Source organism: Siniperca chuatsi, linkage group LG10, assembly GCF_020085105.1.
Source record: "Siniperca chuatsi isolate FFG_IHB_CAS linkage group LG10, ASM2008510v1, whole genome shotgun sequence".
In the NCBI taxonomy this organism is placed as follows: Eukaryota; Metazoa; Chordata; class Actinopteri; order Centrarchiformes; family Sinipercidae; genus Siniperca; species Siniperca chuatsi.
In genome coordinates, this window is record NC_058051.1 from 3,216,716 (window position 1) to 3,322,292 (window position 105,577).

The 105,577-nt window shown below is 41.0% G+C and overlaps 7 protein-coding genes across 13 annotated transcripts; 1 reads left to right on the forward strand and 6 right to left on the reverse strand.

Annotated features, from left to right (window-relative positions):
- Positions 1 to 11,904: 11,904 nt before the first annotated feature.
- Positions 11,905 to 21,839, reverse strand: adnpb (activity-dependent neuroprotector homeobox b). 2 transcript variants are annotated; one of them, XM_044210966.1, is made up of 4 exons: positions 21,737 to 21,839; positions 17,083 to 17,199; positions 16,175 to 16,267; positions 11,905 to 15,980 (listed from the first exon to the last, which is right to left on the reverse strand). In XM_044210966.1, exons 2-4 carry the CDS (start codon positions 17,188 to 17,190, stop codon positions 12,978 to 12,980), a joined length of 3,204 nt encoding a protein of 1,067 aa, XP_044066901.1. In that variant the 5' UTR covers positions 17,191 to 17,199; positions 21,737 to 21,839; the 3' UTR covers positions 11,905 to 12,977. The 2 variants fall into 2 exon arrangements, with proteins under 2 accessions (XP_044066901.1, XP_044066900.1); XM_044210965.1 differs by lacking the exon at positions 21,737 to 21,839 and adding an exon at positions 21,129 to 21,660.
- Positions 21,840 to 23,011: 1,172 nt separating this feature from the next.
- Positions 23,012 to 26,761, reverse strand: dpm1 (dolichyl-phosphate mannosyltransferase subunit 1, catalytic). Its single transcript, XM_044210967.1, has 9 exons — positions 26,580 to 26,761; positions 26,246 to 26,345; positions 25,949 to 25,982; positions 25,782 to 25,858; positions 25,147 to 25,172; positions 24,877 to 24,972; positions 24,676 to 24,744; positions 24,455 to 24,569; positions 23,012 to 23,524 (listed from the first exon to the last, which is right to left on the reverse strand). The coding sequence occupies exons 1-9, from the start codon at positions 26,708 to 26,710 to the stop codon at positions 23,420 to 23,422; spliced, it is 753 nt and encodes a 250-aa protein (XP_044066902.1). The 5' UTR covers positions 26,711 to 26,761; the 3' UTR covers positions 23,012 to 23,419.
- A 1,422-nt stretch (positions 26,762 to 28,183) lies between these two features.
- On the reverse strand, positions 28,184 to 68,601 carry LOC122882806 (collagen alpha-1(XX) chain). 4 transcript variants are annotated; one of them, XM_044210598.1, is made up of 43 exons: positions 68,450 to 68,601; positions 65,262 to 65,373; positions 63,065 to 63,169; positions 57,342 to 57,485; positions 54,599 to 54,775; positions 52,555 to 52,752; positions 51,746 to 51,913; positions 50,789 to 50,908; positions 50,457 to 50,621; positions 49,981 to 50,139; positions 49,635 to 49,807; positions 48,746 to 48,875; positions 48,246 to 48,391; positions 46,929 to 47,058; positions 46,474 to 46,613; positions 45,849 to 45,975; positions 45,502 to 45,641; positions 45,265 to 45,397; positions 42,661 to 42,806; positions 42,348 to 42,477; positions 41,911 to 42,027; positions 41,633 to 41,779; positions 41,317 to 41,373; positions 40,546 to 40,584; positions 40,270 to 40,408; positions 39,295 to 39,437; positions 38,001 to 38,110; positions 36,873 to 37,031; positions 36,652 to 36,729; positions 36,306 to 36,392; positions 36,148 to 36,201; positions 33,957 to 34,052; positions 33,754 to 33,807; positions 33,548 to 33,601; positions 33,369 to 33,422; positions 32,341 to 32,412; positions 30,562 to 30,597; positions 30,336 to 30,402; positions 30,000 to 30,188; positions 29,730 to 29,807; positions 29,434 to 29,595; positions 28,961 to 29,017; positions 28,184 to 28,307 (listed from the first exon to the last, which is right to left on the reverse strand). In XM_044210598.1, the coding sequence occupies exons 2-42, from the start codon at positions 65,362 to 65,364 to the stop codon at positions 28,998 to 29,000; spliced, it is 4,746 nt and encodes a 1,581-aa protein (XP_044066533.1). In that variant the 5' UTR covers positions 65,365 to 65,373; positions 68,450 to 68,601; the 3' UTR covers positions 28,184 to 28,307; positions 28,961 to 28,997. The 4 variants fall into 4 exon arrangements, with proteins under 4 accessions (XP_044066533.1, XP_044066532.1, XP_044066531.1 ...); XM_044210597.1 differs by having other exon boundaries at positions 28,184 to 28,310; XM_044210596.1 differs by lacking the exon at positions 28,961 to 29,017.
- Positions 68,602 to 69,376: 775 nt separating this feature from the next.
- On the reverse strand, positions 69,377 to 79,002 carry slc35c2 (solute carrier family 35 member C2). Of its 2 annotated transcripts, XM_044210599.1 has the most exons (9): positions 78,469 to 78,607; positions 77,737 to 77,887; positions 77,117 to 77,180; positions 76,909 to 76,981; positions 74,807 to 74,975; positions 74,128 to 74,211; positions 72,656 to 72,831; positions 72,116 to 72,245; positions 69,377 to 71,359 (listed from the first exon to the last, which is right to left on the reverse strand). In XM_044210599.1, exons 1-9 carry the CDS (start codon positions 78,577 to 78,579, stop codon positions 71,214 to 71,216), a joined length of 1,104 nt encoding a protein of 367 aa, XP_044066534.1. In that variant the 5' UTR covers positions 78,580 to 78,607; the 3' UTR covers positions 69,377 to 71,213. The 2 variants fall into 2 exon arrangements, with proteins under 2 accessions (XP_044066534.1, XP_044066535.1); XM_044210600.1 differs by lacking the exon at positions 77,737 to 77,887 and having other exon boundaries at positions 78,469 to 79,002.
- Positions 79,003 to 79,869: 867 nt separating this feature from the next.
- taf13 (TATA-box binding protein associated factor 13) lies at positions 79,870 to 80,763 on the forward strand. 2 transcript variants are annotated; one of them, XM_044210603.1, is made up of 2 exons: positions 79,870 to 80,003; positions 80,143 to 80,763. In XM_044210603.1, the coding sequence occupies exon 2, from the start codon at positions 80,147 to 80,149 to the stop codon at positions 80,519 to 80,521; it is 375 nt and encodes a 124-aa protein (XP_044066538.1). In that variant the 5' UTR covers positions 79,870 to 80,003; positions 80,143 to 80,146; the 3' UTR covers positions 80,522 to 80,763. The 2 variants fall into 2 exon arrangements, with proteins under 2 accessions (XP_044066538.1, XP_044066539.1); XM_044210604.1 differs by having other exon boundaries at positions 80,146 to 80,763.
- Positions 80,764 to 81,512: 749 nt separating this feature from the next.
- On the reverse strand, positions 81,513 to 85,164 carry tnnc2.2 (troponin C2, fast skeletal type, tandem duplicate 2). The gene is made up of 6 exons (XM_044210602.1): positions 85,011 to 85,164; positions 84,002 to 84,053; positions 83,392 to 83,535; positions 82,870 to 82,984; positions 82,615 to 82,751; positions 81,513 to 82,104 (listed from the first exon to the last, which is right to left on the reverse strand). The coding sequence occupies exons 1-6, from the start codon at positions 85,011 to 85,013 to the stop codon at positions 82,073 to 82,075; spliced, it is 483 nt and encodes a 160-aa protein (XP_044066537.1). The 5' UTR covers positions 85,014 to 85,164; the 3' UTR covers positions 81,513 to 82,072.
- Positions 85,165 to 86,632: 1,468 nt separating this feature from the next.
- LOC122882809 (troponin C, skeletal muscle) lies at positions 86,633 to 94,209 on the reverse strand. Its single transcript, XM_044210601.1, has 6 exons — positions 94,056 to 94,209; positions 91,800 to 91,854; positions 91,259 to 91,402; positions 89,781 to 89,895; positions 87,752 to 87,888; positions 86,633 to 86,986 (listed from the first exon to the last, which is right to left on the reverse strand). The coding sequence occupies exons 1-6, from the start codon at positions 94,056 to 94,058 to the stop codon at positions 86,955 to 86,957; spliced, it is 486 nt and encodes a 161-aa protein (XP_044066536.1). The 5' UTR covers positions 94,059 to 94,209; the 3' UTR covers positions 86,633 to 86,954.
- Between the last annotated feature and the right edge of the window lie 11,368 nt (positions 94,210 to 105,577).

Here is a 105,577-nt window from a genome sequence, read left to right on the forward strand (position 1 = left end):
AATAAGGATATCAATATTCATAACAGTCTTATTAAGAGGGCTAATATCATTCGTTTTTATTACTGGTGTGCAAAAATCTAAAACCGAAACAAAAAATAAATTTGGCATATTATTCCATGTGTGATCAAATTTGCATATTCTTTACACATGATGTAGGGGAAGTGGCGTTATGATATCAAATACGGATATAAAATGTATGTGTACGTGTTATAGGTGACTGCACCTTGTTTCTTATTGTATAGTGACATCTTCTGGCCAAAAGCCAGATATGCCCACTGCAGCTGGCTACCAACTCAGTGTATGCACCACTTATATGTAGCTATACACTGTTTAAGTTATTAGTACAGCATGTCCCACTATTATATGCAGTGATAAAGTGGTACAGGAAAAGATTTTTGAGTCCTACAGTTAGTGGTCATCATAAAGCATCAATATCACTGAAAATCACTTCAGTGGATTAATGGAATCATTTTCTTCAACAAAATACCATTGTAAGTTAGATCAGTGTTTTATCTGACAAATTAATTTTATTTATGCCGGCCAGTCAAAAGTAAGTGAATAAATAGATTGTTAAACTGGGAAGGTTATCTCTATTTACCTTATTTGATAACATTTAGTTGTGTGGCATAATCAGGTACAGAAAGGTCATTCTTGTTTCATTAGGCAACATTCCTAGGGATTGAAATATTAGTGAAGTCAAGCCACACAGGTGTTTTCACTTATGTGCCTGATTGGACCTCAAACTGTGCTTGATTGACATCCCCCACACAGACACACACACACACACACACACACACACACACACACACACAGTTTTGTTGCACAACTTACCTTTATCTTTGAAACTTATATTGAAAACATACATTTAACAAAATATAGAATACAGTATACAAAAGACAGCAAGAGCTTGACATTACACAAATCCAGGAATTACAATAAAATAACATACAGTCGATGAGAGAGCGAGAGAAAATTAACAAAAAAGGACTAAGAGAAAAAACATTAGAAATTGATATATAGAAACTATTTATTCTTTAAACGTACAATGACCTAATTTAAAGAAAAATACAAGACTCATTAATGAAACTAAAAATATGGGTATACCACATACAGAAAAAAGAAGATGAAGAACTCTTTTTGCTGAATACAGCAAGTGCAAAAGTCAGTGTTCACATGATCAATAGTCCACACAGGCATTTTTACAATTTATGTAATCAGTGAGAGAAGGCCAATAAAATGCCCTTTTGGAACAACTCTGGTTTGATTGTGAAAAAACACATATATAAATGTATTTCTATATTTCCTATTGGTTAAGTCAACACTTCCTAAAATTGGTTTAGCATACATAACATCTCTTTAAATCAAAGATGGGATTCGACAAGGTAAAAATAATATCTAAAAGGAATGGGTAATTCAAATTTGTGTATAAATTATTCATATATATATAAAGAACCTGAACCATAACACAACAAAAATATGATATATATGAAGAAAAAATTACTTATTTTGAACTGTCATATTAGCAGTGTTCAACAGTGGAGAAAAGACAATGTGAACATGGCAGATCCTCCAAGCTAAAAGAGCTTGTTGATAAAAGAGTGACAACTTAATAACAGGTCATTTACTTGGCGAAAAGCTTAAACCACCAATTTTGTTGAAAATACGTGATGGAATTAAGTTCCAGATAGAATTAGGACTGATCCGAAGCCTCTTGAGCCAGTTAATCTTAAACATGTAGTTACTTATGCCTTTATCACTGTTATTAGTACATGACTCCTCCCAGCTTTAACCTGAGCAAAACTCCAATCATCCAGAAATAAGTGGAAATACCTGTGAGGGTGTGCAGGGTCTTTAAAATACTGCATTATCTGCTTCAACTGAATCACCAGGAATCATAGACTTTTTTCATGGTAGAAATTTTGATATGTCCCAGTAGGAAAAATGAAATTAATGATGGCTGAATTCCATTTAGCTGCTTTGGTTTCACTGTCTTGGTGTTGTGCATGCTGGCTCACTGTCACACTGTCATGGTTTACTGGGACATTTGAAGAACAGGTGCATCATTAACGTTATTAGTAACACCTGTACTTTTCTATGACAAGACAAAATGTCTGCCGTGAAAAAGGCTTATTTCTTGTTGGCCTACTGAACTCTTCCACCAGACATGTTTTCATTTTATTTTTTCTTTTATTAAAGGTAAAGGTCTCAATGAGATTAAAATTTCATTTTCTTGTCAGAAATAGTTCAAGCCATTCATTCAATCATTCAGTTTATACAACTTTTTCAGCATTACTCTTTCATATAGTGAAAAGCAAAATAAAACATACTAACAAACTAACAAACAATACAAAAAAACGGTAAGGAGATGTTGGGAACATACTGGGATAAAGATATCTTGTTTACAGCACAAAAAAACATCACATTCATTGATTTCCTTTTGATGACAATGGTAGGGAAATAATTTAATCCATTATTTACACCCTAAACAAATTCTAAAACAAAATAGCCAGGTTCAATGGGACTAAAGTATTGTATCCATTTTACCCAATATGACTGAAATCTGCTTGCAGCTTTAAAAAAAGGTCTCCATTTTATAAATATCCTTCATACTTTCAATAAACGTAGCAGGGATTGAACATAAAATTGCCCTTTTTGCTGATGATGTCCTGGTTTATTTGAGTGACCCCTCTTTCTCTCTTCCCAATTTAATGAATTCACTTCTATTATTTGGACCTTTGTCATTGTATAAAATAAATGTACAGAAGACCCAGGTGCTAGTCTACAACGATGACCCCCTAGATAACATAAAGTCTGATTATAACCATCAATTATGATCTCATGAACTCATAGCTGGATGGAACCTGCTTCCATTCATGGGCTTAGCCTCTAGAGTGGAATTGGTGAAAATTAACTTTTCTATCTGTTTCAAACCTTGCCTATTGATGTTCCTGGTAAGCAATTTGTGGAGTGGGATAGAGTCATCTCAAAGTGCCTGTGGCAGGGCAAAAACCTAAGGAGGAGCTACAGTATAGCACACTCCAATTGCCAAGAAATAACGGGGGTCTAGCACTGACTACCATGCATGAGGGACTATCACAGGGCTGGGTTACATGCACAGGTACCTAACAGATGAGGACAACCCACTGATCAGTTTGCCAGTTTAATATGGAATGATGTGGTAAAAATGTTCAATTTAAAAACTGTAGAAAAGCATCTGAGATGGTGTGCGTATGACACTGATTTTACCCCTAATACTTTAGACTGCAGATTTAAAAAATTAGGCCACAAGGGGGATCTCTGCCTACTGTACCATTATGACTAATGGGGAACTTTAAGATATTCAAACCCTAAAAGATAACTTCCAACTGGAACTAAATTATTTTTATAGATACTTACAAATGAGACATAAATTCTATCAAGTAATCAAAGGTGGATATATAGAGAAGAAATACAAAAGAAAGGCATAATGAATGTATTTTACTCAACATATGAATCACAAAGAAAAATTATTTCTAGACTCTAAAACTGATTTTTGAACCAGAAAACAATCTCTACAGCACATGTGAAAGAAAAATTGGAACAAGAATGTACTTTAATATTGTTAGAGGAAGCATGAGAGACTGTATGCACAAACCAGTGGAAAACAATCACCTCTCTCAAGTGGAGAGAATTCTGCTGGAAGAATGTGATGTATGCTTTTTTATTACACCAGCTCAGAAAAAAACATTTTTCAGAGGATTCAACATGCTGGAGACATTGTGGTTTTGTGAATGCCAATCATTGTCATATTTTTTGGGACTGCAATGTAATTCATTCCTTTTGGCAGGACATCAGAAGGTTACAGAGAGTGTACTTGACATTAAGATTCTGTTTAGGTTTGACGTACTATACCTAAGCCAATTACCTGCAAACATGACTTTAGTAAGACATAATGACGTATATGTTTGAAATAATACTGGCTGCAAGTAAGAAAACTATAACAAAAAAATGGGTTACAGCCTGAACCGCCTATATTACATAAAAACACTGCTACAACAATAACTACAAACAACATAAACAAACTAAGAGAAAGAAGGGCAGCATATTTAAAAGCTTTTTTGCCCAACTCCGTCCTCACTCTGGGTACCGACATCTGTAGAACACTGTGAGAATGCAGGGCATATTGGTTTTGATTTGGTATGCACACAGGTAAGGAGGAACCAGTCCACGGAGAGAGTTACATATGAAGGTCAATAAGTGGGTACATCTGAACACATACAGTGATGGCCTCTCTGCAGTAGCATACAAAGTGCAGTGGTGTCTTCCCATTTGTGTCCTACCATCTCCTCTCATCCAACTAAAACCACAATAACCATATAACGCATTTAGGGTATTTTACACAGCAAAACTACTTTCGAAAGGTTGGTTACCATAGAAGATAAAACACAAAAGTAATATTAATAACTCATTATTAAATGCCACATTGTAAGTCCTAGGAAAGCTGCACAGTTATTATAGTGACTTTTTTTTTTGACAATGAAAGGCCAAGTATGTAATATTATTATGAAACCAAATGACAGCTATTTCACAATATCCATTCAGGAAGAGTATTAGAGTGGATTAAGGTGTTTCCCGTAGAAAGAGCAGAAAGAGGAAGCATGGTTTTCAGGGTCATATGATTCTCCAAAATCCTACCCAGACTTCAGTCACATATGCTAATAAAACAAGCAAACAGATGCTTATTTGCACGTCCGGCACGGAGCAACGTTAGCATTAATTTGTTTCTGGAATGTAACTTCAATATTCACTCTCCTTTTAGCTCTGTTTTGGTTTCCAGCAAAAAGCGATCTGGCTCTTTAGCTGCTAAATGCTTCACTATGTTCACCAGCTGGTCGTTAACTTTGTCTGTGTGCTGTTTGGTGCTGAGCGGGCAGTGTATAGTAGCTTTCTCGTTAAAACAGCTGCCTGCTGCTGCCGAAAACGACAACATGAGAACGGTGAGAGCGAACCAAAACAGTGAAGGCCGGAAAACCAAAACAATGAGCTGAAAGTCGCCTAAAGACTCTATGGAGCTGAGGGGAACTGCAGAGTTAAGTGATAATTCTCAGTGGGTTCACCACTACAAGTGACCCTTTTCACATGCAAGTAGTTGTGATCCATTGTTAATATAAAATATTGATTATAGCCATTTTAATGTCAGTTACACAGTATCTATCTAAAGTTATATCCTAACTGGTCATACCAGACCAAGTAACGCCTAAGCCGTAATGAAATTAGCAAGTCTGGCTTTAAAGCAAAAATAATTTTACATGAGAGCAAATTAATAATCTTTTGTACTTCCTACTGTGACTTCAAATCCATCACCACCATGTTCTAGCCATGTACACACTGCATTAGATCACTGCCAACCACTTAAAAAAGCACACCATATAGTTCTTTTCACATTTTTGAATACTGAATTTAGATTTTCAGATTTTTCTCCCCCTCCCTGACAGCCATTGCTTTCCATGAATATTACATACAAAATGTGAATCAAATTGCAAGGACCGGAGCCTAGAGTAAACATCATGTCTGCTTTTATTGTTTGTCAAAGTTACATTATTCTGTAGTAATGCAGTGTGTACTTTGCAGACTTTTTAATTCAGAATCACTGAATGTATAAGTAAGTAAGTACAGGCTTTTCAGGAGTTTGAGGCTGTGATGAAAACTCCCAGTTATCCTAATGAAAAAGAACAACAAGGGCAAAGAACAAATTCTTTCCTTTTGCACTAAAAATATATATCTTCATAGGACTAAGGATACTGTCCTTCAGCTGGACATAACAGGTTCAGGTGCGATGTTGGCAAACATCTGTCTATCTGAAATGTTCTTGAACCAGACTCGGTGCTAGAGCCGCTGTTTTGTATCACAAAATGACCTCTGATCTGTGGTACTTTTTTAATTTTAAATGTATTTAAACACCAATAGATCATATACATTCTTTATCGAGCCAAGAAATGAATGTATCTTCACAATTACCAGAAAAAAAATTATATTCACCAAGAAATTACAGACACACGACCCCCCTGACACTCACCAGTAGTTGTTGCCCCATTCCTCCCTCTCCCCCACCTGCTGTGTACACAGCTCTGTAGATAAAGTGTGTGACCTCCCAGCAGACTTCCTCCCTCCGCTGCGTCTCACCCCTCCCACCAACCCCTCTGCAATATGTCCAATGTGATGCAGCAGACATCCTCTTTCTGCGTACGGGGGTGGGGTGCCAGTGGCTGCCTCATTGTCGCCATGCAAAGCTTCTCTCTGCTCCTCGTCCTTTCCATGGAAATATTACTGTAGGTCCCCCACTGACACACACACACACACACACACACACACATACTCCCCCTCATCATCTTCTACCTTCAGTGCACACACTATTGCAGAAGAGGCCCTCAGTCTGTTGGGTCTCTCTCTCCAGTGAAATGATGATGATGTCACCAGCTGAGTTTCTGCAGCCCCATTTATGCAACATCCTGGAAAGTTTGATTCACATTTTGAAAGGCAAATTGGAGGCTATTTGCAACATGTGTTGGCGGTCACTAAAGGTTATGATGAAAAAAATGTGCCACCCTAATCAGCCACTTCCTCTGTCCCCAATATGAAAAAAACAAACAAAAAACAGGTGATGGCATAGATGAGTGGTTCCCAACCTAGGGATCAGGGCACCCAAGAGGTCCCAAGATAAATCTGAGGGGTCACCACATGATGAAAGGGATAAAGAAAAAATATTTTATGGAAAGGTTTTTTTCTTATTTTTCTCAAAGATTTGCTTTTTTTTAGTAAACTACTGGATTCTTTGGACTCCACATGCCTATAAAAATCCTTAAAATGAGTGAAATACCTCATCCTTTGACCTCCTCCGGTCTCTAAAAATCCTTAAAATAAGTGAAAAACTGGATTCTTTCACATATTCAGGCCTCTTAAAATTCTTAAAGGAATCGTTCAACATTTTGGGAAACACGCTCATTCGCTTTCTTTCTGAGAGCTGGATAAGAAGACTGACACCAGTCTCATGTCTATATGCTAAACTGAAGCTACTGCCAGCAGACAGTTAGCTTAGCTTAGCACAAGACAGATAATCTGGCTCTGTCTGAAGGTAACAAAAGGAAGTCACTGCTCCCAGCCAAGTCCAGTCCAGTACATTGCCCCCGGTAAAACCACAACCTGTAGTTTTTTTAGTATGGATTAAACAAACAAGATATAACGTGTTAATGAGACAACTTTAGGTGTCTTCAGACAGTGAGCGGGTTCCCATCACTGCCTCCATTGTTTTCAATGTAAACACGGCGGTGAGGAACGGGAGGGCAACTGCTGCTCTCATAAATGCGTATGGCGCTTTAGGCATCAGCTTCAAAGTTTGATTTTCCGATCGGGCCAATAAACAACGTTAGTTAACAAAACTTGCGATATTAATTATGTCATGTTGCTAACCATTTCATCAAGGCTATTTTAAGATACAGCCTGCTCTCTTTAGTTATGTGAAGAGATTATAGTAGGTGGATAGCGGCAGCCAGTGATGTATAGTTTTGGTTAGTAGGATAAGTGGTAGGTGTTTAGAATCAAATTAGCCGATTCAAAATACAGAACACTGCTGGGTAGCAGCCACGGCGGCAACCGCTTACTGGCACAAAGCACCTTTTGAGGACTTTGTTACTTTTGAACAGAGCCAGATTAGCTGTTTCCCCCTGCTTCCAGTCTTTGTTCTAAACTGAGCTAATCAGTTGCTGGCGGTAGCTTCATATTTCATATTTCGTAATAGGCTACACTTAACTTGACAGTACATGCACTACTACTTATTACTTATGTTATTACATTGTATTATTATACCGTATTATCATTATCAACCGGTAAACCCACTTTGTACTTCACACTTATTTTATTTTATACTTATACCCACCTGGTACTTAATTTATTTTCTGACCTGTATTATAGTGTATTATATTTTTTGCTAGTACTTTCCTGTGTGCACTGACGTAACGGTGAGCTGCTGTAACAAAGAGTTTCCCTTCGGGGATCAATAAAGTATTTCTGATTCTGATTCTGATAACACTTATGAGATGAGAATGGTATAAAATTTCTTATTAAACTCTCAGCAAGAAAGCGAATAAGCAAATTTCCCAAAATGTCGAACTATTCCTTTAAATTAAATTAAATACTGAATACTTTGACGTCTTCGGGCCTCTAAATGTCGAGGTGTCACAAGTAGCTATTGCCTCATTTTTCAGGGTCACAGGCCAAAAGGTTTGGGAAGTTTGAATACAGCTTAAATATCTTGATTTTTCATGACGTTAATCGGAGTTCCTCTCTTACGAGGGTCCATGTAGGCGCTCCAAGCTGACTGGTCCCCTCTGTACTGACCCTGACCCTGTCCAGCTCTGTCACAACTGGATGTTGCCACTGTGCACTCATGTACTGTAAAGTGCATTCTCCCCCTTGTGATGTCTCAACCTATTCTTTTGCCATCTCCCATTTCCTCTCACATCCCCTCTTCTTTTCAGACTCACCAAACTCCTTGACTCCCCCCCCCATCATGAATGACATCTCTCTGTTATAAGTGGCCTCAGGTCTCGCTCTCTTTTCCCCTTTTGTTATCTCGCTTTTCTCTGCCTACTCAATGATTCAATTTCATCATATTCTTTCCATGAATCATTTGCACTGCGTGTGTGTGTAGCAAGGCCATTCTAACTGCAGGAGGCGCTAGTAGCGGGATAAGTCCCCCTCCAGTCCCCTCTGTCTGCCCCCTCCGCCACCCAGCACTGCAGAAGAGGCCTCTTGTCTCCCCACAGTCTGCAAGGCCTTTCTTTAGCCTCCCTCCATCTCCTCTTCTCCTCTGTCTCTCTTTCTGTCTCTGTGTTGATGTTATTGTCCTGGTTTGTGTGGCACCCTGATCCAGATGACCTCTAGCGACATTCAATATTCAGAGGATGTGAAGTACATGATGATATTTTGTGCCCACAACATCAGAAGTGTCAGTTCCACTGGCACACACACTCTCAATGTGTTATTATTTATATTTACCTCCCTTTGCCAAAGGAAATCGCACGCCGGCTCCTGCCAGTCTCCTACAGGGGGCGCTATCAGTGTCTCCACTACAGCCATCATTAAACTACAACCTACACCCTCTACATGTCCCTTCTCCTCTCTTCCTCACCTCACCTCCTTTAATCTGTCTCCCTTTCTCTCCTCCTGTTCTTCCCTCTCCTCCCCTCTCACGTCCTAATCGTCATGCGATCACCGCTCAGGTGGATGCAGGCTGCAGGTCAGGTGGAGGCAAATGCTAAACTGACCTGTGGCCAGTTCAACCAATTAGCCTCCCTCCTGTTAAGTACAAGGGATGTTTTGTCTCAACCTCTTTGTTTCTGACAGCACACACACACACACCAAGGCCTCTCTGTCTCTCTCCTCCAGCTACAGGGGGCGCCAGTCTCTACACCACTGCCGCCCCCCCCCACACACACTCCTCCTCTCTCTACCCCTTCCTCTCCCCTCTTTCTCTCTCCTCCTCCTCCTCCTCCTCCTCCTCCTTTTCCCTTCCCCCTACAACCCTCCTCCGGCTGCCCCTACCACTTCCTCCCCTCTTTCTACCTTGCCACTCTCTTCTCCTCCCTCTCCTCTCTGCTTCTCCTCCCTCGCGCTCCAGTCCCTCTCTGACTCCCTTTTTCCTCACATCCCCTCCCCCCAACTCCTTTCCCCACCTCTTCCCTTCCCTCCCCTTCGCCTCCCTCCCCTTCCCCTTTGAAAGGCTGTTAAGCGCTCCTTCTGCACACAGCACTGCAGATGAGGCCTCCGCCTCCCCCACAGTCTGCCAGGCCTCTCTCTCCCTCTCTCTCTCCTTCAGCCTCCCCCACCACTCCTTCCCTCCCTCCCTTCTCTCGCTCCTCAACAGCATAGCAACACTGACTAGCCAGCCAAGGAGAGTCTTGCCTGTCTCTCTCTCTCCCTCTTGCACTGGGGTAATTTCCCTCCATTTTAGATACCTCATCCCAGGGCAGCAAAGGATGGGATTTTAATGAAATACTTTACTTGGAGGTAAAAATATATAGTGAATGTACGTATCTGATCTCACTCAAAACCTGGGTTGGTAGAACAGTGTGACTGTAACTCAGTCAGATCTGATTGATCCCCACTCTGAGAGAGTACCTTTCATCCAATGGTGCACCTCAGCAAAGGGTTAATAGTGTAGTGTTCTATTTCTAACCAAGGCTTTTCCACATCTACTCTTTGGCAACATGCAGACAGGGTCCATTTGGTATAGCTGTATAACAAGAACATGAGAGGACATATTTTAGCTCTCTGACAAACACATCATGTATTCTGTTTCATGTTTTCTCAAAACACCTCATTGTGCACCTGAAAGGGGGGGCGTTCAAACAAGGTTTACTTAAAATGTGTAGCTTGCCACAGATTTCAGGGAAGCAATTGGTTATGGAAACTGGACAGCAGTGGTATATTCAGTGGATGAGGTTTTACACAGGTACTGTACTTTGAGGATGGTCATGTTACAATTCATAACCCCAACATTCAAAACACAGGAGTAGAATCTCTTTCAATATTTCACAAGTTATCATGATGATGTCATTGACTTCTTCACCTCTAATTTATATGGTCTAAAACATACTGATGAGGCTTTATCTGGCAGTGAAATCATCATTCTGCCAGTAAACCTTCATCCTCCATTACACCAGAGATATAATACTGCTCTGATCTTGTGAAGCTAACTTGGTGGGCAATTTAATTTTGGTTACCAAGCAATGCTGGATATTCCTGGAACTATTTTTGGCCTTTACTCAAAGACACAACTCCTGCGTGACAAGTCCTAACTTTACTGTGATGGATCATGGCGCACATCCTTTATGTTGGTATGGAAGGAGAATATATATATTTATTTTAGAAATATAAAGAACTGGGAATAAAATCCCATCCTGAGTTGATATTCCCCACTGTATTCTCATATTACAAAGCAATGTAAACTCTTATTAAGATGTGCTGATCGAAATATCAAGACACTTCAGACCTGATTGAAATGAGAATACCATCACACTTTGATGTCACTAGACTCCGTCAACAAATGACTGTAACCTATAAAGACATTACATTAAAACCAATGACTGGTATTGTTGCAGTTCATTTGGATAGTCCGCCTATAGAGTATTTGTAACATTTCAATGGCTTATTAGGTGAGATTCAACAATTCAGCTGTTTAACAAATAAAACCATTTTCTAGGTTTGGTTAGGTTTAGGCACATCTTGTTCATGAATTGTCACATATACTCTATTGATAATCTGTTAAACATCTACAGACAAAGCAAAACAGATGAAATGTTACAAATACTATAAACTATCTGTGGGCGGACTATCCAAATAAAGTGTTACCCAGGTATCCTTTGGAAAGACAAAAATAATTTCTGTAGGAAATCTGCAACGATATAGCTCTCTTCAACAATAATAGTGAAACAGGCTTATTCAACATGGAAGCTCAATGTATCCCATATGCTTTGCCAATAAAACTTCTAAAAAGCCATTTTGTGTTTTTATGCCAAAATCTTTGCTTTATTTTATGGGAAAGCTGAAAATGTTGGTGAAGTCATTGTGTACCAGTAGGCATTTTTGATCAGTCTTGTCCCTCTGCCCTCCTACAGTATTGAACATAACTGTCAGTGTATCTCTGATGTCCCACTGGTTTATACTTTTGAATGATCCCTCCCTCCCTATGCCACTGCCTATTCAAAGTAAAACCAAAATACACACACACACACACACACACACACACACACACACACTCAAAGCTTTTCTAACTATTGCTGTGCATAAACATGCACCAAGAATTATTTTTTGTGCACAACCCCCTCTGTTCCTTACTCTGAACAAAGAAACTGGCATGCCCATTACTTCCGTGAGAAGCACAATTACAGCACTTTATTGTTCATAAATGCTTAAGTGAAAAATGAAAACATAAAACAAATACGCACAATTCAAGGAACACATATTTAACACTTTTGAACAAAAGAGAAAAGGAAAAAAAAAGCCTTCACTTTTGCGGATGTCAGTATGGTGGTTACTGTCCAGTCTTGTGGGGAAAAGAAACATCAAGTTAAAATAGTGAAAATAGAAAGCAAGTACAGTACAGTGAAGGCTAATGAGCATAAGGCTGCAAAAAGATGATGAAATGCCCCTTTATACTGTAAGAGAATAAGAATAACTCGGCGCCACTATTCTTTCAGAACAGAAGTCATAAAAAAAAAAGGGATCAAATTAAAAAAATAAAATCTAATCAGGGTAAAAGCAAAAAACAAAATCAATTCTGTTATTTCATTTATATATAGATATATTATTTTGCAAAAAAACTAGGTTTTTGTTAAAAAATAAACTTAAACATACGAGAAAATACCAGCCACCAAAGCGACACCTATCGTTAAGCATACCAATGTAGAACATATGAGGCTACCTTACACACAGGTAATAGCAAATATTTAAGGGTACATGTACGGCAACATCTGTCCAAACATGTCTAAAAGACTGTACAAATTTACACTACCCATCTCAACTACATGAAAAATGATGGATTATCTGGTCAGCTTAAAAGCTTTACCTCACAACAACTCAATATTTTAAGCCACACTTACAAGTTCAGTGGCTAAATCAACGTTAATAACTCCTTATCTCAATGTAATAAAGTATATAGAAGGCAAAAAACTTTTTCTATTCGTTTGGTGTAACTTCACTGTTGTCTTTGTTTACAAATCTTTACATCAATCCTAGCTGCTCGTTGAGTACTGCCTTTAAATGTCACTGGATGGCTTGTTTTGAGTTTTCACACAAGTAGAGTTCTCTACTTATCACACTCCTTCACAGATACCCAATGAAACTGGGCAGTGTCCTTCAGTTCAGGCGAGGCAGATTTGTTGGCGTGGATCAAATCTAAAGTGTCTCTCTGACTGCGTGAGTCTTTTTGATTTTATCAGTCAGACCTGCTGTTTGCCCAGCTGGGCCCCGTCTCTCCCGCTTCTTGCAGATGATGGTACAAACTTGGGAATAATGATGGGTAGAGTGTCTCTTCCTTTAGCAGCCTGTCTTCCTGAGCCCTCTGTGGGCCCGAAGCCATTCTCTACATGCTCCCCTTCGTCCTCATCGTCCTCGTCATCTTCGTCGTCCTCGTCATCATCGTCGTCGTCATCTGACATATCATCTAGATCTGGAACAATCTTGGCCCCTGTCCTTGGCTCCATTCTCTCCTTAGCTCCAGTAAGCTGTTTGTCACCATAGAGACGTACCTCGCCCTCTCGTTCCTGGTTATCCCTCTGCTGCTCTTCCTCATCACTGTCAGAGTCAATGGCAATGGGCTCGGAAAGGTCTAGAGGCATTTTCTGTGGTATGGTGCTGTTGATTGTCTTGGTTTGGTCTCTGCTGGCATTGTTGGGTTTCGGGGCAGACGGTGTTGCTTTAGTACCTTCCACAGTCTCAGTTGGCTTTCCCTTTCGTGGCAGGGCTACACCGCCATTAGCAGCTACAAGCTCCTTGTGTCTCCGGAGAGCCTGCTCTGACACCCCCATATGCATCCTAGATGTCCGCCTTTTGCTATGCCTGCCCTCGTACACGCCATCCTGGACGAACGCCAGCTCGTGACTCACTTTGCTGAGCTCATGCATACTGAACCCGAGCAACACGCTGGCATTCTGGGTTTCGCATTCCTGTACGCATTTCCTCCTTCTGTTGACAAAGTGGCTGGAGATGTCCGACTTCCACAACCACAGACTGGCTGCCAGTTTCTCCACCTCCCGTCGTGTGGGATATGGCACTCGACTGAAATACTGCGTTAGAAATGACTTCCTGGATTCATACGACTCGTTTTCGTGTCCTTTGGGGTCAAGAGCCAGAACTACAGGTTCATCGGGATTTTCTACAAATGTAGATGGACCGTTGCTATCCTGTGGGTGGGCCCTTTCCCCAGGGGGTCCCGGCCTCCTCCGTTTCGGTGCACTAGTGTCAGAGCTATCAAAGCTGGCCCGTTTGAGAACGCTGCTCTGGGCCTGGCTGACCCGAGAAGAATGAGCTGCCCGGCTGTCTTGTCCATTCTGGGATTTCCCTACACCTCGACAGTGCACCAAGTGTAGAGTGATGGTGGAGGCAGTCATGTTACTAGTATAAACCCCCAAGCAGTGAATACACTTGTAGGTCAGTTTCTTTTCTACAGGGTGGACTGTCTGAATCACCTGGTGCCTCTCTCTCAGGTGGTGAGCCAATGAGTCTGAGATTGGGCCCTTGAGGATAGAGAAGCAAAGAGGACACAGTGTCTTGCCCACATCCCTCTTGTAGGGCACAGATGCCTGTGGGGCACTCTTGGTTGGTGCACTGTCAGCGGCCCCGGAAGGTGTTTTGGGTGGGTGCTGAGGCATTAACCTCTTGCCTGATATTAAGGAGGCAGACAAGGCTGATGACACAGCGGTGTTGTTGTTTTGAGCGTGAAACGCCACCGACTCCTCTGGGGCGTCTCTCATGTTGTAGGTAGTAACAATCAGTTGAACATTCTTGGGATTGCCCTGCTGCAGAGTGAGGTCAAAGGTCAAGGGAGAATCTGTGCGAGGGCCAACGCTCTCATCTGGATGCGACAGCCGCATGTGGGCCACCATCTTCTCAACGTCATTGAAGGTTGCACGGCAGTGTGGGCAAGACAGACCATGGATCAACATGTGGTTTAACAGTGTGTCACTGGGGAGATAGCGGTTGCAGTAGAGACACTTGCTGGTGAAGTTGTGGATCTTCATGATGTAGTTGGCTACAGCAGGCACCTTTTCCGCTTTGTGCTCTTTCTCAAAATGAGAACTGTACACATTCTCTGGGAAGAGCTCATTGCAGATAGTGCAGATTTTCCACTTCTGTGTGTAGGATGTGCCGAGGACTGAGGAACCACTTTTCTTGGCCGTGACAGAGGCTACAGTAGTAGCTGCCGCCTGGACACGTGAACCCAGAGGGTTGGATTTGAGTGAGGAAGAGGCACTGACCACAACTGGACTCCGCAGGCTGCCACCAGAAATAAGCTGCTTTGCTGCATGAGACTGCTGGGGCACAGAAACCTGGGCATTCCCTGGTAAAGTAACCCTCACCTGCTGGCTGCCGATGGAGAACGACTGGGTGGTACCGGCCTTTAATCTTACTGCATCATGTTTCATCCCAGATAGAAGATTTGAGTTGAAGCCTGTCTTTGATGCGATGACAACTCGACCCAGCTGGTGTGAGCCAGGAGACCTGGTAGTGGCCATTACTGCACCTTTAGGGCCCATCCCAATGATGGTCTTGTCTCCTTGGGTTTTGGGGGGGATCATGATGATGGGTTTGGGACGGGGGACTATCACACTGGTGTGCCCAATCATGGCAGTCACCTGGTAGCCAATCCTCTCATGGTCCTCAATGACGTGTTGAACAAGTGCCTCGTAGGTCCTTGGAACAAACAGACACTTCTTGCAGTGAATCTGGTTACTGTTAACATTGTTTGTGTTAGTACTTTCTGTATTCGCTGTGGCTCCTGCTGTGCCACCATTCTGAGAATTTGTCTTCTCTCCTGGTTTCACAATATATGGCTGGGCCACTTGCTGGAAGTGTTCCCGGTAGATGTGCTTTCGCACTACATTGTACAAAGGGTCTCTGTAGGTGCACTTCTTGCAGTAGTAAACCGCCTGTTCCACACTGTCCCCGGTCCTCTTCAGCACCCCGTCCTTCATCATGATCCCACCAACTCCCACCGCCATTCCACCAGGGCCCTGCCGCACAGTGTTGTTAGGCATGTGGAAAAGTTTGATGTGCGTTTCCAGAGTCTTTTTGTTACCATTGTAAGTGCAGTAGGGGCAGTTGAGCAGAATGTTGTTCTCAAAGTCCTCGCTGTGGACATTGCGGAAGTGGCTCTTGTATGCAGAGAAGTACTTGGATGAAAAGAGGCAGCCGGAGCAGCAGAAAGGCTTTGATCTGTAGTCCTGGAGACACAAAGGTGGGAAAAAGCTTAGACTTTGCAAGGTCTTTGTCTGAGAGAATTAAAACCATTTTATTGCACCTTAATACATTTCTTCTGTGTTTGCGGTGTGAACAAAACAAATAACTCAAAACAAAAGATTCAAATAGTGTTGCAAAAAACAGGATATTTATGTGAGTATCTGTGTGTGTCACACACCTGGACTTTGGTATGTGACGGTTCCCACATGCACACATCTTCCCAGGTAGTGTGCTTTATATACACCTCTGGAGGAGTAAAGTCTTTATAGTCCTAAACAACAAGGAAATTAAGATTAATACTTGATGATGAAACAAAAGGCACAATCAATCAGGAGAGTATTATTTGAAACATCACAAAGGCTGCCTCTATGGACGCATGAGATGTATAAAAATAAAATTCTGGCTCATAGTTCTTATGTCTAAATAAAATTTTTTACCAAAACCTTATAAACATTATGACATATTTCAGATAGTCCCCTTCAAGTCTAAACCCCCATCTAACCCCACCAAATCTGTATAAGTCTTCGTGTTTGTGCCTATGCCTCTATGAAATCCAGAGAACTAGATGCTGAATTATGTAAATACTTTGGTTTCTGCTTTTAAGCCAGAAGAGCATCTTTCTCCTACATTAAGTGAGATATAACAGAATGCTGACATGGTGTCAATGAGGGTAATCGCATTATACTGTATGTGTTATACGAGTCCAGTTCATAGATTCCTATCATCATACATTCTCTACATTTATGCAGCAGTGCCAGGCACCCGACTGCTGAACCCTTACTTCCCACAGTGAGCCAAATGGACGAGTAATCTCAACTCCTAAACTGACCTTATTATTAAACCAAATCAAGTTTCTCATATTTATACCAATGCTACATGTATCCAAACAAGAGCCATTCTTAAAGCTCAGCAAGAGATGAAAATGATGCTGGGAATATGAATTAGAAGATAATCAAAGTCATTTTTGGCAATCTCGAGGAAACGCCGAGAATGCATACACTGTATTCTTCATAAGACAAAGCTATCAACACAAAGGTACAGTAGACTGTGCGGTCATCATAATAAAAATAGTCTGGGCACGCTCACCTCTAGGTGATCTCTACAGAACTCCAAGCCGATGTCTCCCAGGACCTTCTTGACATTTTTCCTCGCTTTCCGCAGACTGCCCAGGTTATTGACAGGGAGCTGGAACATTCTGCCCACCTGAATAGAAAAGACACATACAGCATGTTATCAACAGGTGCAGGGTAGGTGTCTGATAACGAAACGCCAAGTGATGAAATGATCAGTTCACCGAAAAGGACCTTTAACTTGATTTAACTTTCCTAGTATAACAGCTAAAAAGTAAAGCCTTGATCAAAACCCCTTTCAGACATGAAATACGCAACATTGATGACTTCAACTATCTGTTAAAGTAATGGCTTTTTGGCATTTAGACATAGTTGTCTGTTACGTAAATGTTTGTTATGGCTTAATTCAGGCATGACTACAGATGTGACAACTAGTTATGGTCACATCTGTAGCAAGAGTCATATGACTAAAAGTGATATAGTTGTTCCCCAATAGATTATCAAGCCAAAGTGCACCCTCCTAGCAGGGATTCAGACCAAAAAACAGCCCTGCGTTAAAACAGCACAATGGGCTGCGTTGGTGGGGGAGCGTTGTTTTAGGTACCGCTGAGACAATGAAAAAGTCCACTTTGACTAACAGTTTAATGCGTTTAAAGGCTTATTTCTAAACCTTTGTGCCAAAACACTGCACAAAGGTTTGTAATACTCAGACAAATTATTCTTTTGTTGTGACGAAAACAGTAGAAATACAGTGGTTACATTATAAAGTAATCTACCAGAAATGTGCGCTTGCATGTATGTGACAACACAGTGCGTTGCTGGATAACGTTGCGGCAAAGGTTGTGCCTGGTTCAGCTTCTTTTCCATATGACCCTGCGTTGTTTTGCCCAAGCCCTCTGCATTAGTACCCCCACTGCGCTGACAGACTGGCTGACACTGACAGCGTGACAGTGAGCGAGCATGCACAATACCAAGATCCTGAACCTGAAGCAGCTCAACTGAATTATATATCATTTACACCTGCACTTTTCCTCCTGTGACATGTCAAAACGTATCCAATGAAAAAGGTCTATTAGCAAAGCTTCGAGTCCCTTACAGAGATTTTAATAGCCTGATGAGACTTAAGTGTACGGTGACGACATACACATTCCTGCCAGTGGTTTCACACTATTCCACTGATTGACTGGTGGTGGTAATACAACAAGATACACAGCAATGCATCAGCAAAGGCAGGATAGAAGGAGACTGCTAGCTTGTAAACATGGATGTAAAAAATGCAGGTTTCAAATATATATATTTGGCTTTGCTAATTTTTAAACGCACTTAATGTGTTTGTTGGACCTCAAGGATACACACACTGCTGTGGTGAGAAACACTGAATGTAAACATAACTTTTAACTCCAGGCCACCTTTAACTACAAAGTTGCAAGCCAGTGCTCAATGTTTTTTTTATATTTATGATAAAAACACAGCCTAGTTTTTACATTGTACGCCCGCTGTGTACTAAACCTAATGACCTTTTTTTGTTGTTCCAGCCCATCAAAGCTTTGATTTGACCTGGGGAAACCTCACGTACCTCTGGAGTAGAAAGAAAGGTTGCTAACACAAAAACAGACCCACTGATTCCATACAACATACAGCTAAACCCCCATCCAGCCATTCATTATGTTGTAAACACTAACAACAAGTTTAGCATTAGGAAAGGCACCTTTTGCCAGAGGAAGTAAGGGCTGTCTAATTCACTGTTTGAAAGTAGCTGGTTGAATGTCTCTATTCAAATCCGAGCTCCATATAGTGAGGTCAAAGGTCACTCATGCACGATGACATAAAGGCGGCTCAGTGACAACAACAGCACAGTCCCAAACAATTCCTGTGAACGCTTATTTCCCTTCTAGAAAACACAAAACAGAGAGAGGAAACTGTGTGTGTGTTTCCACCAACTGTTGGCCTAGTGAAGAGCCTAGATAACCAGAGACATTTCTGTCAATCCGCATGTCTGTCTCACTGTCTTGCCTGCCTGCTGTCTGTCTGTGTGTCTGTCTCCCATTCAGAAATGGGCAAGAGTGAGTGAAAGAGACACACACCCTTGCCCCATCTCTGTCTCTTTCCTGCTTTCTCCCATTACTTGTAGATGGCGCTAGAGGAACTCCATTATGTAAGCCTCCCTATACTCTGCCTGCCCCCTTTTTCTCCCTTCCTCGCAATACCATCACAGAATGGCGCCTCCTATTGAGCCAGCAGCAGCCTCTACAATATGTCTGCAGTGGAGGGGAGGGGAGGGTAGGGGAGGGAGGAGAGGAGGGAGGGTTGTTGGAAGGGAGGAAGGGGAGGGACAGAAGGAGCTAGAGAGATCAGCGAAGGGGGAGGGTGAGTGTGAGAGAGGATGATGTGGTGGTGATGGGGGGTGAGGGAGCTGGGAGGAGGAGGGGAGCGAGTGAGCAAGGGTAGAAGGAGTGTGAGGGGAGAGATGAGAGGAAAGGAGAGAGGACAGAGAGTGAGCTCCGGAAGTGGAGGGGAGGGGGTGGGGAGGTAGGGAGGTCTGACAGACAGGCTCAGAGGAGAAGGAAGGGAGGGAGGGTGAGTGAAGGAGGGGAAGAGGCTGGGGGGGGGGGGGGGGGTGGAAGAGGGTGAGAGAAAGAGGGGGCGATGGATAGGCACAGAGGGGAGGGGGGTGGGAGGAAGAAAAGGAGAGAGAAAAAAGCCAAAGAGAGGCAGAGTAGGAGGGAAGGGAGGGAGAGAAGGAGGAGAGGAGAGGTGATAGGAGGCTGCTCTGCTGAGGGCTGCTGGCAGAAAACAGGTTTCCCCCTTCTACTGTGTGATGAAAAAGAAAAAACAAGAGGCCTACAAACCTTCAACCACAGATTTCCTCACATTCACTCAGTCCTTCACTGGGACATGATAACCTACGTTCTGGTTGACCGCTGCCGTTTACACTTCTTCAATGTGTAGATGTTTACTGAGGGGAGAAGCTTCTGGTGACATCCATATTCACACCAGTACCATAAAAGTTTGGGATGTGTAAAATGCACTGGGTTTAGTTGTGTCAATAGTCTCAACACCTGTCTGTAGACCTTAGCAATAAAAGGTGGAGGGCTGGCTGTATATGAGGCTCTGTGTGTAGTTGATGGTAGTGACCATGATGATACAAGATAGATTTATTGATCATGTACACAGGGTTGTATAATGAGATTTTGTTTTGTAGTTACCTTTATGCTACTCACACACACATACACACAGGAGATCAGTGAATAAATAAAATCAAAGAAATATCATCATAATCACAATCTGACACTTGTCCTGACCATGTGACAGCCCTCATCCACCTGGATCAAACACGAGGTAGGAGTGCATCCCAACCCCGGTGTCACCTGGCTGAAATCTGATCATATTCCTTTCACCTTTGAGGGTGTGCTTCAAAAGGAAAACATAATTTAACAAACGGTTATATGAATTCTATGCCACAATCTATCTGTGGTTGTGATTATGTATCGTGTGTCCCCACGACAAAACTCTGTACAGTATTGTTGCTGCACTTTCAATATTCAATAGCATTTCTCGCATTGGAAACGTTATAACTCGCAAGATCTGTCGTGGTGGCGTTAGCTGTGGACATAACCACATCGTGCGGGGTTGTAACGTTAGTGTCAGTGAATCTAATCTCCGATCAATATCTGGCAGTATCCAGATCGATAGCTTTGGCAGGGAGCTGCTGCTGCCACTGACAAAGAATGGGGACACACCGCCGCTAAGTTAGCATGCTAAGCTAGCCAACTCGCACCAACAACATGAGCTGTTCAAAAACTAATGCTGCCATTTCTGTCCTTAATTTTAAACAAAGGACATTCGCCAGCATTTTACCGGGGCTGTTATAAACAAGCCTACTGGAGAAGTCATTCAACTTGAGGTTGCATTGAACCCCCTGACTTACAGAAACATAACGTTACAGCCAAGTTACCTTAGCTGTAGTTCACCACCACCCATCACATCACCGCAGGTAACATTAGCCACGGCTAACTATCTCGCTTTGACGGTTCTGCCCAACATTATGACAGACAAGTTTACCTGCTTTCACATCCAGTGCTCCCGTCTGAGTGAATGTGTCACCTCAGGATGACTGAGGAGATGTATAGACACTTTAACTTTTCCCCCCCAGATAGCTCGGTAATATCCTTTCAGGTGACAACTAGCTTCGTGGGGGAGAACCAGCCACCAGTCCGTCCGTCGGTCGGTCTACCTTCCAAAACCGACTCTCCCTCGCCGACAAGGGCTATCTTCTTCCCTCTGGTCGGCAAACGGGAACAGAAAGCCTCCGAGCGTCATTAGACAATTAAAACCTCCATCCCGCGGAGTGGTGAGGGCGGACACATGTCCTGTTGTTGGGAACAACTACCGGCGTACCCGCTCTTTCAAATAAATTGCCTTAAGTCTGTTTATGCTTGCCTGGCAGCCGATAACGCTTTGCCCATTCTGTTCTCTGACAGACAATACACATCCAGCCTAGAAACTGCCCTATCCAAAATGGCGCAAATAAAAGGGGCGGAAGTGACATCTACTTGATTAGCATAAATAATCTCATTGTGGGATCCTCACGAGTCTGCACAATAAAACTCTTGATTGGTTTGTCAATCAGTTTGGCCAATTAAGCAAACATCTCTTCAAAAAATACCCACCTCCTCCCTCAAAAACTGCGGCGGGCCTTTGGTTTCTATGTTCAAGTCTTTGGGGTAAACAACCCGCCGCAGTAGTTGCGGGATCTGGCCGACAGCGGGCGTCCTTTTGGAGTGGGTCTCTCCGATCTAAGCGCATGCGCGGTTTCGCTACATCTGGCGCCCCCCCCGCCCCCCTTGCGGAAGGTCGGATGTACACAGTGCCTGAGCACTCAGCTGGAGTGGTATCAACGGTTGGGCCAACGGTAGGTGGCGCTGTACTATGCAGCGTCAGTAACTGCCCAATTCTACCAAACTGACCGGGACTACTTTCCTGTACGGTAGCCTGGTGAAGGGCAGCCCAAGAACAGCGCTGTATGTCGGCACATAATCCAGTGTGACACTGCATTTAAATGGTTAAAGTGATGGTAAAAGTTCTCCATCAGCTGGGGTTAATTCTTGTATCATCATCATCATCAAAGTGTTTTTTTTACTGCTAGTACCTGACCGACTCTGGGTTTGCTGCGTGGTAATTAAATTAAACATGTTAATTTAAGAATATGCAACATATTACAACTCTCTTCAAGACGGGGGCCTCAAGATCATGTAACAAAGCAGGACACAAGTGTCAGTTGATGCTTTCAAGGTGCATATTCCCTAACAAACGTTCAAATGTATAGACACAAACCAGTACAAAACACAATAAGCCTGGAGCTTTCAGGGCCCCTGGAGGTCTGGGGCCCCGGGGCAGTTGCCTGCTCGGTAATCCAGCCTTGCACATGACACTTTCATTGGTGTAAGGAGAAAAGTGTGATGTTAAATGTCTATTACTATCTGCCTTTTTAAAATTCATTCATGTATTTATCCTGCTGTGACCCCTGGATGACATTTCCATTAGTGTACGTAAGAGAGATGTACAAGCTGGTACGTGCTGACTACTACTGCCTCAGCACAGAGTCTACCACACCATGTGCTGGGAAAGACCATGAGGTGTGGTTGAAAGCTCCAAAAGAAGGTAGCGACTGGCCTTTGAGTTACATTTTATTTGTGTCAAACTACTGTTTCCAGGGTCAGGAATGAACTTTTACACTCAACTAAACATCCTCCTTTGGAGGGCAAGCCTCTGGTGAGCCGGGACCTTTGGCTTTCATTTTAATAGTTTACATGAGTGGCAGACATTATCATAAGTGGTGAGAAGCTGGTCGCTCTGCATAACCCATTTTAGGTTTTGACTCATAGTAAAAAAAAAAAAATTAAAAAAAAATTACAGTCAGGTAAACAAAAACAAAAAAACAGAGCCAACAATACAAACTGTTTAATTGTATACAAACAATCACAGCAGGTAAATGTGTACATAGAAACATCTGACAATGTTAATGCAGAGTTCAGTCAGCTGTCTGGATTGGGAATGATGAGACACTATGTGCTTTGTTCAAAATGTATTAAAGAGGATGATGGAAATGTAAAGCACTATGTTCCTTCAGTATTCCGGACGGCTACTGACAGGGAACTATTTTATATTTACTGCTAACAGGGCAGAGAGATGTCTCCCTTGTCATTTGCCATCATGTCACTGTCTGACCATAGGCAAGTGGAGCTTTTTCCCCCGTTAAAATTCAGATACAGCTACTGTATTAAAGACAGCGACTTAAAGAGCGAAAGGAATACTATATGACCGTGCGATGTCCAAACTGAGGACATCACTGATCATGTTGTGGCGAAGAGCGTGACCAGTCCTTTCACGAATGACACAATCTCGTTCCCTCCAAGTTTGGACTCTCCATACACTCGATCCACAAAGGAGATGGGTACCTGTTGTTCGGAAGAAGAAGAGGGAATTGTTTTTCAGTTCACGTCCAAAAGCATGGATGCAGGGTCACAATTCTGAAGCCGATTCAGGGGAAAGTTAGGGTAAACTTAAACGATGATATTTCCAGATTCTCGGTTTGTGCACCACTTACACTTCTGAAAAAGGTGATTTCACTGATTTTTCTTCATCCCTTCGACATTATACCAGGCCTATCTGAGCTAGACCTGGCCTCACAAATCCGAAACCCGGCAGTCTACTTGTTGATCTAGTCCAAGTTTGATTAAGTCTAACTATAGTGGTTTTTGAGCTAGGCCTGGTCTAATATGGCCTGGATGCAGAAAAGGCAGTGAAATTGCCCTTTTTCTGTTTTCCCAAATAGAATAAAGGTTTCACAAATGTGAAACAGTCTCTAGAATCAATTTGTTAATCTAGTCCAGACTTGACAAATGTAAGAATAGTGGTGTTTGAGCTAGGCCTGGTCTAATGTGGTCTGGGTGCAGAAAAATAAGTGACATTTTTTCCACCCTGGATTTTAAACAGTCTCTCAAGTATACTTCTTAATCTAGTCTTAAGTGTTAATCTAGTCCAGACTTGACAAATGTAAGAATAGTGGTTTTTGAGCTAGGCCTGGTCTGGATGCAGAAAAAGCAGTGAAATCGGCCTTTTTTTGTTTCACAAATCTGAAAGTGAGTTTAAACAGTTAAGGCTTTTACTGTGATTTCTAATACTTTTTCACATCCATAAGTAGCGTAAAAAAGGAGAATCTAGAGAAAAATCATCATTTAAGTTTCCTCCAAATCGGAAGCTGCAAATCAGAAGCCAACTTTAAAGTCACTGCAGGCTCCGCATTATGGAAAAAAAAAAATATCTGAAAACTCTAATCTTCCCCCCAAAAACCCATAAATACACGGATGAATGAATTAGGGCCTCACTTCTCCGATTGTGTAGTTGAGCTGTCTGGCGCGGATGATCATCTCCATCTGAAAGACGTACCCTTTGGACACGCACCGCTCAACCAGACTCTCCAACACCTTCTTCTTGTACAGCCTGACATCAGTGAGAAAAAAACAGTGGGAGTGTGAGAAAACACAGCCCCGTGCACGAACAATTCAAAAGTCAGCGGCACTTATTTCACAACACTCGCACCACTTACCTGAAGCTCCCCGTGAGGTCTGAAGCACCGGGTCTCAGCAACACTTGAGTCAAAAAGTTGGCTCCCCGGCTGTGAACGAGAGAAGGAGACAGAAGAAAGAAAGATCAAACTTCAGCTTCTTCTTGCCTGTTGTAATCAGGGTCAGTGCAAGACGGGTGAGGGGAAATTGAAGACAGCGGACGGCTGTTGACTTGTAGTTACCTGATGAGTTTCCTGCGCAGGTCCCAGCCGTATACGCCTCCGTTCCCTTGGTATCGAGTACCGGACACCAGGTCGTAATTGCCTTCCTTCTGCTTTCTGACAAACAAAAGGACATATGCACAATTTCTCTTCCAACTGTCATTTGTGGCACAGTAACTAAATATTATTGTTTAAATATTCTGAAATTAATTTTGTGTATACAAATTGAAATATAGTCCCAAACCCCCAACAAAATCACGTAATGGGAAATGGAAATCTAGAGACACTTACTCAATAAATTCAGGAATAAATTTGGGCTGAAATAAAAAATGACAAAGAACAATCAAATATCATGCTGTCCAAAATGAAATATCACTCACAGAACATGTTATGTTTCACATAATTTAGCAATTACATAAAAGAGTAATTTTAAATTTTAGGGATGATAGAGAAAAGAGAGTTGACAAGGCAAACTCACACCTCAGATCCAATAATGAAATTCAGGAATCAGTTATACTAATAGCTAGAGCTAAAATGTTTGCAACTATTTTGATAATCGATAAATCACTTTAGTCAATTTTTAAGAGAAAATGCAATCTCTGGTTCCAGCTTCTCGAACGTGAGGATTTGCTTCTTTGTCTTACGCGACAGGAACCTGAATATCTTTGGCTTTCAGACTGTTGTTCAGACAAAACAAGCAATTTGAAGACGTCATGTTGGGCTTTAGGAAATTGTGATTGTGAGGAATTTTGTAGATTTTTCACAATTTCCTGACATTTTAAAGACCAAATGATTAATTGATAAATCGAAACAGTAACTGGCAGACTAATAAATAATGAAAATAATTGTTAATTACAGCCCTAGAATCAGCTTCATGTGTTCATGTGAACCTACTGTATACACCCAGTGAAACAAGCTCCACTTACATGATGGGAAAGATCTGCATCCATTATGATGATGAAGTTCCCAGTAGCATGTTTCACGCCGTGGATGTAGGCGGTGCCTTTGAAAGGAAACAGGAGCTCATCAGTTGTTGGCAAAGGTTAACCTTACTAGAACAGAGACACCAATTTTTACCCTGTTTCAAACTTACCTAGGCCTAATTTGGTGGCTCTTGGTCGTAGAAGCTGAAAAGAGAGATTTAGAGTCTGCATAAAGATCCCATTCATTTACTAGAACCACCTGTTACATAGGCATGGCAGATAGCTTAAGATTGTAAATCATACCCAATCAGTTGCTGTCTCAGTGAAGACGTTACAGCATGTTAATTAATTCTAATACATACATTTTAAAGGAATGCATTATTTAGTTATCCTCAAAGGAGAGGCCTGCTAAGTGAACCTAACGCCATCACTGTGAGGGCGGGGGTTAGCAACGATTCTTAACTTACTATTTTATCCTCTCCGTAAATTTTCTGCAACTGCTCTGCCACCTCCAGTGTCCCATCTGGGCTTCCGTCGTCAATGACAATGATCTCGTAGTTATATCCACTGTAAATACAACAAATTAAACTGAAGGTTGTAGGTAGCTAATTTGGTACTTTAACGTAAGCCGTTTCTACCGTAGCCTTGACACAATAAATCTTAGAAGCCAACGTTAAGAGCATCGAGCCGAGCTGGCACTGTCTGACTGGTTTAGTGACAGCTCATCACTGACTGTCGTTACTACAGTAGTAACGTTAGCTAGCACTAGCTGAGCAGCTTTGCTGGCTCCCCGAAGCTCACCTTTCGCCGAAATATTTCACCAAAAGCCACACTATCAAAGGTAGGTTTTCCCTTTCGTTGTAGGTAGGTAATAGTACTGAGTATTTGTCCCCATTGTCCCGGGTTGGGTGCGAAGTTTTTCGGCTTGCCATGGCGACGTGAAACTACTGTAACCCCCACTGTGTAAAGTTGAAAAACGTGCCATACAACATCCTGTTTATTATTTTCCAAATAAATTCAGTATTGGTGTAACTATATTGGCAAATGCACTATGTGTCATACTTAATTACATTTTAAAATAGCCATATTTAGTCTTTTTACATCAGCTGTACTGAAACATATAGCAAACTTAGCCCCATGGTCATTACAACGAACGATAGGCTTATTATTGTTATGTACTCAAGTAACTGCTGATTCTAGCATAGGCGACAATCCACGATCTCCAAAGCAGTAAATGGTTCGCCTTTATTTTGAAAAATAAACTAACATATCTAACAAAACCGGAAAAGGAGTGTACCAATGAGGCTAACTTAATAAAGCAGCTGGCTTACAGATAGGAACGTCCATTGTGCTCTTCAAAATAGACACCACTGGAAACAATTCTCTCTTCACCACGGTTCCGACTAAGGACTATTACATTATTATCATTATTTATTCCTGCTGGCTAATTTATTCTATTATTATCATTTATTATTAGCCAGCAGAATCTATGCAAACCCCAGAGCTTGCATAGATTCAATGTCTTGCCTCAAGGACACTTAAGCAGAAGACAAGCTTGCTGTCACAGTCCTCCAGCAGGAATAGAACTTCACTACACTAAACTAACCCTGTCACTCAGGAAAGTCATTTGGGGGGAAAAAAACCCCATCACACTTCATTAGACACATATTAATGGAATTTTATTAACAAGATAAAAACATACATACATACAAAAAAACCCAAACATCTCTCTCTCTCTCTCTCTCTCTCTCTCACTCACTCACTCACTCACTCACTCTCACACACACACACCATGTAAAGTTTATCACCCAAACCCCAGGACATCAGAAAATGTAAACAGGAATCAATACGAATAGGTACAGTATAAAATATCATACATGAATAACTGTATACAGTAAATATAATAAACAATATACAAATTATCATACACATGACAACAGACATTCTCACAGTATCATTTATACCATGGAACAAAAAGAAGCTTTTACACCATGGATTATGCATTTTCATTATCCTTGAGGCAGTTAAGGTTAGAATGGCAAATGAAATAGGTAGAAATGTAACACAGATGGCTAAACTACTTAGCATTGATACAGTGCATGAATACATAAACATAATAACAATAGGTTTCAGTGCGAATATGGTGTATAAGACAGCAAGTGACTGATCGCAATGGGAAAATATTTTCCTTTATGATGTTATCTGTTCATCAAAACACTATTCTATATTAGAAAGCTTCCTACTTATTTTTAGTTCATTTCTCAGCCATTTTCTATGTCAAAGAACACTGTAACAAGAGGACAGAGAGAGATTCTTCCTGTATTGTTTCCTTTTCTCACACATGATGAAGCTTGTGAAGCTTTCGCTTCAGTCAGTGGCCAAACATCTTCAGTGGTGCTTTTTTGGCTCCATTCCCAGCCTGTCATTCAGCTCCAAAGGAACCATAGTCATTTCAAACAGGCACCAGTCACCTTGCCATTGCTGCCTGCTTGTGAATATCCACTCAAGGCTGGTAGCCATAATAAGGGTCTTCTGGAAGAAAAGAGCACACGCAAAAAAGGGTCAACATGTAAGACAACTTTCACACTGTATTTGGCAGTGATGGCATATTGTCATTGCACAAAATATATAGCCACAAGTGGCAATTAAGCATAATTATTTAAATAAAGAAAAATAATGTTTTCCCTGCCTTCCAACATACACAGGGTTATAGTTTTCAACTGCTACGATTAACTCCATTAACTTTATCACAACTTTAAAGCTGCTGTAATCAATCATTTCATATTAACAACCGATCAAATGACTATGAGTGATGTGAAAGTGGTGGCTTGTAGTGACAAACCCACAGAGAATTATCACCGAGCGTGCAGTTCCCCTCAACTCACCAGAGCTTTTCAGCATATTTTAGATCATTGTTTTGGTTTTCTGGCCTGCAACTTTACTGTTTTTATCCACCCTCACTGCTCTCATAGTGTCGTTTTCAGCTGCAGCAGGCAGCTATTTTCAGCTAAAAAGTAAACCGCACACTATCTGCTCAGCACGAAACAGTAGACCGGCACAGTTAGCAACTAGCTGGTGAACGTAGTGGAGCATTTAACAGCTAAAGACCCAGATATTTCCCTCAGGAGTTGGTAGAGGCCAAAAAACACAAGAGCTAAACACAGAGTGAATATTGGACTTACATTCATCAGGTGGACACAAACACCACTCCAGTGAATGCTAATGTTGGTCTGTGTCTCCTGGAATTGTAATTAGGCAACTGTTAGCTAACATGTTCACCATTATAACACTTTATAAAGGTGATAATATGTCATTGTTGCATTTACAGCTTGTTGCGCTGCCTCAAAGTGGCCAAAAAAATCAATTGGCTGCCTGTAAGGTAAAAGTAATCTAAAAGTAATGGTTTGTTATGGAAAATGGAAATATTAATAAGAATGCTACTGTATAAGCACTCCGGTTTGCTCACAGAAAACTTAATTCATCTTGAACCTACAGTATATCACTATTTTTTACCCATTCACTGCTAATACCTTCCATACTGGACACACCAGTGCCCAACTCAGTGTGGGTTGCCTCTGATAGACCTGGATCATCATATCTTAATATTCCCAGGCTGTGTGTCATTTGGGTTAGAGGACCTTTCCTAGTAGCTGACCTGTTTGCTGGGGAACTCTGCGGCAGCCTCCACTGCTGTCACACACACCCGGTGGTCCAACCTCGCCTGGCTGTCCAGGAGGTCCGGGGATCCCTGGGGGTCCTGGCTTACCATCATCTCCTTTGGAACCTGGGATTCCCAGCTTGGACTCACCTGGAGGACCTGCAGACACACATAATATGCAACACGCATGCATCATAACCAGACATCAGTACAAGTTTGTGTACTGATCATTCATTGGACAGTTTCTGTATTATATTACAATGAGATGAAACAAATGACTCATAGAGAGGTACCTGCGAATCCTTTAACCCCTGTGGGCCCCTCGACATTGGTTCCTGCATCGCCTTTCGCCCCTGTCATACCTCTCCTCCCTGTAGAGAAGGAGGAGACAAATCAGCTTAATCAAAAGCTTATAATATTATCACTCTGGACCCCAAAAATCTGAAAAAAGGTGACAAATTCAGAATTTATAATTGCTCAGACTGCAACAGTTGCTTGACAAACATGCGAATGTGGTTGGATTGTTTTAATTTCAACAAACCATCTACTAGATGGAGTCTTACCCTGTTCTCCTGGATATCCAGGCCTGCCAGGTCTCCCCCTTGGGCCGACATGCCCCTGGGTGCCCCTGTCTCCTGGTGGTCCCTTGGGCCCCGGTATACCAGGTTCTCCTGGGGGCCCCACCGGCTCCTCAATAGGAGCTGGCTTACGACTTATCTCATTAATGAACATGTCAAGCTTCAACACCTCCTCTGAAAAACACACACAACTCTGGATAAAGTATACGCAAGAGAATGTGTTTGCATCTAGAACTTTTTTAAGTTATAATGAGTAAGTTAAATATGCAGATAACATTTTATAAGTCCAGGTTTTTACATGCTTGCTAACAGAGTACTTACTATGCACTAGTTGCTCACAGGCCTCTGTGACCAGTTGGTAGATCATGGCCATAGACTGAGGTTCCCCCTGAAAAACATCAGTAGCTTCACCAACCGTGGTTTAAATGGGAGCCATAGTATTATTTTGTAATTACAAATGACAAAATCTGGCCAACTGCAATGAGAAGACTTATTTTAAATGATGTCAGTATTACAAGAAGAAGAAGATGGTAACCCTGTAACCCACCTTCTCTCCTCGTTCCCCTTTATTCCCTGGCAGACCCTGTGAAGCAAAAGATACATGAGCATGAAGATAAAGAACCAGGTCCTTCGGCCTGCTTCTCCCTGCTCCTCCTAAACCAGATCTCTTACCTCTCCCACTCTCCTCATACATTGAGAGTGACCCACAGGACGATGAGGACAACATCTGATTACATACACAAACCTCTTTTTAGATGATCCCTTTTCCAAGAGTCCAGCTTCAAAAGCCCTCCTTGGTTCCAGGCCTGTGCCATAACACCAAGTAACAGAGACTCCAAGGGCTCCATGTGGTGTTGGTGCACCAGCAAACTGGCATTTTCCTGAGGATCACTGAGGTAATGTCCTCGACTGGGCTGGATTGGTATCATGGTGACTTGCCGTGCCGGGAGGAGAGGCGCGGTAGAGGATGCTGCTGTTTTCCATCCCAGATAGTCGTTCGAGGCGTAAAGGTGGCTGTGCTTTTTCTGTAGCCGGGCCCAAATTGTGGAACTGCCTCCCTCTACATGTTCAAGCAGCCCCCACCATCGAATGTTTTAAATCCAGGCTAAAAACCCACTTGTCTTCTCTGGCTTTCTATGTTCCATGTAGAGACTATTTTCTTTCTACCGACAGTTCCCACACGAAACTGCTCACAACAAGGTCTGTGGATTATCTTGAGTAACCGGGTCATGATTTCTGGAAAGAGACGTTGCTGCTGAGTTTTTCAAATTTATTTTTTTGGGCACTTTGAGCGCCACAAGCTGAGTGCCATATAGTCCCATTATATTCAAAAAAGGCAGAAATCTCTACGGCCGATATCTCCAAAATGCGGCAACTCACACCAAAACAATCTAGATGGATAAACAGCAGTACAGGTAAGAGGAAAAATATATATTTTTGATTTTGGGGTGAACTGTCCCTTTAAAACTTCTCTCTCCAAGAGAGTCTGGACACCTGGAGCTTCACAGTTTTAATTACAGTATAGGTAGACATGTAGATGTGATGAGCAACATGATGTGATTGGTCAGGTTACATCTTACTGATTTGTGTTTACTGATAATTTAATAGCATAAATAATAATTGTTTTGGGAAAACTACTCTTAAATTTATATCTGGTGCGATATACATGATATGTCCAAATTTGAGTATAGGACCATCTGTTACATCTGTGTACCACTAGGATTTGGACAGCCTTTGTCCGCTCTTCTTCTCTTTTGTACCGCTCTAGCCCTTTTCGCCACGTCAGCCTGCATGGCTGCATGTCTTTTCTGCTGTAACTTCTCAAGCCTGTGTTGATCCAGGCCGCCCGATACTGAACCATCTACAGCAGAGACCCAGAGTCTCTCACTCTCTCTCTCGTGTGAGCCCGACCCCTTCATGTGCTGCGGTAACCGACCTAAACAATCACCGCCTGACGGGTGTGGGATCGCCAACGCTACCTCACGGACACGTAGTGTTCGCCACACAAGCTGCATCTACCAGCAACATCTGGCTGAAGACTGCGTGCTGTTTGCGGCCTACTGAGAGCTCCCATGGACCATCAAGCTTCATGCCGTCAGCTGACCTGCATGAAGGACCCCTGCCTGAGGTGCGGGAGACCACCATGGACCGCACATAGATCCTGCCATCATCCTTCACCACGTGCTACCATAGGTACGGTCCATTCATTGGATTATGTTCCAAAGTCTTAGCAGAAATAGTGTAATGCATCTCTCTCTCATTACTACATGTTCACTACATAACCAAATGAGAATGCAAATGACACTATTTGTCCCCCTGGTCTTACCGTAGGTCCCACAGATCCTGAGGGGCCCCTTTCCCCTAGCGGCCCTGGGTGTCCTGGCATTCCTTGGAAACCCTGTACAATACAAATAGATGGATGGGTACAACAGCAGACAAATGACAAAACCGATGGATAGACATACAGTTCAAGTTCAAATGCAGTTTTCAACTAACAGCAGCACTTTGCCAAAGTGTTCATTCTGTTTACTAAAGTACATTTTATAACGTTGCCATTTTTATAGCCTATTGTCATTTTGTTTGGCTGACATAACGTTATGGTGGTTGAGAGGTTGGGTGATGAGGTGTTCAGCTGTGTCGGGCAGCCCCCAGGAGAAAATACATTTGGCGATGATGCATACAGTACAGAAACGCTGCAGGTCAGAAAGGGGAATCTTTACCAAATGTTAAATTTTTTGCTATTGACACTATTACAACTGGAGTTCACAATACAGACTTCACACCGAGGCAATAATTTGAAATTCTATGACTGTTTATGACTTTCCATAATTAGGTCAGAACACATTTACTACCTAAAAAAGCCCCACTAGCAGGTGATTACACCAGACAATACAAAAGTGATGGACAAAATGAACAGTATATTGTCTATTCTTACCAGCAGCAGTGCTAAATGCAAAGTTTATTGTCGTGGCTCTACAGTAACATTGCTTAAAAAGTGTTTATTTCATGACAATCTGCATCTTACTCTAGAAATCTTGTTAACAAATTTGACATTTTGGCTGGAGGGTGGTGCTAGAGGAAATCTCAAAATGTGCTCAAAATGGAATGGGTTCATTCTCAGTAAGAGTAAGTGTATCAGCCCATTAGATATTAATATTTTGTGTGTGTAAGTGTAAATTGTGCCCTGATGGTGGCACAAGACAAAAGGTCAGAGGTCACCAAAAATATCAACAAACAAACATCCACAGCAGAGTACATGGCCATTAAGATAGTAGTTTTCCAAATTCCATGTCATGGATGCTCAAAATGCTCAAATTCTACACATAGTGGCTTTAAAATGAAATTCAATCGTACCCTGGGTCCAGTGATGCCAGGTGCACCGATGTTACCTTCTATCCCCCTAATGCCCTGTGAAACACATTGCAGAGAAATGAGGACAAATAAAGAGTAAGGGAGGATCACTGCTTCAGTTCAACTGTATGAAGAACAGCTGACATTTACTGTTCGGTATTGGCTGGGATCAAGCAGCTCACCTTGGGGCCTGGAATCCCCTCTTCCCCTTTTGGACCTGGAGGTCCTGGTAAACCCTGCAGGGAAAGACAACAGGGAGGTTGGAGAGAGCGCAGTGAGAGGCAGATGGATGGGTTTACAGACAACACTACGGGGAAGAAGTAAAAAGTAACTGTTTTCCATTCTATTTCTGTATTTTGGTGACTCCACTATTTCAGTTTAAACTCACCTGGACTCCTGGTCGCCCAAGATCTCCCTTTTCCCCTCTTGCACCGGGGGGACCCTAAAAGGAAAAATATGAAAACAGAAAACAAGTACATTTTATACAACATTCTAGATTCGTAAGTCCTTAGAAAGCTGTTTAGCAAGATATGTACCATGGTTACTACCACTATACACAAGTATGAATTTAAAGCTAAGACAGTTACCCACCATTTTGCCCTGCACGGCCATGCCTCGGGGCCCTGTGTTGCCCAGGGGTCCAAGACCTCCCTCAAATCCAGACTTTCCTGGAGGACCCACCTCCCCCTGAAACACAGAGAAACAAATTTGAAGACATCAATTTCGTGCTCCAAGGCATGCCTCTAAATAAAAACATGCACTGAAATGTGTAAATGCGCTGCAGATTTTACATGTTGCCATCGTGTCGGAATGCAAACAGCAATTTTGAGTAAATGTCTCCCTGACAGTCTATCAGGACCTAGAAACATCTCTGTAGAGTTTTTCTACGAGACTCAAGTGTGAATAAAAGCAGTCTCATTGCCAGTAAAGGCACGCACAAGATTGTACTGTTCTTATGGAGGATGTTTTGTTTTTGTATATGCTTTCAACTTTGCGCTTTGACCACAGAGAACATTTTCAAGTGCCAGCTTTGACTCTGAAAATATATTTTTCTAGCTACACAAGCTACACTACATTTGTGAGATCACAGCGAGATCAGAGGACTGCCATCGCTGCATGATGAGGACAACAATTTCACACCTTGAACATTATACACAACTTCTTATATTGTCTAGTGGTGTGTGCCAGATATCAAATATCACACAAGCATTGAAGTTCTATCTGTAAAAGCTTTGAAAAGAAGCTATGTGGACTTTTCCTATCACAAAGACAGGTATGGAAAACACAAATGGCCGTGACCAGAATATTTTAGCGAAAAAATAAAACTCAAACAGTCCTTATATTTAAACAAAAAAAAAAAATACAAATTAGGGTTTGGAGATTTGCTACTTAGTGTGTAGACAAGCGTTGGAAGTGTGTTGGAAGATTTAATAATTATTGAAAGTATCCACGCTGTGCCAGCTGTGCATAAAGTATGCAGGATTTTGGAGAGGATTGCCAACGAGTTGGTTCTGAGCAGAAGGAAACACAAGTGAACATGATCCAGTAAAAACAATCTGCACATATCGTTTTTATTTATTTTTATCATTTATTTATAATGTCTTGCCACTGTGCACACAGACGGTGTCCTGCGCCCCAAGCTTTTGTCATCACTCCACAGCAGCAGCTCTGAGCCTATAAACATGGGTCTAGTCGGCTCTTATGTTAACAGGCCGAGTCGAGTCCAGAATTCATTAAGAGATCATTACAGGGAACAGATCGGTGTGTGTTGAGCTTTGCCGGTGTGGGCTGGGTACAGGTTTGCAAACTGGACCCATGCTGGGAAAAAAAAGGACCTCACATTTGTTACCTTGTTTTAAAATATTTTCACTGACATTTTTTATTTATTTGCAGCTCAGGATGGACAATTTTGTGGCATCACTGCTTATATGGATAAAACGCTTCCAGATGCATAAGCCACAACTGCAAATACCTATAAACATGACTGCAAGTCAAAAGTCCTAAAATGGAAAACTCGCTAATAATCCTCTCGACATGACAGAAAAAACTAATATTGTGACTCTCCAGAGGAAGTGGCGTCTGGACTTCTGCTCATGATAAAAATGTCCTGACAGATTTGACGGAGCTCAGGACTCACCCTGAGGACACCAGACGATTTTACTGTTAAACTTGGAATCTGTAATAGCTTTCCAATCTGATGTTTGTCAGATACTGACCGATCATGTCGGCGTGTCGAGAGAAATAAATAATTAATGAAGCTGCTGCTGCTGTGCCATCCCGGTGTAAAGTGACGCACAGCCCCTCTCTCTAATCAGAGACTGTAGCTGAAACAGCAGGTATCGGCCCTGCTGCTGTTTGATGACTACAGGCATTTAATCACCTGCACAGAAAAGATCCGACATTCTACAAGTTGCTGTGGACACCTCACTCATCAAACAGAACATCAGTATTGAAGTTTCTGTGGAACTTCGGGTCACCAGATTATAATAATGTGGATGTTACTATTGTTAAGAATCTTCCTCAATCACAATGAGAAATATAGATGCACAGATCAATCTGCAGTAGCTAAAAAGAAAGAGGCAACACTTAACATACATGAAAGGTGTTTTGTGATTTTGGAGAGGTCTGTGTGCGTGTTCCTCTGCCAACTAAACTCATGGAAATTGCCCTGCGTCTGCATTTGAAACAAGGGATGGCCTGAGCAGGTTTGAACGCAAACGCCGTCTCTGAAAAGGCCTTAAACTTGAATCTAACTGAGCGTGAAGAAATATTTTCATCTCACCTTTTGGCCTTGCTCTCCCTTCTCGCCTTTCTCACCACGAGGGCCTGGTTTTCCCTGGGAAAAAGAAAAAGAATTGAAAGTCAACATGTCATCACACAACTGGATCACACAAAAAATAAATCCGCTAGTACTCTAACTGAGGTGTCATGGTGACATACAGTTGGTCCAGGGGAACCGGGAGCTCCGGGGATGTCAGAGGAACAGGTACAGGTGTACGCCGGGGCAGGACAGCTCTCCTCATCTCTCTGACACACACAGACAGACATTACCAGTAAAGACATTAAGTCAGCCTTGGAGCCACCAGTAACTTTAAAATATAGACTGCCGAATTTCAGTCTTTCTACTCCACAGTGGACTGTCAAGAGCTAAGTAATGAAGAAACCTTCAAAGAAAGCACTCAGCTCATTGTACTTCATATCCTGGTTCAAACACAGTATCAACTCACAACATGTGAGTAGCACAACAGAGCTGAAAAAAGGTAAATGTAAATAGTAAGAGACTGACCACTCCAGGCAGGTCACAGCAGGTATCGTCTGAAGCCCACGTGGTGTTACAGACGATCTCAAAGGACTGCAGCTGGAACTGGAAACCACGACGAACAGGTTGAGCTCAGGACAAAGGCAGAGACTACCATTTTTTTTTTTAGATATGTTCATGGTGTGTAATGTATTGAAAGGATTTTGAATTAAAATCAAATAACGAGAATAGAATAGAATACAAAGTACCGGTGCAGATCCACTATTGGGTCCTCTGGTCTTCACCAGTTTTCCCAGCATCTCAAAGCCATCGGTCGGTAGGTTGCCTAAAGGGCGGGCAGGCCTCTCACCCACATGCTGGCAGTCCACAGACAGGGACACACTCACCTGGCTGACAGACAGGTGAACCTGCCAATCACAGAAGAAAAAGGACTGATTAAATGGAACAACAGGTGATAAAAAACATTTCTTTGTTATGGGTGATAGTCGTGGTCTAAGTACAGTTCCCATAATTTGGGGGTTTTAGGGAATGTAAACAAGAAGTATAATGTTGCCATGGAGTCAGCTCACTGTAGGCTACAGCTTGAGCCCGTTTCTTTTTGCCTATATATTTGTTTACATTTTGGCAAATTGGCCCCATTAAAAGTATGACGAATCAGCTATTAGCAGTTCCTCTTTGCAGTGTACCCATGGATGTACAGACAACTATCATTGGATTACTTTGATGCTTAAGAAAACTGAAAAATGTGATGATTCTCAAGGAAGTTCTTGAGTTATAATGAGCATCTTTTTTTCAATGATTTCTAAGCGGATTTATGGACGTTTATTCGCAGTGTACATCAGCGATATGTGAGTTATGACTCTGAGAAAGAGTACGAATTGATTGATGCAAACTGTGGCAATCGGGTGCTGTAAGGTACCTTAATTGCCATTAGGTCCATGAGCTGCCACTCCTGCAGCTCCAACTGCTGACTGTGTTTATAAGCAGGCCAAACTACAATAACTAACTTCCTGTCGTGCACCTGTCCCTTTCACCTTTGCCTCGTGTCTCTCCCTACTGCTCTTTCTTATTGCATGTCTTGACATTTCTGTTTTACAGTACACAAAGGTGAATGGGTGACAACAATGATATTCAACCTGATTTGAAAACAGTTCAGTCCAGTCATTTTATTATAACAAATGGGAAACTTGACTTGCAGTCAGGGGCACACGATAAAAAACAACAAGTACAACAAAACATCCTCCATAAGAACAGTACAAAAACAAAAAGTACAAAAATGTTTCCTGTACATACAATATACAGAACACAATAAAACGCAAAACAATCTCTGAAATGCAAAATTGTCTGTTGTTCTTGCTCAGTGCATATTATCTCACCTTGTGAAAACTTCCATAGAACAGTCTGTGGACCTGCGGCTGGTCAAAGGTCAGTTCCTGCACTTCTCCCCTGTAGTCCAGACTGAAGTACATCAGATGCTTGGTAGTAGCTGTGGGAAGCACAAAAACAGAGGAAGATATTCAGTGATTAACTTATAACTCACATTGTGTCCTGCAAAAACCATGGGGCTCTAAAGATGGCAATGCAAGGTGTTTAATCTGGCTGGGTGTAAGGAGAAGGCATAGCCTCTAGAGGGGTTCTCACACTATTGGCTCTTTCTAGTTAGTCAGTCGGCATTTCAATAATCTCCAAGGACAGTGAGAGATCCCATCTCATAAATTCTTGAGAATTTGAGGCGTGAGACAACAGAGGGCACTGATAGCATCTTGTGTTTCCCAAAACAATTCAGCTAAATCTTTACTTTTTAAAAGGATACTTCTGGCGACACAATATTTCTCTTGTTGTTAACAAATGTCATGAAAAGACCAAAACCAACAATAAATGTATCTACCAACAAGTATTGTCTGTAAATCCAAAGCCTGATATATCTTCTTCCTCTGTGCCATAGAGCTCTATTGTTGTCCAAAAACTATAAAAAACACATCAGTGAGTCACACTGTTGCACTGAGTGACAGGTTCCTTCTGTACCATGAACACACACACTGTAGTTCACTTTGACTCATTCCCACATACACCGTCCTGCTGCCCCAAATACTCACTACCGCTAAAACTAGCCGTCACTAACGATTATTTTCATTTCCGATTATTGTGCTGATAATTTTCTCAACTAATTGGCCCATAAAATTTAGAAAATAGTGAAAAATGCCCATCCGAATTTCCTAAAGGTCAACGTGATCTCTTTAAATGTCTTGTTTTGTCTGACCAGCAGTCCAAAACCCAAATATATTTATCTTATTATTTACACAAGACAAAGAAAAGCAGCAAATCCTCAGAACTGAGAAGCTGGAACTCGGGAACATTTGGTAATGATGTGTGAAAAAAAAGACTTAATAAATTGATTAGCAATCAACAGAAAAATCAGTGACTAATCGTTTCAGCTCTAAATAAAACCATACTCAAAAAATACAAAACAGTGAAAACATATTAAAGCAGAATAAAAAGGCAGGTCTCTAAGAAGATGTTAACGTGTGACTTGTTTTAACTCCTGACAGTTGGTCCAGTATCTAGAGGCCCTGATGACAAAATAGGATCTTATGACTAAATATGAGACTAAAAGGGATTGTGAAGTTGCTTGCAGTTTGGGAAATGGAGAGATGCAGAGATGTTACTCACGGTTGAGCACCACTCCCATCTTGGGCTGGAAGTCACTGTCAGTGAGCTGCCAGAGGGCGAAGGGCTCCCTGGGTGTATCCTGCAACATGCGGAAGGCAATGCTGATGGTGTGCTCTGGAGAGAAACCTGCAGGGTGGATAAACCTGGAAGGAGAGAGGGAAAGATGGATCCATTTAAATAAAGGGGACCTGCTCCACTCTTTTTCTTTTGATGAAACCATTACCATACCAAACCATTTAGATTAAAAGATACAGTAAACATGTTTGCAGTTGCTGCACAATGACAGCGTTGGTCCTGTAAGTAAATCGCACTGAAGTGCTGTTTAATATTTGGTCAGCTAATCTGATGGGACAGTAAAAGCAGCAGCCTGGCGCTTTGCTTACTTTTTCTTCATTAGCTAAAGGCCTTCTTTTTCATTTTCTTGTTATATTTTGCATTCCACGTGCATCTTGGCTCATTCAGAAAAAACAAGGACCAAAAATGTGTCCAATACAGCAGCACAGTCGCCGATTTTCAGTCCAGCCTGAGAAGTATCAGACAACTGTAGTACCTGTAGCTTTTCACAAAAGTTAAAAATTTTATTATTTTTCATATTATAGTAATTATGGGTGTTTTGATTGCTCCTTTACGTCCATTCAGTTATTTCAGAAAAAGCTAATTTGAATTGTCTGTTGGTTATTTCGCCAACAATAACGTCCACAATAAATCTATAATCAGTATTCAGAGCAGCAGTTATCAGGCGTTAGCCGGTGTTATTCTTATAAACTAATTATTTCTACACATTGAGATGCTGTATGTCATGAGTAACTGCCATTTCCTCCAGATCACGCTGGAGTGTTATTTATTCAAATATAGAAATTATTCTACATGTTAATGTGGGGCTGCATTTCTGGATATTAGTGGACAGATACAAGCAAAAATAAAATAAAAGAAGTCGGTTGGGTGAACTGAAAGCAGTGAAAGAGATGATCTCACTTGGTGCTCTGTGTCAGTTGGACGTCTCTGTACAGAGTGTAGGTGGGGAGGGTGTTGAAGACAAAAGGCTCGGCTGCCACGCCCTCCACAGACGAGTGAGCTCTCTGAGTCAGACCAAACGCTTCCATCATGTCAAATCCTGAGACAACAAACACATGACGGAAATAAAATGAGTGTCTTTTAAGACAACATGGGGACAGATGTCTGATCTTTCAATTATACAAAATGAGCTTTTTATGAGAGTTTGCAGTTACGTGTGAGGACAGCTTGTCTCACCTTTAACAATGCTGTTTCTGATGGTGACTTCAGGGCAGACTGCAACACAATAGGGCAGTGTTGAATCAGCAAGGCAGCGAAACCATCAGCTGAGGGGATTTTTTTGCAGCATTTTCAGTCCAGACTAAAATACCAAAGTCTCACTACGGGCTCCAGGTACATTAAAACAAATTTGCAATTTGACGAAGGGCCATTTGATAAGATTACGTCTCTACGAAGTTGTTACTAGATATGACACACGACAGAACTGTATCACAATATGTAGCTGGGGAGAAAGCAATAAGGAGTGGGGAACTGATTATTCAAAACAACACTGTTACACAAGAGCGGAAAATATCATTGCTTATTCATCACCTTTCTGTGGGATCATATCATAATAATAAGAAGATATTTTAATGGTCTGATTTACATTTGTGTGGTTTTGTAAATCAATGGTAACAAGCAAATTTCATTTAAACTGACAAATGAAGCATGACGCCAGTGCTCATAATTACTATGAAATGACTTTCACTCCCATCACAAAAACAAATTGTTACACACTCTTTCATTTCGTTAATGTCTAGAAGATGAAAGAAATATAAAAACGGACGGACTCCTCTGCTTTCTGGGGACCTGCTGGAGTCATCTAAGGACCCCGTGGGACGTTCTGGACTCAAGAATCAGCTCAGTTTGAACTGAAATGACGTCTCCAAGAGATTACAAAAATAATGCATGTGCTAATCTCAGTCTTAATTCTACTGAAGAATATAATTGCGATAGATTACGAGTCACCTTCGTTGTGGATAGGGTACATCCGGGGATGGATGGGAATTCTGGCTGGAGCTGTGGCTGTAAAAGAAACAAGTAAAAACAATCGTGACACATTTAATAAACTACAAAAATGTTCATCAGGATCATATATCAATCTATACATACAGTTACTTTCACAACTACTGAGTGATTTGATTACATTTCGTGGAGGCAAGCAGCCTAGAAATTATATATATTTCCCACATTTTGTGTGGAATTTATTCATTTAACAAGGGATTTTACAAAAATCAGCAATCAGCATCAACATACTGTCGGTGTTACTGTGATCAGGTCAGACCTGTTGGATGGAGAATGGAGACGGCAGCGCCCTCTGCTGAGTCGAGAAGCGAGTGCACGCCGATGCGATACAGAGTCTCTGGTTCCAGATCAGTGAAACAGTGACTGCTGCTGGACTCATCGACAGTTTGTTCCTTTGTTTGCTTGTCTATACATAATGCACACACAGACAGGACACATGCACACACCAGTTGGTAAATTAACAATAGTTAGTGTGGTTTCTGAGACAGCTTTAAGTACCCAGAGTTGTCAATAACTATAGATTTTACAGCAGATTACCTTTGACAGACTGGATGACAATCCGATATCCATCGACAGCAGACACAGGTCTCCAAGACACACAGATACTGGAGTGGTCTGACCTGACCACACTCACACTGCTTACCCGCAGACTGGCTGGAGAGAGACAGACAGACAGACAGACAGACAGACAGGTAAAACAGAAGGTCGATCAACAAAAAGGCAAGAAATCAGATTTACATAGAAACATAGAACAACAGAATAGCAAGGCAAGCACATGAACAGGACAAGGACCTTCAATAAGAGTAATCACAGAGCACCGGCTGTTTAAGATTACAACCTCATTGCCAGTGTGGGTGACCAAGTTATCATTTAGCGTTAGATATGCCACAAGTTCAAATTGAGTCATTTTCAAGTTTTCCAGCAGGTCAGTTTTTCAAAAAGCTGTGTGTATTCTTTCAGCGTGTTTGACTCACTGGTTTTTCCCTGAGCTGAACCGCTGCCTCCCTCTCTGTTGCGGTACTCTGCGGTGACCAGGATGCTGTAGCGTGTATCTGGATGTAATGACTCTAACACCACCCGCTTTTCACCACCTGGGACCAACACCTGTAGACAACAAACCCACCTTTCAAGTCAAGCTTTCAAGTAAAATGTCCATCTGTCGACACAGTGACGGAGCTAATTTGCAGTTTCTGGAATTCTCTGTGACCTCCGAGAAGCACTATGATTTACTGTCCTGCAGGATGAAGGACAAAGCAGCTGAAGAGGTGATGATTACAGCCCACTCACAGTGCTGTCCTGGGTTTCAGCTCCAGTCAATGCAGTGTAAGACACGCGATACCGGAGGACATGGGCATTGGGAGGTATCCAGCTGACCGCCAAGCTGACTGCAGTCTCCTCGGATACCGATACGCTGGATGGGCCTCCACCGGACACTGCAGGGACAAAATACAAGGAATATTCAGTTCAGTTTAAATCTTTATCGTCCCACAAGAAGAATTCTTTTTGCAGCAAAGCAGCATAAAAGACAGAAACGCAATAAAAACACAATAAGACAATCGAAGACATTAAAAGGCAATACAGAATACAATAAAAGGTTCAATGTTCAAGCAAAGAACTGCAACAATAAGAATAGGGATAAAGTAAAGTGCTTTGTGCCGTATTAGTATTGCAACATTAAAAACATTTAACCTCTGCAGAACCGCCAGTCTTTGTTGCCCTGTCTTGCATATTACCTCAGTGTTCACATCGAAGCTCAATTTCTTGTCAATAAAAGTATTGTTGTACTTTAACAATATTCCGATAAGGTGCAAATGTTCATAATAATAACATATCTTTGGTTTTAGCAGTAGACTGCAACTAAGTACATTTACTCAAGTACAAAACTTAAGTACAATTTTGAGGTACTTGTACTTTATTTCCATTGTATGCTACTTTATACTTATACTTCACTACATTTCAGAGGAAAATATTGTACTTTTTACTTCACTACATCTATTTCGCAGCTTTAAGATTAGGATTTCACATGTAAAACATTATCTGTTTCTAAAATAAAATGCATCATCGATTAAACAACCCAACAGAACGTAGAATTGTTGAAATTAGCTCCACTGGACATCATTAAAATGCTTAATTTATGTGGTAAAAATTTGGGGGTGACTAAGGGGTTTATGGGTGCATTTATGACACTGACTAAAGTATGGTTTCACAAAGGAGGCCTCAGGCCCTGTGATTATGTTGTTTTGGGTTTTGGGGCACTAGATGTTCCTATCATAAGATGGAAGTGTCCCAGAAGTCTCTGTTGTTTTTATACTGATAACTTGGGACGGAGACAGTCTCTTCCTTTGTCTCACCTTTAGATGATGTAACCTGTAAACCACCACCCACTGTTCTGCTGTAAGAAGTGCACCTTTTGGATGCAACTTTATGCGCCCTGTGTACACGCTGCCACACTGTTTCTCCGTCGACAGATTTGTTTGTAATAAACATAAGCATTTTTTTTTTCTTTTTAGAAAAGTCTCAGAAAGTGATCACTGTAAAAGATCACTGACCACAGGACCATGTGATGATTCATTTCCATGAAGCAGACGAATTTAAGAAGGTTTCTATCCTCGTACTGACTCCTACAGTCGTTGTTGTAGAGAATAAACAGCAGTGGGGACAGGACACAACCCTGTGGGGAATCTGGGGAGGACAAATGCTGCAGACAGACCACTATTCACCCTGACCCTCTACAAGTGAGGAAGTCCACAATCCAGTATTAAAAGAAAGATCAATAAATACAAGTCTTGCTTGAGTTTTTGTGCCACCGAGGTGCTTACAGAACAGACACCAGACTATTTGCCAAGCTATAGTCAGGATTTAAAGTGGACTGAGCGGTTACCGTGTGACATGAATAATAAGCTGCAATATTCAACACAGGACTGGACAGTGTATTCAGGACTATGATGTCCTTTTTCTTGGATTTTCTCTTAATTTTTTCTGTAGGTGGTGCTCTTTACTTTGTCTGTTCAGCCATGGAGAATATCACCGCTCATACAGTACATGCTACCCAGTCTTTCCCTGCGCACCGGAGGATTTTCCTTTACCAGACATAGCAAGTTCATATTTAGTGACAGAAATTACTCTGCAGTGCTGCTGATAATACTTAAGTACAACTTTGAGGTACTTGTACTTTACTTGAGTATTTCCATTTTATGCTACTTTATACTTCTACACCGCTACACTTTGGAAGTCAATATTGTACTTTTTACTCCACTACATGTACTTGACAACATTAGTTACTAGTTACTTTGCAGATTTAGCTTATTAATACAAAATATAAAGCTCCTAATAACTTATGATGTATTATTATGGCTTAAGCTACCAAGCAGTATATAAAGTAATTAAATCATCATTAATTACAATTCAGTAATATAAAATACATTATTCTGAAATGGGCCATTCTGCATAATGAGTACTTTTACTTTTAATACTTTTGTACTTTTACTAAAGCATTTTGAATGCAGGACTTTTACTTGTAACAGAGTATTACTACACTGTGTGTATTACTACTTTTACTTAAGTTAAAGATCTGAGTAATAATAATAATAATACATTTTATTTGAATAGCACTTTAAAAAGGTGCTCAAAGGCACTTTACAAGACAATAACATAAACAGTAAAAGTAATATCAGTATAAAAACAACAAGATGCAATAACAGTATAAAAAAAACTACAAGGAAAAAAAAAACATTACGAAGAAAACCTAAAAAATTGGACGGGGAAGCGGCAGCCAAAGCGCGGCAGCATCCTCCCAGCGTACCTGGTAACCACTCCATGAAGGATGTTCAGTACTTCTTCCAGCACTGTACATTTTTTGTGTAAATGAGTTTGTGGGTGTGTGTGACTCACAGGTGCTATAGCGTATGGCCACAGCTTCACTCTGAGCTCCATCTCCATAAAGTGCAGACAGAGAGATCTGGTATTCCTTATCATCCTCCACCCCCTCCAGGATCGCCCCTTCACTCTCACCACTCACCCTCAGCTAAAATAAACAGACAGGTGGAAAAAGAGCAACATTTTATTCACATCAAATTTTCATTATTGTAACACATTATACACTCCACCCGTCCATTAATCCATCCCCACCTGTCTGAGGTTTCCTCCACTGAGGGAGATCCACTTGATGAGGTAGGAGACAACATCATCAGCTGCAGCCTCCCAGCGCACGGTGATATCACTGCCTGAGAAATTAGTCACCCTGAGGTCTGATGGGGAAGGCACCTTCACTGGGAGAGAAGGAAAATGTGTAAGGAAAGAAAAAAGAGACTTCACTTGCTTCGATATTTTTTCATCAGCATTTTAATTTAATGTTTCTTCTCTCTGCTGTGCTGTTACACAGACAACTCCTTTGTGGAGGAAATAAAAGATGATGCCTTCAAGCTCAAAAGACGTGTGTGTGTGTGTGTGTGTGTGTGTGTGTGTGTGTCTCTTACGTGTGGTGACGTTACTGGTGAGTGCTGCAGACAGGCCTTGTGGGTAGTGAGACTGGACTGAAACCAGATAGCTAGACAGAGAGGACAGGTTCTGCACCAGCACTGAGTTCAGTCCTGTAACCTCCACCTGGAAAGAGATTTAATATGAACGACTGACACTGACTGTGGCTACAGTTACATGGACCACAAGCAATACTTCCATAAATTGAGTTGTTGTTGTTGAGCTCTTATTCAGATTATTAGTGAAATAAAAGGCTCCATGCAAACACAGTTTGTGAGTACACTGAGACAAAAGGACACACATTTCTTTTCTTTGTTTGAATTATCTTGATGATCTTTTAATCCAAAGACGTTTGTGAGAGTGCTTTGAAAAGTTATCCATGATAAAAACATAGAGCTAATTACTATGGATGTTACAGCCTGCAAGGGTGTGTGTTTCTCTGCACTACGACATAAGCATAGCTGTAATAATTTCTCTTATTCAAAGCCACATAAGAGTCGCTAAAAAGAATTTAATATATATGTCAATATATACATCTCTCTTTGAAAATGAAAGATGCAATCGCAGTTCTGGGGCTGGTTTTGGAGACAGAAAGTTTGTAATTTGGTGTGTTTGGGAAGTTACCCGCTTGACGTCACTGCCGTGGTTGGTGCTGTAGGTGATTCTGTGGCCGGGGACGTCCACGGCTCCGGGCACCCAGCTCACCCTCAGCATACTGTGGGTGACCTTTGGGAACTGAATACTCACCGGCAGTGGGAGAGGGACTGTGGGGAGGGACAGTAAAAGAAAAAGGGAGGGAAGAAGAAGATGAAGATGATGAAAGACAAATGATGAGTCAGTGTACTGAAGAGATTTATTTCATCAGTGCCATTGAAAAGTTACTGTGCTGGAGATGTTAGAAGGAAGAGGGAAGAGTGCGTAAGGAAGATCTGTAAGAAATTAATAGAAGGAATAATGGTAGAAAAGGGAAATGAGGAGGAAAGAAAAAGGTAAGATGAAAGAAGAAATGGATAGAAAAATGAGAGCTAGAAAAGGGGAAGGGAAAAGTGAAAAATAAGGGATGAGAATGTTTGTCTTACATGTGGTGGCAACAGCAGTGACAGGGTCGCTGGGATCCTCATCATAGAGGGCATAAAGAGTGACGGAGTAGTCTGTTGCCGACAGTAACCCTGCCAGCTCCACCACTGTCTGGTCTGCACTGAATTTCTCCTGCAGCAAAACAGAAACGTTTAGAGGTTTGTTAACATATCTGCATTTGGATTGTCTCTGCCCACATCAGTGCATTAGTGGAACCGTACTCAAGTGGCAATTAGCCTGCTAACCATCCTTACTGTGAAATTACATCACAATGAGTTATTGGGGATGAGCGCTTACATAAAACAGATTTAAAGATGTAAGAAGGCAATGTTTAACAGCACATTTTAATCTACATTTACGAGGCGTTTCGCTTAGTTTCCAATAATGAACATATTGTTAAGATATAATCAGATGATCTTGGCTGCTTCCTTGCATCTTCAGTGGGAGGGACTAAGACAGGAGAACGCAAGGACGTGAAATACTAATACACCATCACTATAAATCGTAGATAACATTTTATTTTTGATAAAACAGTTATGCACTTGGGATTTGGTGATTTATTTGTTAGATAAATAATATAGAAAACAACAAGCATCGCAAAGACTTTACTTATTTTCTGATTAGTGAAGTGTGTGATTTTAAAGGGAAGAATGATGTGTGTAGCCTTAACAGATAAAGACTGGACAAACGTCTTGCCCTCGGGTGCGTACAGTATTTAACTAATTACCTAATTTGGAGACGATGATGTGACGTTTCATCACAGATGTATAAATAAAAAGGTGTGTTCATGTTTTCACCTCTACCTGATGAACGCCATTTGTGATTGAAATTGTGTCCAGATCAAAAAAACAAGAATATAAGAAATGATGAGACAACAGCAATATGCAGGTATTCTTTTTTTACTTATGTTAGTGGTCAACAACATATCCAGGCTACTGCCAGAACAAACATGCTTCAGTTATTTACACTTTGCAGTGGCTATGTGTGACATGTGGAACAATTTGGAGTGAAATCTGTATCTGTATCACATCTGTAATTCAGAGAACGGTGACATTAGGCTATCTCTAATGTGGTGCAGAGTGGTAATTAACATTTAGACATTGTCCTGAAAACGTATCACATGTGAATGTTGCATTCTTACTCTTCCCTGCCTTGTACATTTTGTTTTCACCTGCCTGCTTACCTGTTGCTGCTGTGTTTTCCTGTCTGCTGATGACTCTGGTTATTGCTGGCTTGTATTTATTTGCTTAGAATTATAAATCACATTTGTGTAATACCCCCCCCCCACTCAGAACAAAGAGAGATCCACCAGTTCTCACCTCCTTGGCGTCATCAGGCTCTCCATGGTTGAGTGCTGAGTACAGGATCATGTACTGCGTTGCACCTGGTGCTGCACCCCAACTCACTCGCAGCGTGCTGTAGGAGGAAGGAGTCACCTCCAGGTTGGCAGGCATGGCCAGGGGCACTGAGACGAGACAGAGAAAGGAAGTGAAAGGATGAGGAGAGGAGAGAAACGTCAGAAGTGGTTTGTAGCATACAAACATGGTTTTACAAACGAGCCTGTGAACTGGTGATGGGCATGTTGAGCACAGTCTGTGATTTACTGATGAATAGAGAAAGACTCTTTAGACACCTTGTTTTATTCAGTTTGCTGCTAGTTTAGTAACCAACAGAACAGTAACAAGTGAGCAGTAGTTGCAGTCCATTTCTGGGCCAATTTAAACAAATAGCAAATATTCCACCTGTGATGGATATGTGACTGATGAACAAACAAACGAATCCCTTAAAATACACTATTTAGCAGTGATGTCCATCTTACATGTAGTGACAGTTCCTCTGAGTGCCAGGCCAACATTGTCTTCATAAACGGGGAAGATGGACACGTGGTACAGTGTCTGAGAGGAGAGGTCTTCCAGAAGCACGGTGGACTCCGAGCCAGCCAAAACCACCTAGACACAAAGCATCACTTACAGTCGCAAAACTCCAGCACTTGTATTTTGACATTATAATATTCTGTAAAAATATGTATTACTTTTGATATGAAACTGCTATTTTCCCATCCCACATAGGACCACACAAGTTTTCGATAATAACACAAGCATTTCTACATCAAAGTTACTAAGTTTTCGCATAAAGATGGAAACTGCTGCTACAACATATTTAAACTCAATATATTAAAATTATGGTCTGTAATTGGTTGAGAACCTCAGCTTTTAGATAGTTATCAAGCTGTCAGGTGATATGAACAAGGCATTGTTTTACATGTTATTTTCACAAATGCTCCAAATAGATTATATAGAAACATTAATATATTTGTAACATATTTAACCTTTTTTTCATTAAAAGTGATCTGTCTCAGAAATCTCCCAAGGCACAGTCTGAATCAATGTGGGTCCTGACCCCAGGGTAGAAAAACCTTGCATTAGCAGTGGCTTGGCTGTTTCTCAAAACAAATCGAGTAAAGCCTCCCCTTTGTCTCAGGATGCTTTACTGAAGAGGATACACAAGATGGTAAACGTGTTCTATACGGTTTGTTCTCTCACAGCTTTAGCATTGTCTCTGCTGTTTTTCTTGCTGCAATCAAGCACATTTCTTCCAGAATTGGAGTACAATGTAAAACACAATGTGGAAGCTGCTGGAATCTGCCATTCTTATGTCTCAAACTTAATGTGGTAATAATTCATGTGAGGTAAGGCTGTGTTTCTGACCTCCTGTGGACTCTGACCCTCTGCGCTGTGGTAGACCACTCTGTACTGTTGAACTGGCTTTGCAGGATTGGTCCAGTGAAGCTTCACTTCTTTGGAGCCCAGTTCAGAGAACCGGAGATCAGTAGGACTGGGGTAGGAGAGGGCCGGGTCTGCTGTCGGCCCAGGCTCCATTCCTGTAGACACAGTAACAAGGAATCAGCACCTTAGACCCCAACAAGCTATTCATGATTTGAAAAACCGGATGCCTGCCATGAAAAAAATGTGAAGTTTGTGTTCAAGTACATGTTTCTGTTGAGTTGGCAAGAAAAGACAGGTAGGCAGATAGCTAGACAGACAGATGCGTTACGTTTTGTGATGCCACGGTCCTCTATCCTCCCACACAGGATGTGGACCAGGCGTGCCACCAGTTTGCTGAGCAGAGGGAAGTCATTGACATTGTAGACGTTCAGATCCACCGGCTCTGATGCCACTTGTCTCAACTCGGCTTCATCAGCATTCTTCACACCTGAATAATACAAAAGTTATAAAATGCTTCAACCCACTTAGTATAAAAAGCATTCAGAGATTAGATCAAAATGCCTCTGATCACCTAACAATGAGAACACAACAGAAACCGTTTTGCATTACAATAATATAACCACATCACACTATATTTGGTTACACTCCTCTCGAGTCCCAGAGGCTGAATAAACAAAACAAGTCCAGATTGCTTACAGTCCCATGGTGCACAGATTAAAGAAAACACGAGCCCTAAGAAACTGCTAAAAGGTAAAGGTATTTAGTCTCTACACCACCTCATCCTCTCTTCTTTTTCAGTCTCACCTACAGCGATGATCTCCACGCCAGCATTCTTCAGCCGGCTTGCCGCAGCAATGGCGTCATCCTGAGATTTCCCGTCGGTCAACAAGACCAGGAAAAATGGCATGTCCGACCTCGCGCCTGCCTCGGCCCTCATGTTCTCCTCCATGATGTGGAGCAGCGCCTGGCCTGGGAGATGGATGCATGGTTACACACGGACAGACATACGGTACATGTACTCTACTGTGTACGTATTGTATTGTATGTAGTATGTGCATATATTCTAACGACAGATGTTAGGGCTTAAACACAGAAACACATGAACACTAAAGGTGCAAACTGTGATGTGTGTTTACCTGTAAATGTGTTTCCTCCCTTATATCTGAAATTCCTTACTGCCTCCAACAGCTGGTCTTTAGTGGTGAAGTTGTTGAGCTGCCACTCTGTGCGGGGGTCTCCACTGTACTGCGTCAGACCTGGGACAAAAGCACATCATTACACAAGATTGTACTTATTATTTGTGGGGCAGGCCGTTAGGAAAGGTAAATCCATTATACTTTAAGTGGTTAAGTTTAATATCCTTGTATCTTTTTTTTATTTTGTTTTTTGTCTTCATCTTTTGTTGTTACAGCAGTGCTATTTAAAACCAAAAGCTTAGACAGTAACTGTAGAAGCTTTGGCAGACTATACATTGATTGCATATCACCTTCTGAGAGTAGCAAAATGAACATTTATTTACAAGCAAACTATTATTTCTTTAAAGACGAACAATGCTCTGTACAATGAGAACCAAAAATGAGAAACAATGTAGTGAGAATCACTTAACTTCACTTTTATGACTTTAGAAAATGCAGTGTGATCTCTGGCTGCTGAAATGCATTGCTGTAAAAGCTGTGAATGAAGGAGTATGAAAAGTAGGCTGTATTGCACAGAAAGGAGTTGAAGTATGAGTTGTGTATTAGCTGAAAGGAGCAGAAGGGTCAGTTGATTTCTGGAAGTTATTAGGTTAGTAACAGGTGGTTGCTAGGGATTTCCCTGTGGTTGCTAAGCCCTTTCTACATGGTTGCTAGGTGTTAATAAATTAAGCAGCAGCAAATGAATATAAATATCATAATGGGAAAAAAATAAAACAAAAACTTACACATCATACATGTCATCACTTCCTGTATACCTCTTAAACAGTCTGCACCTCTGTAACATGCAGTATGAATGATGACGTGCCATAAGAAACCCACTGTGTGGCACTGTGTCTACATGAATACAACACACAGAAGGGAAGAGAGGTGGCTTCACCACCACACTCTGATCCTCACCAATCTGAATGTGGTTTGGCCCGATGCGGAAGGGCGTCATCAGGCCCTCCAAGAAGTCTCTGACCCGTCTGAAGTTGGTGCGTCCGATGCTCCAGGAGCCGTCCACCAACAACATGATGTCCGCTGCTGCATCGCTGTCACACTCAAATGGTTTCCTTGGAGACATACCTTAATAAAAGGAAGCATGAAGCAAAAGAGCACTGAAGCTGTTCATTGTGGACCAACACCTTACTAAGTCAATTCATATTGGTTTTTCCTTTCATTTGTCACCCATCTGTATATTAGTGAGTACATGGGTAAATGCATGGTTTTAAATCAGGAAGCAGATCGCTCTATGCATTTAGGCAGGCAAAAGGTGGGTGTAGGTGTTAAACTGTAGGTGTGTAAATACTATGTGAACATGTGTCGACATGGTGCATACATGAACATGAGTGAGTTTCCATGCATGTGAATGTGCGTTCCCTTGGATTATGAGGGAGAGAGAGGACACATGCGCCCTGCAGTCGAACAGGATGGCCTGTCATTATCCTTTCCTTTACCTGACCCTCCCTTGTGTAACCACTGTCATCACATTTCAAACCAACAGTTACTGCTCTCAAGTCTCTTGGTCCCTTAACTCATAAGAAGAGCCAAAGATGATGGTGGCCAGAAGTTCTTTAAGACAACTGGCTTAACTTCCTGCTTCAAGGGAGTTGTCCTAATCAGTGCTATCATGTTTTGGTTCATTAAAATAACAAATGTCACCAAAAGGAGCATTTTAGATCTGAGTTTTATGTCATGTTTTTCTAACACTGGGGAGCAGAGGTTACCTGTAACCGGCTGGGTAGGGAAGGGTGTTTTCCGGGGTTTCTCCTCGGCTGCTTTTCCCTGTGCCGTCCCCTGCTCCTCCTTATTCTCCACCTTAGAACGATCCCGCTCTTTTTCTTTCTTCCTCTTCCTCTTCTCTTTGGCGGTTTTCTCTGGGGTCTCTTCAGGAAGCTGAGAGGGGGTTTCTATAGCTGGGGGCTCTGGAGGAGAGAGGTAATTGCAAGCACATGCGTGGGGTTACAGTAAGATAAGCAAAGATTGTTTAGGGGACCAGTTGAGGCTGTTCGTCACAGGAAATCTACTGTGGACACTGGGTCCATCTGACTTCAAAAGTATCAAAGGGAAAAGTGAGAGGAAACATTATTTCCCTGTATATACATGTGCATATAAATGATTGTTTTATGATTCACAGTTTACATCTTTTGCCTCAACCATTGCTAACAAACCCCCAACCCCACCTCCCTCCGTCTTGTTCCAGCTTTTGTCTCCTGTGTTCCACCTACTGTTGCCGGGCTGTCATTACTGTGTGTGTATCAGTCTCAAAGCGCTTTGGCGCAGGCGTGTTTAAATACAGTATACTGTACTTACTGTACACATGTGTACGGGCTTGCTTGTATGTGTGTGGTCGCAACATTTCCGTGCCTTGCCCCCTCTCTGTCAAACAGGGCTATAATGACAGAGGCCATCAGAGCAGATAGATCAACTCTTAGGTAAGTTCCTATCTGTCAAACAGAATTCACTTCTTCACCTGTAGAGATGACATGTAGTATAACTCGAGGATCAGTTCGTCAAACCCTCTGGGTTCAACAATCTGGCACACTACATAGCGGTTTAGCCGATGTCAGAGACTGGATGTAACACAACTTTTTTGCAGTTGAACTTTTACGAAACAGAGATCTTAATCATCGGCACTGAGCACCTTTCTATACAGTGCTTTGAACAACACACAAAAAATATTTCAGAGATCAGAGTAATGTTGTCTTTCAGCAATACAGAAAAAAACTAATATTCCTGCTTTTAAATCTTCATGTCCGGACTATTGTAAAGCCTTTTCATTAATGCTTGAGCTGTAGCTCAGCTCCAGACTGTGCAGAACTCTGCAGCCAGGTTTCTGACTAAGACAAAAATAATCTCACATCACCCGGCATTTTAGGTTCTTTCCACAGCTTACCAGCTACTTTTAGAATCCATTTTAAAATCTTACTCAGCTCATACAAGGCTTTACATGGCCAGGCACCAGAGTAGACTCGTGAACTTTGAACTCCTTACTGTCCCAAAAGACCTCTTAGATCTGCTGAGTTAGGCCTTTTAGCTGTTTCAGAGTCCAGGTTCAAGTCAAGGCGTGATCGAGCTTTTGCTGTACTGGCAACGCAGCTTTGAAACAGTCTTCCAGATAATATTGAGTGTACCACTATCCCACGTTGCTTGATTATCATACTTTCTTTCATATTCAAGCCCTTAGGACAGGGCTATTCAATTACAAATTCAATTGGCCCAGATTTTAAAACCAGGAAATGTAGATGGGCCAGACATTTTCAGCAGCCTATTTAAAACCTTATTTTTAGTTTTTGGCAATGACAAATTTTAAACAAATGCAAATGAATGTAATAAAAAACAGCAGGCATTTGGAGATGGCGGTAAAGTAAACAAATACTTGCCAGTCCAGGCAGGGTTTCATTGTCAAATTTACATTTCAGGGTTGACAGAGATATATTTTCAGAAGAGCATTTCCCTTCTTGTGACTGTCAATAGCCAGATGGTTTGAAAAGCTACTAAGCGTGGTCGGAACTCACATGAGAAAACGTTGCTTTGTGAATGATATGGCGGTGTCGCTACATCCATAAACATCCTGCCCGATCGGTACTACTGGGCCGGATGTGGCTCGTGGCCCGCCAACTGAATAGGCCTGCATTAGGACATTATCATGTCTGGGGCTGGGTGTGAATTGCCTCTTATTTTGCCAGGACCCAAGCCACCATACTGTAATAATACCAAGATGTGTGAGTGTGTGTGGATGTAGTGCTATTATCTGCTAGCATGCACTACCTGTAGTAGTAGCAGCAGCAGCGGTGGTGGTGGGGCCCGGATACAGAATCGTTGGCAGGCCCACCAGAGCCTCTGTTGCATCGTCCAGATCTCCTGACCCTGACCCGCCTGGCAACATCTTCTTCCTCTGCTCTCGGCTACCACTACGGACCATTTCCTCCTCCCGCAGACCCTCCACTGGAAGAGAGAAAGTGCAGCCAAGGGAATCACATATGAGTGATCTACAGTATATTAATTTATATAACATTACTGCCAGTGGTGCAGGAAATCTGATACTTTCCGGAGAGTCAAATCTGTGTATGCATGTTTATAAATCAACTGTAGATATACCAATTTACAGTAAATCCCAATGCAAATGGAATAACTTTACTATCTAATAATCAATGCCTACCTATGTGCAGAGCAAACCAACCCCTCTACATCCGTTATAACTTCTAGGTTTACAACAATATAAGTATAGCTAAAATATAATTATGATGTATTATTATTATTATTATTATTATTTATTCATTTCCAGGGGGAAATTCACACGCTATCCACCAGTATTTAAAGTATTTTATATATTTTATACCACCTTTAACAGCTTTAACATTAAAGTGATCCTTACACATTAATGCATTAATAATTATAATCTAATAATGTAATATACATTATTTTGAAATGGCCCATTCTGCATAATGAGTACTTTTACTTTTGGTACTTTAAGTTATATTTTGATACTAATACTTTATTTACTTTTACTTACTTAGAACTTTGAATGCAGGAGCTTTACTTGATGATGACCAAGTACAGGTTGCACAGTAACTGTCAGTCCCCTGCTTTTTGTGTAAAACTACTGCAGGGCTAACGAACAGCATGACTGGACTGTTCATTATCTGGACAACATATCTATTTGCAGATTGGATTTCAGTACTAGGTAGGTTTGAGATCAGAGAGATAAAAGTGAACATGCTAGAGGTAAAGATAGAGCATGTTTGATGTTATTACTTCTCTGGCTTAACTGCTTCACCCGGTCCTGTTGGGAAATCCTCGCCTGGAGTTAAGAGACAAGGTCAACAACAGCAAATTGAGGGTGAAATTTCCAAGGAAGTAAGCATTGCCTCGACACAGTAACCTACTATCACTAGCACGGCTCAAAATAAGTGCTGGGCCCAGAGGGGGTTAAAGCAGATGGGAAAGGCGAAGACGCATCAGGAAGGAATTCCCAGACGGCCATCATTCCAGCCTGACAGCCAGTGTTACGAATTTCCAAGTTGCCAGGTTTTTCCACACCTGCCTAGACATGCTCGACTCGACACAGTAACCTACTATCACGAGCACGGTTCGCAAGCAACCACAGGCTACATTCACATATTATACAATCCAATATGAGCCGCAGGAAATTATCAATCAGAGTCTCACAATAAAATGTCAAAAGCAAAAGGGGCTCACAAAACAGGGGAAATCAACAGACAGAGAGCTGTGATGGGATTCACCGTCACTGCCGTGGGAAATAACAGCACTGGAGCCAGAGACAGAGGTGTCTGAAATAATCTGAGGTGCAAAATGTGTTGCCAATTCCCATGCACAGCCTAATCCTCCAACATAGGTGACGCTTCATCAAAATGTCCCCATCCTACCGTTTTTCTCCTCAGAAATTCCCAGTAAACTCAACTATAAGACAAACTTTACTCCTCTCTCCAAGCTCCGTCCACAGTGTGGGCAGAAAGCCAATACTGACTGTGTAATTTGGCTGGTAAGGTTGCCTTTGCGGACCACAGAGGAACAAGGGTTGGTGGGCACATTTACAACCCAGGAACACACTTACCTCATGTAAGTATACACACAAACAAAACCCACTTTCAGCTTGTAATCCGGCTAGAGTAAGAATTTATACTGACTCTGCGTGTGTGTGTGTGTGTGTGCATCTGCTTGGTCTGATGGGGTGGGGGCTTGGAGGAACCACTGCACACTCCAAGAAAGCATAAGAATGTCAAAAATGCACCACTTCCTATAATATGACTTTGCTGTCTTGCCAATGTTATCTCAAAGTACTAACTGAGTCAACAGCAGTGCAGATAGTATTTCTTTTCATCTCTAGTCAGTGTTGTACATCACATCATGCCTGTGGAGTTTCATGTCCCTTGTTCAACCCCACAAAAAACTGTAGCATGTTTTGTGGATTCCAGTTAATCAGAAAAAAAAACAAAACAACCCTATACTATATTATATAAGACGGACCATAGAGATATGCATGAGATATTCATGCTCACTTGCACTCAAACAACCTACTTCTTACCTCTTTATCATTCCACTCCCTGCATCTATTTCTTTACAACACTTCATGTTTCTCATATCTCTGCCAAGCTCTCCTTCTTACTTTTTACTGCATTAGTTTATGTATTTTACAGGAAAATAAAATTAAACAAATCTGTTTTAGAGTGGTAAAAAAAAGCCTATAGACCTTAGCAAAATATTATATTCATATAATTTACCAGAGCTGAAAGACACATCTTGAAATCGCTCATTTTATCTACAAATGCATCAGTTTTTTTTCAATTTACACTAATGTGAGAAGCAATTTGAAGTATTGGCGAGTAACCTGCAAATCCTTAATGGACTGTCAAAGGCCGTTATACATACAGCGAAGGCTTGAAGGCCATTTGTTCCATTTGTGCTCATCTTTATTCCCTCCGCCCTCTATTTTGTTCTCTCTTCTCAGCCAGCCTTTCTAATTTCTCCCATCCACCTCGCTGCTTCTTACTAGTGAATCGTCGCTTTGCGAGAAGTTTCTCTGTTGTTCCATTGAGCACGAGGACTTGGAGGGCGTACTCCTGACTGGAGTCCAGTCCTGCCACCGTTGCCCGGCCCCGTGTGGTGGTCAGCATCAGCTCTGGCTGTGGCACCTCTGAAAAAGACATGCATTTTGGTTGAGAAATGACAGATGGGATACTGTAAGTGTAAAGGGAAAGTCAGGGTTCCTGACATCAACTAAGATCTTTTTTGCCACAAAAGTATTAAGAATAAGCAGGAGAGAGCCTGTATTTTAGTTTTTAAGTTGAGGTGAGTTAAATGAGCTCATAATGCAGGACAGATAAGACAACAAACACAGCAAGCTAATAAAACCATTATATACATAAAACACAATAACATAAAAGACACACTAAAAAACAAAGTTCCAAACCTAAACATATTAAAATTATAAAAAAAACCCATAAATAATTACAAAGAAAAGCATAAGCTAAAAACAAAATGTACATTTAAGTGCCAAAGGTTCACAATTCAAGAGTCAAATAGCCTCAGGGAATGTACTTCTTTTGAATTGCTCAGATTGAAAACAAAGTCATCCGTACCTCCTCTCAGAGGACATTTCCTGAAAGAGAGGAGCTGCTGGGTGAGAATCAGCTCTAACGATGTTCCGAGCCTTTTAGCGAAGCCAAACTTTAAAAACTGAAGAGAGCGACGGGAGGGAGTGGGCAGTCATTTTAGATGCAGATTTAACTATTTTTTGTTATGTTTTGTTCAGCAGTAGTCCGACTACCAAACCAAACTGTAATAAATGAAGTTTGCACACTTTTCACATTTTACCCATTTAAGGTTATTACTGTGCCAAGGAAATTTAAAATCTTTCATATTTTCTACTGGTTTGCTGGAAATTTCAAGAAGCAGTTTCCAACATTTCCCTCTCCTGAAGTCTATGATCATCTCTATAGTTTTCATCTCCCAATATTAAGCTGAAGGCTATCATCGCTGCACCATCTTACAAGCTCAGACACCTCCCTCCCACAGTATATGCTGATTCATCTGATCTTGTTACTAACCCAGCCACTGTAGTATCATCAGCAAAATCAAATATTTCAAATGAGTCATCAAAAGTAGCCCAATCATTTGTATACAAGGAATAAAGCTGGAGAGAAAGGCAGCAACCCTGGTTAGCCCCCATGTTATTTACTTTACAATGTTATATTACTTCATAAGTTTATCCTTTAAATTGTTGCATTTTAATGTTCCTAATTATGTTCCCTGAATTTGTAAATGTTCTTATAATATAATAATTATAAAATACAGTACAGCCTTAATTGTCTTCTTGCTCTCATTTCATTTGTGACTATTTATATTTAGGTTTTGTCTCAAATGTATTCTTTCTATTGTGAAAGTAAATCTCATTTTATTGTAAAAGAATATTTTTTTCAACTAAAAAATAAGCAGTGAAGTACTGATGCGCCTCCCTCTCCAGTCCACAGTCTACTGGCCTTGGATGTCTGGGTCAGATCAGCTTCTGCAAACGCTTTTCCCAAGAGTTTACGGGTCAAACGTCAGCATGTAAGCAATAAATATGTGAAGAAAAAAGCCTAAATGTTCAAGCATCATGCTGCAGAAATACTGTAGCTCTAACTGGAGTTGTACTAATCTTTGCTACAGTCATTTTTACACTGGCATAGACAATATATCATGATGCACAGCCAGCTGCAACAGCGGCTGAAGTACCCTACTAGATTATACACACTATTCCCAGTTCTTGTCTGATAAGATTAACCGAAATCCTGAGAAATCTTAACAGTGAGTGCATTCTTTCAATCTGTGCAGGTGAACCCAACGTAAAATGAGCCTTAAATGCAAACTGCATTCACGTTTCCCCTGAAGCTAAATCTTAGCAGGGGAGTTTTCAGCAACTCGCTGTGTAACCCCTCTGTCTTCATCTGGTCTTCAACAACTTTTTCTTTTTCTATACAAATGATATACCGCTTCCTCTTCTGTTCTCCAAATTGCAGATGTATTCTGCAACCTTCTGCAGTTCTTTTAATGCATTTTCCAGAATTGTACTGCCTTCCCCCTTTAATCTCATCTACACCACCTGTCCATCCTCTTACTCTCCCCAAGACCCTACACCTCAACTCGCCTGTCGGACTGAATTCTTCTTCTAAGCCCCCCCTCTGTCTCTCTTTTAGACGTGCCTGGGCTTAGCTGCACAGTGTGGAATGGGAGATAAGAGGGTGATGGAGAGAAAACAATGTTAAGGAAGAAGTTAAAGGGGCAGGAAGAATCACAGATGTGAAGAAGGAGGGGAGGAGAGGGAGCTGCATTCTTATCCAAACCATCACCTGTGAAGCAAGAGAGCTGACATATTCATGGCAGTCTGGATTAAAGTGAGATGAAAGGCACTTTCACACCACATTTATATGCTGCTTCAAACTAGAGAAGGGGGAATCAAGGCTTGCACTTTAGACATATGCTGATATAAAAAGTTGATGATCAGATTGGGATTGGATTTTGGCCAGTACATTTTATGATATACTTCTATAAATGTATGAAAGATACAGTACCTCAATGATTACACAACTTACAATTACACTAAAGCATATGCAAACATACAGTATATTTTGGCCAGTTTTAAACTAGTTTTAACAAAACAGCATACAGATTTCTCAGAAGGTTCAGCCCAGGTTTCTCCAGAACATGAAAAGGTTATTGTGCCTTTTGAAGGGAAATAAATCACAGAGCATTTTATCTGATGTTGCAATGCAATCTTTTTTTCTTTATGTTTTCTATCTGCTGAGCCAGAGGCAGAGCTGCGCCTGCTTATGATGGCATCCATGATTCCAAAACCAAAGAATCCAAGGCTGTGACTAAACTCACTCTCTCATTCACTCATTTACTACTCCCTTTATAATAGACACGCAATAGTTTAGTCAATAATGATCAGTAAATTGAGACTTTGGACACTTATTCACACTCATATGTATCAAATCTCTCAGAAAAGAAAAGTTATTCTACTAGGCCCAAAAGAGTAAATGCGTTTTATGAGCTTTCTTAGCCTTGGAAAGTAATCCTGTTCCGAGAAGGTGGAATATATGTGAATGAATACAATGAGGAAATGTTTGTTTTTAAATAACAATTAGGTTTTGAGTCCCAAGTCTGAATCCAATATTAATTTAACTGAACCAACCAACCAACCAAACTGACCGATTCTGTCCAGGATGTAAGTAAAGTGTAATTTGCACTTAATCTGCAACAAACTCAGAAACTGTGATAATTAGGACCCCTCACAAGTGTGACTGCATTCATTGCACATGAAAGCTCCAATGTTGTGCAACAGTTTCCCTATATGTGATAAAAATGATAATTATAGCTTTTACTTACTTTGTTGGCTCTCTTGCATTTATCAATGTCATGGAAAAGGACACATTGTAAGTCAATTTATTAAAAAGTATCAACATAGATACTTGATTTTATGGACAAAAGAAAGCAAACCAACAGCAGAGCCAAGGAATCTGGCAGTTTTTTTTAACGTGTTGATAACAAAATGAAAAATACATGGTAATCATTCATTTCATTTGATTGCGTAGGGCGCCGTAAAACGGCAATGTTATTCTTTTTCAGAATAACATTTCTGAGAGTGCGTGCAGGAAACTGCTCTTTACAGAGGAGCAATAGAAAGCATGGGATGTGCGCGGCCCAGGACAGGAGGGCTCTGCAGCGGGTGATTAAAACCGCCCAGAACATCATTAGAACCCATCTACCGAAAACCAGTGATATCGGTGAGGTCAGGTGCCTGCGCAGAGCCCAAAGGATACTAAAAGACAATAATCATTGCATTCCCACTACAACCGCAAGTTTTCACACCATAACTTATATATTACACCAATAATGTACACATTATACATATCTTTGTGCGTGTATATACAGTATACGTAATTGTATATCCTCCTTGTTAATATAATTTTGTTTTCCTTTTATTTCTTCCTTTAGTGCTACTTTTTTATACTTTTATTGTTTTATTCTATTCTAATTTAAAATATTTGAATATTTGTTAATACATTTTCATTGTGTGTAGCATGGAGGGGGCTACAACTGTATTTCATTGTGCACTCCTCATTGTGCAAAGAAATACAGTGCAATTGGAGGCATGAAGCATTAAAAGACATATCATAAAGGCACTTATCATGCCAATGCCCTGCTGCCTTGTCCAACTGTTCCATCCATCACTGTAAATGGATAGAAATTGCCCCAGTTCAACAAATTATCCCTGACCTTTATAATTTGGAAAACTACTTATCACTTGAAATAGACTTTAACTGGCTCTAAGAATAAGGAGCTGCTGAACCTGCCTGCAGGGATTTGCTCTAGTGCCGCAAAGTGCGAGTGTTACGTTGCCACTGCCTCTAAATATATCAAACGTTCGAGTATTTTGGGTTTTCGAGTGTTAGGTGTTGCACACTTTCGAGACCACAAGAGCACAGGGCATGCTAATTGGATCTGTGGGTATAAAGAGGAAGTAAACCAATGTATGCTTCATTCTCCTTCACAAATATTAAGTTGAAGGCTACATAAAGCTGATAACTTATGAAATCAGGAAGTGTTTTAATTTACTTACTGTGATAATTGTATTGATGATACTTGTGTATTATTTGGTAAATGAAAATGAACAACAAAAACATACAGTATTGATGTTGTATCATGACAGAGGCAGAAATAAGAAATGACCTGGAGACAATAACAGTATTTAAATCATGATGCAAAATAATTATTAACGCAAATAAGCACCAGAAGTAGTCGAACTATCAGCCAAACGGCAGCAACGGGTCTCACCAAACTCTGCAGACAGCCAGGAATTGTATCCTCAGGCTAATGAGCGCTGAGTCTACTGTCTGACTCTGGTACATGAACGAATCTGGCGAGCCCTTGCACAGACCCGGTACATACCGGACAAAAAAAAAAGTCTCAGTAGAAAAGATTTGTTTGTTAATATTTTGCCAGCACTCATTTGCCCATTCCATTCCCATTTAGCCACAAGAGCATCAGTGAGGTTGTGCGCTGCTGTTGGGTGATAAGGCCTGGCTCAGCACTGACTTTCTAGTTTATCCCAAAGGTGTTGGATGGGGTTGAGGTCAGGGCTCTGTGAGGGCCAGTCAAGTTCCTCCACACAAAACTTGTGAAAGGGCCTTTCCCACAAAGATGGAAGCACACTGTTGTCTAAAACATCATTGCATGCTGTAGCATCTCAATTTCCCTTACTTGGAATTAAGGGGCCTAGGCCAAATAATGAAAAACAGTCCAAGACTAGAAGTACACAAAGGTATGTGGACAAGGGTGTGCATATACCTTTGGCCATATACTGTATCACATATGAACTTGCCCAATTATTATGCATCGCCACTTTAGAACACCTAAGAGTGGATATGGAAGCACAACATGGGAGTGAAAATCACAAATGAGCTGTGGGAATGGTGCAGAGAAGCAAGGCAATTCAAAATACTGCACAAGCATTACTTGCTTCCTCAAATGTGTAGAATACTTTATTGCACAACTCCAAAGTGTTATGTATCTTGACATATCTATTTATTGTAAATGCATATTTAAGCTTTGATGTACTGAATACACGGTAGGTTATATCAAACCTGTTTTGTTAATCTATGTTATCAAGTTACTTCAGTCATGTGAAAATTTCAAACGTGATTGCTTTCAACACTGTCAGTAAAGTTTCACCTGAGATGGGTCTCACGCGGACCTTGTAGCCCTGAACGGGTCCATCAGCCTCCTTCCATTTCATCTGCAGTCTGTCCTCAGACAGGACCGTCAGCTTAAGACGACCTTGACATTCACAGAGACAAAGAGAAGAATACAAAAGAAAAGTGGTTTTAAATGTGTGCGTGATGTCTACTCAAGGATTTGGGTCAAGAGAAAGAGGAGAGCATGACAGTTGCAGGCTTTTCAAATATCAAAGAAACAAGCTGCGAAACTTTCTTCATTCCTCCAGTTTGCCAAGACGGCCTAACCCCTCTCACTTCCTTTTCCCAAAATCAAATCCATCTCTTGTTTCGACTTCATCTACATAATTTCCAGCAGGGGTTTCCCAACAAGCAGTGTCTTTCATGTTTCTAAACTCCCGCCCTCCACCCATCCCTCTCTCCAGCTGCTCCTTCATCCATCAAAGCATGCCCTGTCCTCTTGTCTGGTATAGAAACAGGAACAGGACGCTGGTTGGGGACTGGAGGGTCAAAGGTCATGTCAAAGGAACGTCACACACTTACAGTGTGTCAGGGTTTTGTATTTACTATTTGGTGGGGTAATAGATGGAGAGGAAGATGAGGGGGGAAGGGGAAAACGGAAGCAAAGAAGACAGAGGAGTGTAGACATGAACAGCATGAATCACAGTGGACTTCTGTGGATGCATGACCCTCAGCACTCAACAGATCCCTTCCTGACTAGTATATGTATGTATGTATGTATGTATGTATGCATGTGTGTGTGATGGTGTATTAGGGCCAGGGGCCTCTGGAGGGTCCTCATCTTCTTTGGTGCCTGCAGAATATCAGATAGGGTCTGATGGGGATTTAGAGAGACTGAGGTCAAGCTCTAACAGACCCACTAACAACAACAACTTTTCCACACAGGCGGGCAGATATGCAGACAAGTACAGTGACTGTGTTGTGCTCCCTGATTTGTGGGGTAAGAGCAGCTGGTCATCATTCTTTAGTTCAGCACTGAAATAATAAGCCCTTTGAGTCTTGCTGATTGTTTCTTTTATGAAATGTAGTAAGCACTGCGATGTATTGTTCTCATAAACCAGCAGTAGAAAATATATTTTTAAAAAATAGCATATTAATAAAATTTGTATTATTAGTAAAAATCAACATTTTCGTTTTCTTATCCTAAATCTCTCTTTTTTCTGTGAGGTTTATGCGTACGAGTGTTCCAACTCAGATTCACCAAACTCTCTAAACTGCACAAACATTCGTAAATCACTCGTTCATGAGGACGTGCACATTTGTGAGATTTCATCGTTAACATAATCGACCCTTAAAAGCCTGTTCCACTTTGTTTGTGGGCGAGTTTCATTAACAAAAATGTTATGAAAGAATAAAAAGAAAAATTTCACACTGCTGAGCTTCCAGTCCTGCTGTCAGAAATCAGCTGAGAGAAGGTGTAGCAGTGTCAGTATAGTAGTATTAGAGGACCCCGAAACAATTAGAAAATGTTAATAGTATAGCTGCCAACAACGTGTCATCAGCGCAGAGATGAATGGTCTGACATGAAGTTAGAGCCTAAAAACCGTCTTTCTAAAGCAAAGAGGTCCCTGATTAACATGAGAAGCAGTCAAGAGGATGTGAGAGTCACAGAGATAATATATTTTCCCAGCAGCTACTGAAATGTATAAGTTGCTGTGCTGAAATATGCCAATAAAAATCATAAAATCTTAAAAAACCTCTCAGTGTACATTAATGTAGTAAATGTATATGCGTAATGAGAACCGGTTATGGACAGGTAAGAACAGGATGTAGACCGGTAATGCACATAAATATATATACTGTTATACTGTTGGTTTAACAGCTTGTAAACAGGTAGTATGTAATTATATATATATATAGTATACACAGAGATGTAAACAGGTAGTAACATTAAGTAAAAGTAGTAAAAAAGTGAGCAAGTGTGTTGCGAGTAAAGTATATATAGTTGTATATAGTAGGTTTATAGCAGAGAAGGCAAAAATAACATAAAGTAGTTGCTTTGTGTCAATATTACCATTTTATCAATGCTAATGTTAACCAATTGTCGTAGCTAAAAGCTGTGAAGACCCTGATAGCATGCTGTGCAACTTCACCATCATCACTAGCTGTGTATGTGACTTACTCTCCTATTAGTAGTAATAAAATGGTTGTAATGGTCATGAAAGGCAGTCTACCTTGGCCATGGACGCCTGAGGGCAGCAGCAGGACACTGAGCAGGAAACGCAGCATTAGCCAGAAAGATGATGATGATGATGAAGCAAGGAGGTGAGTAGACATGAGTGGAGCCTAGAAACATTAAAAACAATGCTATGTTGAATATTGAATATACTTATTTATTTGCATTAATTAATATTTGTATACAAATGTATTTATTATATTGGCTATACAGTGGTCAATTGACTAAGTAGAGTCAAATAGTCTGCATTAAATAGCTCAAATACCAAGTAAAATCAAAGCTGACAAACAATGTCAAAGCCAACTAGGCAACCCAAAGTGGAGCAGCAGAGATACTATCAAGATGCGTCTGGCTGGTGAGTGAAAACCTCCTCCTCCTCTCGTGTCAGTCGACAGAAAAATTAATCTGTAACGATTTATTTTGATAATCGAGTAATCATTAAAGTAATTTTCAAGCAAAATTTGGAAAAATCCATTTGTTCCAGCTTCTCAAATGTGAAGATTTGCTGCTTTTCTTTCTTTTCCATGATGGCAAACTGAATATCTTTGAGTTTTGGACTGTTGGTCGGACCAAACGAGGAATATGAATATGTCAACTTGCAGCATTATTCACTACATTCTGATATTTTATTGCCCAAACAATTAATCGAGAAAATAATCGGCAGAATAATCGGACATGAAAATAGTCAAATATTCTGACATTGTGGATTTCTGTAAAGATTCACTGGCTTTTCAACAGGCGGCAGATAAAATCTATTTGTAAAATTTCATTTTGGTAAAAAGAAAAAAAAACCTGGCACCAACATCTTTTCCCATGGGAACTCTTTTATGGCTGACTCAGACTACAGCTGCTTCGCTGCTTGTCCCCATTACAGACCCTCAAAGTTCACACAGCTAATGACACACGCAGGGCTGTAATATTAACAAACACGCGGCACTTTAAGAGGCCATAAAGCTAACATGCCTCTGTCCGAGAGGACCAACATTTAACAGCACACAAAGTGTACACTATGCCTTCAACTAATTCTGGACCCTTTGACTGCACATGCTCAATAATTAGAATGTATGATGCTTATTCTCTCCCGAAGAAAGATTGTTTGCAACCTTGAGAGCCATTGTTTCCACTCTGCTACAATACATCTATATAAGGACATCATGGCAAGGTATCATTTGCATTGGGGGGGGGGGGGGGTCGTGAATCAAAAACGTTAGTCAAAGGCCTGACTCCAACAAAATAAAGATAAATGTCCTCTTTGAAATACACTGGAAAACTGCATGACAAGGATTTGAAGTTGTGTAGGCAGGTGCTCTTTGGAAAACAAGGCAAAAAATGTGAATGAGAACATTGTTCAAGAAAATACAGGCTGAACAAAGCTGCAATTAACTGTCTGGTAGCTCAGCTTTTATGCTGGAGTTGACAGACCTGTGAGTTAGAGAAGTGTTTAGGATGAATTGAATTATCCAGGGTTGTTTATCCAGGTGAGTTGAAATACATACATGCAAACAGGGCCTAACACTTGACAGCTTGACTGACGATGTAATTAGCGGACCTGAAGAAGCTGAATGTGAAACACGCTGTTTGACCCTAAAACTCTTTGATGCCATGTCACAATATAGAATAATTCCTACATATGTTGGTAGTCAAGTTTTTAAAAAGACAAGATTAAATCTGTCCTATCAATAAAATGCAGCATGTTATTTTTTAAATGTTAATGCTATTTCATTCCACATCGAGTCTTTGCTTTATTTATTTGCTTTAATTCATATTTTCACGAGTTCCTGTCTGAGCTTTCTACTTTTAGATATACCTCATGACTGGACAGGCCACCACTGAAGAGAGTTTAAGAGAAACTTCCAGCCTGCCTGAAGGCTTTTCAGACCACCTGATATACAGCCATCATGTGCAGTATGTGATGTGACTATACTGCTCGTTTTGTATGTTTTCTCATGTTTCACATGTACCTGCTTGCCTGAATGTTGCCAAGTCTGAGTTTATATTTGAGCCGTGTGTCGTGCGTACCTATCTGCCTGCCAGAGAGGAAAAGATGAGTATTTTTACGCAATGCCGGTGGATCTACTTGCAGAGAGGATTGTAGAGTCTCCTCTTTGTCTGACCCCCTTTTCAAATTCTGGGTGCATGCAATTAAGTTACATAAGCTATGCAAATCAGGACTCAGCACTTAAATTTGGACTTAAATGCCTGTGCCAGTTTTACCACCACTGATCTTTTGAGTCATCTGATTTTTTTTAATGAACCCATATGAGCATACGCAGTCACACAGTAGACATTTAGTCCACAGTTCACTCTGACTGGACAATACAGTAACTGGCCATTATGTTGGCGTTATTGTGCCAAAATGATTTGGAAAGAGTCAGTTTTTCCTCTACGCATAGGGGAAAAAATATGTGTGGATCTGTCTATGGAATATCCTATGTGAAAGATGTTCTATTAATTATTTAAACGCTGATGGCGGCCTGATTTCTCATACTGTGCATCTGTAGATTACCACACTACAGTGAGATTAAAGCGGTCTCGAGTCAGTGTCAATATTCATTTACTGATGCCTTTACTGCCCTTGGAGTGACCTCAGCAGGAAAAAATGACACCACCACAAAATAACTTGAACTCCAGTGAACTTTGCAAGTGCCCAGGTGGTCTACTGCTGAAGCAACAGAATAGAAATGTGCAACAATGGACTCCTGAAACCTCAATAATGTCATATGACTGGCAGTATTTTTAAGGTCATGGATTTAGTGGGAGGTAAATACAGCATCTCATTTTTATTTACATAAAGAGGCTTTGGGTGACTTAAAAGTACACACATAGTGAGTAGTATGAAAGTCATGTTTTGCATAACACACATAATAACATCATAACTGCGTACATTGTTGATTAGAACTGCAATGCGTAAAAAGCGAGAGCTTTTACTTCATGCTGATCATATAATTATTGGATACCGACAATTATTTTTAATGTGTACGTATTTCGCATGCGCAAAGAGTAGCAAATGAACGGTGTCCCTTCCTCAGGCTATTTTACAACAAGACTTTCAAACTATAACGTTAGCCTATTGTCAGTCGTTTAACCTGAGAACACAGGACTTAAAGAGGACCAACAACTAAACCTTAACCACAATGTTACAACAACTTTTTCTCGCCTGGTCCGAGGAGCCAGGTGAGGTCTTACCTGGCTGTTTGGTGGTCCGCGTTATTCCCACAGAGAGACTCCGCACGGCATTCCAGAGGTGGGATGTCAACACGCGCCAGTTCCGCTAAACTGTGAAGCCAGCTCCCCCCCTTTCTTTCAGGTGGGATCTGAACTCCTCTGGGTTGAAATCCGAGAAGCAAGGCCCTCCTGCTGCTCCAGCATAGGCGTGGCACTCCGGAGAAGGCTATAAAGACCTCCACGGCGCAAACACACACCGAGGGAAGGCAGCGGTGTACCGGCCCCGCTGTCTCGTGCCATTTATAGGACATATTCTTAACTTCACTTAACTATAACTTCTGCTAAAGTATGTAAGTAGTAAATGAGTAAAGTCAATTTAATTGATATAGCCCATTATCACAAATTTGCGGTACACTCTGCACACCCTCTGTCCGTAGACCCTGCGTGTGACATGGGATTGTCTTCTGTATTTCTATAGTCATTCTTTTTAGTGTCCATATTGCCCTCCATCACTGCAGACTGCGTTAGTGTATGCTGTGTTGGAGCGTGACCACATACCCTGAGGATGAGCCCCTGCTGGCAGCTGCAGGGTTGCTAATTCAGTTATTTTGAATTGCAGTGAGCAGACGCTTGGCTGTCTAATTACAGCAAATATATCACCTGTAAGTCATACACATGTACACTGCACAACAACACAGTAATATTTCAAATGTAAGGATTCTGCTGAGGCAGTAAGAGTATACAGATTTTAGTGCCCCTGAAAGTACTCTTTCCAGGCAGAAATGTAGGAGGACTTAGAACCAGACTTCAAGAGACTTGTGCTCCCTGCAGAAGTTAATCAGATTACCTGTAAATAAACTTCATTACTGTGACCAAACTGATGCAATAAAATCAGAGTTGATAAATAGGAAGGAGACAGATATGCCATTTTAAAGCGTGCTACACAGATTAGTATCACACATGTTTCACTTTATTTTGCAATGTATTGCAACAATGCTGCATTTTACAGAAAATCATGACAAATAACGTTAAAAAAAGATGACTTCTTACATGGCTATCAACTCAAGTACTTCAACTACATAATTACTGATTCAATTTGAAAATAGCTCTTTAAAGTAGTCTGCTTGACTGTTGTGATGTTAACAAGGCACATTACGGTACAGTCATTTCACATCTCTTCAAGTAATGACTGGGATGGATGGAGACCTTTCCTTTTAGATTCAATAAATAGTCTCCACCACTGCAGCTCATTACTTGATTTAAATGCTTTTTTCCAGTTAGCAGAGCCTTTGAAGTAAAAACGACCATAAAATCACGTTCAGACGGCCTTTCTGCCACCATTCTGACCTTTATAATGGTGCAGTACTCTTCTTATTCAGCGGTCTGACTCACGTGGCTCGATATCATAGTTATTTTTTCAGTGTCACATTTGAGGCCTCGAATTTAATGTAACATAGAGCAGACTTCTAAGGCTCAAGCAGTTAGTCAATTCATTAATTAGTCGATCAACAGTAAATTAGTCAGCAACTAATTTGATAATCAGTTTATCATTTGTCATTTTTAAAAGCAAAAACATTCCCAAGTTTCTCAAAAGCTTCTGAAACGTGAGGATTTGCTGCTTCCTTTGTCTTATGTGATAGTACCTGAATATCTGTTGGTTGGACAAAACACGCAATTTGAAGACGTAACCTTAGGGTTTAGGAAATTGTGATGGGCATTTTTTTTTCTGACATTTTTTAGACCAAACAATTATTCGATTAATCAAGAAAATAACCTGCAGATTTATTGACAGCGATAACAATCGTCCGTTGCAGACAGACCTTAACGACCTCATCTATTTGTATTAAATTGTATTGTTAGCTTGGATAACTCAGCCCACACACAGAAGCACAGCAAAGCCGTCTGCAAAAATCGGAATCTGAGGAACTATATTATACATCTACTATTATTCTCGTTTTCACACAAAATAACTTAAGGATGTTCTTTTCTTGGGAACCAGGCTACATTCATAAGGGAAAGAAATAATGTAATCTGAAGTTAGGGTACCACTGCTCCCACTCTGCATTACCGGGATACGGGACACTCAACTTCCAGTAGATTTTTCCTAAACCACTTGTTTCCTCATTAAATAGTTTCGACATTTGTCCTGTTTCTTAACAGCTTATTCTGACGGGACCTTCACATAATGCTATTAATATTATATATACACATATGTTTATAGGTGTATATATATAACAAAGCAAGAAGACAATCCCACAGTGTGACATGTATCTGGCAAAGAAAAATGACCCACAGTGATTCAAGGTGTCAAAGTATCCCTTTAAAGCTGTAACACTCTCCATACATCATACTTTGTTGACACGTGGATGTATTAGCTGTATTTTTGAAGCTCCCCTAAGGCAAAAGATCATAACTTGTGTCAAGTCCACAGTTAATGTACAGCTGATAATGAGGCCCTGGCCTGGCCTGAAGACATGATCGGTGGAAGAACAGAGCTAAAGAGGACGTTCCCTCTTTTTGTGTGTTACGTGCTGTAGTATAGTGGGTGTTTCTGTCTGTGTTCTCCTGTGTCTCTGCGGGTATTGCCCTCCCCTGCCTTGCAGCTGCAGTCAGCGATTGGTGGCCTGGAGCATAAAAGGCATGGAGAGAGCTGCCACTGTTGTCAGTCAACAATTCGGCAGGTTATTCTTGTGTCGGCAGCTTTAGGCTGCGTGAAGCCCCTCATCAGATGGCAGCATACGTGCTGTGTACAGTTAACCAGATTTGAGACTCATATCCTGTGATGTCAGTGCAGAGTGATTTCTTGTTCCTCATCTTCTTCGTTGTATTCATCAGCAGCCGAATCCTCTCTTTCGTCTCCGTTATTCCGCAGTAATGGCAACTCAAGCTCTGGGCTCTTACTGTTGAGCTGTCTTAAAGACGGGGCCTTATCTGATGGAAAATATCACAAAATTGACATTGTCAAATCACTTCTTAAAGTCCCCCTCCACTTAAACATTTTGCTTATTGTGACTTGACTTGGATGTTTGAGCCTCATTGTGCAGAATGACGTACAGTATGTGCAGAGTTTGACATAAAGACGAGGTGTAGAGTTTCCCCGTTCACCTTAAATCTGATTTTAAAGGTTCTGTATACGAGATTTTCAACATTAATATAGCAGCCAACAACTATTTGCTATGTAAAGATATAGTGGAGTAATGGCGTCCTGAGCAGAGAATGATGTTACCCCCACTTACGATGATCTGCGAGGAAAATTACTGTTTTTCTCAATGGAGTCTGGGTCTGAGATGCTGGTGCTCTAGTGACATTTCAGCTCCTTTTTAACGTGTATGTACAGGCAGGATTTCCTGACATCACAACAGTTTGGAAGCCAATCATGGGCCAGTATTCAACTCACGCAAGTTGAATGTGGAAACTTGAAGCCTGAGAATGGACTTTTCAGTAAAGTAGTGTCTACTTTTGAAATGAAAAATATTTGCATATTCTAGATCCTGGATTTTTCAATGAGGGAGAAAACATCAGTTTCAAGATATTATTATACAGAGAATATTCTACACGTCATTAAACATCTCTTGATGGGGGTTTGTAAATATTTGATTGACTCTTTATTTATTATGATATTATTATGTTATTTCCAATACAAATTTTAACAGTATAATGAACAATAACAATAAAATTAACACTTACTTTTGGAGTAATATGTCTTGAGTCCCACATGCAATGAAATGCCACACAGACACACAGCAAATCCCAGCCAATTAAGCATAGTCATTTTGTCTCCCATCAGAGCTGCTGCCAAAAGCAGAGTACACACCTCCTACAGAAAAACAAGGCATTAAAAGGAATGAAAGAAAGGGTTTATTAGATATGTCTGAACAAGACCAGAACACTGCAGCCTCATGAAGCTTTACAAAGACGTGATGCTCTATATGCAGCAGAAAACAAAAGTGGTTGGATAGATGAAAAACTTTGTGTGGTCAGATCCTTAGCAATAGCAGAGATGCTGACCTTTCAAAGCATGTCCAATTAGATTAAAGCTGTCCCAGAAACTTAGAGAGTTTCTAAATTTTCAGTGATAAAATTCTAGTATAGTTTAAAAAAATGTATATTGGATTCGTAGCCCCCCATAAGCACCAAAAGCCAACACAGCTCTCTAGCTTTGTTGGATTATTCTGACTGATTCTGATTCAAAAAGAAAGTCATACTACACACAGAATTAAAAAGTACCTTAAAGATCCCTGATATGGATAATGTGAGGCTGGAGGTTCGGGAGACTAGCAGGAACTCTGAGAAGCCTAAACCATAGGCCAGTGCCCCGCCGATACTTAGTGTGAAGAGTGAATACAGGAGAGGTGAGAGCTCCGTCACCCGGAATAACTTTTCTGAGGTACTGAGGCTCAGCCCTGGAAACCAGACAGAGAGGAGAATCTACAATGATGTTTCCATGGATTGATTATAGGACCTGTCCATTCATATTCCAGGATTTTCTAGTCTAACAGCATTTGTAGGTGACTGTACATTGGAAAAGACAGAGTGAAGCATGTTACCAATGTTAGATCGCTGGCATGCAATGTCAAGCAATTTGATTGCCGTGTGTCACAAAGTGCAGAGAAACTCCGATAAATATAGAGATCGATTAAGGTGTTCATATGGTTAAAATTCCCTTTTGGTAGTCCGACTATAATGGGACTATCCTACATATCTGGAACTGTCCTCACTCTGACTATGAACATGGATTTCATCTCTCAGGCTACATACAGGCTGCACTACCTTATTGGTGTAGGGTCTGAAAAGAAATACCTGCAGATGTTACTCAGGGCTGAAAAAGTACTCCACCTCCTCTGTTTTCTGGATTTAAAAAGCAATCTATTTTTTTATTTACAGTTAATATTCTCCTAAAAATCAGAGACAAGACAGTAAAGCACAAAGCTCCTTGTAGTAAAGACTCTATCAAGGAAACTAAACACGATTTTAAAATAGGGTTAGTACATTAACAATACACTAGAGGTTTACATAGAATTTCTCTTATATTTATTTCATAACTTCTTAAGTGCTAGATTAATATAAGAGTAACTGTAACTAAATGTACAGCTTAAATGCTATTTTTATTTAGCCAAAAAACATGCAGAAGAGAAAGTAGATTGATAGTTTAAATGCATATATAATTTATCTACTTTCTCTTCATCTGCCTTCATCTGAAATACTAAATATATATATATATATATATATATATATATATTTATTTATTTTATTATTTATTTATTTATTTTTTCCCTCCCTTAACTTCAGTGTCACGGAATAGCCTTATTGATCAAGCGTGTCCTAGTGAGCTGTGATAAACCTTCACATCCTGCAATCTTCAGAATCAGAAATACTTTATTGATCCCCGAGGGGAAACTCTTTTGTTACAGCTGCTCACTGTCACGTTAACGGGCACTTAAGCAAAATTGGCAATTACCAGAAATCCATCACACAAGAAGGCACTTGATTATTTGCAAATAACTAAGGTGTGGGTATTGGGACAGATCCTATGTTGACACTTAATCAGTTTTTTGAGGAAAATGACCATTGATCTGAACAGAGGAGTCTATGAAATCTTTCATTGAAAAAAACCTGAAATAGCATCGTTAGGGCTATAGAGTTTAGTTTACTTTAGTGACAAGAGTGAGGATAACAAACCACAGCTTAAGATTACTCACCTTCATTAAACAGGAAGAGGGGAAGGAGGCCAACGGACATGAGAGGTTGTAGGTGGTACATGGCGTCTATTGGGTTCTGAAGGCCTGGAGGAAAGTACAACATGAAAAAGAAGTTTGCAGCGAAAGAAAATGTGGTAATAAGCTTGCATAAGTTTCAACTTTTTAAAATCCATTTCTCATTGAGAGGTTATATTTTAATTCTTGTCTGATTCTTCTCTTTCTGCCAGAACTGCCTATTGGTGGTGATATTAAACAACGTATTTATAATTTTTTTATTTGTATTCTGTAGAGCCTCTTTCAAAATGTTCCACAGGAAACTTATCGAATTATCTATCAATTCATTCAAGATGAGAGGATTGCCAAGCGTATCGTAAAATATCTGGAAACTGGTGTTTACTGAAAAGCTAAAATGCTGTTTCACATTATTTATTATTTATTTTAATAATTAATATTCAGAACCGCCTCTTTCACATGTTTCACAAGAAGTCATTTGTTCATCTATTTACCTATCTCAATTCATTAAAGGGGGGACTGCCGCAGGTGTGGGGAAGCCGAATTCAAGTCAGATTTGAATTTAGGTGTTTCTGTGGCTAAAATGCCCACAAGCAAAGCAACTATAACAGGACTGCTCCACACAGTATATTCATCATTTACAATTCGACAGTGACTCAACACTGACCCAGCTCTGCTTTCTGCATGAGGACCTGAGTGAGGGTCCAGCGAATCCCCCCTATGAAGGACGCCAGCAGCACCATGATGAAGCCCTCCAGGTTGAACTGGGTCGACTCAAATGTAAACATAAACAGACCACTGGCGATCAGCAGGACCACCAGGATCAGGAATGGGTTCTGGTCGAAAGGGACAGAAGAGAGACGGTGAGAAACAGCAAGAGAAAAGAATTGAAAAGAAACGAAAAAATGGAAATAAAGTGAAGAAGATAAAAAAGGAGGACAATGATCAATAGAAATAAAGACTGACCGTATACTAAGTGGAAAAAGCAGAGGATATGACAAAATGCATCATTAGTCCCCAGCACTTTCTGATCTGTCACTTACTATGACAATAATTCTGTACAGGGAAAATGTTTCTCTGCATTAATTATATTTCATATTGCCAGGACAATCCTGCAGCATTTTGTGATCAAATAGAGGTTGAAGAAATACTAAATAGTGATATTATTTGTGGCTACCACAAATACTGGGAACTGAATTTGCCACTAATAATGTGATCAGTTTAGCTTGTATTAGCTGTCCATAGCTTTGCTGCTTGCTTTTATCTATCTAGCATTAATACAATAGCTATAGTACAGTATGTAAATGATAGCTAGTTAGCTAGACTACACAACCCACATATACAACACCCCAAATATGTTTCCAAGTCCTGATAATGTTCCTTTTTAGGTTAAATTCATGCATCGAGACACTGAAATTCAAATGATATGAAAATATTTTAAATATCCAGAAGAAGTAATGAAAGAATTTTGTTTAGAGTACACTAAGAGTTTACAGCCACGCTAGCAGCTCTGTGAGGCTGTACTTAGCACTGGTTTGAGCTAAATGCTAATGTCGGCATGCTCTGGAGACCATGAATGTGTGTAAAAAATTTCATGGCAATCCATCCTATTGTTGTAGAGATATTTCAGTCTCGATCAGAGTAGGTGACCTACTGACATTGCTATTCCATTCATGGCTAAAAATGTTTTATACTCAAAATTATACTAAACCATACTCAAAATAATTTTAATTAAACTTTGTGTACACATTCTACACACAAGACAACTACGCTATTATATGTCACCTGTGTGGAATTACATTGAGCACATCACTCAAAATTACAGACTGCAGAAGGAACAAACATATCACTATTTCAGCTGTACGCTGGCTCTTGAAAGGGAAGGATCTTATAGATTCTACATTCTTACTTAAGAAAATTACTGAACCGACCTTCACACCCAACATAAGAATCTCTTTCAAGTATCTTTACTTTTGTTGTTAAGCCAGCCATTATTTAAGAACAGCTCTCTCCACTGAAAAAACATGCTGGCATTAGTTGTGGTTGCCAGGAGATTTGTGACAAAAGCTGCACATCTTACATTGATCGCCACTGAAAAATGTAATGATTTAAATCAGGGCAGTAGTAGGGTCTATTAAACTAGGGTCCCAGTGGGTCTTTAAAGCTGGGTGGTGATGTAATCCAGTGTTTGCGGTAAGTGTGGCAACTAGCTGTTGAAGTGGAGTTCATCACTGCTAGATGAGCTCCCCCACTATACCACTACTTGAATCTCTTTTACCTGTAAGTGTACTCACAGATGGAAAAGACTATCTAATGACCTGAGATGCTTTCCAGTAAAAGGGCAAGCTGTTAATTAATGTACAGTACCTATTTGTGCTCAGTTTTAATTAAGCGTGAGTGAAGGTAAAATTAATTTTACTGACCACAGTGAGAACAAGGTATTAGCACGCTGTCTGACCACTCACTCACTGTATCACCATGCACTTCCTCAAAGTTGCTGAACATTCTGTTCCTTTTTTGTATGACTGTAAAATCCAGAAAGCAAAGCAAAAAACAAAAGCATTTCCTCTTGCATGCACATAGAGTCTGTATGCTAACCGACCTTCATTCTCTAATGCTGTCAGTATGACAAGTGAACATAAATCAGGCAGAAACAATAATATCCTTCAGCGATGATAGAATTGTTTCTTTCTTGGGGTAGTTTGCGCCTTGTGTGGTCAACACATGATTTCCACAAATGTTTGAAGTTGAACAAAAATGATCACTCACCGGTTCCTCTAGTTTAAAGAGCAGGGAGAAAAAGAGGATAAAGAGCACTGCTGAAGACTTGGTCATGGTGTACCTTGAATGACAAAATAAGAGCCACACAATAGGATGGAACAATAACTGGGTAAATGCAATACTGATAACGTGAAGTTAGTCAGCTCATATTGAAGTAGTATCTTCAATTAAAAAAAAGCCCAAGCCACAAACTTACAAGCTAATGGTGATGAAGAGGAAGCTCCAGTTGGAAAGTCCTATATCCAGTGCTGTTGCCAAGGCTGGGTAATAGAATTTAGGACTTTTAGAAGACAAACAACTTGCAATAAATTATGTTCTTGCATCGCTATGTTGCAACTATCAATTGTGAATAAGAAGGTAGTATACCAAAGGTGAAAACAGATGCTTTGTAATATTTTACATTTAACCGAATAACAGTGAAACCTACTAATTTTAGGCTTTAAGCTGGAGAACTGTATGGGATATTTTGATGTGCATGTTACAGATTAAAAAAGACAAAACTGAAAATGGGTAATTTCATAAAAATGAAAAAACATTATCTTTAATATATAAAGCAAATCTGCTCATTTGTGTTGGTTAATTGCTGTATTGGTTTATTAGAATCTTCAACTATCCCCTCAGGTGTGATGTAATGCTGGTATCAATATGGACTTTAGTCAGTAGTATGCCACAGTATTCTTTACTGAAAGCTTAGTCAGTAAGTGAACATGATAAGAGCTGACCATCAGCCCCTTTTCTAATTCTCTGTTCTCTGAATACTTTGTGCTGCCTTCTGAACAATTAGGTAAAACTCTCAAGTCTCCACTAAAATGTCACCTGTGGGAGCCACTTTAAGGAGATAAACTCTCCAGCTCAGAATGATGCGGGGTTTCCCTGTCCAGCACTGCATGGCCCGTCGCGTCAGAGCCGACAGGCAGAAGATGATGGTGAGGTGAACTAACGTCATGAAGAGGGGATAGTGGAAGCCCTGAGAGAGAAACGGTAAGGGTCATCTAGCATGGCCTAGTGGAGGTAGATCGTTCAGTGTCCCAGTGAGACACTGGGCAGATGACCTACTTGAGGCAAGGCAAGTTTATTTGTGTAGCACATTTCAACAACAAGGCAATTCAAAGCGCTTTACATAAAACATAAAAGCAACATAGGGCAATAATACACTTATAGGGTAAAAACTCATAGGGTAAAAATACACTTAAATACAATTAAAGAGTAAAACAGGAGAGTAAAAGTTACAGTGCAAGAAATGAATCATATGATTTAATAAAAAGGCAGTGGTAAACAGAAAAGTATTCAGCCTCTATTTAAAAGAACTGAGAGTTGCAGCAGACCTGCAGTTTTATAATATGTGGTATATATCTATCTATATATATATAAATAAATATATATATATAACATCCTCCAAGAGAGAAACACTATATAGGTTAACCCAGGGCGCAAGACAACAACAGAAGAAATTCAGCTTTGATGATTTTCATTAATCATCCCAAATGAAACTATGCATGTTTCCTGTGTAGAGGAACAGTCTTATTGCTGGAAAACTCCTTCACTTACCTTCATCATCCATTTGTTGTAGAAGGTGATGCCTATAGAGAAGACATAGTAAAGGAGAACTAATCCAACAGTACGAATCCCCCGGCATAGGAACTGGACAGGGCACGCCATACAGGGCTGCCAGGATCAGCTGTCCAGAAAAGACAGCTACTGTAGAAAAGGCATCTCCAAACTGAATCCGCACCCCCTCCTAACACCCATAGCGGACTGCTTCAAGAGAGGGCGACACAGCGTGTGGAAGAGGAGGCAGGGTAAGGTGGGGAGAGAGAAACAAGGCTGGGGTTTGGTTTCGCTTGTGTACAGTAAGGTTACAGCGGAGCAAGTGGCTACACAGTTAGTTATCAGAGTTATAAATAAGCCTGCTGCAATGTTAGCTTAATGGCAACATCAGTGTTGACCTAGAGCCAAGTTTGACAACCACAATAGCTAGCCGTTAAACCACGTCAGCTAACAAGCGGTTAAGCCACTATTAAGATAGCTAACGTTAACACAGCAAGCCAACAGATTATTAAACAGGAAGTGAGTCAGTTTCCTGTTATTAATTAGACAGCCTCGGCTAATATTAGTTAGTTGATGAACTCACCAGTAGCTAAGGTGACGGCGGCACTCATCAAACGGTTGTTTGGCTAAGTTTGACAGGTCCAATTGTTCTTTGGGTTAACTTAGCTTATAATGTTAGCCCATTAGTTTACATTAGCCTGCTATGTAAACCGGTATTGTACTGTTGATATAGGTTCATTAGCTAAATCCATACAAAAATAAATAAGCTGAAAGTAAGCTCCGTCAACATCATCACTCGCCTGCTGCTGCAACTAGTGACAGAGTACACGCACTGTGCTCAGTCGCTAGTTCCTCTAGTACGTGTCATGTGTTATGGCGACACTCTCATACTGAACTGCACTGATCAATCTCTCCATTAACAGCGGCCGTGTTTATTTCCCATCTAGAAGTCACACGCACTATGACCGAAGACCTTGCTTGAATCAGTGGGAACCATTCTTTAATTCGGCATCAACACAGCCCGCCAAGAAGTAGTATGATTTAATACATTTTGACTTTGCTGTTTTGGTTGTCAGTGCTCGCTACCGCCCCGATAGAGTTTTTCACTAAACTAAAACGCACAAAGCGCAACAAAATAAAATGAAAATGTGGGTTAATCAAGTTTATACACACGTAGACTTAGCTAGCAAATTACAGTGTAGCTAGGCGGTGATCCACACAGACACGGCTCTTTTAAAGTGTCCTCTTTTTAAATAGAGTTTGGCCTTTGCCAGCAGCAAACAAAACGGCAGAGAAAATGTATTATTAAAGAAACCTACCGTCAGTCATGTTGACTGTATGGCTGAGCAACGTGTGCAAACTTTATGGTATAACGTTATGCGGGTTATTATTCGTTTGAAGGATAACCACCGCCAGGGGCAGTATTTTCTATAGGAAACTTCTTCTCCTGCTCAAATCACTTCCACAGTCGAGGAAACAGGCGGAAGTCAATAAGAGAGACCACAGACTGTTGTGATCCTACGCTCAGCAACAAGGTAACGCTTTTTACTCGAAATTACGTGTTGGGTTTAACTTAACATTATAACAAAATTGATGTAATGTATAAGTTACTGCTCGTCGGTAAGGTGCGTGCAAGGCTCGCGAGTTAAACCAATCTATCGTTTGTGTTTTCAGCAGAATGGCGGATGAGGAGGACGAGACCGGCTTCGACGAGGAGGCGGAGGACGGATCAGGCGGAGTAGATGTCGGCCACGGGAAGAGAAAGAGGCTCTTCTCCAAGGAGCTCCGGTGTATGATGTATGGATTTGGAGACGACCAGAACCCGTACACGGAGTCTGTGGATATTCTGGAGGACCTGGTGATCGAGTTTATCACGGAAATGACCCACAAAGCTATGTCTATCGGACGCCAGGGCCGCGTCCAGGTGGAGGACATCGTTTTCCTAATTCGCAAGGACCCCAGGAAGTTCGCCAGAGTCAAAGACCTGCTGACCATGAACGAAGAGCTGAAGAGGGCACGGAAGGCCTTCGACGAAGCTAATTATGGCTCATAACCTGACCATGACACTCTTTGACCTAAATCTAATTTGACATCTTTTTTAATTGCTGTTCAATTGAATTGTTCTTCCGCCGACTGTTCTTTGACTTGCTGTCCATAGTCAGGGTTTTTTTTTTGTGACATGTGATGTAGATAATTTTATATGGTGGTATGACAGTGATGAGCAATGTCAGTGTTATACAGATACCTGATGTCATGCTGTCTGGGACTGTTTTAAATAAAGTAACGTACACATTATTTTAATATGCCCGGTCATTAATGTTAATTTGAGTACCAGAAGAGACTACTGCTTTGATCTCGACAGTGGCATTTATGGCTCAACACAACAAGCACAAATCAACTGCGCCTTCAAAATGGCAGTATCACACTGTAGATGCTTTACTGAATTATAATAATTAATTTAACCGCCTACACACTTTAGCTTTTTAAATGTTATGACCCCAGAAAGTGTGCAGCCACAGTGTCTTCCTCGACTTGGTACAGTGTTTTTATGATTAGTGGATCGGCAGAAAATTAGTTTCCAACTATTTTGATAATGGGTTCATTGTTTTGAGTCACTTTTAAAAAAACAAAACTCTCTGGTTTGCTTTCCTTAATCTTCTATGATTGGAGACTGAATATTTGGGGGGTTTTAGAGTGTTAGTTGGACAAAACAAGACAGTTAAAGACGTCATCTTGGACTCTGGGGAAATGTGATTGAAATCGTACTTTTCTTGAACCCTTATTAAACTGCATGATGACATTCAGTCAGGGGCTACCCAGTAATTCTGGGCCTGATTAAAAGTTTGATCAACGCCCTGGTATTTAATAAAGTAATCCTGGTGGATTCTTTTGAGGTGGTGTCACCCTAAAAGTGGCACCGCCTCGCACCCCACTTGTGACAGCAGTTACCCCAATCAACACTTAGTAAAAGTGTACAGTATGTTCATCACACAATCTAGTGATGAAGACAAAGCTGGCTGCAGTTCAAACAAAATGGACAAAAAGAAGAAACAAACAGATTTTATTAATATTCCTCAAAACAAATTTTTTACACAGACCATAAATATGACAGACCAACTACGAGTGAGCATGTGTTAGTTCATTTATTCTGTTAAAGCAAATTACTTCTTTGTACAGTGAAGTCGTTGAATGAATTGGTCTAAGCAGCAGGTAACAGGCTGCAGTCCTATCTAGACTACATCTAGATCAGAGCTTTACCGGTAGGAGGGGGTCGCTGATGACACGCGCCTGTTAACACAACAAAAGGTGTGAGCAGTGAATTTCTCCACTGCCACCTTGCCTTCTTGTCAGGGGGCGTACAGTGTCAGCGCAGCATCCATGGGCTGACTGCATTCACAAGCAAGCTGGGGAAGAGTGAGGCCCAGTCAGCGACCCCCGCCGGGTGCCCTAGCTGTCTGTTGAGGATGTCTATAAGGATGGAGAAGAGAGGCAGTGAACCAGGGAGACACGAGGGAGGAGAGAAAGTGTGTGTGTGTGTGTGTGGGGAGGGGTTTGGGTGGGTCAATGAGGGGTCACAGGGGAATGTCCATGAGTCTTTCTGGTTTTACTGCACATTCTCCATCATCTTGAGGAATTCTGGAACAGAAAAGAGAGACGGGACAGTGTTACTGAGATGGAAGGTTTCAGTTCCCACGATCATCGTCAACAGCAGCCATCCTGATTACCCCAACAAACTGCAAATCAACTGTATCCTACAGGTAGACCTTTTCATCTTCTCACGAGTGGTTCAACTAAAGCGGGTCTTTTCTTTTTCAGGTTGTTTCATTTGATTGTAAGATGAGGCTTAGAGGCTGCTATTCATGAATTCACAAAATATACGAAAATACAACCAAGTAGCCAACATCAAGGTCACTAAAACCTCACCATACCAGATATGCCATAGCACAAGAGAAAAAAAAATGTTATTTTTTTAAAATTAAATCGTAAGTTACTGTAAATTTTATTTTACTTTATTTATTATTTTATTCTAAAATACTTTATAGTGCCACAGACAGTCCCTAAGTCCTTAATTGGGATAATTAATAACTGGAAAAGTGACGTTTTTACATTGACCAAACACGTTCATCATCATCATCATGCACGTACCGTCAAAGTCCAGCATGCCGTCGGCGTTCTTGTCTCCATCCTTCATCAGCTCATCAATCTCGTCCTCTGAGATGGCCTCGCCGGTGCTGCGGATGATGAGTGCGAACTCCTCTCTGTCGATGTAGCCGTCGCCGTTCCTGCACAAAAGACAGAAATGTGTGGGATGGTAAACATAAACAAACAATTACATAAGAGAATAAAACCCTGCCTGCACACAGGATACTAAGTGAACCACGTTTTATACGGTTAACATACTTGTCGAACACACGGAAGCACTCTGCCAACTCCTCCTCGCTCTTGCCGGCCTGGTCCTCCTTTAGCAGCCTCACCATCATGACCAAGAACTCCTCGAAGTCGATGGTACCGCTACCTGAGGGTAATAAAGAAGCCACATAACTGATTAACAATGACCAGAGGCCCAATGTCCTGCGCTCCTTGCGGGACACGGCAGTGCGGTCGTCTTTGCGCACGATTTTACGCATGAACACGGGAGTTAAGTGAGTCCCGAGCTCTTTAATGTATGTATAACATGTATAATAAAAAGCAAAACCAAGAAGAAAATTATCTGTTTAGAAAACAAAGTCATGATTTAGGATCATACCATCGCCTAATAACAGAAGGTTTGGGTTCCAAACAATGTTAGATACACTTTGTTTATTTGAGCTGATGTGGAATAAAGTGTCGGAGTCGTGTATTGCTTGTGCGTAAAAGCACTCATTGCGCACAATAGGAGTACTGTGTTGCTGTCAGAGATACACTGTATAAGTCGTTGCTCACCGTCCTCATCGACCTCCTCGATGATCTCATCCAACTCCTCTCTTGTTGGGTTCTGGCCCAGCATCCTCATCACGGTACCCAACTCCTTGGTGCTGATATCACCGCCACCGTCGGTGTCGAACATGTCGAAGGCGGCCTTGAACTCTGGAGAAATCCGAAATGAAAGAATGAGGTTCGTTACTCAAAAACGGGCCTAATTTGAATTCCCTACTTTCCTAAACGTTTTACTCGTGAGCAGTAATTCATTGCAGTAGGACGTTTACGCTGTATGAAAAAAATCTTGTGCATTTGTAGTAAGGGTAACACATTCTATCACCACTGTGGCGCTGTGCTAATCATCCTTTGCACGTTTAAATTCACGTAGTACTGGGACTGATTCCACGCAGAGGATCTAAAATTGTCTGCCTTTTCTAAAGGAGCTCATTCTGTTTTCTCAGAAAAACAATAGGAGGTGGAATTAAATGACTCATTTCAACTTTATATTTAGAGGTGTGATGCTTGTAAACAACAAGGCCGCTTATCACTTTATTAGTAATCTTTTACATTCCTGGTTCCTGGGCAAAGTAACGACATTACTGAAGTAACGCGTTACTGTAGTTACTGTACTCACCAGCCAGCATTTCCTCGCTCAGGTAGGAGCGGGCCTCTTGTTGTGCGTCAGTCTGGAAGAAAACAGGGGCCACTGTCACTTCATCATTCACTGCAGGCTTCATTTAGGCTTCATTGATCATTCCAGTTAAAACCCTGAGGATTAAGCCCAGCCCCGAGGCCACGCTGTCACATGATGGCGACAGTAGCGATTTCCATGCCATAACGCTGCCCCTTTGATTCATTTTAAAAAGCATATTACTAAAAACACTGCAAATGTTTAAGATAGCATCCACGTCTTTTAGTCCAAACTATAATGATACCGCGGGGGAGTAAAAATACCATTACGCACAGTAGCTACAGACGATACATTTTAGGAATATCACAGGAAATAGTCTCGATATATTATTGTATTTTTTCGTTACTGTGCGATTAGTGTTTGTGATAATAACATGCTTTCATAAGTCATGTGTTGCAGATGCAGTGACTGCGTCTCAAAAGGATTCCTGAGCTTTGGTAAAAATTAGTCCGGCTATTTCAGGCTCAACACATTAGGCTCGCTGTATATGGCCAGCAGACATCCAATCCCGGGAATTTGTCGCCTAAGCAGAATCCGCACCTTCCCAGCTGACACCCCAATTAGCTCCCCGTGTTAACTTTTTAATCAGTAATATCTGCAATAGATAACATATTAAAATATGAATCTCGCACTAATTAGGAATTCTTTTACTAACTAACTAAAAATACAATTTTAGGGTTAGGGTTAGAATAAAGATAAAAACAAGTCAAATTTAGCATTTTCAAGGGAAGCCAACTGATAAACATCTGAACCTTATCAACAGAAGGAAACATGCCTCTTAACAACTCAGTCCACTGATTTTTAGACTTCCACATGCCTTCATTAGCCTACTCAATCACTACTCCTCCAATTCACAGGCTCCTATTGTGGGTTAACAGGCCTAACTATTGGCTGGCTGACCGACCAACTTGGAATAGTTTAACGGGTCATTTGCACAATTGATTGATCTTACCATGTTTGTGGATTAGCTTTTCCCCCCCAAATATCCAAGGAAAAAGGAAAAGCCCAAAGGAGTGGTCAATCCGTGTGCACCCCAACAGAGAGACTAGACGTCAAGTGAAGGTTCAGACACACTTTAAACGGGACAGCCAGGTCCCGCCCCCTGCCTCTCACAGGCCTCCAGATTTAGTATCCTGAACTTTTAGGGTTCTGGGGCCACAGCAAGCCAATCACACTTTGGAGAGGAAAGCTCTTGTTTCTTGAAGTTGCAGGGTTAAGAATGTAAGAGAGGTAAACCCGGAGTTTTTAGCACTTTTGTGATCTAGGTCAAGGTAGAAAATTCTACAAGAAGGAATGGAGATGCAAAGTGAATAATGCACAGAAAAAATGCAAAAGATGCAGAGAATATTACACTGTGTCTGTCACCTGGTTTGTTAAAACTGTGATATCAGAGGTAGGATGTAAGAAAGAGCTGTGTAAAAGAATTCATACTGAAAAGCAAAATACACTTTAAAAGAAATCCAACTAATGCATTAGGTTACTCCCTAGAAATGGCCCCATAGCAGCTTTCAGTGGTGGTGAACTCCTAAAATAACGAAACTAAAATGTAACTAAAATTCAAAAAGAAATAACAATAAAACTATAGATCTTGCAGCTCGTCAGTGCGCACTGTTGATTTCTATCTAGGCCTTGTAAATATAAGTGGAGCCAAAGATTTTAAAGTACGTTATGGGTTTTGTGATGATGGGGTTTAAATCTGGGCGTGAAACTCAAAACCGCTAGAGAAAAATGCTGTGGGGCTGGACCCCATCTCAACCAACCCCCACCCCCTTTGCCTCCACTCCTTTATCCGTGCCCTGAATAGCAGGCAGATTTTAGGCTGAGAGACGACAGGGACGCGAGGCAAGCACCCACACATCCCGATGCCGGTTGCCTGATAAACAAAACCTGATGCTCCTTATATGGTGGGCGGTTCCTGAAGGGAGGGCCTTGAGTTGAGAGACAGGAGAGACAGGAGAGGAGGATAGGATGCTGAGGAGGGGAGCAGCCATGAAGAAAGGGGAGGGATGTTGCTTTTGAGAAATGGTGGGGGGCTTGCAGGCTATAAACCCAGACGGAGACCAGCAGGGCTAATGAACTCATCTGCTCTGTGACTGCCTCTAGCCTCTAATGACTGCTCGGCTTCACCTCTCACACTGGGGATGAGCCACTGGGGGCATTGATTTCCGTGCTGGGAGACCACTGCGTGAAGATCAAAGATAATGACAGTTCTCTAGTGTTGAATAAGACAGGGAGGTTGGTATACGGCACTGTCTATGCAATTAGAGGTATTTCTAGTTTGAAGTTGGGACTGGAATAGTGAGATAAGACCAGTTGCAGTGTGTGTGTAAAGGGAGGATGTTGTTGGTGGTGTTGAAAGGGCATGTGCTTGTGTGTGTATGATGTGTGGTCGTGCGTGTGTGTGTATGATGTGTGGTCGTGCGTGTGTGTGTGTTTCTGAGAATCGTAAGGCCAGACAGACAGCGGTAATCTAGTCCCAGAAGCCACGGAAAGATTAAGAAAAGAATGAAACAGACAAAAATCAGGCGAGACAAGACGTGTCTGGCATGCATGGCAGAATAATTTGCAAAGATGAACAAGGAGAAAGTGGATTTATTCAGAAAGCACATAACAGGGTAGAGAAGATATTTAGTCTTGAGGAGGAGGAGGAGGAGGATGGTGGGGGTTAAAGTAGGTGGTGTAGCATTTCTGGAGAAACAGCAGCTGCCAAGGGGACAGCTGGGTGTCCTGCTCAAAAAGGCGACCAGGGGAAGCGCCTTCGTCTTAAAAGGTTTGAACGGATATTTATAGATATCCTCACAGAGCCCCTGGGTTTCATGTGAGAAGGGAGAGGGGAGTGTGGGTTAAGGTATTTCACTTGTATCCATTTTGACCAAGGAATGTAGAGCTGGTCTCATTACTGGACGTTCTCCATCATCTTCAGAAACTCTGGAGAGAGAAAGACAGGGCAACAGTCAATTACTCAACCCACCACCGAAACATCCGACTGATCAATGAAGGACTGAAAAGAAGAACAAATTAGTCAGCTCACATGCTCAGCAGCACAGTGTGTAGCCAAAGCCTGTACGTGAGGTTTGCATTAAATAATCTTAATCAACCAAACAAAAATGTATTTACAGAGACTGATGTAAAGGAATAGTTCGGCATTTTGGGAAATATGCTTATTTGCTCACCAAGAGTTGGATGAGAAATTGATACCACTGCAGGCATACACATAGCCTGGCCCTGTCCATATGTCACTACCTGCCTACCAGCACCTCTAATGCTCACTAACTAACACGTTATATCTTATTTGTTTAATTCGTACAAAAGCCCAAGTGCCAAAAACTAGACATTTTACAGGGTTTATGTGCCTTTATGTTAAGCTAAGCTAACTGGCAGCTGGCTCCAGCTTCATATTGTACAGACAGATTTGAGAGCTGTATAGATCTTCTCATTTAACTCCCAAAAAGAAAGTGAATAAGTATGTTAACCAAAATGTCAAACTATTCCTTTGAACATGCGAGTCCATTACAGACAATGCCTTTCATGATCAAATCAGACATGCACTTTACTGTGACCTTCTGCTCAATATACAGCTGACACTGCCTCCCTCATATAAAAATATTTTCTTTTGCTGTACATTATGAAAGACAAGGCGTGGTCCACAGGAGTGAAGAAATTCTTCTCGCTCTATACGTAGCTTGATCTTACCATCAAAATCAATCTTTCCATCTTTGTTTGAGTCCGATTCCCCAAACATCTCATCAATATCTTCCTCTACGACTGGTTCTCCAGTGAGATGGAGGATTTCTCCAAACTCCTCCCGGTCAATGAAACCATCTCCGTTCCTGTGGATAAAAAGCAATATTAAATTCAAATCTCTCGCCTCCCTGCTCTCTTATACCTACACACTGCGGATACTCATTAAAAAGTCTGCTTTATTTTTAAAGTTTAGGCCAATACTTCTATATTCTATAGCAGCCATAACTGTGGTCTGAGTCCAACGATACAGTTTTTTTGAGGATTCTTTTACACGAATGCATAACATAAACAAACATTTTCCCTTAAATTTAATTATTAAAGAATTGTTGCCAATACATGTACTAAGCGGGACATTTTGCAGATTAAAAATGTCAATCTGGCAATTTTCTTGTGATCAGCCTGCGTATATGTGTTGACCCAGATGATTTATTGGTCGGGTTCTAGTCTAAACTGTAGAATCAGTCCAGGCTCGCCAATGAGAAAAAAAACAATGTCATTTTGGACAAGTTGCTATGGTGAACATGTTAGCAAACAGTTGATTATTTACACATCCATCAGATATGGACCAACATTAGGATTCATTTTGAGTTGTGTTTCTGGCCACTTGGCAAATGTCAGTCCAATATTCACTCTCCTTTTAGCTCTGTTTTGGTCTCCATAAACTCTTGATTAAAATATGTAGCTCTTCTGCAGCTAAATGTTCCACAGTGTTCGACGGATTGTCACTAACTATCTGTCATTTGATGCTGGGTAGGTAGTGTACAGTGGGTTTATCTGAGCTTTTTCGCTAAAAAACAGCTGCCTGCTGTGGCTGGACAAAACTGATGAGAGGGGAGTGTGTGGGCCAGAAAACCAAAACAATGAGCTGAAAGACGTTAAACTGCTATGTAGAGCTGAGGAGAACTATAAAGTTGGTCATAAATCTTTTTGGTTTCTTCACTAGCAGTGACCCTTTTCACATTACACATTGATCCACTGTTAATATAAAAATATTAATTAGTGCAGCTTTAAAGCGGCTGTAATAGATACTTTTGTAATAATGTATCAAATGACAATGTGAAAACAATGTGACAATGTGAACGGGGAGGGTCGTAGTGATGAACCTACAGAAAGTTCTCACCTGAATCTGCAGCTCCACTTGGCTTTACAGAGCTTTATAGTGAGTTTGAGCTCGTTGTTTAGCTGTCCGGCCCACAATCTTACTGTTTTGGTTCCCTCTCACCGCTCTCATAGTGCCGTTTTCGGCCGCAGCAGGCAGCTGTTTTCAGAGAAAAAGCTGTAAAAAGCCACTGTACACTACCTGCTCAGCAGCAGACAGACACAGTTAGAGACTAGCTGGTGAACATAGTGCCAGATTTGTGAATAAGCAACTGTTTGCTAACAAGTTCGCCATATTAACTTAAAGGGTGATGATATGTCAGTGTTGTGTTCACAACTTGTTTCCGCTGCCCCCAAGTGGCCAGAAATATCAGTTATTGCAGGTTTGAGGAGCAGCATTACTTTTGTTTACTACAACTTTTACATGTAACATGTATCGCTTTTGTTCCCTAAATTAAAAATCAAGAGAAACTGGTTTGTCCTCTCCCTAAATTTGTAATTGTAACAAATATCCAACAATGGTGAGAGTGGATCAGTACAAAACTGAAATGTTTACAGTGCCCAGAATATTTTGAGAAAAATGCATTTTTCTTTTGCTTGTCAATAACTGTTGGACAATTGGATGTGCAGACTGTACAGACTGTGGGTGCAGTATCACAGAAGATTTATAAATAAAGTTGCCTTGTTGATACACGTATGCTCTATTATCCATATATAATGACTGAGTTCTACAAAGTGTTTAATGATTCTGCAGGCCATAAAAATGTAACCTAATTCTATAGTATTCTAATTTATAAGCTTTTCAATTTAGCCACAGCACAACATGAATCTTGACATGTGGTGTTTGCATTTGTCTTTCTGATAGTATTGGGTGTCATACTTGTCAAAAATACGGAAGCATTCTGAAAGCTCTTCTTCACTCTTTCCAGCCTGGTCCTCCTTTAACTGTTGCACCATCATGACCAAGAACTCCTCGAAGTCGATGGTGCCGCTACCTGAGGAGCGGGGAGGTGAATAAGTGAGGAGGGAGAGGGCAGGAACAAAGTGAAAGGTGAGGTGACAGGAAGAAGGCTACACATGCAGTGCAACCCAATCCAATGTTTGTTTGTTTTAAAAAAAAATCATCTATATCATCAATTCATGATATTTATTGCATTCTAGCAAGTAGTTTGAAATTAAGTGCGGTTTCTTATTTCTTGACACTTTCCTGTCTTGTCTCCTTCCTTCCTAATTTTCTATTTATTATTACTGTATTTACTATTCCCCAAATGGCCTTTGCTAACCCTTAGTTAAAGGGGCACTCCACAGATTTTACACATGCATGTCCGTTTACTCATCACGAGGAATCCTATTCAGCATTTTGAAGTCTGAAAATAACCCTGATGATGTCATCAGGGTTAGTTTGAGTAAGGCTTGAGACTTCAAATATTTGACAGAGTTATAAACTGGCGGGATGGAAGTTGCAAGATGAGGGCATTTTAACAGGCAGGTAGGGTTTAATGAAAAATGTACCTTTTCACTAGGATTGTGGCATGGCAACCTGAATGTCCAGAACAAGAAAAAAACTGGGTAACATTGTTAAGGTGGCCGGCTAGATCATCAGCAAGCAGCAGTCCTCCTTGTTAGACATCTTTTATCACCAGGTCAGAGGTCCAGGGTTTCCAGGGCAAAGTGCAATAGATTTACATTTTCCTTTGTCCCTAGTGCAATAAACATGCTTAACTTGCACAAAAGGTAATTTTAACTTGCACCTATGCACTTTTTGCTCACACTTAGCACCGTGGCACTTTATCTTATCCAATCCTATAAAAATACATCTTTTTCTAGATTTTATTGCTGTACTGTCATTGTTTATCTGTGCTCTGCTGCAAGCCGAATTTCCCCCAGCGGGACAATAAAGAACTGAACTGAAATGAAAATGCTATTGATTTGCTTTGTGGGAATTGTAAGATCCAAACGTTTTTGGAGCTTGATTCATACCGGTGACTAAAAGTCAGGATATTTCAGCCTCTGCTGATTCAATTTTCATCGTTCTTTTCCAAATCTGTCTCTCACAAGTCCCCCAGCTTTATGGAAGTAAATACAAAATTGCTGGAGTACCTCCTTAATGTGTAAGAGTCACACAAAACATAGCCTTTTCTTATGGCTTCCCTGTTGTTGAGGCCACAGTGAGTAGAGAATTTAGTAATTCTGCCTCTTCTGTATGGAGATAAGCACTCAAAAGAAAGCTAAAGAACCAGGGAACAAAAAAAAATGTAAGCAAGCAGCTGGATCCCATCAATCATCAATAAATGTCTATGCATTAGGTTGCAAGATCTGTTCTCCTTTTTCTATTTGTTGATCACACAATGATCTCACCGTCCTCATCGACCTCCTCAATGATGGCATCCAACTCCTCCCTTGATGGGTTCTGGCCCAGCATCCTCATCACGGTACCCAACTCCTTGGTGCTGATGTCACCGCCACCGTCGGTGTCGAACATGTCGAAGGCGGCCTTGAACTCTGCACGAGAGAAGGAAATAGTTCAAATTCGGACAAGTCAAAACTGGCAAAACAAAATCAAGGAGAAAAATCCTTTCTGGATCTTGTCTTTGAATTATACATTTTGGAAGGTTATAATAGCTCAGAATGACTCATTTACTGTGGTCTGACAAAGTGGATTAATGCAGAATGCAAAGGGCCTAAGGGAACAAAAATCAGTTAACTGGTGCAATTTCCAAGAAGAATTTTCATAAAACCATTTCCAGCTGCTCATTCAGTACAAATGTCTTGCCATTTATTCATAGAACCAGAGTCAATCTGAATCTTTACAAACAGCAGGAAGCTCAGGTGAAAATCAGTGGAGGAACCTCATCAAGTGTAATCCACTTATGGATTCCTGTAGTGAAGAGCTACAGACCTGCAATCATCTCCTCGGTCAGGAAGGAGCGGGCATCACTTTGTGCGTCAGTGGGCTTAAGAGAAGTGAATCAAAAAAGGGTGGGAAGGGCAGTGGTGAAAAGAGAGGTGGACAGAGAGAGAGAAGTTATCATTCCTGTCAGCTGTATGAACCTGCAGTTGCATAATGTTGCCAGTGAACATGTATGGTCATTACCAGAACAGGATGTAAGGAGTCAAAGAGAATAATAGCATCTTCAACAGCTCTCAACCACTCTCACACACAGTTGCACACTAGCATCACATATGCTGACATAAGAAATGATTTGTCATTTTTCATGTCTATCAGCCCCCTGGGATTTGGCAAACTGTCAGTCTGCTCAGTAACTTATTAGTCCATTCCTGTACTGTAGATTATTGGGGACCACTTTTGGAGCCATACTAAAGTGTTTCAGACTTTTTAAGTGTTTTGCTATGTTGCAGGCAGCCATTGGTTTCACTATGAAAATTAAGTTGCAAGTCAAGTTGAATCTTGTTTGACTTAGGTAGTAATCTATCACAATTAAACATCATATCTGCTTTTAAATTGCATGACAGGGTTGGCATCATTATTGTATCAATGTATTGTTGTGATAGATTACCTATTTCAAGGAGATTTCTAGTTTTTACAAATACATTTTCATACTGATTAAAATGAATGGAAATCAACATTTGTCTTGCAGGACTAGCTTGAAAAATCTAAACATCTAAAAAATACAGTATACTTTGGGCAATCATTAGTGGTTATATACAGTATCTTGAGTTGTACTAAATATGTGCTAAAACATATATTTTTGCATGTTTTAGTGGGATAAAACATGCAAAAATACTCATATGATCCTTCACTGGCACGCTCTGGTCACTCTATCTCCTTGTAGTTAAGCCTTGTTTCGCCATCGAGCCAGAGAAAACTAAAAGAGAAACCTAAAGCCAGAGACAGAACTATCATTGACAAAGTGACAGCCAAGGACTGGAAATAGCCTTATGTCAGGTAAGAAGTCATTTTTAATCCTCTGCCAGCTGTCTGCACTTGTTAATGACGCGTCTTAAAGGGGAACACCACTCATATAAGACTTTTTTTTATGAGGAAGATGTGGGAGATGGCAGAATGTTGGGGTTTTATGCAGAAACTGGTTTTAATCTCTGCTGTTCCAGTCTGATCCAACGTTTCTCCTTCCCACTGGTGGTTGTTCTCCCAGTCTTACCATCTTTCCAGTTTGTTCATACATCCAGACTTTATGCCTGATGACATCACAAGTTTACATTGCACTGTAGGTCATACATGCAATGGGAATCTTTCTTGACAGTGCTAGCTTCTTGTTTTTAATCTAGTTCATAATGCAAGAAAGTTCAATTCGAAACAGCAAGAACCACCATCAGTGCTTGTCCCAAGCATTTTTTTCAATTTTCTAAAAGGACTGTTGTTGAGAAATGTTGACTAGAGATTATCAAAGCATAGCAAAAAGTAACAAAAGAATACTTGAATTGAGCGGTATTCCCCTTTAATTGTTATATAGACCCCTGTTCTGTGCTAGTTCAGGAGGACAGTAAATTATTTTCCATCTATCCCTGTTTCGTTGACAGAACCTCATCAGTATTGTAACATATGGATGTTCACACTCATTAGTTTACTTTAAAGCTATTTTTAAGGTGAGACTTGGGAGAGGATTTGAGGGGGATTTTCTCAAGGTGAATGTTAGGACACTCAGAAAAGGCCACACGTCTTCTCACTTTACTCAGCTGTGTACTTTCGATTTTTAGAATTGCTCCCTCCAACCTAAATATTAATCATATTGAGTTTAGTTACAAAGTGATGGAACACAAAAACAGAGTAAAATCACATCAGTCTGTAAACAAACAGCAAAGAGGAGTTACAAAAGTTGAACATGTAAACAGAAGTTTCCAACAGCAGGTTACCAGTCTCTAGCAAACATCATAAAAACATAATCAGCCAAAGTATTTGCCCCAAATTATTTTCCCAAAAATTTCAGGAATTCCAAGAGATAAAACATCACTTGTAAAGAAATCCAGCTGATAACCCAGCTGTGCTGAAGATGAGGACTTGCTGGGTGACTGTAGGTGAGCAGAAGAAGTTTTTACTTCGGATAATAATCTCCATCTTCTGTTATTTGGCTTTCATCCTCATCAGTTGAAAACAAAAGTAAATCCTCAAAGATTCATTAAAACTAAATTTCCTTCTCTTTGTGGTTTCCTTTTTACCTTCTTCTCAGTTTCTTACCATGGCGGCCGGCTGTGTTGAACAACAGACAGCAGTAAAAACGACAGACGTCTGGCAAAGAAAGTCTCGCTACTACACAGTTCAGGTTGCGCTGTTACTCCCCTCCATAAGTACCCTCTCATCCCAGTACACTTTTACTGAAAATGATCGGGATTGGGCAAGAGGCCCCCTCCTCAGACAAGAGACAGCCAATCAAATCCAACTTTAGTTTGTGTCCTCTTACAATCTCCTGATGGACAACCCCTTGTGTGGCACACTCTGTAATCTCCCATATTTAGATAACAGACAAGCTCAGTGACATTTATTAAAAAAAAAAAAAAAAAAAAAAAAAAAACAACAACGCAGGCATCAGGCAGCTGGAGGTTATTTTGGCCAAGGATCAGCTGAGCATCTCAGTGCAGATGGACACTTGATTTCACATACTGTACAGGAACCAGAGTGCACGCACGCTCACACACGTCACATGCACACTCACGCACACACAAACACACAGATTAACACCTCCCTGCATACACAGATTCTCTACCCCTTTCACAGTGTCCGTTAACCCATCTGTCCACCTGTCTCCCTGTCCTTACTGCCGCTGACATGTCCTTGCACTTATGACATCTGTAACTTAAGAGGTATGCAAAGGGACTTGAGATCTCACACAGCTGTAACCCATCTTTAACTATTTTAGCTATTGGTTTCTCACTCCATCAACAAGTAAACAAACAAATCGAGTCGATGAACAAGTAGAGGGGGTGCGGCTAGCTCAGACATGTATAACAGACGCTGTAAACGTTTTTAGACAGCAGAGACTACAGCAAAAATTTGAAAGAAATTACTTTAGAAGAGAGCTTTGGTGAATTTTATGGATATGGACAAAACCAAGTTACGATGACTTACTACCCCTGTAATTTTACATGGGAGTTGTAGTTTTTTTCTGTGCTCACAAAATCGTCATTTAACTTTGTTAAAATCAGGTTGGAGGTTTTAATAAAAACTTCTAGAATATGTCTTAGAATATGGACAGTAAACCCAGGAACACGCTTTATTTTTTTCAGAAAGAAATGTTGAGTGAGAGATTGCACTGAGTTACAGAAGCTAGTGGAACAGAGGCTGGTCTGGACCTGATGTCATGACATCCACTCTCTATTATATTGCACACAGTGTCATCCTGAGGGGAACATAAATGGCTGTACCAAAGTTCATGGCAATCCATATCAAGTAGTTGTTGAGATATTTCAGTTTGAACCAAAGTGGTAGACGGACATTGACATTCCTAGAGCCATCTGAACAAAGAACGAGGAGTTTTATTTGTCTGATAGATGAAATCTAATATGCACAAGGATTCCTTTCCACTTAAGACCACCAAGTCAGCTGACAGATGAGTCAATCCAGGAGTCTCTGCTGATCTTGGTGTACACTGGAATTTTAAGCAGTAAGGCTCTACAGTCTATCAATTCTTTCACTGGAAATCTATTTATGCCAGGAGTACTGTCTCATTGGCATGGAAACAAGAGCAGCTGTGATAGCTCTAACTTCCTCTTATACGAGGCCTCTCTAGGCCTCTTATCTTGACATCAAAGAGCATGCACACAAGATATTCAATTAATAAGAGACAATGCTCATTATTAAAAGAAAAGCAACAGAAAAAAAGACAAACAGATTGGAGGCAGGGAGGCTTTTCCAGCAGCTAGGAGAATGAAAAGGAAATGAAGCTTCACCAGAATGTGAAGTGAAAATTAGGTGATCACCAAGTTAGGATACATCCTCTGGGGACCATCAATGTCTGTAAAAAAAATTCATGGCAATCCATTTAATAGTAGAGTTATTTCAGTCTGGACCAAGGTGGTGGACTGACCGACTGACTGACTGGCCAACATTTCCGTTCCTAGAGCCATGCTGCTACTGTAGCTAAAAAACAGTCGAAAACTCTTCACAGCATGGTCTGTGGCTATTTGGACATTGTCTCTGGAAAGTCAAGTTGATATTGAGTTTCAAATGTAATTTTTTATTGTTGTGAGCACCACAAACAAAATTGTATTCACCTTCTTTGATTAAGTGATACTGTTTCCACGGCTTCACTAACAACGTTTCACTGGCCAAAGTTCTGGATCCTACATTTGAGCAACATTTGCAGGGACTTGAAATAAGACATATCTTTTTCAAGCTTTTGGCACACCTTCTTCAAATAAACACTCAACGTGTCAGCATCACGCTCAGGGGTGAACTTAGTCACATGTAAGCCCTATAACTGATTGACACTGTGAGTGTTTTTTCCACTAACATTTGCCTGCACAGCCGCTTGTTCAGATAATGATATTACTTTTGGCTGATTGCTTGCCTGCTGCAAGCCACCCCACACTTTTGTGGTGAAAGAATGGTTAATTGCATATATAGCCAAGCTAGCAGCGCTCTATAGTGAGTTTCTGTTATCTCAACTATTGTCCTATTGTATGGATTGCTATAAAATTTTGTATAGACATTCATGGTCCCTAGACAATTCCTACTGACTTCGGTGATCCCCTACCTCTTCCTCTAGCGCCACTAGCAGGTTGACATTTTCGCTTCAGAGTGAAATTTCTCAACTATTGGATGGATTGAAAAGAAATTTATTGGACGTCCATGGCTCCCTCAGGATGAACTGTATACACTTTTACGATTCCCGGATTTTTCATCTATGGCCATCATCAGGTCAAAATGTTTGTCAAATACTTTGGTTTATGACCATATTCCTGCTAAACTAATGACATTCCCAACAGCCTCAGCTGTCCTTTGTGTTCAGTGCTAATCAGCAAATGTTAGCATGCTAACACGCTAAACTACAACAAGTCCTCCAAATGAAATGACAAAATTCATTGGTGGCCATACCCTCTAGAATGACAAATATGTGTTTTCTGATCTGACGCCACTATTGTCAGGACAACATTGTTTTGTGCCCTCCAAAGCTGTACTTACTGTTAGAAAAGTAAATCAGTTGTTTGATCTGACAACACTGTGGTTAAGGTTTGGTTAGGTTTAAACACAAAAACTACTTGGTTAGGTTTAGGGAAAGATCCAGGTTTGGGTTAAAATTACTACTTCATTAAGGTTGGGGGACCTTTGACAAGGTTTAAAGAAACCAATGTTGGCTCTTGGTAGGAAACAGGAAATGAACAGCGGTCTCCTGTGTTAAATTAATAAAATTCAGTGCCCCATATCGCTATTTTCCAAGCTACTGTAGCTCTCATATATCGCGAGACCCGTGTGAGCACGGAGTAGGTTTAGAAAAAGGCATTATTTTGTCCCCCACCAGCTTTCCGCCAGCACTCCTTCTGATTGGCTAGTACTCCTTGCTTCCGTTGGTTAGTTTGGTTAAAGTTAGGGATAGCCAGTGAGAGGCAGAGTAGGGGCAGGACTTGGTGGAAAGCTGGTGGGGGGGAAAATAACGCTGGAAAAACAATAGGCGTGTACTGAAAATATTGGCCTAGCTTCTTCTTAGCCGAAGTCCAATAGTTGGTGGTGTGTGACATAGTGCCATAAAGTGTTACGGACTTCTCGCAGAAGTTACATAGTGCAAGGACAGGCGTTTGGGGTGCTGTGTGGGAATGAAAAACAGTTGCATAATGTTGCTTTAAATAAAATTGCGTAAAGTTAATTAAATCTATTTCAGAAACCTATTCCTCTTTTCAGGCATGGTAGCAACAATAGGCAATTACAAAAGTATTCTGTTTCTGTACTCTCTGAATGGAGCACGCAGGAATGCCCTTCCTCTGACCATTTCAGTTTGGTCATCTGCTCTTACAGATAAACCCAAAATGACTCAAAGATGAAGTTAAACTCTAATCAGTCAATAGGAGAATACAAATGAAAGCAGCAGTGTGCTTCACATGCTCTCAGCATTTATTTATTTTTTTGCAGATTTTGATCCAATCACCTTCAAATGACACACCTACATCGACTTAATTTACCTTCCCCCTCTCCCCCTCCTTCTCCCCTCCTTTGTCCCATTATATCCATCAAATTCCACACCTTTTCTCCACTCTTTTATTCCCTAGACAACACTCCTCTCCACCACTATTCTCCATGTTTTGATCTGCACCATCTCCTCTTTCCATCTTAACTTCCTCTCACCCTCCTCACTCATCACCCCTGCCTTCCTCTGAGGGCCACAGTGCGAGTTCAGCTTCCATGCTGTCCAACTTATGTCACCGCCTTCACTGAGTGCCTGTTTGGTGCCTGACTGACAGCACCAGCTGATGTTCTCCCCATCTCAAGATTTTTCAGAAGTGCTCCCCCTCTAGTTGGGTGAGAGAAAAAGGTGTGGAAGGGTAAGACGTTTTTTCTTTGCAGAGGAATAACGAAAGCACGTGAGGAAATTGCTTGTCCTCTTTTTTTAAAAATAATTTTTCTTTCTCTCTTTCGTTCTTCATTTCCTTCCACCTTTTTCTCTTCTACCTCATTCTATTCCTGGACATTCCCTGGGGGAGCAGCTGAACCCTCTAGACAAACGCACCCTATATAAGGGTGGAGGTATGCCATCACTCCTCCCCCTCCAGCCCTCTATCCCGATCCCTCCCTCGCTTCTCTTATGCCTCTCTCTGCCCCCTTTCCTCGCTGTCTCTTCTAGCTGGCCACTCTCCTCTATGCCTCTCCAGCAATCATGTCACTTCTTATGTCCTTTTCCCCCAATGCAGTGTTGTGCAGGAGCAGTACAAAAATATAAACACTTCTACAAAAAAAAAAATCACTAACAAAAAACATTTTAAAGAGGCGTACAGTTTTTAATTTGTGTTAAGACTGCATTTTGGTGTTGATTAAATTCTCAATGGTCATTTTTGAGAGTATCATATTGTTTGTAAAATTGTAATTAAATGCAGGTGTTTCTGTGTCAGTTTGAACGTCTAGAGTAGGCTACTCAGATTACAGCTAAATTTGTTTACAATGTCAGATTTTTAGCTACGCTGGCAGTGTGGCTCTAGGATGGAAATTTTGGTCCAGACTTCACATCTGGCCATCATTGGATCAACATTTTTATTTGTCCAATGCTGTGGTTTATGACCAATGCCTGCAAAACTAATGACAATTCCCATCAGCCTCAGCTGTATTTTATTTGCTAACTAGCAAATGTTTGCATGCTAACTAAGATAGTGAACATGGTAAACATTACACCTGCTAAACATAGGCCTGTTAGCATTGTCAGTGAGTATTTCTGCATGCTGATGTGAGCAGTTAGCTCAAAGCACCACTGTGCCTATACAGCCTCACAGAGCAGCTAGCACATCTAAAAAGGTTTTTCAGCTGCTGCTGTTGCTAAGGGTGGCCCAACCAATTATTAGGTAATAATGACTAGGCAAAACCAGGATTTTAGAATTTTTTGCAAATTTATTTAAAAGAAAACACTGAAATATCTCATTGACATAAGTATTCAGACCCTTAACTCAGTACTTAGTTGAGCATCTTTGGCAGCAATTATAGCCTCGAGACGAGTCGACAAATTTGGACCGTCGGTGGACAGGCATTTTCACATCTCTCTTCAGATATGTTCGATTGGGTTCAAGTCCGGGCTCTGGCTCAAGGACGTTCACAGAGTTGTCCCATAGCCACTCCTGCGTTGTCTTGGCTGTGTGCTTTTGGTCATTGTCCTGTTGGAAGGTGAAGCTTCAGTCTGACGTCCTGAGAGCTCCTGACCAGTTTTCATTGAGGATATCTCTGTACTTTGCTCCGTTCAGCTTTCCCTCAACCCTGACCAGTCCCCGAGTCCCTGCTGCTGAAAAACACCCCCACAGCATGATGCTGCCACCACCATGCTTCACCGTTGGGATGGGATGGCGCAGGTGATGAGCAGTGCCTGGTTTCCTCCAGACATGACGCTTAGAATTGATGCCAAGCAGTTCAATCTTGTTTCTCACAGTCTGAGCGTTCTTTAGGTGCCCACTCCATGGGGTTTCCCTTCGACCTCATGGCTTGGTTTTTGCTCTGATACGCATCGTCAGCTGCGAGACCTTATAGAGACAGGTGTGTGCAATCAAATGACTTTACCACAGGTGGACTTAATTTCATGTTTCATAGCAAAGGGTCTGAATACTTTCGTCAAAGTGATATTTCAGTTTTTTCTTTTTAATAAATTTACAAAAGTGTCTAAAATCCTGGTTTCACTTTTTCATGATAGGGTATTAAGTGTAGATTAATGAGGGGGGGACATTTATTTAAACAATTTTAGCATAAGCCTGCAACATAACAAAATGTGTAAAAAGTGAAGAGGTCTGAATACTATTTTGAATGCACTAAATATATATACCTGAGTCAATGCAATTCAAGGAAGACTGCCCCTCTTCGTTTCTTAAGTGTAAGTGTAAAATAGAGTATATAATAATAATATAATATGTATATGTTTTGTCAGCGATTTATTCATTTTCTTGTAGACATAAAGGTCTGTAAATCTGATTTTGAAAATCATTTAAATTGGTTTTCTATATGGACTTTTTGTAGTATTGCTTCAAAATGTATACGCAGCATTCTAGATCTGGCATATATGAATTTGTGGTGTCTTGTAATCCAATGGGGACTGGGTATAGTTGTATGCATGACTCATTCCTTCATTCATTACCTGCACCAGTAGACTGCATGGATCTTTGGCCTAGAGATCAATAAATTAACTAATATAATTGCACTATTATGTCTCTTATATAAAATGTAGAAATTGCACCATGCAGCATAAATCCTGCCTCAGCTGTATGAAGTGCTGACCTCTGCACTGCAGTTACCAGTGTTTAACACCGGGAGTCAGTCTGCCCCTGTTGGTCACTTAGTCAAAAGATGATTTTCTTTCAGGAGTCAGAAGCACTTTCCAAAAAACTTTCTCTGTTGGAGGGTGGAAATCTCGTTTGTTGTTGAATGCGTTTCGGTTTATGGTTTCAGCCAGCAAGCTTGAAATGTAAGGTGGCAGCCACAGAAAAGTTTAATGCAACATGCGTAAAACCTAGTCTGTATGGTGGTGGTGTCTAACAGGGTGGGGAACATTCAGATGTGGGAAAGTTTCACCAACTCCAGACTTCATAACTTGAACAGAATAAGCTACAGTTTGTTTTTAAAGATGATTGGGTGTTTTTCTCTTTTGTTCCTTTCTTTGATCATTGACAATCAGTCATTGAGAATCATAGAAAGAGAAATGGATGGATGTGATAATGCTTCCCAGCCAGACTCAGGATCAAATACACATTGATCAAAGAGAAGTTCCACTTTATTCTGCAGGTGATTTATTCCCCTGCAGGAAAATGAGCCAAAACACAGCCTGTATGAAATGCCCTGGCTGATATCCCTGACAGTTGGCTGCTGCTGCGTCGGGCCAGTGTCCTGGCCAAAAGATACTTGTCACCGGGCATATGCCCACAGTATGCTCCGCCTACGCCGCTACTAGCAAAATACCAAAATACACTTTCTTCTTTTCTTTTCGGCTGTTCCCTTTCAGGGGTCGCCACAGCAAATCATGTGCCTCCATCTAACCCTGTCCTCTGCATCCTCTTCACTCGCACCAATTAACTTCATGTCCTCTCTCACTACATCCATAAATCTCCTCTTTGGTCTTCCTCTAGACCTCCTGCCTGGCAGCTCCAACCTCAGCATCCTTCTACCAATATATTCACAGTCTCTCCTCTGAACATGTCCAAACCACCTCCATCTGGCCTCTCTGACTTTATCTCCGAAACATCTAACATGAGCTGTCCCTCTGATGTCCTCATTCCTGATCCTGTCCGTCCTCGTCACTCCCAAAGAGAACCTCAGCATCTTAAGCTCTGCTGCCTCCAGCTCTGCCTCTTGTCTTTTCTTCAGTGCCGCTGTCTCTAAGCTGTCCAACATCGCTGGTCTCACCACCATCTTCAACACCTTTCCTTTCATTCTTGCTGATACTCTTTTATCACACAACACACCTGACACTTTTCTCCACCCGTTCCAACCTGCTTGCACTCGCCTCTTCACCTCTTTTCCACAGTCTCCATTGCTCTGAACCGCTGACCCTAAGTACTTAAAGTCCTGCACCTTCTTCACCTCTGCTCCCTGTAACCTCACCGTTCCACCTGGGTCCCTCTCATTGACACACATGTATTCTGTCTGACTGCGGCTGAACTTCACTCCTCTGTTTTCCAGCGCAGACCTCCATCTCTCTAGAACACTTTAACAGTCACAATTCCATAACATGCTGGTAAAGTAACCATTAGCAATCCCTTGGGGATGCTACAAGATATTACCATTATCAACAATGTAAGCAGTAGTCATGTAGCTTACTTTTCACATCACAGTGTTGACATAATGCCCATCCACCCCCTTTGTCCATAAGAGAGCATATGTCTGCATGTATCAAATTTACTCAAAATAGGAAGCGTCACGTTGATCTTTGTTCTCACTGGTATCTTTCTTTTACAGGAAGAGCTGCAGCAAGTAGCATATTTGTGGAATACCCAAAGTATCTGCCACAGCAGAAATGCAGTAGCTCCAAGCGGATGTCCAATTCTCATGTACACTGTCCCTCGTCTATTTGGAGGACAAGATCACCTGAAAGAGGTCTCTCAGGAAGCAGTGGAGGCTTGTAAACAAGAACGCCCACATGGCAGTAGAGTTTATGCAGTGCTGTGTCCTGCTCATCAGTGGAAGAGGTCCTTGCCTGCCCAAACTCTGAGACTGTTGTGGATCCACCTAGAAGGGATGAAACAAAGACTAAGGCCTGTTATTTGTCTAAGAAGAGGTTGTCCAACATTCAAGAAAGGTGCAACTCAGCATTTCAGAATCAGAATCAGAAATACTGATAACTCTTTGTTACAGTAGCTCGCCTTTACGTCAGTGCACACAGGAGAAAGTACTAGAAAACGATATGATACACTATAAACACTATAAAACAGGTCAGAAATAAATTAAGTATCAGGTCGGTATAAGTATAAGATAAACTAAGTGTCGAGTACCAAGTGGGTTTACTGGTTGATGGTGAAGTACAGTATAAAATACAATGTAACTAATTATGTAATAAATAATAGTAATAAGCAGAGGTGCATGTACTGTCGAGAGTAATTGAGGTATATAGTATCCGTAACAATAAATAAGAAAAACTAACATGGGAAAACTAATATTGCACGGGAGTAGTAAACAGAATATTGCACAATTGTTATTAATTATGGCGGAGATGTAATGCTCAATGTCCATATTAATGTATTTCCGTAGTAACAACATGCAGGTCAGTGCAATTACTAAAACTTGACAAAAAGAAGTTAAGAAAAAAAAACTACAGTAGTACAAATACAAATCCCCCCCCCCACACACACACACACAAAGGTATTGTATCCATTGCTCCAGCTTTAAAAAGGAACAGATAAGAGATAATAAAAAGCTGTGTGTATTTCTATAGTTATAAACATTAAGTACACTTCCAGCTCTCAAGCACAGACAGGTACTATATCGATCAACGTACTTGGTAAACATTACCCTGACAGATAAAACTTTGAAATGACGCCCAACAGTATCCTCAAAAAACAAAACAGCCAGATAAGTGCTGCATTACTGTTTACATATTTCACCTCCCACTTTCATTTTGTCAACCTGTTGTTCAAAAAATCTCATCCTCTTATTTTCAGGAGTGCATTCATTTCCCCAAAGTTAGCCCTCTAGTAGTAGTAGTCTTAGTTTAACTCCTCCTTTCCTTTTTCATGTTACAATGCTTTACCTCATGCATATATGTTGAATGGATCTTACAATACTTTTCATGGAGCCATCACCCCTTTTCATTGTATGGCTTGGTTCCGGAAAGATGAACTTGACCTAAGCTATGCTGAACTTACAGGAGCTTTTAGCGACCAGTAAACTGTCCATTTCAGTACGTAGTTCTGGGTAGGAAGTGTATGCCCATGGCAGTTCCAGAGCTGGCCCACAGGTATGCGCCACTGATCAGCGTGCCAATCTGTCTACTGGTGTGAACAGGACCTTAATCTTGTTTACACAGATAATATCTGACCCTGTGACAAACCTTAACATCCTCCGAGTCCTGCACCGTCCAGTCCTCTGATGTTCTGTTTCTCTCTCTCCTCTAGTGGTCAAAAAGTGCTTAACTCAGCTTCATCTTTAATTTTAGTGATTTAGGAGAAAACTAAAATTAATATTACCGCTCACCAGTACCACAGAGCCTTTGGAGCACCACTCAATGTAAAGCATAAATTAATCAATGGATGAACACTGAGTATCTATTCTATAACTAAATGAAATATTATTTTTGAATTCATTTTGATTTCCCAACTGTTTAGTAAAACTAAGGTTTGAAAATATATTTGAGGGCTAATGTTATTGTGGCTAGTGAATGGTAGCTAACATGCAAACTGTCACCTTCAGTCCAGCGGTCATCCACTCACTAGTCCAACACCAGACAATGGCATTCAGCTTCTAGAGTTATGTCCAGTACTTTGTGAGGACTGTCAGCATTTTCTCCAGTCTTGTGACCATCACCTGCATGGTGCTGGAGCGCTACTTGTATGTGTGCAATGCCATCTGTTACTTAGTCATCCTCACTCAGGTGTGCCTGCGACTAGCCCTGAACCTCATTTAGGTCTACTCCATCTCCGTCAGCACCGTAAACATGGTGTTGCTGCACATGGGGAGAGGGCAAAAGAAGCACATAACTCTCTCTAAAACCACAAACTGTTTGTGTATGGATTGAACAAACAAGTAGGTGTATTTTTGAACTTTGGAGAGAGCTTGGCTAGCTGTTTCTCTCTCTCAGCTAGTGGTCAAAAAGGCAGCTTTATCTTTTAATTTAGTGATTTAGGAGAAAACTATGGGATTTTTATTTCACATCCATGTTTGCAAACACATAATTGCTGTTAAAATGTCATCCTGCCTACTGGTTTTGATAAAGAAATGACATTTGAGAAACCGTGCCTGGGGTACACCTTTGATTATTCAAATGAAAATGAAAACTGGCCACAATGTTAATGTTTGCATTGAAAATTACATTGTTCAAATGAAATGGATTTTTATCTTCAGGTTAAGGTAGCACATTTCCTTTTTATATTTTAAGTTTGAAACCTTCTGGGTGTGGCTGGGTGTGCTCTATTGTATCTGTGACCACACCCAACAGTGATGTCATGGGGTCCTGGAGTACACTTGTACTTCACTGCAGCAAGGTGAGAAGTTAAAACGAACAAGTGGTGTTAAGTTACGCTTTAATTTTTAAATTTTACTGTCCCTTTGATCACATGATTAGTGTCAATTCAGTATGACTTTATTTGTGCTGTCAGCCGCGAGTCGCTGTTTTCTTTAACAGTAACCCATCACATTTTAAACATTAAAGGTCCAGTATGTAGGATTTAGTAACATCTAGCAGTGAAATTGCAGTTTGCAACCATTTGAATACCACTCGCATAACACTTCCGTTCCAAGGGTGTAGGAGGAACTACGGTGGCCACGAAACTCACGGAAAAATGCGAAAGGCCCTGTCTAAAGCCAGTGTTTGGTTTGTCTGTTCTGGGACCCGCTCCCTCTGTAGATATAAACGTCTTATTCTAAGGTGATGAAAACAG

Bases quoted from the DNA above. Each gene is read 5' to 3' on its own strand.
- adnpb (XM_044210966.1), bottom strand. From the start codon at position 17,190: ATGTTCCAGCTCCCTGTCAATAACCTGGGCAGTCTGCGGAAAGCGAGG. The intron at 16,268-17,082 runs GTGAGCGTGCCC...CTTGTTGTTTAG, and splicing joins TCTGTAGAGATCACCTAGAG to GACTATAAAGACTTTACTCC. The intron at 15,981-16,174 runs GTGTGTGACACA...TTGTGTCTCCAG, and splicing joins CGTCACATACCAAAGTCCAG to GACTACAGATCAAAGCCTTT.
- dpm1 (XM_044210967.1), bottom strand. From the start codon at position 26,710: ATGGCAAGCCGAAAAACTTCGCACCCAACCCGGGACAATGGGGACAAA. The intron at 24,745-24,876 runs GTAACTACAAGT...TCTCGTTCACAG, and splicing joins CTGCGCAGGAAACTCATCAG to CCGGGGAGCCAACTTTTTGA. The intron at 24,570-24,675 runs GTAAGTGGTGCG...CACTGATGTCAG, and splicing joins GACCTCACGGGGAGCTTCAG to GCTGTACAAGAAGAAGGTGT.
- LOC122882806 (XM_044210595.1), bottom strand. From the start codon at position 65,364: ATGTCTACTCACCTCCTTGCTTCATCATCATCATCATCTTTCTGGCTA. The intron at 57,486-63,064 runs GTGAAACTTTAC...TGTCTTTTTCAG, and splicing joins CCGCGTGAGACCCATCTCAG to AGGTGCCACAGCCAGAGCTG. The intron at 41,374-41,632 runs GTCTGACCTGAT...TTTCTTTTACAG, and splicing joins CTCCATTCTCCATCCAACAG to CCACAGCTCCAGCCAGAATT.
- slc35c2 (XM_044210599.1), bottom strand. From the start codon at position 78,579: ATGGCGTGCCCTGTCCAGTTCCTATGCCGGGGGATTCGTACTGTTGGA. The intron at 77,181-77,736 runs GTGACATTTTAG...TCTATTACCCAG, and splicing joins CCTTAAAGTGGCTCCCACAG to CCTTGGCAACAGCACTGGAT. The intron at 74,976-76,908 runs GTGAGTGATCAT...CCTTTCGACCAG, and splicing joins TCTTTAAACTAGAGGAACCG to AACCCATTCCTGATCCTGGT.
- taf13 (XM_044210603.1), top strand. From the start codon at position 80,147: ATGGCGGATGAGGAGGACGAGACCGGCTTCGACGAGGAGGCGGAGGAC.
- tnnc2.2 (XM_044210602.1), bottom strand. The intron at 83,536-84,001 runs GTGAGTACAGTA...GGATTTCTCCAG, and splicing joins GAGCGAGGAAATGCTGGCTG to AGTTCAAGGCCGCCTTCGAC. The intron at 82,105-82,614 runs GTACGTGCATGA...TTTCTGTTCCAG, and splicing joins CGGCATGCTGGACTTTGACG to AATTCCTCAAGATGATGGAG.
- LOC122882809 (XM_044210601.1), bottom strand. The intron at 89,896-91,258 runs GTGAGATCATTG...CCCGCTCCTCAG, and splicing joins TGAGGAGGTCGATGAGGACG to GTAGCGGCACCATCGACTTC. The intron at 86,987-87,751 runs GTAAGATCAAGC...TTCTCTCTCCAG, and splicing joins TGGAAAGATTGATTTTGATG to AGTTTCTGAAGATGATGGAG.